We start from the raw sequence: 139915 nt of genomic DNA, 5'->3' as shown, positions 1-139915 counted from the left end.
ATTTCCATCTTAGCCTGTTGAGCTGCAGGCCCCACATATGACTTTTTATGTGATAGTCCAGCCACAGCTGTGTGAGTGCATGGCCCCAGCCAGGTAAAGTAACCCAGCCCCAGAGCTACCCACATACTTTGCCTCCTCATCACCAGCCCCCTGCCCTGCCTTCTGCACCCTCCCACACATCCCAACCCCCTGCCCTGAGCCCCTCATATACCACAAGCCCAACTCCTGCAGCCTCCCACACCCTAACTCTGTGCCCTGAACCCTGCCTACTCCATCCCAGGTATCACAGGGATAGGTATCACAACTCCTGCTGTGATAGAACAGTATCTGTGAGAAATTTAAGTTACTTTCACTGTGGGTGCAGGCTCTGTGGTGCAGCTGGGGTTGAGGGGTTCAGCGGGATGCAGCAGAGGGTTAGGTGCAGACTCTGGGATAGGGTCATTGATGAGAGGTTTGGGGTGCAGGAGACTGCTCCAGGGTTATGTCAGGAGAAGAGACTCCCCCAAGCGCTCTCTCTCCACGGCAGCACTTGGGCTGGTGGAGGGAAAGCACCTCTCCCCATTGTGGCAGCTCGGGGGCTGGAGTCCTGTGATAGGCTGTGGGAGGCCCAGACTATGGTGAATTTGGGGCGGAGGAGAGATGCCCTAGCCGTGGCTGTGTCTGAGCCAGGGGAAAAGCAGCCTGGTCATGATTGAGTTCAGGTGCCCAGGCCACAACAGGTCTGAGTCAGGGCTGGAGTCATCCAGCCTCTCCGCTGGGTGGGTTCCCTGAGCACCAGCACAGCACTAAATAGGTTGCTCCACAGCTATGCAGTTAATAACGAACTTAGGGTGCATCTGCACAGCACCTGAAACTTGAAATAAGATAAACAATTTGCATAGCGCAAATTGTGTTTCTTATTTCAAATCTATTTTGCAATAGCTTATTTTAAACTAGCTGGAGTTACCCAGCGTTGCTCGGGAAACTGGAGGAACAAAATGTAGAAAAACAGTAGTCCGTTATCTTTTTGTGAATGGTAGAAAAGTTGCACTGATTTGTATAGGGATTAAAATCATAGAATCATAGAACCATAGAGCTGGAAGAGACCTCGGAAGGTCATCAAGTCCAGCCCCCTGCTCTAGGCAGGACCAATCCCAACTAAATCAACCCGGTCAGGTCTTTGTCAAGCCGAGACTTAAACACCTCTAGGGATGGAGACTCCACTACTTCCTTAAGTAATCCATTCCAGTGCATCACCACCTTCCTAGTGAAATAGTTTTTCCTAATATCCAACCTGGATCTCTCCCACCACAACTTGAGACCATTGCTCCTTGTTCTGCCATCTGTCACTACTGAGAACAGCCTTTCTCCATCCTCTTTGGAACCTCCCTTCAGGAAGTTGAAGGCTGCTATCAAATCCCCCCTCACTCTTCACTTCTGCAGACTATACAGACCCAACTCCCTCAGCCTCTCCTTTTAAGTCATATGCTCCCACCCCCTAATCATTTTGGTTGCCTTCCGCTGGACCCTCTCCAATGTGTCCACATCCTTTTTGTAGTGGGGGGCCCAGAACTGGACACAATACTCCAGATGTGGCCTCACCAAAGTCGAATAAAGGGGAATAATGACATCTCTGGATCTGCTGGCAATGCTCCTCTTAATGCAACCTAATATGCCATTAGCCTTCTTGGCTACAAGGGCACACTGTTGACTCATATCCAGCTTCTCATCCACTGTAACCCCCAGGTCCTTTTCTGCAGAACTGCTACTTAACTGGTTGGTCCCCAGCTTGTAACTATGCTTGGGATTCTTCCGTCCCAAGTGCAGGACTTTGCACTTGTCCTTGTTGAACCTCATCAGATTTCTTGTGGCCCAATCCTCCAATTTGCCTAAGTCACTCTGGACCCTATCTCTGCCCTTAAGCGTATCTATCTCTCCCCCTAGCTTAGTGTCATCCGCAAACTTGCTGAGGGTGCAATCCATCCCCTCATCCAGGTCATTAATAAAGATATTAAACAAAACTAGTCCTAGAACCGAACCATGGGGCACTCCGCTAGAAACCGACCGCCATCCTGACATCGAGCCATTGATCACTACCTGCTGGGCCCGGCCTTCTAGCCATCTTTCTATCCATCTTACAGTCCATTTATCCAATCCACATTCCCTTAACTTGCTGGCAAGAATATTGTGGGAGACCGTATCAAAAGCCTTGCTAAAGTCAAGGTATATAAAATATAGGTCCGCGTCATCCCCGAGGGGGCAGGGGTTGTTGCACACAGAAGAAGCGCCCCAGCTTGCACCTGGGGCTGCAGGTGCTGCGGGGAGCAGGGCGGGTGCCCGAGACATTGTGCGCATTAGGGTCGGGGCACTGCATGCCAGCGCAGGGGGGGAAAGAGGGTCGTTTATGTAACCTTGAGGGCGGGGAGGGGGCGAGTTCCAGATGGCGCTGGGGGTCGCAGTTGGCGGGCATGGGACCTAGGGTGGGTGGGGCAGCCCCTGCAGTGCAGCGTGGCGGGTTACTTTTTGATTTTTACAGCTTGAGTTTGGGCCTGATCGGGTCCAAAAGTACCTTAAAACACCTTCTCCTGAAGGAAAGGTTATCCCATGCAAAGTTTGGTTGCAGTAGCTCTTATAATGTCCAAGGGTATGTCTACACTACCCTCCTAGTTCGAACTAGGAGGGTAATGTAGGCATACCGCACTTGCAAATGAAGCCCGGGATTTGAATTTCCCGGGCTTCATTTGCATAAGCGGGGAGCCGCCATTTTTAAATCCCCGCTGCTTCGAACCCCGTGCAGCGCGGCTACACGGGGCTCGAACTAGGTAGTTCGGAATAGGCACCCTAGTCCGAACTACCTAGTTCGAGCCCCGTGTAGCCGCGCTGCACGGGGTTCGAAGCAGCGGGGATTTAAAAATGGCGGCTCCCCGCTTATGCAAATGAAGCCCGGGAAATTCAAATCCCGGGCTTCATTTGCAAGTGCGGTATGCCTACATTACCCCGCTAGTTCGAACTAGCGGGGTAGTGTAGACATACCCCAAGTTATTAGAGCTCAAACATTCAAACATTCTCCTTTATATATTAGATTTGGCACGTCTACACAGCACCAAATTTCGAAATAACGTGCTATTTCGAGCCATCTCTTATCCCTTGTGCAACGAGGTTTACCAGGATGGCAAAATAGCATGCCCATTATTTTGAAAAATATTTTGAAATAACGGGTGGCTTGTGTAGACACAGGGTAGCTATTTCAGCAAACCTCCAGTATCCTGAAATAGCCTTGCAGTATAGACATTCCCTTAGTTGCCAACCTTCCAGCATTTCCCTAGAATCTCCAGGAATTAAAGATTATGTCATGTGATGAAACCTCCAGGAATATGTCCAACCAAAATCTGCAGCTCTAGTGCAAGAAGCTCTTCTGGCCAGCATAGCGTATACCAGTTCCAGGAGCAATATGGAATCACAAAGGGTCACGTATCCCGCAAACATCATGGGGGAAGGAGTCTGCAGCAGGAGGGCAGAGCTGCCCCAGCCTACACTTTGGGGGCCCTATGGGGCGTAGGTACTAGTGGGGGGAGGGGCTGGTGTCATCAGCAGGGATTGTCCCCATCCTGCACTCACTAGTGAAAGCAGGAAGCGGAGTGACTCAGCCCCAGCTCTCTCTACTCCACTGACTCTCAGCCACATTGCTCATGGGAGGAGGTTTGGGGGAAAGGGGTGGAACCGTCCCACACAGTCAGCAGCAGTGGGAATCAGAGCGACATGGCTGGGAGCAGGGGGAGCAGAGTGGTCTGGAGCCAGTTTGCTGTTTCCCACCACTGCCACTGAGTGTGGTGTGGGGGACTAAGCGCTGCTGCCAGCCCCAGGCCCCCACTAATCTCCAGGACTGCATCACACAGGGTAGAAGGTCTGGGGGAAGAGATAGAGTGGGGGCGGACCAGGGGCAGGAGAAGGGAGGAGCAGTGGTGGGGAGGGGCTGACCGGGGCAAGGGCGGGGAGAAAGCGGTGGAATAGGGAATGGTCAAGGGCAGGTAGGGGCAGGGCTTGGGTGGAGTTGGGTGGGGCCCTGCCTCAGGCTAGGGGTGGTCTGAGGAGGAGTCACATGAGGGGTGGTCATGTGGCCAATGCCTCCCTTGTGTGTCTCTCCAGCAGTCACCACTGACTAGTTCCCTGAATAAAGTAAGTTATATTGGCAAAAAACAACGAGGAGTCTTGTGGCACCTTAGCGTCTAACAGATTTATTAGGGCACAAGCTGTCATGTCTGTTAGTCTCCAAAGGTATGTCTACACAGCAAAGTTATTTCAAAATAACTGCCATTATTTTGAAATAACTTTACTAGCGTCTATATAGCCAACCCGCTATTTTGAAATTAATTTGAACACTTCTCTCCCTCCCCCCTTCCTGGAGCCCTTAAAGGGGTTGACTCTGGCCACAGTACCTGTGCCAGCTCCAGGCCTGCCATCCCAGAGCCAGCAGTCACTGCCCCTGACCCAGTGGCCCCAAAACATGAGCCAGCAAGCCACTGGCAGCCAACCCTTCACCATTCCCCAGGAGCAGTCTGCCAGCTCCCAGGAGCATGCCAGGGCCCAGAAAAGTTGGGCGCCTCCCTGGTCCAGGGTCGAGATCATGGACCTTATTCAGGCTTGGGGGGGGGGATGCCCCCAATGTCCATGTTGTCTGCACTAGATGAAGGAACGTGGCCATCTATGGCAGGATAGCTGCCAGCCTGGCCACCAAAGGCCACATGTGAACCCAGGAGCAGATTTGCATGACAATCAAGTTGATCCGGCGAGACCCTCAACCCTGAGCTTCCCCTCTCCCTTCTTCCTCTTGCTTCCCCCTTCAAGCTCCCTTCTCCCAGGTTTTCCCCTCCCCTCTCCCACCCTCTCCCTTCCCCTCTCCCACCTCCTTTCCCCAGTCTCACCAGAGTTTAATTCCTCCCTGCCACCAGTTTTGTTAAATAAAGAGAGTTTGTGTTCATGAAAATACATGTATTGTATTTGACATCAGGAAGGTGGCTAGGGAGGGGTAAGTGGAAGGACGTGAGGGAGGAATGAGGCACAAGCCCCTAGTGGGGCTCTTAGTGCTCCTCAGGGTGGAAGCTCCCTCACAGGGCCTCCTAGATACTGACAGCCCCCCGATGGACCTCCCAGATGGAAGCCTGCAGAAAGTGCAGCCAGGCTCACAGCAACACGTCCACGAGAAGCACCAGAGTGCCCAGGGGCAGCTCTGGCTCCATGTTGCAGAGTGCAGTGGTATCCTGAGTGAGAGCAACCAGAGCACGCAGAGACAAAATGCTTTGCTCTCCCTCATTGAGGTAGGCAAGCAAGCAGGAAAACCTGAGATCTGGCTGTCCAGGGGGAGTCCCTTTAAGCACAGGACTCAGATAACCTCAGGCAGCAGCCACACAAAAAAACTCCTTACCTGATGCCCTGCCGGACCTGGTTCTGGCCAGCCTTAAATGCGATTCAGCGTCCACTCAGTGTGGACGTGCTATTTCGAAATAACAAAAAGCTATTTTGAAATGCATTTTGTGTGTAGACACGTTATTTCAAAATAAGCTATTTCGAAATAACGTTTTATTTCGAAATAAGCTATTTTGAAATAACGCTGTAGTATAGACATACCCTAAGATGCCACAGGATTCTCTGTTGTTTTGCAGATACAGACTAACACCGCTACCCCCTCATGGCAAAATGGCCGTGTTGCCAATAAAACTGCATCTACCCCAAGGATTTTGCTGGCATGGTTATGTTGGTTGGGAGCAGAGGTGAAAGTAAGCCAGTGCACTCCGGTGCGCTGCTCTGGCAAGAAAGAACCAGCCACCTGAGGCACTCAGCTATAGGAGGCAGCCTGGCACACTCCCAGTGTGGCTTTCCAGGCTAATCAGCAGGCAGTCAATTTAAAGGGGTTGGCTGAAGGTGCACTCCCCCACTGGTTTAGGAATGCCTCAGCCCCAAGCTCCAGGGTGCCATTTAGGGAGGTCAAGGGGAGCTGAATCCCTCTCACCTTCCAACATTTGCACTGGGATGCTGCTTGCTGTTCCCCTTCGCCTCAAGGAGGGAAAACAAAGCACACAGTGTGTGTGTATTCCTCTCTCTCAGGGTGGGGAAGGGGCAGAGTTGGCATAGGAAATTTGTGACAATTCCAAGAATAGAAATAAGGGTTCAAATCCTGGCCCCACTGAAGTGAATGAGAGTTTTGCTATTGGGGCCAGGATCAATCCCGGATCTTCCAGTCTCATAAGACCAATCCTATATAAAAGGGCATATGTAAATCCTATTAAAATTACTTGACTTCAAATAACTATTACATTAGTGGGAGATAGTAGATGGAATCCTGGCTGTGTTGAAGTCAGTATCAAAACTCACATGGATTTTAGTAAGAGCTAGATTTTACTCACTGTATTTTATTAAAATCAAGATTGTTTTTTCCCTTGGTGTGAACTTAAAACGGAATAATTGAATATGTAAAAATGGAACAATCTAAGGGTGCTTTGTTTCACAGTATGAAACACCCTTTGTGTACACAACTATGTAGTTAAGAGTGTTGAGCTAGTGATCTGACTGGGTTTTATAATAGCTGAGATTCACTTGTGAATGCAGAGGCTGAGAGACCTACAAAGCAAATCTCAGTAGTTCTGGCACCCAGCCTAAGGGTGACTGAAGAGACTTTTATAAGCACAAGAGTACTCTCACAAATGTTTAGCAATAGATTATAATCCTTCAGTCTTTAGAATGCAGGCCTCTTCCAAGCTGACAACCTAAATCATGTGTCAAAGGTCAAATATAATGCCCTCAAAGGATTAGTGTAATTTCTTTTTCAATTATAGAAATAAACAATATTTTAAAGACTATTATATGTTTGCGAGGGAAGCATAGCACAGAGAAGGTCTGCACAGTACTAACACTTGCATCCTCCCTGAAATGATTAGCATTCACACAAAGACAAAACAGCAGACATTGTACAATACAGTCGCTCTTTCATTCAGAGCACTATACAGTCTATGGCAATAAAAGGAACAAGCGAAGCCTGAGCTGAGTATATTACAAGCATTTGCATGGAAGTGATGTGTAGTATCAGCATTCAATGTATATAGCTGAGACTAAGGCAAAAACCAATTTCCATGTATAGGGAACTAATACACAATGACTCTGATAAGCATCGTGGATTTAAAACAGGGGTGGGGAACCTTTTTGGGTCAGGGGATGCTGACCCACAGAAAAATCAGTTTGGGGAGGCAGCAGGGGCTGGATTGTCAGTGTAGGCTCCCCATTGCTGGGGTGGGGGGGAACCCTGAGCCCCAGGGGCTGGATCCAGGCAAGCCGGGGATCGCATCTGGCCACTGGGTCTTAGGTTCCCCACCCCTGGTTTAAAAGGAGAGAGACAGGAAAGATATGGTCAGTAGTGTACCGGTAGGTATCTGAAGAAGGAAGTCGGACAAGTAGAAGTGCCTTATAACTTTTTCTGAAAGATGCTAAGCACAGGAACCACTGCTGTTGAACAGGTCTCTATAAAAGGAGCAGAGAGAGGTAGAGGCATGGCCTTGCCTCCTCTTACACCAGCTCATAGTGTGGGGCAAGAGGGAAGCAGCTTGGGACATCTTAATGGATGGATCATATTCCCAAGAAGCCGGGGAGAATTTCTCTGTTGATTCTTGGATGGAGTGATTCAGCACAGCTCCCTATGCAGGACAATAGAACCAGATGGCAAGGTCTGTACTGTGACTCAAGAGACCTGTATTCCATTCCCAGCTGTACCCCTGGCCTAGGTGACATGTCCCCACCCCGTGCCTCAGTTTCCCCATCTGTAAAATGCGGATATGATACTTACCTCCTTTATAAAGTGCTTCAAGATCTGCTGAAGAAAAATGCTGTATAATGTAAGCGGGGGAATGGTCCCGCTCTTGTGGGGAACTTTCCTGGCTTCTATACACCCTGGTGAAATGAACCAGCGAAAGGATCTGAGTCCTCGCTCCCACTTCCTTTACCCCACGGCTCCCTGATCCTGAGGGCTCCCCCTCCACTCTCCTGAGTAGCAGAGCCCTTGAAACCCCAACAAGGCTGGGCCCAGGTTTCCTGGGGCTTAATCCCTGACCTCGTAGTCACTAGGGGCAGGAGTTAGGGTGTCCCCACTCCGAGGTGCTCTCTTTACACTGCAGGCCTTCTTGGCCCAGTGATCACTTCATAAGGTTCAAAGCAAATACAATTTATTAAACATCAACTGATTAAAGAGAATAGAATAAGAAACAATGAGAATGGTTAAATGAGAACACACAGCCCTGCTCTGTAGCACAGGGACATCAACACAGCAGTCTGCAGAGTGTAAGGACAGTTCACAGTCTCTTCCTTAGAAGCCCTGGATGTGCTGCAAGGGGCTGCAGGCTGGACACGCTTGCACTGGCAGTGACCACACAGCCTCAGTCTCTAAGTGGCCAGACCCCTCTCCCAGTCCAGAGCCTTTCCCCACACTTTGCATGTCCCAGTAGCTCACCACATCCAGCTGCAGGCTGTGCTGCTTGGCCAGTTCCAGCTCCTTGTGTTGTTTCTCTGTTCCTTTTGGCTTTCTGAGCACTGCCAGTCTGCTGCTCAACACAGGGTCTGCACTGCTTGGCCTGTCTGTGTCTGGTTCTGTCGCTGCAGGACTTCTTCTTGTACTCCTCTCTCAGCTCTCTGTCTTTGCAGGACCTCTTCTGCACACAGCTTGTTTGTTCAGAGACAGAGCCAGAACAATCCCCACTTACAACCTGTCAGTCAGGCTGAGCTGGAGTGTTGACTGCTTTCCATTGTCTCTGGGGTCTGTCAGTCTCATGAACCCTTCCCCTTCTGAAGCTGGTAAACCAAAAAACTCCCACAGAGTTTTAGTAAGGGGTAACAGTCCCCTTACAATAAGAGCTACATGCTAGTACAAAAACCACAACCTACCTCCGAGTGCCCAAATACAAATGTGCAGACATGGAAGGTCTCACTCTGTTCTCAGAAGCCAGATTTCAGTGTGATTTTAGGCACTGAGAAACTGATTTTAAAATCATACTAGAACTTTAATTATTTGTCGTACAAGACAGTCCAGAAAAAATCCTATTGTTTGGCAGACTCTGGCAACTAAGTACAACCAGTCCAGACAAAGTGCAATGTACTTACTCTCAGGCTTAGACTTACTCTTTCTAACAGGGATTTGTACTTACTCTCTGGCTGCCTGCTGGATATGCTGCTGTCCAGTATTTACAGATCTGGAACAATTATCAACAGCCACTGCAGGCCCTGCTGTAAGATGGTGGGAAGGACAACTCCATGCTATAGCAGAGGTGGCCATGAGCCAAAAATTGCCCCTTTTGCCCCTCTGCTCCCATCTGTGGGCCTAGCTTCAGATGACCTGAGATTGCATTACACACCGTTACTATCCACCTAGCATTATATGGGGCTCTATGGATGCTCTATGCTATTTACATGGAAAAAGAGTCTGGAAATCAGATTTCATTTTGAGCTTGCTGGTCAACTATAGAACTGGGGACTTTTAAATTCAAGTGACTCTTAATCAATAGTATGTTCTTGAAGGAGCAGATCACAGTACATGTCATGATGAGCAAGACTGGATATTTTTTAAAAAGCTTTGCTCTAGTTCAAGTTCTATGGCATGTGTTATGCATGAGGTCAGACTGGATGATCACAGTGATCCATTTTGATTTTAAAATCTATGTAATTGTGGGGAAGTGGGGAATAATTGAATTTAACATGGATAAAAATATATTATGGCTAGAAATAGTTCTGACAGCCATATTTTATTTTTGGACATCCATATTTAAGACCCAGGGGCTTAAGCTGCTGCAAGTCAGATTGCGCTTCTTGTACCACTCTCATCCTGGGCCAGTCCTCCTTAAGTCAGGGTGGAATAACACCAGCTATTCAAAATTCATGCTCCACTCCGAGACTTGGAGCCAGTCTGTGGATCCCCAAAAGTAATTAGTATTGGTCCAGAAGAGGGCAGGAAATGCCTTGATTCAGAGTTAGTGGGTCTGCTGTGGAAACCCATGTTTGTATAAAGTTGTCCCTCTCAGGGGTGAATCCCCTTTTTGCATATGAGTTATGGGGATGTGAATCTGGCCCACGGTTGTCCTTAAAGAAAGAAATGACCAGGTTATGTATACACTGTGCACCTTACAACAGCACAGCTGTGTCGCTACAACTGCACCGTGGTAAGGCATGCAGTGTAGCTGCTCTTTGTCACCAGGAGAGATTTTCCTGACGACAAAATAAAACTACCCCCAGCAATGGGTGCTAATTTCATTGTCTGCACACATGCTTTTTGTCATCAAAACTTCTGTCTTTCAGGAGGGTGTTTTTTCATATCCTGGGGCATCAGAAGTTTTAATAACAAAAGTGCAGACTAGACAAGACTTTCATCATTCTACTGTTGAAATGCCTTGGAAATACTCAGGCTATATCTACACTACAATGATTTATCAGATAAAGGTATGCAAATTGCATTCCACAATTTGTGTACCTTTTTCCGATAGTTTTTTCAGAAGAGGCTTTTCCAAAATTTGGCCCGTCTACACTGGGCCAAATTTCAGAAAAGCCTCCTCTTTCGGAAGAGCCCTTCTTCCTTGTGGGAGGAGGAAGACAGGGCTTCCAAAAGAACACATCTGCTCTTCCACAAAAAAAAGCGGAAGAGCAGACGTGTTCTCTGGACACGGCAGAATTGGTATCCCGGAAAAACCCCCATAGTGTAGACGTAGCCTCACTCTGGTACAATAGAAGAACAAAGTGACCCCAAACAATCCATCTGGAGAGTTAGACAGGGCCTAGTACATTCTAGACATCTTTTTGAGAGTTAAGTGTTGTGTGGATTTTCATGCAATCTAAATACAACCAATAAAGATAATCAGTCTCAATACTTTAATGCAAAGAGATCTTGGCAACCTGGAGCACAACAGACACCAGGTTTGTTGGTTACCTTTGAACTGCAGCCTAGTGATATTGGGAAGACTAAGAATTATTTTGCCGTACAGAACATACAATATATATATAAAAGGAAAATACAGACATGCATTATTACTTGCCTTTTTATACTGTGGTTTGGGGTAGTAGTTTTGTTCCTATATCTGCATATATAAATTTGCATTTATTATGCATATTATTGTGTGTATGTAATGGATTCAGTCTGCCATTTTGTGTATCATTTTATTTTTGAGATTAGGATTAGTTTTCATGTTTCTCATTGTTTGATTGAAAATTCTATTTGTGATGTAAAAGGAAAAAAATAAAATTAAAAAAATCATTGCCAAAGGCAGAAAATAATGCTGCCTTCAGCCAAATTATGTAGATATAATGAGCCTGGACTGTCAGATTCCAGGCTGGAAGGATACAAAAGTAATTTATTGGCAAAAATAAAGCAAAACGGAATGGGAAAATCACTATGGGAGGGTATCCATATGTACAAATGAACAGATACAGTTTCAACTTGTCAAAAATAATTTAAGGTGGGACTAAAGAGTGTAGGCAGAATTGAAAACTTCAAGCAGTTTAAACAAACACAAACTTAACTTTGCTTCATTGTTGATACTTCATATTTTCACTTATCAGTGTTTGAATAAGTATGATGTCATCCTGGATTTAGCAAGGTTAGTTTTTCTTTGGCTTTGGAGTTCTGTATCCTGTTTCTTGCCAACCTATAGCCAGGTCCTGAACCTCTTCAAATTCAGTTTTCTCCCCCCAGTCCTTCCAGTTCATAGATTAATCCTGGTTAAAGCCTTATCCTTAGTGAAAAATCCAGGCACAACCATGGCTAATAAAAGTATGCAAACTGGCCCCAACCATACACCTAAACTGACTCCAACTATGACTCCTCTAACATGCTTGTAATCCAACATCAGATCAAAACCTAATCCAAAATTCACTGACAAACATCATCTTAGATCTAAGGCTCTTTATAGAGTGGCTCATTTTAAAGGAATTTGAATTTGCTTTTCCCCATTGACTCTAGTACTGTAAACAGATAATCAAAACTAAGGCTATGTCTACACTACTGGGTTAAACACTGCTGCATCCAGGGAACACGTCTGCTCTTCCACTTTTTTTTGCAGAAGAGCAGATGCACTCTTTCAGAAGCCCTGTCTTTCTCCTCTCATGAGGAAGAAGGGCTCTTCCAAAAGAGGAGGATTTTCCAAAATTTGGCCCAGTGTAGATGGGCACAATTTGTGTACCTTTTCCTGATACATCAGTGTAGCATAGACATAACCTCAAGTATCAGAGGGGTAGCCATGTTACTCTGAATTTGCAAGAACAACGAGAAGTCCTGTGGCACCTTATAGACTAACAGATTTATTGGAGCATAAGCTTTCGTGGGCCCATAAAAGCTTAAGCTCCAATAAATCTGTTAGTCTATAAAGTGCCACAGGACATAGTCTCAGGGTCCTCATATCTTCTTGCCATTTTATCCAAATTGCTTAAGACAGGGAGAAAGGAGAGATGATGGATAAATGGCTCTGGTTTTGGCCTATTTCTTATGGGAAATGGTGGAATGGTTTGGTTTGGATCGGAGTCTGTTTTCATCTCAAGTTTGGAGATGTGGAGTTTCAAAGAAGTGGCTGTATCTGTACATTGCGTTATTGGACATTTTCCCAAGCAGAATAACTGATGTGCCCAAGGTAATGCACTGTTATGAGTGAGTTTTCTCTTTTCTTCCTACCAAAGGTCCTGCCTTTTGTGCCTGAGGTCTTTGACAGTGTAGGGAGTGACGCTAAAGCTGTTACATTTCAGAGTTGCATTTTTCCCCACGCAGGAAGATTTAGCTCAGATCCAGTATTTGCTTTTCATTGAGATGAAATCAAGTCCAGCTTTCCAGCCAGAATGTCATGAAGCACCTGGACACCTTAATGATTGATCCAGTGGCTCAAACTGCTCTGTCACAACTGGCTCCCCACCTACTGCTTAGCACTCAGATGGTTTAGTCAGCTCAACACCCACTGTCCAATACTGAGCTGCCCCTCACACACAGTGCTCAGTACCCAACACCTCTGCTTCACTAAAATCCAGAGTGGTGGTCTGCAATGTTATCAATATGAAGACTCATCAGGAGTATTTTACTTTTTCATGAATGCAAGTGCTAGTGTTGGCGCTTTGAAAAGCCACTCAGAGAACAGAATTTTGTTCCCATGGGAAATTAGAAGATTTTGAAATGTGTTTTTCTGTTTAACCAAAACAAAAAGTCAAAATAGAATAGAAATTCTGAAAATAATGAATTTGGATATATCGAAGTGTTTTGTATCAGTAATATTGAGTTGTTTGCAAATGTAAGTAGGGGCTGAACTGCTGCTTGCTATCAGCCAGCTAAAAGGAGGGGTCGGTGTGCCCACTACAGGGCTATGTCTAGACTGGCCCCTTCTCCGGAAGAGGCATGCAAAGCAGGCAAGTCAGAATAGGGAAATCCGCGGGGGATTTAAATATCCCCCGTGGGATTTAAATAAACATGGCCGCCGCTTTTTTTCCGGCTTGGGGAAAAGCTGGAAAAGAGCGTCTAGACTGGCGCGATCCTCCAGAATAAAGCCCTTTTCCGGAGGATCTCTTATTCCTACTTGCAACAGAGGCATGTAGTCTAGATGTACCATAAGACTCCAGGATTAGAATTGTTATTCTGTATGTCACTCTGAAACCTAGAGTAATCGTGGAACAATGGAAACACCGACAAGTGTGGCTCAAAGTTCTATTTTTTTAGGACAGAACCAGTTTCAGTCATCACTGGGATTCACAGAAAAGTTACTGTCCAATTTTTATGTTCTCAGTCATTTTCAGCATTTTTGCACTTTATGACTTACACTCATTACATTTTTACATATTACACAAGACTTCTGTGTAGTATATAAATAATGTAATATTAAAATGACTATTATAATATACAAGTTTAACCAAACTGAAATGACAATGTTGAAACAAAGTGTTTTTACATTATAAAAAGAAAATATATTGACATTATCAAAAATTAAGAGAGTCAAAATGATTCATTTGAGATTTTCCCAACAAACTTTAGTCAAAATCAATATGTTAAATTTAGACTAAACTGCATTTCATATAGAAAATTGTTCCCCAGGAGAAAACATGTTTACTAGTTCTAGTTCTTACTTAGTAGCAGACAAAGGTAGGAATGCAGTTGACAGAGTTTAGCTGAAGATCAAATAAGATAAGATGGAAGTGATGCTAGCAGGCTAGGGAAACATCTAGCAAGAAGAACAGAGGCCCAAGTTCTTCTGTCTCTATGTCCGAGTGTTGTCCGTCCTGATGGTTCAAAATTCAAGGCCATGTTGGATCCACTGCTGCTCTTTGATTTCCAGGTGAGAGCAGTGACATTTAATGCCTTGTTTCACCTAAAGCTGGCTGTGACTTGTGCCGTGCAACCTTGCCACAGTTGCCTACATAGCAATGTTGTCTAGCAGAAGCTATCCTTGAATAACACCTTGCAGCTCCAGCTAGTTCAGAATACAGTGATTTGTGTATCTTGAGTGGTGGGATCCACTATGAGCAGATAATATTCGTGCACTGCACCATTTACCTTTTGATTTCCAGGTGCAATTCAAAGTGTTCCTTATGCTCCAGCCTTAAGTGGATGAGAAGAAGTCATTCAGGGATTGCTTTGCTTCCTGTCTGTGTCCTACATTTCTGGCTGCAATCTACTAAACCAGTGTTTCCTAATTGGTGCTCTGCGGAACCCAGGGGTTCCGCGAAGCGAAAGTAAGGGTTCCACAAGAATGCGGCACTCCCCCACCCCCTCTTAAATAGACAGAGTCTATTTTGCGGGGTTTTTTTTTTGCTTGACAAATTTTACCCTGGCAACCCTAGGGGTTCCTTGAAATTCTTTTAAGCTGAAAAGGGTTCTGTGGCCAAATAAAATTGGGAAACACTATACTAAACCAATTCTGCAGTCAGATTGTGAGTTCCCCCTTTGAAGGAGCAAAGCTTGAGCTTTCTCTCTGGAGCACCCACCACTCTGGAATTCACCCTCTCTGGCAGTCCATCCCCCCAGGCTTTGGCAACTCCCAGAAACAGGCAAGACTTTTTTGTTTAGTCAGGTGTTTAGTGAGCCAAGTAGACTGTCCTTGAAGCTGGGTAGGAGGCTATTTTAACTCTGATAAAATGTGCTTGTTGATTCAGCTATTAACTGCATGTGGGAAAATATGCACCCAGGATCTGAGTACCTTGTGGCAGGATTGTGTGTGTGCAGATGCACTGACTTCACACTCAGATGGCCAGTGAGATGTATAACTGGCCATTTGCAATTACAGTTTCCATGCAGGGACAATATGCATATGCATGTGTGACTGGCTGACCCATACTATACCCAATAGTTGTTGTTTTAGCATAGAGAAGACTTGCTAGGGAGGGGAAAGGGTGGTGCAATGTGAAGTGAAATACAGGAGGAGTGAACTTAGTCTGAAATCTTGTCAGAGAAGGGGATTCTGCAAAGAGGGTAATAGAAGATTGGACCCAGGAGATTAGCCTGGGTGCTGAAAAAAGAGGGAGATTCTGTGGGAGATGATGGAGAGAGGATAAAGGAAAAGAGAAATGGATCCAGAGCAGGAGAGAGAGGGGATACACATGGGGGGCGGGTTCATCTTGGCCTTGGGTGTTGGAGGGAGAAGGGATAGAGCATGGGGGTGGCTGGTCCCTGGTCCTCTGATGGCTGAGGGAGAGGATACAGCTTGGAATGGTCTGCCAAGCTCAGAAGGCAGTGCAGAAAAAAGGGTGCTGATACCATGAATGATCCCCCCTAAAATAACCTTGCAACTCTCTGCAACTCCCTTCAAGGGGTGCCATGTGGTGCATTATCCTTGACCCAGGACATGCAAAAACCATCTTCCATGGCTGGCTAAATAGGTGACCCATATTTTGAACCATGAATTGACAGTACTCACTAACAGAAAACAAAACAAACAACTCTTGTGCCTAGAACCAGATTCCTGGTCTCCTGACCACATCAAATGGGGAAGGTTCCTCTTGGCCTTGTGGTGGTGGAGAGGGAGAGGGGATAGAGCATGAGGGGAGGGTCATTGGACCTGTGGTGACAGAGAGTGGGGATACAGCATGGGGTGGGGGAGGAGGCAGGCCCCTGCCTTGTGATGGCTGCCTGGGATGGGGAAGGTCCCTGCCCTGTGCTGGTGGAGGGAGGAGGATGCTGTCTGGTATCGGGGGACTTCAACTATCCAGACATCTGTTGGGAAACTAACATAGGAGGGCACAGATTATCCAAGAAGTCTTGGAATGCATTGAAAATGGTGCCTTTTTAAAAAAATTTCAGAAGATGGAGAAAGCTCTGGGGGGGAGGCAGAGGGTGGGAGGCTGTTCTAGATTTGATTTTGGTTGAGAAATTGAAAGTGGAAGGCAGCTTGGGTGAAAGTGATCATGAAATCAAAGAGTTAATGATTCTAAGGAATGGTAGAAGGGAGAACAGCAAAATAAAGACAATTGATTTCAGGAAGGCAGATTTTAGTAAACTCAGAGAGCTGGTAGGTAAGGTCCCATGGGAAGCAAAACTAAGGAAAAACAGCTGAAGACAGTGGACAGTTTTTCGAAGGGACATTGTTAAGGACCCCAGAGCAAACTATTCCACAGCACAGGAAAGATATGAAGTATGGTAAGAGACCATCTTAACCAGGAAATCTTAAATGTTCTAAAAATCAAAAGGGGGTTGTATAAAACCTAGGTCAAAGTAAAAAGGATGAATTTAAGCATATAATACAAGTATGTAGTGGGCAAAATTAGGAAGGTGAAGGCACAAAATGAGCTCACTCTAGATAGAGACATAAAGGGTAACAAGAAAACATTCTATAAATATATTAGATGCAAGATGAAGACCATGGACAGGATAGGCCCATTGCTCAATGAGGAGGGAGAAACAATAACAGAAAACTTGGAAATGGCAGAGGTGTTTAACAACTTCTTTGTTTCAGTTTTTACCTAGAAAGTTGATGATGACTGCATACCTAACATAATGAATGCTAGTGGAAATGGGGTAGGTTTAGAAATTAAAATAGGAAGAAGACAAGTTAAAAATTACTTAGAAAAGTTAAAAAACAACAAATAGTTTAGTAGCACTTTAAAGACTAACAAAACATGTAGATGGTATCATGAGCTTTCCAGAGACTTCCAACACTCCGGTCATCAGAAGAAGTGGGCTGTGATCATGAAAGCTCATGATACCATCTATATGTTTTGTTAGTCTTTAAAGTGCTACTAAGCTATTTGTTGTTTTTTAAGTTTTTCCTGTTGCAGACTAACTCAGCCACCCCCTGAAACTTTAGAAAAGGTAGATGTCTTCAAGTCACCAGGGCCTGATGAAATGCATCCTAGAATACTCAAGGAGCTGGTAGAGGTGGTATCTGAGCCTTTAGCTATCATCTTTGAAAAGTCATGGAAGTCAGAGAGATTCTGGAAGATTGAAAAAGAGCAAATATAGTGCCCATCTATAAAAAGGGAAATAAGAACAACCCAGGAAACTACAGACCAGTCAGCTTTACTTCTGTGCCTGGGAAGATTATGGTGCAAATAATTAAGGAATTCATCTGCAAACACCCAGAAAATAATAAGGTGATAGTTAACATCTAGCATGGATTTATAAGGAACAAATCATGTAAACCAATCTGGTAACTTTCTTTGATAGGATATCAAGTCTGGTGGATAAGGGAGAAGCTGTGAACGTGATATATTCTAGTAAAGCATCTGATACGGTCTAACATGACTTTCTTATCAATAAACTAGGGAAATACAGCCTAGATGGGTGGGTGCATAATTGACCAGATAACCATTTTCAGAGAGTAGTTATTAATGGCCAAGAGTCATGCTGGAAGGGTATAACAAGTGGAATTCCGCAGGGGTCAGTTTTGGGACTGGTTCTGTTCAATATCTTCATCAATGATTTAGATAATGGCATAGAGAGCCATGGACATGTTGCAAGTGCTTTGGAGGATAGAGTCATAATTTAAAATGAGCTGGACAAACTGAAGAAATGGTCTAAGGTAAATAGGATGAAGTTTAATAAGGACAAATGCAAAGTACTCCACTTAAAAAGGAACAATCAGTATCACACATACAGAATGAGAAGTGACTGTCTAGGAAGGAGTACAGTAAAAAGGGATCTAGGGGTCATAGTGGACCACAAGCTAAATATGAGTCAACAGTGTGACACTGTTGTAATAAAAAGCAAACATGATGCATTAACAGGAATATTAAGGGAAAGACACGAGAAGTCATTCTTCCACTCTATTCTGCACTGATTACCCTCAAATGGAGTATTGTGTCCAATTCTGGGTACCACGTTTCAAGAAAGATGTGGAGAAATTGGAGAGGGTCCAGAGAAGAGCAACACAAATAATTAAAGGTCTAGAAAACATGAACTATGAGAGAAGACTGAAAGAATTTGGTTTGGTTAGTTTAGAAAAGGGAAGACTGAGGGGGGACAGAATGGCAGTTTTCAAGTATCTAAAAGAGTATTACAAGGAGGAGGGTGAGAAATTGTTCTTTGCCTCTGATGAACGGACAAGAAGCAATGGGCTCAAATTGCAGCAAGAGAGGGTTAGGCTGGAAATTAGGAAAAATGTCCTAACTGTCAGGGTTGTGAAAGACTGGAATAAATTGCCTGGAGAGGTTGTGGAATCTCCATCACTGGTGATATATAAGAGTAGGTTAGACAGACATCTATCAGGGACAAGCTATCCATGGTGTCCAACACTCTAGCCAATAGCCACATATGGTATTTGGCTGGTTGAGTGTGACTAATTGGCTTGAACAATGTGGTTATTTGGCTGGTTGAGTGTGACTAATTGGCTTGAACAATGTGGTTATTTGGCTGGTTGAGTGTGGCTAGTTCACTACAGTGGTTGGGCACCATGGAAGGGTGCTTGGTCCTGCTGTTAGGGCAGGGGACTTGATGACTTCTCAATATCCCTTCCAGTTCTAGTATTCTGTGAGTCTATGGAGATGGGGAGGATGCCTACACTGAGTGTTGGAGGGGGAGTGGATACAGCGTGAGGTGCGGGTGGGGAGGGTCCCCGCCCTGCGGTGGTGGAGGGAGGATGCTGTTGCTTGGGAACTGAAGGGGCAGGGAGGCCGGAGGCTACCCAGACCCCCGGTACTAGGACCTCCGGGGCATCTCGGAGCATCCTTTGCATCCCTGAACTACGAGTCCCAGCGTGCTCAGCACTCGGCGCTGGGATTGAGGTTGCGCAGCCGCCTGGCTGGGAGCGACCCGCCTGTTGACAGCGCTGTTTTGGGGAGGGCTGGCGCGGGCGGACGGACTGACGGCCGGGCGGCGGGCTGCACAGCCCGGGCAGGTGACAGGCAGACAGACCGCCGTGGGGTAAGCCGGCCATCCTCCGCCCAGTGCCGCGGGCGCGCTGCCTCCCCCTCCCGGGCAGGGATGGATGCGCTCCCTGGTGCGGTCCCTCCCCGCGCGCTGCCTGGCTGAGCATCTGCCTCCCCGCATCCCGGGGGAAGCCCTGCTCCGGCTGCCGCGCGGGGGCGGCAAGGGGGTGTCGTGCAGCGCCCTGGGGTGCACGAGCCAGCTGGGCGGTGCTGTCTCTCGGGATGCTCTAGCTGAGCTCCAGCGCCTGGAGGAGACTGCATGGGTGTGATCGCCACCGACCGGCTCGGCAGATTGCACTGCGGAACTGTGTCGTGCGGGTGTGTGTGGGGTGTGTGTGTGTTATAAAATAACGCGGGGGAGCGCCGGTCAGCTTGCACAATTAAAGGACCTTACAGGGACTCCTACCTTGGTGTAATGGTGGAGCAGCGGATTTGGTACAATGAACATTGCAATGCCTTGTTTTTTGAAGTCCACCCCCGATCACCTGCAAATACATTTTCACAATACAATGTGATGCTTTAAAATTAGAATGTCTGATTTAAGCGGTTAATTTTAAAAAGTGAAAGTTCAAATCAGGCTGCGGAATGTCCTTCCTTTAAAAATGCAGGTAGAATAAGTAGAAATGTATTATTATTAAAGGGTTGTTTTAAAAATAAAAACATATTTAAATTTCCTCCCTGCTTCTATTGCAGGTACTCAGTACTTTAGAAAACAGAGTAAACAATGTTAAAATATGAAAACACGGTGAAGTTTTCCTGTAAGTGAGAATATATCTGCTTCTCCTTGATGCTCAATTCCTTTCACATGTAGTAAATAGCAGACTAATAGACTGTCTTTAAATCTGGTAACCTGACTTGGAACAATCAAGAACATATGTATTTAAAGAGAGGACTCAGTGATGTGTTATTGTTTCAATGACATTTCTAAGTGTTTGATGAAGGAATGCGCGTCCTCACAATCTCCATACTGACATTAGAGAGCACAACATGTGTTCTAGACTGAGTGTCATTGTATGATAACAAAATTCCCTTAGGCTGTGTCTACACAGCAGCATTATTTCAGAATAACGTAGTGCATGTCTATACAGCAAGATTTGAAATAACAGGCTTCTTACTCTGACTTCTGTAAACCTAATTTCATGAGGAATAAGGGAAGTTAGGAGAAGAGTGCGCTATTTTGAAATAACTGCTGTGTAGACAGCGCCAAAAGTCAAAGTAAGCTATTTTGTTTTAAGCTACACAATTAGCATAGCTCAAATTGTGTAACTTATTTTGAGTTTAGCTCTGCTGTGGAGATAAGCCTTTAGTATATGCTTTGCTGAGTCAAAATTTTGTTTGCCATCCATGGAATCTTAAAAAGCAAAAGCTCTTGTTGTCAGAGATAATATGTACTATGGAACAATAAATACATGTAGAAGGATCTAAGAAATATCGCTAAGTATGGACTGTAGTCTAAAACTGTTGAGATTCATGTGGTGATCTTGAACCTGGTACCTTGAATCACTTAATACATTCAAGTAACTATGCATTATCAAAATTGTTAAATTTATGGGTATCAGATACAACTGGACAAAATTATTGTATGTTAAATGTCATATATTGCAAGTGGTAACACTATCTTCAGCATACTTTGTGCAGGGATGGTCATTTTATTTTAAAAAAATGATAAAAGACCTCTCTACAATGACATTGTTTACTGTATCTAAGGCAGACAGTTGTAGTCTTTTCATTGTCTCATCATATGAAAGTTTTCCCTTGCCTGAGGCTGTTTCCATCAGTCGTCTGTGACTGTCCTTTATTTCTGCTTTTTGAGATATAGTGACCAGGAAAATGAACACATGATTCAACTGGGAACGTATCACTAATTCAGATAATGACATTATAATAGTTTCAGTGTTATTCTCCAACTATTTGCATCCTAACATGATGTTTGCTTTTTTGATTGCTGCTGCACAAGTGCACATTGACAAGAGGTCTCCATTGACCTGTTCATCATGATTTACAGTTAATTAGGAAGCCAGTCAGGTATTTGAGTAGTTAAAATAATTCCTTGTACTGTGAATTACTTGTTTTTTCCAACACAAATTTGTATCTACTATTACGTTGTCCATTTGCCTAGCTTGGTTAGATTCCTCTGAACTTCCTCAGAGTTCTCCGCAAATGGTGCCACATATGTGCTCAACTCCTCTTCCAAATAATCATTTTTCATTTTCACTATTTTACAGTTCTCACCAAACTCTATGGATCTTTGTTTATAGGTTGAACTTCTCTAGTCTGGTACCTTTGGGACCTGACTGATGCTAAACCAGAGAATTTGCTGAGTCACAGGAGATCAATATTGTCTAGCAGCATTACCAGCACTTCTGCTGGTTACTGAGCTCTTAGAAGATGCTTAGGGGTAAATTAGAGCTTAACAACAGCACAGAATGCTGGGAGTCAAGACTGGTAGTTGTAAACTTTAGGGGACTGCAGGATACTTAGCAACACTCATAATAGATGGACATCCAGCTAACATGCTGGACCACGGATGTTGCCAGAGTGAGAGTGCTGAACTAGAGGGCTGTGTCTACACTGGCATGAATTTCCAGAAATGCTTAAAACGGAATACTATTCCGTTTTCAGTTTTTCCAGAAAAGGAGCGTCTACACTGGCAGGCTGCTTTTCCGGAAAAGCCCTTTTTCCGGAAAAGCGTCGGTGGCCAATGTAGACGCACTTTTCCGGGAAAGAGCCCCGATCGCCATTTTCACGATCGGGGCTTTTTTCCGGAAAAGACTACTGGGCTGTCTACACTGGCCTTTTCCGGAACAGTGTTCCGGAATAAGGACTTATGCCCGAGCGGGAGCAGAATAGTTTTTCCGGAATAGTGGCTGATTTTGTACAGTAGAGCATCGTTGCTTTTCCGGAAATTCAAGGGCCAGTGTAGACAGCTCGCAGCTTATTCCGGAAAAGCGGCTGATTTTTCGGAATAAGTGGCCCAGTGTAGACACAGCCGAGAAGTTCCACTGATACTTACCTTTTGCAAGCTGTTTGCAGAAACTGTAAGCAAATATGCAGTCAGATTTATTGTCACTTGATTCCATGCTTCCCTGTGTCAGGCGATCCTTCTGACTTGAGGTTCAGGTGGCTTGCCTGGGTTTTAGGCTGAAAAGAATCAGGTAACTATCCTCATCAGATACAATTGCATATGGGGGGGTCTCTGATGGAGGTTAACTGGTACTCTTTATCCAGTACACAGATCATGCCTCTGTATGTGAAGCAATGCTGCCATCGTTTCTGTTTAATGGTAGAGTTTGATCTACATTTTATTGTGTTACCCTGGCTTATAAAAGACAAATTATACAAGAATATTTGTTCGTTTGTTTTAGCATAATTATCTCCAGAAGCAGCTGGACCCAGAAGTGTGACAACTGTAATTATAAGGCAGGGGAATCAAGGCATAGTCCTGAGCAAACAGGCATTGCTCTTTATGGTCAGTGAGAGTAGAACAATAATTATAATATTATTAAGATATATTTTCACATTAATGTTACCGACATGGGAAAAAAATCCACAGTCCTATCTGTTCCAACACTTCTCCTGTCTGAGTCATCTGTTATAAAATTTAAAAGTATTATGTGTATTTCAATATAGAGTTTCTCATGCTATTTATTGCTACAGTTATCAAGCTGTACACATCACAGATGGTATCTATTAGCTGGTTAGCACCTAAAATGCACAAAATCACATAATGAGAAAGGATAGCATAGAGGAAACACGATTTTGGGGGGAAATGCTCAGATAATTATCACAGTGATCACTTTTCTGCTAACAGCAATGTATATTTAGAGATAGCGCCCTACCAAATTAATAGCCATGAAAACCATGTCACAGACCATGAAATTTGGTAACCCTTACCCCATGACATCTGGTCTTTTGTGTGTTTTTACCGTACAGTATACAGATTTCATGAGGGAGACCAGCGTTTCTCAAGTTGGGGAGTTAGTTGCAGGGGATTGTAAGGTTATTTTAGGGGCGTCTTGGTCAATGTTCTCTCTAATTTTTTCCATCGATGTACAGAATGAATTTTGTTATGTGCACCGAGCCATGGGTGGATGTTCACCATCAGTAGAAATGCATGCTGGCAGCTGTAGGTGCTCTGCCAATCATCTGGGCAGCATTTGAATCTTTCTTGGGCAGCCACCCAAGCACACAGTTTATAGGGAATACTGGTTGTGGTCTTGTCACCCTTTCTTCTGTGCTGCCTTAAGAGCTGAGTGCTGCTTTCCCAGCTCTGAAGGCAGTATCTCATCAGCTGCAGTGCAGAAATATGGGTGGCAATACCGTACCATGCCATACTTCTGTGTTGCTACCTTCAGAGCTGGGCAGCCAGAGAGGGACAGCTGCTGACAGACCCCAGCTCTGCAGGAAGCAGTGTGGAAGATAAGGGAGGCAACACCATACCATGCCATCCTTATTTCAGTGTTGCTGGTGGTGGCTTTGATTTCAAAGCTGAAATCCAAGCCAGATGTTGTTGCTTTTCAGCAGTCTATTACTGATGGCTATGCAGCTGCCTGGAGAAGCACAGAAGTAAGGGTAGCAGCACCACAACCCCTCCACCCCTCCAACTCAGGACTCCTAAAGTTATAACACCATGACATTTCAGCTTTGAACAGCTGAAATAATGAAATTTGCTATTTTAAAAATCCTATGACCATGACACTGACCAAGTATTATTTACAGCCCAGTTTTTAGTTCAGGGTCTGTTCACCTCTCAGATTGAGAAACATCTTGGTGAATGAGTAGGCCCACTGTAATTACTAAGTGATAGAAATGTAGCTGTGTTAGTCTGGTGTAGCTGAAACAAAATACAGGACTATGTAGCACTTTAAAGACTAACAAGATGGTTTATTACTAAATAATTATTATGTAATTACTAAGGCTACTCATGGAACAAGGTGCTTCTCAATGAAAGGAAGAATGAATGATCCAATGGGTAGGACATTTGCCAACGACTCGGAAGATGTTTCCTGCTCTGCCACAAACTGCCTGTGTGACAGCAAGACTCTTTGGCCGCGTTTGTAGTTATACCCTGGAAATAGATATTCTAGCATTTGATTTAGTGGGTGTAGTTTAGAAACACTAAATCGAATGCTGAGGGTGCCTCCGGTCAACACTGGTTCTCCTTGCAGTTGCAAGGAATAAAGGAAGCCAATGGGAGCATTTGCTCCTGTCGACCTCCCACCGTGAAGATGACACCAAGCTTGGCTTAAGTTAAACCAACTCCAGCTACGTTATTTACATAGCTTGAGTTGCGTACCTTCCGGGTGTAGCGTACACCTGGCCTTCATCTCTCTCTGTGCTTCATCTGCAAAACAGAGACAAAAGCATTTCTCCATGTGACAGTCACATTGTGAGAATAAATACATTGAAGAACGTAAGATGCTGTATGAGTGCTGTGATAATCAGGTTCATATAATTGTGATAGATAAGAGGAGAAGAATCTGGCTTATAATTTTTGACAGTTCTTGTTTTAAAAGCTGCTAATATCTGATGCACATGCTAGCTTAGAATTGGGGTAAGTCTGATTGCATATTATAATTCTTTTTACAACACAGTTGGAATTTGGAAGATTGGTAACTGGACATGAGTTTTTCTTCTACGGATCACAGGTATTTCAGTGATGAATGAAGTGTAAGAAATGGTATAAATTGACTAGAATAGTTCAAATCAAAGTACATACTAGCAGGGACTGAAAGGTCTTAGCTTGTTATAGCAGGTATTGCTATGTTTGGTGGCCCATGTGAAATAGGGAGTGACTTTAGTCCAGTTGCTATGGAACAGGCATTCACATTATAAAAAACCACCATCACATGTGACACTGTGAGTCACTCCTCAGGACTGTGCACAATCAAACCTGTTGGGATTTGTGACATTTACTGTAGGACTCATGTTTTAGGTAGTTCTGATTTCTCTGTGGTATTTCTGACAGCCAAGGTTTGTCAGGGATAAACAAACACATGTAGAATCTAAAGGATTTTTGCCATCAAAATAACCATTCTTGGTACTTTGATCATCATCTCATCATGGTAAATCCCAAAGGGATGAAGTCTGGGTGGTTTCCCTTTAATCATTGAGAGAGAAATAAACTCAAACAAGTAAAGATCTACCCATTTAAATCCTACAGTTGCACCAAGTGCTTGGTTTAATAAACACAGTCTCAGACTACGTCTAGACTGCAGGCTTCTTTCGGAAGAAGCTATTCCAGAAGAGATCTTCTGCAAAAACTTATTTTGAAAGAGAGCATCCACACTGCGAAAGCACATCAAAAAAGTGATCTGCTTTTTCGAAAGATAGCGTCCATTCAGTGTGGACGCTATCTCGCATTTAAGCTGTGATTACTATGGATGGCATGTCCACTAGGGCACCTTTGCTTTTTCCTCTTTCCTCTTCTTTCGAAAGAACTCCCTCTTCCCCGTCCACACACGCCTTTTTCTGAATGAGCTCTTTTGGAGAAAGACTTCTTTCTTGTAGAAAGAGGTTTACCAATGTCAGAAAAATTCCTCTGTCCTTTCAATTTTTTTTGAAAGAATACAATTGCAGTGTGGACATAAGTGAAGTTTTTTTGGAAAAACAGCCATTTTTCTGAAAAAACTCTGTAGTGTAGACATAGGTTCAGAGTTAGCAATGTACAGCAGAAATTAAAATAATGTTTTTTTCTGATTTCGGAGTATATAAAAATTGGTGACAGAAAATCTCCTAATATTTTGGTGTCCACACCCCTCTCCCATTTTTCATTTCCTGAAGTCTATAATATACTGCATACAGAGTTTCTCTGTTCACAACCATTTTAAATAGCATAGGCGTGTTTGGGAGCTTCACCTTGGAACACAGGGCAGTTGAAGGCACTTTCAAATGCAAAACTCAGTATTGACATTTGTTTCAGATCAAGGGAACAAGATAAACTGAGCAATTTAGTACAGCTCAGTTGAAGAAGGAAATGGTGAAGCCTTGAATTCATTGTTTTGAAATGAACATATGATTATATGATTACTATCCCCACCTTGTTAATTGGATTCCACACTATTAGCTTTAGGCAAATAGACAGTGCTATGTCACTTTTGTGATTCTGATCAACCTGTTGATTTTTTTTTTGAGTGTGCATATGTCATTTGTTTTTGGAGATCCCATCCAGTTGGTTTCCTTAGATCTAATTATTGAATAAAATAAGCCCTTTAAAATTCTTTATTATAACTGAATTGTTTTATTTTACAGCATCTCATAGCATATCATATGTTTTACAATACTGAGGAGGCAGGGCCTCTGAATGGAAGAGTTTAGAAACTACAGTCTCTTCCCGACTTATGAACTGGTTACGGACCAAGCAATTGGTCGTAACTCGGTTTGTCGTAAGTCGGACTCCATAGAGATACATGCGACCGCATTGTTCGTAAGTGCAGATCGCGTTCGTAGCTCGGGGTCTACCATTTACAATAGCTTCGGTTGTAACTGCAAATGGTCGTAAGTCGGGGACCAGCTGTAATACAAGAATTTACAGTCATTCAAGACTTGTTCTTCCAAGACTGTCTTTAACTAGACTGCGTAAGAATATTACTGTTAATCACATTTTTCCTGTCATATTATAATCCTTTCATACTATGCTATGTCCGCAGACCACGTGCTATGATATAAGCAGTTTTTAGTTTTTGATGGTGCTACAGCATTGTCCAGACTGTTAAAACAGAAGCTATTAACCTCAGAAAACATGAGGTCTCCAAAGTCCTATAACAACAAGGTTCCTATAATGCACATGGTGTGAATCATAGAGTTGAAGGACTGGAAAGGATCTCAAGAGATCATCTAGTCCAATCCAGTCCCCTAGACTCAAGGTAGGACGTAGTTATTTCTAGATCATCCCTGGCAGGTGTTCATCTAACCTGCTCTTATAAATCTCCAATGATGGAGATTCCATAATCTCCCTAGGCAATTTATTCCAATACCCAGCTACCTAGACAGTTGGAAAGATATTTCCTAATGTCCAACCTACATTTCTTTTGGTGCAATTTAAGCCCATTGCATCTTATTCTGTTCTCAGAGGCTAAAAAACAATTTCCCCCCCTCCTAGTAACAAACTACTGTATTCTTGAAGACTGTTATGTCCCTTCTCAGATTCTCTTTTTTCCAGATTAAACAAATCCAGGGTTTTCAGTCTTTCCTCTGAGGTCATGTTTTCTAGCCCTTCAATCATTTTTGTTGCCTTTTTTTTCTGGATTTGCTCCAATTTGTCCACATCTTTCCTGAAATGTAGCGCCCAGAATTGGACACAATACTCTAGAAGCGGCCTAGTTAGTGTGGAGTAGAGTGGAAGCAGGCCCAGCCAAAGAGTTTGCGGGGCCCAAGGCGGCATGTTGTGGTTGGCTTCACCACGTGGCTGGACGGCTCCCAGTCAGGTCAGTGAGAGCAGGTGGGCAGCTGGGTGCAGGCAGGCACAGGGCACTTTGCTTGCCTTGCCCTAAGGCTGGGCCTGAGTGGAAGCAATACTTTTTGTTTCTTACTTACAACAATCCTGCTAATCCATCTCAGAATGATGTTTGCTTTTTTAGCAACAGCATCACAGGGTAAACTCATATTTAGCTTGACACCTAGATCCCTTTCTGCAGTACTCCTTTCTAAGCAGTCATTTCCCATTTTGTATGTGTGCACCTGATTGTTCCTTCCTAAGTGGAGGACTTGGCCCTTGCCCTTATTGAATTTTATCCCGTTTATTTCAGAGCATTTCTCCAGTTTGTCCAGATTATTTTCAATTTTAATCCTATACTCTAAATCACTTGCAACCCCTCCCAGCTTGGTATTGTCTGCAAATTTTATAATTGTATTCTACATGCTATTAGTCATATAATCAATGAAGATAGTGAATAGAATTAGACCCCTGAGGGACACCATTTTATATGCTCTTCCAGCTTGACTATGAACAACTCATAACTATTCTCTAGAACTTGTTTTTCCAGCATGTTAACCCCCCCACAAACACTTTTGCTACCATTCTTTAAAGAAAGAATAAAACTACGTACAGTGTAAGACATTGCTTTGGGAGAAGGACACATGTACTTTGAAAGGAAATAATTCAACAGGATTTTTCAAATTTTGAAAGGTAAAAAAAGGTTGATTTTTATGGTCAGACCTGAGAAATTTTCAGGAATTTGTAAAATGAATGAAAGCTACATGCTTAAAAATGAAAATATTGATTCACAGAAACACCAAGTACTCTGTCCCAAGGACCAGAAAACTAATATATTTTAAACTACTTCAGTAATACTCGTTGATGTTCCTTTTATGAATGCTGCCATGCTTGAAAGATTAGAAACATTCCTTACTTTCTTTGAATACTTTCAGGCTGATGAACAAGAGTATGAAAAAACAGGTGGAACAAATTACAGTTACATACATACTGGACTGGACCTAATAAATGTGATTGGATCCATTATGATTAAGAGTATTCTTGCAACACAAACATGTGCAGTGAAACTGGGATAATTGTTCCACAGTCATCCAGCAAATGGAGCTCTCCTAAGTATATACAGTAGTTAGCCCAGTCCTGGACAGAGTGTCTCTTTGGTCTCCAAAAACAGCTCTGAAAATCAGGTTGCTGAAAACGCGATGTATTGAGAATTCTAAATTGAATTCTAATTGCTTTTTCCAAATAAATGTCCTTATTTTGATAAATGTTAAATGTAAACATTGAAAGCTGGACTGAGATTAGTTTTAAAAACCTTGAGTAAAAGGGAGAGAAACAACAGAGATCTCTTTCAGCAATACAAAGTTGTGCCTTGGTTTTGAACCAGGAAGATTTCTGAAACCTCAGAGGGGTCAAAATGGAACCATTTGGCCCAGCCTGTGAGAGACGTATGTGACTGGTTTACGGCGAAGTGTTAAAAAGACCTACACTTTTTTCCTCTGTATTATCAAAAATGCCTTTAGCAATAGATCCTGCCGCAACAATAAAAAAGCACAGAGAAAGAAAATGAAAGAAAACCTTAAAAAAGCACCAAAAGGAAAAAAGAGAAGGCTTATTGTATGAGATATCTTTTTAATCAAGGCCCCCATGACCAGAATATATTACAATAAGTGAATGAATAATTCAGCATTATACATAATATTATACTAACTTTGTTAGCTTCACCATCTTTTCTGAGAGCAGTGGGGATTGATCCTCCAGGATTCTCTGCTTGTCTCCTGTTTTCTTCCAGTTCTGCAAAAAGCTTCCTAGTAATCTGCAAATTAAGGAATCTATATTGATACTTTCCTCTGTCTCTTCCAGTGTGATTTGTCTTATTCTGGACCTCCTTTCAGACTCAAGTAATTCCACTGACATGAACAGGACTACTTGTCAAAAACTAAGCAAGTATGTAAGGATTTGCAGGAGGATCAGGCCCTTAGAATGCAAGTTCCTCAGGACACAGGTGCCTTTTTAGTTGTCTTGTACAGCAGGAGCACAGTACTGACACTGATCAAATGATAAATAATGTTATATAACCTATTTTTCCCCAGATTGGTTTTTCCAGTCTGAAAACTGATTTATCAGGTATTGCTTTAAAATGGGTATTCCCTCAATGTATGTTCATTGAAGAGGGCTTCTTTGCGCTGCCATAAAATAACTGGCTTCTGTTTTGGAGAGCTTTTAGTAAATGAATAAGTGTCGCTTTGCTCAACTGCTACATTTATAGAAAAAATAATCACATTGGGCTAATTCCTTCCCTATCTGAAAATTCAGGTGGATGTTTTAGAGTTCAAGCTGAGTTTACATATATCCCTGCATCAAGCTCTAATTTCAGAGCAGGTGTTGAAAGTTATCCAAATGTGTAATACTGACCTCATAATATACATGGATCGTCTCCCCATCCTGACAAATTAGAACTAATATGCATGAATATAGACAATCTCTGGTCTTGCAAATCAGGTCTATGAAGCATTGTTTTTTATTTGACTAATTTATTACAATATGAACTTGCTAACTTGTTAGGTATTCAATATTAGTAAGAACTGAAATCCTAGCATTGAAAACATGTTAAAATTTCATGTAAAAAATAACAAAGGGTTCCTGGTTTTGTCTCTGAATCATGGCATGAAAATTTCCATTGCTATGTTTAAAATGTGTTTGACGAAAACTGTGTCTCTTTAAAATAGAGGTTTTTTTCCCTCTTAGAGTAAGTGTAATGTTAGCTTACATTATCTTCCTAGCACAGTGAAAAGTCTCAAAGGGGTAGCCATGTTAGTCTGTATCTGCAGAAACAATGAGGAATCCTGTGGGTTTTACCCACGAAAGCATATGCCCTAATAAATCTGACTCCTCATTATCTTCCTAGCAATTATTTTAGTTCTGCCTACTGCCAGTAGAACTTGGAGAGTTATTTGTGGTAATGTTAGACTACGACTGGAGTTTTAGGCTGAACATTTAGAGGTCAGACACTCCATTCCATAACCATGAAGCCAATTTGCATCCTGGTAATGCATCTGTTACTTTGCAATTTACATGACAATTAGTTTCTTTATGTAGGGCTTCACAGCTCCCATTAAAGTCAAATGAAAGTCATCCCATTTACTTTAATGAGAGTTGGATCAGGGCCTTGATAAAAAAAACCTACCCCTCGTAAATTGCAAAGGTATCCATGTGAGTCTAGCTATCTATAGAAATCAAATGCATGCTTTCTTTGATCCATATAAGATGAAAGACAGTCACTGGGGAATGAAAGAAAGAAGATGAAACATCAATGGATCCCCTCCCTTTGATGTACAAGAGGTTTCCCACAAAGTCATAGAATAATTTAGATTTAATTTTTTTAAAGTAATGTTAACTTTATTCATAACTATTTTGAGACATGAAAGTATCTACTGGAAACAAAGTGGTTCTCTTTATTATGTCTGATCAATTTATAGTCTGCTGTAGGTTGTGGTGATAAATTCAATTATACTGACTGCAATTGTTTGCTTGTTACTAATTATGCTTAACAATTACATCTTGACATTATGTGGACTTCTTTGAAATTGTAATTTTTCCTTTTCAGTTTAAATGGCAAGAGCAGGTTCACTACATCATCTTTTAAAAATATTTTTCATAATTATAAAGCCTGACTGGACCACTGTGATCATCTAGTCTGTCATGTTTAATTAATGGAACTTCTATGGCTTGTGTTATAATTTGTTTGAACTTGAACATATCCTTTTGAAAAACATCCAATCTTGATTTAAAAATTACTAGTGATGGAGAATCTACCACAATGCTTGATAAATTGTTCCAATGGTTAATTAACATGATGGTTAAAAGTGTGCACCTTATTTCTAGTCCTAATTTACCTAATTTCAGCTTCGAGCCACTGGATCTTGTTTTGCCTTTGCTTGACTGACTGAAGAGCAAGATTCTCTCTAAACTGCGTGGCAGCACAGCTCCACAGCTGCTTAATGAACCCCGCCTAGGCAGGGACTTAGGGCTCCGTGCACAGAGCTGCCTGGCTGGGGGAGGGACACTTCTTCCTCGGTGGCAGCAGCAGCAGCTCCCTGCTTGGAACAGAGCAGTGAGTCTTGCCCAGCCCATGAGGACATGTCCCCTCCCTACCAGCTGGGAGAGACTTGCTGCTCTGTCCTCAGCAGGAAGCTGCTGATGTCACTGAGGAAAATGTGCCCCATCTCCAGCCAAGCAGCTCTGTGCACGGAGCCCTAAGAGTCCATTATCAATTAGTTGTTTCCCATGGAAATATTTATAAAATGTGATTAAAAAAGAGGAGAGCCAACAGCTTCTCAGAGAGCCAATATTAAAAATGTAACAGTTAACTATCCTAATTCAAAGAAAAGGTAGGAAGAATAATAAGTGGGCAATAACATGAAAATCAAAAAGGAATCTTACAAAAAGTGAAAACATGATAAAATGCTAAGGATGAGTACATGTAAATGGCACAAGCATGTGAGGATAAAATTAGAAGAGCTAACACACAAAATGAGTTCTAACTTAGAGAAAAGGACAAAAAAAGTCACCCTTTAACAAATAGAAGCTTAAGCTACATAGATTAAGCTCCTTCAGTCTATCACTGTAGAATGGATTTTCCAATTCTTTTATCATTTGTGCGACTCTTGTCTGAGCCCTCTCCAATTTAAAGTGAGAATGGAGGAGTGCAGAAAATGTAGGGCGTTAACAGAATAAAGATACAGTGTGGCTTCTTAGTAGTTACTCCATGAGAATGAAGGTCAGCTTTCCTGAATTCAATTTCCAATTTTGCTGACTGATGTAGAGAAGATCGCTTAACTTCTCTGTGTCTTAGTTTCCCCATTTCTAAAACAGGAATGAATGGAAATTAATTAATGTTTGAACCATGATTTAACAGCTTCATTTGAGAGTCATTTAGGCTTTAACCCTGCAAGGGACTGATCAACCCCTTAAGGTTATGAGCACCATCAACTCCCACTGGCTTCAGAAGCGTCTGAGCACCTTTCAAGGTCAAGCCCTTGAAGAACTATGGGTTAAAACCCTCTAGATGTGGGGGACCTTCTCTGCCACCTAAAATTGTTTGCAGAGAAAGTTGGGTGCAAAGTGACCATTCAACTTATTGAACATTACAGCATATTTCTTCAGCAACACTGGCTATTGCAAACACGTCATACCTGTCCTCTGCTATGGCTAAAGCTCTTGGATGAGGATCACGGTCAACAACACACTCTTCTGACACAACATTATTTTCTATAAGAAGGGAAAAAACTCATCTATGCAGGAAACAGAATTTTCTCGGGCACTGTCTGAGATTGCGGAATGAACTCTCACAGGAAGTAAGGACCATCAAAATCAAACAACCCATCTTACTAAAACAATACACTTCACACAGTTCTCCCCCGTAGGGAAGATGAAAGAACAAATCACATGTGACCGAAGGGAATCATGTCCCTTAATGCAGTAATGGAAGATGCCCAAACACTACTGTGATGTGCTCAATTTAAGAACCTATTGTGACAAAGCTCCTCTTCTGCTGTGGTGAGTTGTGCATTCAGGCAGATTGCTCTCCTCAAAGGCTCATGGCAGCCCTCAGTTTAGACACTTTCTCTAGGGTGTCAGCTTGTCGTTTGTTGAGCCACCCACCTCATTGGCCATCAAGGAGAAAAGAGAGGAGACCAAACTGCATAGTCACTGCATCCCCTCCAAATGATTCGGGGCAGAACAGACAGCTTTACCAAAATTAGTTCTTCTCCTATGCTGAATAGAGAGTGGGGAAGAAGACAAATCCAAGCCTGCCCTCTACTCCAGGTTCCAGGCCATGGACCCTCTGATGGCAGCTGCCTGCCTGTCTTCAATATCAGCTGTGTGACAGCTACAGTTCCCTGGGCCACTTCCCCATGGCCCTTCCCAGCACCTTTCTTACCACAGGCTCTTCTTCCTGGTACTTACTTGCACTTGCTCCTCCCAGACCTTCCACAGCGCCTTCTCTCCCCAGCTATTTGCATGCCATGATCTTACAGAAGAAGAGTCCTTTTTAACTAGTTTCAATTGGTTCTTCATTGGCTCTAAGGGTACATCTACACAACAGTGTTATTTTTGGAATAACGAATGTTATTCTGAAATAACAGTCCATGTCTACACTACAAGTGGTTATTTTGACATAATGTCAACATAATGGTGAACTGGAAGACTTCTTACTCCGGCTCCTGTAACCCTCATTTTACAAGGTGTAAGGGAAGTCAAAGGAAGAGTGCTCTTTCTCTGACTTCCTGCTGTGTAGACTGCGCCAAAAGCCGAAATAAGCTATTTCGATTTAAACTACACAATTGATGTAGCTCAGGTTGCGTAGCGTAGTTCAGCTTTAGCCCTGATGTGTAGACGTGCCCTAAGTGTCCTGATTAGCCTGCCTCACTGATGGGAAACCTCCTAATTGGCTCCAGATGTTTTAATTGAGCTAATTGCCTTGATTGATTCTGACAAGTTCCTGCTGGTTTTGGATTAGCCCCTGTTAGTTTGTCTTGGAACAGGGATCTTTTTAATCTAGGGCTTGTATACTTCCCTTCTACTGCTCTTATGTATGTTTCCGTTCCTTTATCTGTTCACGCATCAGAGTGGAGTTCCTCTGGGTGGTGCCCACGGGCTTCCCTGATGCTTTTGAGCAACAGTGGCCACTGTCTGAGGCTCTCTGCTTGGTGTCCCCTTCCAGTTCCCTTCTTTTGAACATCATGCCTGCTCCTGTTTTCTTTTTATTTGTCCCAAGTAATCAATTAGTTTCCTAGATTCAGTGGATCCTTCCTGTAGACTGGGGGAGGGTCCTTTAGCTCTGGGCCCACCCACTTCCTGGATTTCAACAGGGCCACTCTCCTGTAGCCCTTTGACTTGACCCTGTCAGGAAGATTTAGACCAAACCACTACTTAACAGGAATGATGATTTTCACCAATATATTCAAAATACAACCCAAATCTAGCTCCTTGAATTCTTTCCTTTCTCCCTTGCATAATTAACCTATGACTGCCTTGACTAGGAGGGTCAATGACATATTAAAAAATAAATACAGTTACATGGTCATTACTCACTAGAACACAGAATTAAAGGTTTTCATTAGAAACAAACATTTTGGAGGTTAGATCCCAAAGTAATTTTACACACCCTTTTAAAATCAAAAAAGTTATTACAAGATATTTACTATATTTATTAACTTCTCTAATCTATTATAAGAGCTGAGAATATGTTTTTCTATTTGTAAAACAAATAATATGACTCCACAGCTAATTGAATTGTTAAAATGGAAGAAAATGTAATCACATCCACAAAAACTAAAATACTAGTAGGAATTGTTCAACAGGTTAGGCATGTCCAGGTGATTTAGTATCTAAAAAAATAAACCTGTGAAATAATGTGCTAGTTCAGGTCCTGATTCAGGAAAGCATCTTTATTGAGAACTGCACATTAAAGCATATGCTTAAGTCCCACCTGAAGTTAAGTACGTGTTTAAGTTCTGTCTAACAGAGATGGATTTAAGAAAGTGCTGAATTGAGGCTGGTGAAAAGTGCTAGGCCGATAATCTTGTAGACTAACATGTTGTATTTACGCTTAGAATGTAGATTCTGACAATGACTGCTTCTCCTCGTCTTGCCAATGCACCTCAACCCTGAGGTGGATGGACAGCCTCCTTTGGTGAGAGGTGGCTATGTAGATGTGTTGTGGTAGACTGCAGATAGTTGTGTTGATGAGTTGTAGGTGGTGATGAGGTTTAATTATATTCTTGGCTGAGTCTATCAACAAAGATGCTAAATCTTCACCACCATGAATAAGGGTCACCAAATCCAGCCCATTCTGAGGTTCAGATGTTGCTATCCAGAATGACAGAAGCCTTTAACAGTTGTAAGTGGTTGTGTTCCTCAAAGCGATCAGTTGCCCAATCCTATTTGATGAAACATGCTAACCTCTGGATTACAACTCTCTTTCCCAGGGACATGATTAAACTCTAATGAAATCAGCCTTTAAACCACTAAATACATTTTTTAAAAGCTGTAATCTTCTTAAAGACATTTTTCATCCCAATTAATGACTGCTAGATATAGCACTAGGAGTTTAATGAGTTTAATCAAAGAAACTTTTAGAAGGCTTCTTGAAGTCTATGCATACACAGGAGAATGTAACAGAGGAGCAGTGATGCATCTGAGCTTGACTCAACAGTTTAAATTTACTGTATATTTTAGAGAGTTTGTCTGTTTGGTCAAGAACTCCTCCTAAATGGTAAGAACTAGGACCACCAAATTCAGCATACAGATTCTTCTTATCATAACTTAAAGCAAAGTAAGGGTTTGGTTGTGCCAGGAAAATGAGATGTGCCTGGATTGAGATTGCTTCTCAGAAAAACAAACAGAAATGAGACAGAGACACCAAAGCAGGTTCGGTCCTCAAAATTGACATAAACCAGCGAATGTTGAAAGAGACTGAACCAAGATGAGACAGAACCTGGAATAGGCTTGCTTCTCAATAAACCTTAGAAAAAAAGAGATAAAATGGAGAAATTTGGAGTAGTTCTCTGTTTTGGCATAGCTAAATCAATGCTTAAGATTTGAAAACTAGGAGAAAATGTTATTGAAAACGAGATTGATACAGTCCTTTTTTGTTAAAACATAGCAAAGGAGGGGAGTTTATAGGGATGAAGAAAAAGATACATTTGATGGAATTCCTGAATTACAGACCCGAGCAATACCGGGTAAATCTACAAATATAGTATATTTGGCACATTTATTTAAAATACTATAATTATCTAAAAGGTGATTTGGATTACAATATGAATCACTTAGGATTTTGTAACGGTAGTGCTGAATTTCACAGCAAAAACAAAGGAAGAAAAGCAAATGATTTCAGTAAACCCATTGGGGAGCTATTTTTGCACAAACTTATCTAATACTCATTATCTGTATTGTGTTTTGATAACAAAGACACTTTTACAACTATCAAAATGTTGTGACATGTCAGAAGATTGCTAAACCTCCTAAATGAGCACTAAAAATGTGTCTGGTTATACTGTGTAAACCAGGACTCACTTTATGATATATTTACATTGCAGTGGAGGCTGGAGTATAATTAAAAAGTTATGTTTCATATGACAGAATGATAACCTAATTATATTCATATTTTAATGATTTGCCTGATTTTATTTTTAAAAGTTCCATCCTCCAGATGTGACATTTATATAATTCTGATGTTTTCAAATCTGTAACCTGTCCTATAAATTAGTCTCCTCTGGCATGAGGACAATTGATTTCAATTCAGAAACTGGATCCATAGCCAAAAGAGAAGTATTTAAAATACATACTGAACTTGTTTATTTTTCTGTCATGTACTTTTCTATTTTGGTTATAAATTCTCTCATTCAGTTTTTAGTTTACAAGAGTGTGATTAGAATTAAATGAATTATTTGGTTAGGATTTTGAATGAAAAAAAAAAGAAAGGACCAGACCCACAGCTGGTGTAAACTTGTTTCAAGTCAATGGAGTTTTGCCAGTTTAGAATACCTGAGGATCTTGTCCAGAAAATTCAATGTTATAGTTATCCTATCAACTTTGTGCATAAATGTTTCTATACGGATCATTATTTTCTTATGTCTTCAGGGCACAAAACTGTAAAGACTGAAACTCCCGAAGTCTGTGCACACTAATTGGGCCCTGCCTACATATGCATTTACTCACACAAATGTCAACTTTGTACATGCATTCGCAGGAACTGCACAAAAATCACTGTGCAAATTTTCATGTAAAATTGCACAAAGGCTACAAGATTCATCTTTATAAATCTCATGAGTAAATGCCAGTTGACTGACCATAACTTTGAATTTTGTACATTCAGAATCTGATCTGTAATCTACACAGCTAGTATATACAGGCAGTCCCCGAGTTACGCGGATCCGACTTATGTCGGATCCGCAGTTACGAATGGGGCCGTCTCCCTGGTCTCCAGCAGACCAGGGAGAGGAAGCAAAGCAGCGGAGCACGCGGGCAGCGGACAGCCCAGATGCGTCTGGGCTGTCCGCTGTCCGCGTGTTCCGCCGCTTTGCTCCCAGTCCCCCTGGTCTGCAGACCAGGGAGACGGGGAGCAAAGCAGAGCAAAGCCACGGAGCCCGAGGGAAGCAGGACAGCCACGGCGCGTCTGGGCTGTCCCGCTGCCCCCGTGCTCCGCGGCTTTGCTCCGGACGCCTGTGGTACAGCAGCTGGGGCGCTGCCGGTTGGTCCCGTAGCGCCGCTCTGGGCGCTACTGGACCAACCCGGCAGCACCCCAGCTGCTCTGCCCCAGGCGTCCTGATTCAGCCACTGCTGGTCAGTTTCAGCAGCGGCTGAATCAGGACGCCTGGGGCAGAGCAGCTTGGGTGCTGCTGGGTTGGTCCAGTAGCGCCGAGGAGCGGTGGCGCTATTGGACCAACCCGGCAGCACCCCAGCTGCTCTGCCCCAGGCGTCCCCAAGTCAGCCGCTGCTGAAACTGACCAGTGGCTGACTACAGGAAGCCCCTGCCCCGGGCTTCCTGGAATCAGCCGCTGATCAGTTTCAGCAGCAGCTGACTTGGGGATGCCTGGGGTTCTTAAGTTGAATCTGTATGTAAGTCAGAGCTGGCGTCCAGATTCAGCCGCTGTTGAAACTGATCAGTTTCAGCAGCGGCTGAATCTGGACGCCAGTTCCGACTTACATACAGATTCAACTTAAGAACAAACCTACAGTCCCTATCTTGTACGTAACCCGGGGACTGCCTGTATTTCAATTTGTGAGGCAATGAATTCTAATAGGTACTGCAGGGATCTGGGAGTCTTGGATTATATATTGGACTCTGCCACTAACTGTTTCATACATCAGAAGTCCTGCTTCTCTAAGGAGCAGGATTGCTTCTTCTTCAGCTTTTATGCAGTATGGTGAGCCATGTTACTAGGGCTAGAAAGAAGGGAATGAACAGAGGCAGGGAGCCACCACAAACAAATCATAGGAGAATTTTCTTATTAGTTGTGGTAACATGGTAATAAAATGACTTGTTTTCATTATTGAACAGCTGTGTATCATCTGAAAATTAACACCAGTTGAGCTTTAAAAACACAAGGTTCATGAAATGGTTAGGACTTACTGTTTTCGTCACCATAGTCTAAATGTTTAGAGACGCACATGAAGTGAACTTATTCAGAAATGATGTTTTAAGTTAAAATTGGCAATTTCCCTTAGCAGGATTTCTTGTTTTGCTGAAAGTGTTGCCATTTGTCATGAAGACAGCAGAGAAGTCTAAAATAAGACTATAAACTAGGGGGCCAGAAAGCTGCTTACATTTCAGCAAGGAGATGTGAACTGTTTCTTAAAACCTGTCAGGAACCAAGGCAGAATAAGGTGGGAAAGTTCGTAGACAGAAACTCTACAATGAAGTGTCAATGAGACAGACTAGCTTTTTGGACAATATTGCTTCCCTTATTCTAACAAAGTTCCTTGTTTAGTGTAAGAAGAAAGTGACTCTTTACCATTGTCACATGACACTCACTATATTGTTCTTTCAGCCAGGAGAACAAAGCAGATGCTTCTTTTTCTGTAGAAGTCTAATCTTCCAGGTGAAAGATAATCTCTGTTCTCTAATTTGTGAGGCCCAAAGCTTCCCTTAGATAATGCACATGCATAGCCCCTGAGTTGCAGGAGAGAATGTCCTAAATTCGTGTTCTTAGGATACTTGCTGCATAGGCTGGCATGGTGATGTTCTCTCTCTTCGGCCACACCTGCAGTTAGAAGTGTGATTCCCAGCTCAAGTAGACATGTTTGCACTTGCTCATCAAGCTAGTGTGCTAAAAATAGTAATGTAGCTGTGGTAGTCCAGGCAGTGGTGAATGACTGTGTGGGCTAGCCCATCCAGAGTACAAGCCCACCCAGATCCCGTAGTTACTCCTGGGCACCACAGAGCTACAATATTGTGTTCAGCACGCTAGTTTGGTGAGAGCTGCCACGAATGTTTGCTTGAGCTGGAAACACACTTTTAGCTTCAAGTGTAGATGTAGCCTTATCCTGTTCCCTTTTTTGAATTTTACAAATGTAAAGTCATTGCTGTAGGTGGCTAATGTAAATGGAGACACTGACAATTGCTTATTCTTAACAGTGAGTGGAACACAAGCAAGATTGCCTCCTGGATGGCTGAAAGCATTAAGTGAGCCGTGCTGCAGGAGCCATGTCGCTGCCATTCCGGAAGGAGTTAGAAAAATATAAGAATATCAATGAAGATGAAATTCTCAGCAAACTATCAGAGGAAGAGCTGAAACAGTTGGAACATGTTCTTGATGATCTTGACCCTGAGGTAGGTAGAGGGACATGAACAGAACTGATGTTTCAAAAGAGGCTGATGATTATATTCCCGGTACATGACAGGCGATGTGTTCTAAAGGATAAGGCACCAAACAAGGAACTCTGAGACCTTGGATCTATTTCCTGCTCTGCCACTGATATAGGGCAAGTCAGTCTGACATAGGGCAAATTTTTGTGACAGACTTTCTCTTTTTAGACAGTAAATCCTTGAGGACAGAGATTCTGTTAATATATATTTATACCGTGCCTAGCCTAATGAGGCTTTTTTTGTTGGGGCTGGTAGGTTCCACTGTATCAAATCATCATCATCTGTTTGTGAAGATCCCATTCTTTTGAACTATTGAAATATATTGACTCTGTATTTTCAACATACATAGTTTTAAGTGAGGAAAATTTGCTTTGCCAAGACTTGACTGAGCCAAACTTTAATCATCTCCAGTCAACTATACATCCACCCTATCCTACATAAAGAAAACATGTTAGTGTTGCAGACTTGGAAATGGCATTCACAGTATGCTTAAAAACCTGTGCCCTGGCAAAAAAAAAAGATTTACCTTTCACTTAAAAAAAGATGGGGTCAAAGTTACAGATATGTCTGTTGTTGGGAAGCTTGCACTATATTTCAAATTGACCTAGCAGTTTAAGTTTATAGCACTCCGTTTCTAGTTTTCACCAAAAGAAATACTTGTTCCAAGAGACTAAACGATACAACATAGAATGGAATGGAAATTGAAAGTACTTTCAAGGACATTATAATTATTCAAGGACATTCCATACTGCTAGCAAACCACCAGTCAACACAGCTTCCTGGCCAGTAGAAATTATTTTATTTCCTAAACTGGAGGGAAAATAACGATGAAAAAGAGGTTATTAATTTCCAGTTTCATAGCATTCTATCTGAAGATTAGAGATGTGTAATGAAGTGACCAAGTATATTTTCCAGAAAGTACTTTCTGTATACTCAATTTTAGACTTTTAGTCATCTATACTGGGATAAAAGGTAGGGAGGGAATGGAGAAACAGGAGTAGCAATAGAAAAGAACAGCAACAACAACAACAAAAAGAGGGGAGAATTGGAAAGAGAGTCACCAAGAAGAGAAGATAAAGAGAGGGAGGTTAACCTGTCCTATTTAATTTGACTGCCAGCTTGGTCCTTTAGTACTACTGTAAAAACACAGATAATAAGGGTAGGAGACATTTGACTGGGGGTATGTCTACACTACCCCCCTAGTTCGAACTAGGGGGGGTAATGTAGTCATACGGAGTTGCAAATGAAGCCCGGGATTTGAATTTCCCGGGCTTCATTTACATAAAGCCGGCCGGCGCCATTTTTAAATGCCGGCTAGGTCGGACCCCGTGCCGCGCGGCTACACACGGCACGGACTAGCTAGTTCGGATTAGGCTTCCTATCCGAACTAGCTAGTCCGTGCCGCGTGTAGCCGCGCGGCACGGGGTCTGACCTAGCCGGCATTTAAAAATGGCGCCGGCCGGCTTTATGCAAATGAAGCCCGGGAAATTCAAATCCCGGGCTTCATTTGCAACTCCGTATGACTACATTACCCCCCCTAGTTCGAATTAGGGGGGTAGTGTAGACATACCCTAAGAGTACTTGAAAATGTCATTTTAATAGTCACAACTAGTCAATACACGGCTGCACATTATTTGCCCCTGAAGAATATTATGCTAATAAATATTAGCTCCACTTAAAAAAGAAAGTACCCTCTAGTGGAGATTAAATTTAGAACATTGTAGAGAGAATGATGACATGTTTGTATAATCAGTTTGTGAGCACTTACAAGATAATGGGGTGATGAGGAATATTCAGCATATATTTGCAAATCATGCCAAATCCAAACCAGCCTAATTTCCTTCTTTGACAGGATTACTAGCCTAATGGTCAGAGGGTAACAGTAGATGTGATAGATCTTGAGTTCAGTAAGGCCTTTGATGCAGTCCTCGCACATGACACTCTTATAGGCAAACAAGGGGAATGCAGTTTATATGAAATTACTACAAGGTGAGTGCACAAATGGTTGAAAGACTGCACTCAAGAAATACTTACCAGAGGTTCACTGTCAAACTGGGAGGACATATCTAGAGGAGTCCTTCAGTAGTCAGTGCTGGATCTGGATTTTCATTCATACTTGTATAATGGAGTGGAGAGAATGCATCTAAAAGAAATTTGCGGATGATGCCCATCTGAGAGGAATTGCACACACATTGGGGTACAGGAAAAGAATTCAGAACAACTCTGACAAATTAAGATTTGCAGCAGCACTTTAATGCAGCACTAGCACTGGGAGATAGCTCTTCCAGAATTCCAGGTAAACCCCCTCCATGAGGTGCATAGCTCCCAGCACTGGGAGCCTATTTACACTGGTGCTTTATAGTGCTTTAACTTGCTTTGCTTAGGGGGTGTTTGCTTAGGGGGAAAGTTACAGCACAATGTAGTGGCAGTGCAGACAAGCCCTTCAAGAACTGATCTGAAATCAACAAGATGAAATTCGATAAATACAATTAGGAGGGGAAGAAATCAAAGACACAACTAGACTGGACTGATAAAAAGTGTCCAGGGGTTATAGTGGATCACGAATTGAATATGAGTCAACAGCGTGATGCAATTTTGAAAAAGGCTAATGTTTTAAGTTGTATTAAGAAGTGTGTTGGGTGTAGGACATGGGAGGTAACTGTCCGGCTGTACTTGGCACTGAGGAGGCCTCAACTGGAATAATGTGTCCAGTTCTGGGTACCACGCTTCAGAAAAGATATGGATAGGTTGGTGAAACAAACTTGACCTATGAGGAAAGGGTAAGAAATTGAGGCATGTTTAGGAGAAAAGGAGACAGAGAGGCTATGTCTATACAGCAAGGTTCTTGTGCAAAAACTGGTGGAGCATTCACACCTCAAGCACATTTTTGCGCAAAAAACAACAGTAAATTCACAGGACAGAGGGCTTTTGCCAGTAGAGTTATTCCTTTCCCCATGAGGAATAACTCCGTTTTGTGCTACAGCTCTTGAACAAAAAGGCAAGTGTGGACACTCCACAGGGGTTTAATGCGCAAAAAGAGCCTATCAGAAAAAGAACAGGTGCTCTGATGGCCATTCTGTGAATGGCCATCAGAACTTTCTTGTGCAAGAGCATCCATGCAGTGTGAACGTTCTCTTGTGCAATGTGCTTTTGAAGTGTGGACACGCTTTTGCACAAGAAGTTTTTGCAGAAGATCTCTTCTGCAAAAAAAGCTTTTTGTGCAAAAATCCTGAAGTGTAGACAAAGCCAGAGGGTCTTGATAAATATGTAAAGGGTTGTTATAGGAGGATAGTGATCAATTGTTCTTGATGTCCACTGAAGGTAGGACAAGTAGTAATACGTTTGATCTGCAGCAAAGGAGATTTAAGTAAGAAATTAGGAAAAGCTTTCTAACTATAAGGATAGTTCAGCTCTAGAGTAGGCATCCAAGAGTAATTATGGAATCCCAGAAATTAGTGGTTTTTAAGAGCTGGTTGGATTGTCAGGGATGGTTTAGGGTTAACAGACCCAGCTTGAGTGCAGTGGTCTGAATTTGATCAATTCTCAAGAAGCACTTCAGGCCCTACATTTCTGTGATTCCCTGATTCTACAAAATGCCATGTACCCAAAGCTTCTTCATCAGAGGCCAGATTCTCTAGTTAGTGTAAATCAGCATATCTCAAATTATGTCAGTGGAGCTATGCCAAAACCTGCCCCCAGATTTCTATGTTTTAATAGTAACATGCTGTCGTGATACTTAATGACTTCTGGAGGTCACTCCCAGACCAACATTTTTATGATTCTGTATTTGCATCTCATTTTGGTAGAATTCACTTTTGCCAGCGGGCTTCCGACAAAAAGACCAGACCAGTAAAGCTGCCACGGGCCCTTTTGACAGAGATCGACTCCTTTCATACTTGGAGAAACAAGCACTGGAACACAAAGACAGGGAAGACTTTGTGCCCTTTACAGGGGAGAAGAAAGGTAATGGTTCACCCTTGCGTATGCCTGCAATAATGCACTAGTTTTATCTGTGGTCTACTATCTTGCCATCAGACCAGGAGCCAACAACTCTGGAGTTCTATTTCCAGCTCCCTTTGTGGGCTTAGGGAAGATACTGGTGCCACTCCAGCCAGGTGCCAGGCACTATGCCCCTAATTCAGCAAAGCACTTAAGCACAGGAACACTCACATTGACTTCATTGGGATGAGTCATGTGTTCACAATTAGGCATGTGCATTCTGGATCAGACTCTTATATAGACACATCAACTCAAGTATCACACTCCTTCTGAACAATTGTTACCTGCTATTGCTATAAGTAACACTTAAAATCACTGTAAAGGAAAGAGATAAGAGCAGTGATGGGCAACCTAGGCTAGTGAATGGGCTGCATGAGTGGCCCTCCTTCATCTCAGGGGGCCGCAAAAGTTTTGTAACCAAGATGGTCTCCCAGGACAGGGTAGTTTTGCTAAATGTCCTTGTGTACCTAAAATTTGCAGGCTGTGCCATCTGAACCATAGCAGTGCTTTGATTTAAAGCAAAGGGAGCGTACAGCTCTCGCAGTCTATACTGTGTGCAATCAGCATGCACCTCCCTTCACAAGCCCTCGCTTTACGTGCATGTCACTTTAGTAATACCGGAAGGGAGGAAAAAAACATCTATGGACGGAAACCAGCAGAAGCTGGCAACCCTGCGTGTGGGTAACAGAAAACAAAATGTCTCATGGACCACATATAGAACCCCAATGGGCCGCATGTGGTCCCTGGGCTTCAGGCTGCTTACAACTGAATTAGAGCAAAGATTTATTTTTCCCACTTGCTTTTTTTGTACATTTGACAGCACTCTTCACATACTCAGTTTCACCATTCCTATTTGTAGAGAGGTTTGTCATACAGCCACAGAGGAGAGAAGAACATTTTAAAAAACAGGAAAGCGTGATTACAAAAAACCCCCACACTGGCAGGATGATTTAGGCAGGAATGGCATTTTGAACTACTTTTAATTCAAACCTTAAGCGACTGATTACATTTGAAGTATACCGTGTCCCTTTAACAACACTGTCTCAATTACCTTATTTGTAAACTGAAAATATTAACATTTTCCTAAGGCTTTCTATCAGCTATCTACTTAAGCATATGCCTAACTCTGATCATGTAAGTAATTCCATTTATTTCAAAGGGGCATGTTTAAAGTTAAGCATATACTTAAATACCTGGACAACTCCAAGACAGAATGATTAACAATCTAATCTGACCCACAGGGAAGTAAATGGCAAAATTATTGAACTTATAATGGAAATAAGATTGGGGCCCTAATTACTATTTACAAATGTGCTTGGAAGATATTAAGTGCTATTTATATGCTAAGTGTTATTATTACATTTCATTTTCATCCTTTTAAAAAAAAACACGGTATATTAAATAATCTTTTCAAGGAGCGATAGCAGCTAGATCTCTCATTAAAAAAACAGAAGCATTAGTTTCGATCATTGCACATTGTCTTTATTTTCTCCCCCAGCACTTTATCCATTTTTTTATTTTAGTGACTTAAGGCTTGATCCTAAGTCAATGGTAAGAGTCACATTGACTTCAATGGATCAGAACTGGGTACGTACTGTTTAGAAGGGAAAACCCAGCCTATGTGAGAAGTGATTTATTACCAACCCCTCCTCTTGTCTGTCCTCTTATGCAGAAACTGTTAATATGATGTTAAACTGTTACAGATTTCCTTTCTGCTATTGAATAATGATTCTTCTTATCAGAACAATGCATGGATTTAAAAAGAAAACACAACACAATACAAAAATGTGATGATTGTATAGTTGTTTAAAAAAATCAGATGTTTTTAATTTAAATATATTTCTTTTTAAAAATAACCCCATTTAAAATTTATTTTGAAATTATGGTAACTTATGGTAAGACATAAATTTCCCATAACATATTAACATTATTTAAATCAAATAAAAATATTAAGCAGTAAATGCTAGCTGCTAAAGTTTTAAATCAGGTCAAAGAATTGAACTGGAGAAAGCAACTGTCTAAGCACTTGGAACCAGATTTTGCTGACATGCTAAAACCAGAGCTTTTGATACCCAGTAATCTCTCCTGTAAAGATGCAAAGAGAATATTTACTTCATTCCATGTTATTCAGCAAATTCAGTGCAATAACTACTTCAAAGTTAAGAAACAGATTGGGAGCTGAAAAAACAGGAAAGCTAATTTCCTCATCCAATCTATAAATAAAAATTAGGTGTGAAAAGATAAGATCTACTAGTTCTAAAATCTTGAAGGATATGGTGACTAGAAACAATCAGTTTGACTCACTAACTACAGATGATATTTCCCTTGTTTAATAAATCAGTTTTAAATACAAAATGTATTTTGATAAACTTTTTCTTTATGTATCCATCACATTTAAGGTACTATTATTAACTAATAAAACAATTTTAAATGTGGTTTAAGTTTTTTTTTTAAATCTGAATTCTAATTTCCATCCATCCAAAATTTGATATAAATCACAGGTAAAAATAATTAAACAAGAAATGCATCACACAACATTTTCTAACATAAAAAGTATAAAAAATTAAGAATCTGAATAAATGTGCTAAGCTCTATAATTGCTTAAATAAATGTATGTTGATATTTATCATTCTGTTAGCAAAAAGAAGTACTAAATTCAGTGTAAAAGCCATACTTAGTTATATGTTATAATCAGTGAAAACCAATCTGTCTTTAGGAAAATAACTAAAAAGTACAAATACAAAATGAAATTCAAATCGATACTTTACATCAAGGTTTCCTGCTTGATGACTTAAATCTGTTCAAGTGGCTGATTTAAATCTATCTACCCTGGGCAGGTGCATAGTCACACAGGCGCTATCATTGTCTTATCTGAGTTCATGTAGATTTAGAAAAGTGAGACATTTTTTGTTTCCACTAGAGAATTTGAGCAACCACTGCGCGGCGCCCCGAGCAGAGCTGACTCGGGATGCACATAAAATTGCTACCCACGATCAGGCCGGCCTACAGGGGAGAAAGCACCAAAGAGAGTAGTTGCACAGGAACCTGGCAATTCAAAAGGGACCAGAGTTTTCAGCTGCTGCAGCCATTGCCACAGGAATGGCAGCAGCTGGAGCCCCGGGCCCATCAAATTACTGCCGGAGTGGCACACGGTGCACTCTGGGTATCTCTGAGGGTTGGGGGAGAGAGAAACAGCATGGCATGCTTGCTGCGATACTCAGAGCTGGCTGATCTCAGCCCCACCCATCCCTATTGGCAGTGCAAAGCAGGGCCCTCTCTCACCTTACCCAGGGCCTGGCAAGTCTGTTGGCCCCCAACCCCTGCCCATGATGTGCAAGGTTTCAGTGCCACCCTGGGGATTGCACTTGCTCTGTGTAAGGCTAACCATTGTATTGTCCACCACTCTATCACTCTACCCTGTGATGGGGGTAGTTTTCCATCCTGAGATTTTCTTTTGATACTTTTAAAAATACATGATTCTTTAACTTGTCCACTATAGTCCTGGCTGTATTAACCCAGATTTCTGTGATTTAGGAACATCACTGTTCCACAAAACACGAATAACTAAACTTTTCACCTATCCCTCCACATTGAACTGGCTTTGCTCAGCCTCCCTTGCACACAGATCTGCTCTTATTAGTGTAAACTAAGTAAATCACAAATGGTGATTCAGGGGGTTATTGGAATTGTGAAGTTATTGCCAGTGTATTTGTGCTACGGAACTTATTCTCTTGATTTCTCTTGTGTCCTTCATTTGGACTCTGTCCCAGATTGAGTCCTAAATGTGAATTTTAGCAGATTGAAACATGGGGGGGGGGGGGGAGGGAGAAAAAAAACCCTCACGACTACTGCTTAATGTAACTGGTAATTATTTAAATAGTGAACTCTGCTCTACTCTCATTGAAGTTGGTGGCCAGATCCCCTGAAAATATCTGATCTGTATTAAGTTTTATCTGTCAAACTAGATCAACATAGACAATTATGTGCAATTCAGCACCATAGTGTCTGAAAACTTTGTGTTGTATCTACCAATTTGTGTGCTGGTTTAAGGGTGCATGTCTTCAGTAGGAAAGAATCTGCCTACCCTTAAGCCTGGCATCCCCCCCATGCTGGGACTGCTGGAGATGACATGACCCCCGAATGAGTAGCAGAAAGACACTCCTCACATCCCCCTATCACATCAGAGTCGAGAGGTTCCCAGGCTAGTAGATTTTGGTGCTCCAGCCTCATGGTGGGGTGGCAGGGGAACTGAAGTGTCAGTGCTGGTTCCCCAATGCTGGGGGAGGGAAAGCCCTGAGCCTTGGGGCTGTATCCAGGCAAGCTAGGGGTCACAGCCGGCCCCTGGGCCTCAGGTTCCCCACCCCTGCAGCTGAGTCTTTCTAATGCTGATCAAATTAGATGAATCTTGATTAAGGGCCAGGAGCAAGTAGGCCTGGTTGCAGATCCTGTCTACTCAATATGTGGGCCGCATGCGGATCACAGCCTGTTTGTTTGCGGTCTGCGGTGCAGTGTGAGTTTACACAGGGCTCAACATCTGGCCCGTGGGTGGAAGCCAAAACAAAAATGTAGTCAATATAATGGTCTTCTGTTGATATGCGTTGTAGTAGTTAAATTCCTGGACTGTCATTGATTATTAAAAGTGCTCTCTTATGGGTGAAAATCGGGTAAATATTGCATCTTATTAATATCAGCAGAACAGACTTAAATGGGGCCTGTGTGTTGTGTAATCTTGCCTTAATCATTGTATTCTTGTCCGTCGGTATGAAAGAAGCTATTTGCATATATATTTGCACATATGTGCAACCACACTTAAGTTGCAGTTGGTATATGCCATGAGTATCATTGTGGCCCCTGGGGCTTCCATAGTTGAGTAGCTCTGTTTTAGATCTTAACACCAGCATTCCTAATCTCCGACTGGTTTAGCTCCACAAAACTCATGGACTGAGTAACTATGGCATGACTGTTTTGAAAGATTAATGTCTTGATTCTCAATTACATTAGGGGCTTGTCTAAATTGGGAAGTTGACTGCAATAGCTATTGCTGTAAACTATTTTGCAATGACCATTCACTGATAGCTTCCCAAGGGGACAGTCTATTGTGGAATAAAAGTCACAAGTCACGCCCCTATAAATCCTACTTCTGTTGCAAAGGTGCCAGAAATTGGGTGTGCATAAAATTAGATCCACGGTCCAGCTCCTTTTCACTGCTAGAGCAGTATAAAGAGGCCTTAGTGAAAATGAGAATCAAGCCCTACAATTTTATCTTAATTTTAAGGTAACTCTGTTAATTAAAACTTAAGATCTTGGACCTCTGGCTGTTGAAAATTAGAAACAGAAGGCACAGAAGCCAATATGAGATCGAGCACAGTTCCCCAGAGAGGGATGTTTGTATGTCAGTGGGATTCAAGTTCCTCAAGCTTTGTTTAAGGTTGTGCCACCGTTTTGCACTTTGCTATTTGTCTTCCACTAGGAAATATATTCTTTCAAGATTAACCTTTGGAGGAAGCACGCCACTTACTAAGTGACATTTCTACACATTCCTACAGGTGTTTTGCAAAGCTTACCCTGACATGGAAGCTCTTAGGCAAGCTGAAAGGAAAAAGGAGATGTATTTTAAAATCCTGCTCATCCCCTTTCTACTTGAAGAGTTTGTGGTCCACCCTTTTTCCTTATCCAGTGTGTCTGCCTTCTTTTGTTAGCTGTCAAATTCTTGACAAAAAGGGAATTCTTGACAAAAAGGGGTCTAACATCAACTAGATGGCTGAAAGATGAAATTTAGTTGCTTGCATTGATGCTTATGTTTAACATTGCCATAAGGTTTTGATCATACTACACAACAAGCCAAAACAAATTCCAAAACTAATGGGGAGACATTCAGAAGAGTCAGAACACAGGAAGTATTAAACACTGGCTCGGGGGGCTTAAGAATGTTGAGAGTTGCCTTGTAGCTTAACTGTAAGCATGTTCTGTGAGACTTGCAGTATTTGGCAAAAACAACTGAACGTATGGCTTGCATTATAGTTTTGGGCCTCTGCCGTACGTTAGCTTGTTAACTTGCTATATTAATTGCTTCAGAGAACTAAATTCGACCTTGTAAAGTTCTGAATGCTCTACCCCCAATTCAGCAAAGCAGTTAAGCACCTGCTTGCCTTTAAGCATGTAAGCAATTTCATTAATTTAAAGGGGATTGCTCGTGTGCATAAAGTTAGGTGAATGCTTAAGTGCTTTGCTGGATAACCGCCTGAATGTTCAGCACATTTGAGGATTGCACCCTAGATGTCCAAGAATGCAGTTGCCACTGAGACCACATCTCTTCATAGATATGCCCCATAAAAGTAATTATCACTATCCAAAGGATATGGGTTGAGCATCCCCAGATTTGGGCCTGGGGGATGTAGAGAGTGGGCTTTGCTTTTGGAGGTTCCTCATCTTTGTAATTTGTCCCACTTGCAAGCTGCCAAAGCAGAGATTTGGTGATTTTCAAGAGCTGAGATGAAACATCTGTTTAATCTGGCAGTCTCACCAGCAGGGGATCCATTATTGATAAGTAGCAGTGAGCTAGGTAAGTTTCATTTTTTAGCCACAGTAAATAGCAATCTGTAATGTTTCCTTTGTAGGTTTTTGGACTGGCTCCTATCTGGAACAGGTGCTCTTATGTAAGAGGCAATAAACTCTTAATTCAGGAGGTATGCATAGTGATCCACTGCATTACACAAATATAGCCGGCTCCATTGTCAGCCATGTTTGTACAATTATTGGGCCTGTCTCTGTATCACTTGCCAGTTAATGAGAGTGTGGGGCTCAGGAAAGGCAGGGTTAAGTTCCAAAATGTTAAACGACAGTGAAGATGATGATACTACATCGGTGCATTCATATTAAAAAGAAATCCATTGAGAGGACACAGGAATGAGACTATGTACCCCTGTGGGGCCCTATTCTGGCTAAAATCAAAACAGGTTTGGGGAATGGAACAAATGACCCTGTGGCTCAGGCACTTGCCAGGCAATCAGATGACATAGGTTCAGTTCTTGGCTTAGCCACAGCGTGCACATGTCACATGAGGGCCAGCTCGAGCCATTTCTGCGCCCCGGGCAGCAGGAGTGCAATGCATACGTGGCCCTGCTCCCCAGCACACTGTGCAACTTACAGCTGCAATCAGGCACACGGCGCCTGATTGCAGCTCTAAGGGCCCCCATGCGGCCCCCGGGCGCACAGCGCCTGATGGCAGCTCTAAGGGATGCCGCATGGCCCCCGGCGCACGGTGCCTCTTACAGCTGCCATCAGGCACCCCTCATAGGTTGGCGCCCCGGCCAGCTGCCCAGCTGCCCCCCCCCTTAATCCGGCCCTGTGTCACATTATCTTCTTGTCCCTCACTTCCTGGATCTAAAAGTAGTACAGTAATCCTGCCTTTCTTTCTGTCTCCATTTAGACTGCAAGCTCCCTGCAGCAGGGGCTGTCTCTAAGTATGTGTATGTACAACACCTAGCCTGTTGGAGCCCCTACCTCACTTGAGATTTAAGTCTCAGTGCTACCAGAATACAGATTTGTTTATCATTAACATTTCCCCTTCAGCTTCTCCTGCAGTAGTTGCCCCTATGTAACATCAAGAAATAGCAATTGGAGAAAAAGTTTAAAACATTTTTATATATGATCATTCAAAGTTTGTTAAAGTTGTGCATATGCTTACTTTAATCCAGTACTTGAATCCAGTACTGCTGTTTCCGTTCATTCCTTCATCATTATCCTTGTTTTCTATAATATCTCCTGCTCCTTGCCAAACAATTTTATGTTGGGTCTTATCCAGCTCCCATCAAGTCAATGGAAAGAATCCAATGGATCAGGCCCTTTAGGAATAGTGCTGGGAAAGGAAGGGGAAATCCACACTTTGTATCTGTGAACATTTTTCAAGCTAAAAGAAAAGAAAAGGGGAGGAAAACAATGACTAACAAGAGCTTTTTCACCCAGTTGCTGTCAGCAGCTGAGATCACCAATTTTGCTGTGCCAAGAATACTGTCAGCATTCAGCAACAAAAATTAATGACTGTAGTTTTCAGAACAGCTATAGGCATTTTCCCCAACCCTGTACTATAGTAGGTGCTTCCCTGTTAAAGATTCTAGATTAAGGCTTAGATTTCTCCTCCTGAAGGCTATATAACTAAAATATCTAACAGCTGGGAAGAGAGGAAAGTTTCAGTATTTTGATAGGTGATTCTGGACGAGGAAAGGTTTTGTTTGAAGGAAAGTGTTTATTTTGTTTTGGGTTGATAAAGTCAGTTTTTACTCTCTAAAGTTAAAATACTGTTGACTGGTTTGCCTGAAATTTTGGCAGCGTGGTCAGGCTTTTTGGAGCTTTAAGACCCATGTTCAATGTTGATTGTAACCCGTAGCATAAATTCCCTTACAATACTGTAAGTGGTAAAGCCAATGGTTAGGCTTGCCCAACACTTTCCATAACAAAATCCTGTTTTCAGTTGCTTATAACTTTGCCAAAGATCTCAAGCAGGGTGTCTTCCCCAGGCTGAGTTTTTTTTTTTAAAGTTTCAGCTAAAGGGACTAGCTGTTTTCAAGGACAAGACTGGGGAAAGAGACACATTGTTTTGTGAATTCAAAAATACATTTTCCCAGCCATTTAGCTGAGTCTCCATGTTCTGAGCAGGTATTTAAAATTTTATAGTGAGTCATGCTGATGATTCCTATGAATATTTGCTTGAGCTATAAGCCTCTGAAAAATCTTAATTGGCACATGCTCAGGAGAGACTGATAGTTTGGCTGCCAAATTCTCCATATGACTTTTCCTGTTCAGCCACTCTTATTCTGCCATGCTGAGATTGCCTCTAAAGCCATCTTTAAGATGGCAACCTTCACCATGGAGTAGATGCCCACCTGCTCATTGCTTAGATTTCGTCTACACTGCACCGTTATTTTGGAATAACGTCCATGTTTCCAAAATAACTACGTGAGCATCAACACATCTAGACTGTTATTTTGAATTTGTTTCAAAATAACAGGCAGCTTATTTCAGCATTTGTATCCCTCATTCCACGAGGAATAATGCCTCTTCTGAAATGGCTATTTCAGAACAGCAGTAGTGTAGTAGATGCTCCACTGCTGCTATTTTGAAATAGTTCCTCCGCCAGACCATTCAAAGTAATTACTCCCCAGTGCTTTCTGGGGCTCTAAATCAAGGTAGCATGTCCACATTAGGGGAGCCTGCCTCAGACTAATTTCCAGGCTTCCCTGTAGTGTAGATGCACTATTTCAAATAAGCTATTTCGGAGTATTCTGTCCGGAATAGCTTATTCTGAAATAATTGTGCCATGTACATGTATCTTAGGGTGTGTCTGCACTGCACCCTTACATCAAAATAAACTATGCAATTTGCTATATGCAAATTGTGTAGCTTATTTTGAGGTAATTTCAAATTAAGAAATTAATTTTTTTAAATTTCAAAATAAAGTGCTATTCTGAAATGTCCCTTAGCTCTTGTGGAACAAAGATTATAGGGGTGCTGGATTAGCAGCCCGTTAAATTAAAATCTATATCAAATTAACGGGTGCACTCAAAAGATGTGGAATAGCTATTTCAGGATACTTCTGGTATTCTAAAATAGCACTGCAGTGGAGATGTAGGCTTACTGCTTGGTAGGCTTCCTGTCTTGTCCTTCAGGAAAGTGCTATGTGGGCCATCCAAGTTCATTTTTCCTCTGATGAACTTGCCATTTTGTCAGAGATACAGAGGAAAGCCTCCAGGTCACCACCTAGCTTCAGCTTTACAAAACCAGGGGCTAGTCAGTCCAAGGTTCCCTCTCCATCACCAACAACATTTCCTTAAGTCCCTTGTCCCAACTGCTTCCGCTGCCTCTTCTGTTGCTGGGAAGTGGGCCTATTATTACTACTGTTCAGTGGCAAATTGTACCTTCAGTTGCTTTTGCAGACAGTCCATCAATTGCAGGACTGAAGCGGAGGTGTGCTGCTATAACACAGCTGTCTGCTGCTGCACCAGCACCAATAAGCTGATCTTCTACTCTATCTTCTTACTTGCCTAACATAGGTGGGGTCAGTCAATCCTCAAGACTTCACTTTCCCCTTTCTTTTTTATTGGCACCGCCCTCCTGATCACTCTTCCCTGCATTCCCACATTGCCAGTGCCTGCATTCCTCAACACATTTAACAGGGCAGGGCTTCTCCAAGGTCTCAAAGACACAGTCTTTTAGGATAGTTTCCTGTCCAAAGTTAAACAAAACCACTTCCCCGCCACAGAAGTCTGGTAGAAATAGTGGTAGTGGTCGGGGATGCTCATGGTGCTTCCTCATTCAGTGTTGACTCAGTGGGTCGCTCTCTGACCCTTTATAGGCTCAGATAAAATTCCTCCTCCGTAAGTGGTCCAACTAAAAGCACTTATTCTGGCACCGTGGAGATGGACCTACTTTAGGTACAGGGGCCAGCCAGCTACTTTTGAGTCTGACAACTTTTGAGTGCTTAACTTTGCAACCTTACGGATCCTTAAACATAAATAATGATACCAAAAAAACCCCACAACAAACTTATTTCCAGATAAAATCTGAGATAGGGTAAGTGGTCTCTGTTGGAAAGGTGTATTAGTATGACAGAAGTTATACTAGGTTTGTTTTTATATTGCTAGTTTGCAGCTTTCTACAGAATTGAACCTGGCCAGTTTTTTTGTTTATAATTCAGTGTATTGCTGGTAAGAATTCATTTAATTACATTTTAAATAGCGCATTTTCAGGGAGGAATTTAAGTAAACATAAGGAAAGAATATTTTACTTTAGATGGAAAATATTAATCTTGTATATCATTTCCACAAGGCAGAGTTCCAAGATTATTAAATTTCACATCAAAGGTCACTGAAGCATTCTGTAATTGAGACTAAATAGGATTTTTTTTCAATTATTCATCAAATGTAAGAAGTAAACCAGAAAGAGATAAAAAAATAGAAAGGGAAGAAAAGAACGCACAAATAGACTTAGGCCACACACACCCACACACCATGGAAAAATATGAACCAAAACTCCCATTATATTTTATTTAGTATTTTTTTTATCAGTAGGGATTTCCCACTGTGCGACAAGTTATTTGGTGTAAACTTAGTGGCCCAGGCTAAATACAGATCCAGAAAAGTGAAGAGAATCACAACAATCAAATTCACTTTGTGTACGTTATACAAAAGCTGAGTGTGCAATAAGCTGTTCAAAATATGTTCATTAGCATTTGATCAATATAGGACTCTGAAATGGCAGCTCTTTGACGTACTCCGTATTCTTTTTGTTGAGCCTAGCTATAGCAACGATGCCTCTTTATATGGTTGGAAGGTAGCTGAGAGACTAAGCAGCGTGACTAGGAGCTATGCAGCTTGACAACTGGGAGAGCCAGTTTCTGGGGTTTTGGGCTCTTTAGTTCCTCTGATAAGGAATATGTTGAGGCAAGAAGGTATAGACCATACTATCACCATTTGTCAGCCCTGCATTTCTTGCTTGGGATTCCATCTCTGGAAGTCAGGGCATTGCCTGACTAGTTCATGCCACTTGGTGCAAGGTGAATAGCCTACTGATATCACCAATCATGGATGAAGATGGGTCAGGTCCCCTCAAGATCTTTAGTTTACCTAATATCAATGGGCTTAAGTGGCTGTCGTGTTTCTTTGAAGAATATTCTACACCCAGTAGCTCACTCTACTGATAATTTACTTAGGGTATGTCTACACTACAAAGTTAATTTGAACTAACGGACGTTAGTTCGAATTAACTTTGATAAGCGCTACACTAGCGCTCCGCTAGTTCAAACTTAATTCAAACTAGCGGAGCGCTTAGTTCGAACTAGGTAAACCTCATTCTACGAGGACTAAGCCTAGTTCGAACTTACTAGTTCGAATTAAGGGGTGTGTAGCCCCTTAATTCGAACTAGTGGGAGGCTAGCCCTCCCCAGCTTTCCCTGGTGGCCACTCTGGCCAACACCAGGGAAACTCTATTGCCCCCCTCCGGGCCCCGGACCCTTTAAAGGGGCACGGGCTGGCTACGATGCCCGTGCCAGGTGCAAGCCTGCCAGCACCCAGCCAGCAGACCCTGCACCTGGCACGGATCAAGCCACCCACCCGATGCCACCCAGCCCTCCCCCTCTTCCCAGGACCAGGCTGGCGGCTCCCGGGAGCTTGCCCGGGTCTGCAAGAGGCGGGCACCCGCCTGGTCTAGTGCGGACATCGTGGACCTCATCCACGACCTCCGCACTAGGCACAGGAAAGTGGCCGTCTAGGGCAGGAGAGCTGCCAGCCTTGCCACCCAGGAGCAGGTGTGCATGAAAATCAAGGTGGTCCACTAAGACCCCCGACCCTGAGCTCTGAGCTTACAATGGCCGTACTGGGTCAGACCAAAGGTCCATCTAGCCCAGTAGCCTGTCTGCCGACAGCGGCCAACCCTAGGGACCCTGGAGGGGATGGACTGAAGACAGTGACCAAGCCATTTGTCTCGTGCCATCCCTCTCCAGCCTTCCACAAACTTTGGGCAGGGACACCACTCCTACCCCATGGCTAATACCACTCCATGGACCCAACCTCCATGACTTGATCTCACTTCTCTTTAAACTCTGTTCTAGTTGTAGCCTTCACAGCCTCCTGCAGCAAGGAGTTCCACAGGTTGACTCTTTGCTTTGTGAAGAACAACTTTCTGTTACTAGTTTGAAGCCTGCTACCCATTCCTTTCCTTTGGTGTCCTCTAGTCCTTCTATTATGGGAACTAATGAAGAACTTTTCTTGATGCACCCTCTCCACCCCACTCATGCTTTTATAGACCTCTATCCTATCCCCCCTCAGTCTCCTCTTTTCTAAACTGAAAAGTCCCAGTCTCTTTAGCCTCTCTTCATATGGGACCTCTTCCAAACCCCTGATCATTGTAGTTGCCCTCCCCTCTCCCACCCTCTCTATTCCCCTCTCTCACCTCCTTTTCCCAGTCTCCCTAAGTTTTGTTCAATAAAGAGAGATTCTATTTTTGACCACATGTGTCCTTTATTTTGTACATCAGGAAGGGGGGCTAGGGAAGGGTAAGTGGAAGGAGGTGAGGGAGGAATGGGGTACGAGACCCTGATGGGGAGGACTGGGCTGGCTCTGCGGGCTTCTGGGGGTGGAAGCTCTCCTGCAGCCCCCCAATTGCCCACTCTCCCCAGATGGCAGCCTGCGGCAAGTGCAGCTGGTCTGATGGCCAAGTGCTGTGATGTGCCCAGTGTGGGCACTCAGGGCACTCCAAGACAGGACTGCTTTGCAAGTGGGGCACCCCTGAGAACTGTCTGTCCGGGGTGGGGGTCGGGTCCCTTTAAGCACAGCCCTCGGCTAGCCTGAGACAGCAGCTCCACATTCTAAGTCCTCATCTGATGCCCTGCCAGCACTGCTTCCGGCCATCCTTAACTCCGGTTCAGGGTCCACTCAATGTGGACATGCTAGTTCGAATTAGCAAAACGCTAATTCGAACTAGTTTTTTAGTCTGGATGCGTTAGTTCGAATTAGCTTAGTTCGAATTAACGAATTCGAACTAAATTAGTTCGAATTAGCGCTGTAGTGTAGACATACCCTTAGATATTCTGAATACTTGTGGTCCTCCACCACTGAAAATGTGTTTATCCGCCACCAGGCAGATTTGAACATGGGCCCTCTGAAGCTTAGTATAGGCGCTGCTACAGCTTGGGCTATAAAACCTGCTGGCTCGCAGCCTGTGCTGTAAAGGTCTCTTGTTCTGATCTGTGGCTGTGGTCTAGGTGCCATTGCATGGGACCCTGAACCACACAGGGGCTATGTCTACACTTGCGGCTTCTTGCGCAAGTACAGCTGTTCTTGCGCAAGAATCCGCAGAGCGTCCACACTGCCCGCCTGCTCTTGCGCAAGGAAACTTACAGTACGGCGTGGTAAGAGAGGGCTTCTTGCACAAGCGCTATGCTCTTTTTTATCAGGTGTAAGCCCTCTTGCACAGTAGTTCTTGTAGAAGAGGGCAGTGTGGATGCTCGGCAGGGATTTCTTGCGGAAAAAATCCCTGTGGCTAAAATGGCCATCGGAGCTTTCTTGCACAAGAGAGCGCCCACACGGCCATGGGTGCTCTTGCGCAAAAGCACAGCTCGCACATGGCAGTGTGGACGTGTTTTTGCGCAAGACTTCTTGCACAAAAACCCTTGCGCAAGATGTTCTTGCGTAAGAAGCCGCCAGTGTAGACATAGCCTAGGTGTGTGGGTTACATGTAAATTTGCTTCTTTTAGGCTATCCTGGTACAAAGTTGATTCAAGACAGTGGGTGCATGATGACAACCAGACACTAAGGCTATGTCTATACTGTACCCTTCTTCTGCAAAAGCTTATGCAAATGAAGCACAGAGTAGAATATCGCCATGCTTCATTTGCATAATTAATTAGGGGCCCTTTTTGCACAAAGGCTCCCTCTTGTGCAAGAACCGTTCTGCCGCTTTTTTCCCAGGAAGAACGGCTTTTGCGCAAGAGGGGGGTTTTGTGCAAAAAGGAGCCATGTAGACTGCTCCTTTTTGCGCAAAAGCTCCTTGCGCAAAATGGCAGCTCGTTAAGTATGCAAAGTTGACATGGTTATATTCACTGCTTCTCCTCATTTGCATATTTTCTTGCACAAGAGGAGGCAGTCTAGACGTAGCCTTGGATTATAGTAAACTCAGCCAGCCTCTCCTTCTACCTGGGGAGCACACTCAGCCACACCCGTAACTGTTCCCTCTTCCCTCCTGGCTTCCTTATTTAGCCCTCTTGCTAATGAGGCCCACAACTGCTTCTAATAGCCCTTCAGGTCTGGGCTTGCTCAGCTGTTTGCCATCAGCCTTTTCAGCCAGGCTATAGTGGCAGAGCTCTGTCACACTACATACACAAAACTTGTACTTGACTGTTTTCTTTGATATTGCTGGGATGGCTCTGGGTCACGCCATCTGTAAAATGTAGATAAAATGCCTACCTACCTCACAGAGATGTACTGATGGTGAAATTTATGCCTGAAAAGTGGTCTGAGATCCTTGCATAGAAAGTACTTTTTTAATTAGTCACTAGTCAGCTGGCATTTTAACCAGTTCATCTTTCAAAACAGATTTTCAGTAATAAGAAGATGCCTTTAAAGAATGGAAATGTTTGTGGGCAAGAAAGGAAGTAAACTTTTGGGCCAGTCTCACCCTTGGCAATAGGTCTCCAATGTTCATTTGAAGAGTTTGAGCTCATTCAGTTTTTAAATTCATTCAAGGAGGCTGACAGTACAGAAATTAGTGCAGACCGACTTGCTGGAAGAGATAAATGAATCTGGGTATGTTATCTGTCTAAAAATACTAATTGGGACCATAATGGAAACAATTTAAGTCATAGAAGCATGCAGCCATTGACATGCAAAAGGCAGGGGAACATGAAATTGAAAGAAGCAATATCAGAGGAACAGTAATTTATGATGACAAAATGGCATCATTGATGACAAATGAAAACAGAGATGTTACAGAGAAGTGTCAGAAAGGCTCAGGGCATACTCCAAGCATTTGATTTACAGTGTCAAAAGTTGCAGAAAATAAGACAATTTAGAACTGACAGTGGATCAAATCCACCTGTGTCTAAAGGTCACTGCAGTCTCAGTCCAAAGGGATTATCTAAAGCTGGTTAGAAATATAGATCTGGACAAACTGGAGAAATGGTCTGAAGTAAACAGGATGAAGTTTAATAATAAGGACAAATGCAAAGTGCTCCACTTAGGAAGGAACAATCCGTTTCACACATACAGAATGGGAAGCGACTATCTAGGAAGGAGTACAGGCAGTCCCGGGTTACGTACAAGATAGGAACGGTAGGTTTATACTTAAGTTGAATTTGTACTTAAGTCGGAACTGGCGTCCAGATTCAGCCACTGCTGAAACTGACCAGCGGCTGACTCCAGGAAGCCCGAGGCAGAGTTTCTCTGCCCCGGGCTTCCTGGAATCAGCCGCTGATCAGTTTCAACAGCAGCTGAATCTGGACGCCTGGGACAGAGCAGCTGGGGCACTGCCGGGTAGGTCCCCGCAGCGCCGCACCTCGGCATCCGTGAGAAAAGCCTGGTCTCTGCTGGAGGGGAGGAGGAGGGGAGGCGCACTAGCTGCGCCCGCCCCCCCCCAGCAGACCATGGAGACACGGGCGGCGGGGCTGAGATGCGCCGCGGTGCCGCCGCCCAGGTCCTCCGCGGCTTTGCTCCGCGTCTCCCTGGTCTGCTGGGGGGCCCGGCGCCCAGGTCCTCCGTGGCTTTGCTCCACATCTCCCTGGTCTGATGGGGGGAGAGGCCCCAGCAGACCAGGGAGATGTGGAGCAAAGCCGCGGAGGACCCGGGCGGCGGGACCGCGGCGCGTCTGGGCGGTCCTGCCGCCTGCATCCTCCGGGGCGAGAAAAGCCCCGTTCGTAAGTACGGATCCGACATAAGTCGGATCCGCGTAACTCGGGGACTGCCTGTACTGCAGAAAGAGATATAGGGGTCATAGTGGACCACAGAACAATCTAAACATGAGTCAATAGTGTGACACGGTTACAAAAAAACCAAACATGATTCTGGGATGCATTAACAGAGCAATAAAAATGATTAAATGTCTAGAAAACATGAGCTATGAGGGAAGACTGAAAGAATTGGGCTTGTTTAGTTTAGAAAAGAGAAGACTGAGGGGTACATGATAGCAGTTTTCAAGTATCTAGAAGGTTGTTAGAAGGAGGAGGAAGAAAATTGTTCTTCCTCAGCCTTGCCCAGGTTGATGGGCTGATGAGCCAGTGGGGACAGGATGCCTTTGGGAAAGCTGGAAATCACACAGAGGCAGTTGGGGACTTGAATCCTCCTCCTCCCCTCAGGTATCTATGAGATAAGTTCAAATAATGACCATAGCTTATGGGGAGAAGCAGCAAATACACCTACTTCACTCCTGGTTGTGTGCCCTGTGACCCTGGGATCAGCATATGGGTCTTGGGAAGTGTCCTATACAGTGAATATCACAGAGTACTGGATAAAAGAAAGCCACAGGGCTCCTCCTGAAGGAGGCAGTGCAGTTCCTAAGGGAGGTTTCACAGCGTATGTGCCCCTGAACAGGCTTCTGTTGAGTGGAAGTTTCCTGTGCAGAGGGATTTTTTTGAATTGCCTTCAGTTCCTCAGAAAGCACTGTCCTTACACAGACACACTTGTGCATGGGATTAGCACTCAGTTCTGATCTGGCTCTACATGTAGACAGAGCCGGCCCAAGCTACGAGCTAACCGGGCTACTGCCCGGGGCGCCCAATTGTAGGGGGTGCCGCTTGGGGCTGCCAGGCTGGGTGGAGGCGGCACCGTGCATGCTCCGCGCGCCCGGGGGCAGGCCACACATGTGTCACATTCCCGGGAGTGGCGCTGCGCTCCCGGAGCTCGGGGCGCACGAATAGCTCGGGCCGGCCCTGCACGTAGATATATCAGTGCCCATGGTGTGTGCTTGAAAATCCCAACCACTGACACAGCCGGGTATCCATTTTATCAATAGCTATTTTTTATTCTGTTCAAAAGGATAATGCAAAACACTTTTCCAGGTACAGATAGGAGTATCCCTTCCTGTAGCTGACTGGTCCATGGGTGAATATGTCCAATGATGGAAGCAAGAGTTCAGTTAAAGCTGAATTTAGGATGGGTAGAGTCCAGTAAACAAGCAAAAGGTCAGAACTAGAGAGATAAAAGCCAAGTGCCAGAGCCAGATGGAAAACCAGAGCCATAAACCAGAGATGGAGCCAGAGATCAAAGCCAGAAGTCAGAAGCTGGAAACAGGATGGAACTAGTCCTGAAAGAAAGCTAGATCAGGGACTGGACTGAGGACAGCTGCAGGCACGATACACATTGAGACGGCGCAGCAGGTTTGTAAAATATTTGGTGGTGCCCAGAATGGGTCTAAGTCCAGCCATCTCCCACACCAGCCTCGTAAACCTAGAGATTTTAAAATAGTGTAAAAATGGACTGGAAACAGTAAATGTGTAACAGTTTCCCAGTATTGCACAATATCACTATTTAAGAAAACGATCTAAAAATATCAACTTTATTAATGCTCTTTCGAATACAGAACAACCAAGCACTCTTGGATCAAGAACCCTCAAAAGCAATTTTTCCTAAAATTAGAACAGCTGTAGCCCCTTCTTTTGCTGTATCCTTCAGGGAGCAGCACATACTTTTCATCATTCTTCAGTTCTTGAAATGAAGTCATTCAGGAGGCTTGCAATGTCTGTTTCAGAGGCCGAGTTCTTATGAATGTGCACAAATGCCAAGAGATTTAGACATTCTTTGCTCATAGCCATTTGCAAATAATTTTTTGGTCTGCACAGGCAACTCACTCAACAGGGCAGGCTGCAGTAGGAATTATGTAGAATAATTTCAGGAGAACTGTAACTTCTGGCAACATGTCACTCAAGCCTTTGTTTTGTTTCAGAAATTGCTTCACTTCGCTCAGCTGGCATTTTCTTGATCTGCAAATATATTACTCACCATTTCTAAATGAAGAGGTAGCCTCTCTGTATTAACGTGGAAAGCTTCACTTAGTCCCATGTTTGCTGAATTTTCTTCTTTAAATATTTTCTTTCTTCAGAAAACCCCCATGAATTGGCTGGAGTCATCTTCCTTACATTTCTCACTCCCACTGTAGTCCTGGCTGTATCAACACTTGCTGTTTTAAAAAACTGCCTCTGTCCTTCAGGCTACGTCTACACTTCAGGCTTCTTGTGCAAGAACTTTTTGTGGAAGAGATCTTGCATCTACATTGCCATGGACGCTCTTGAGCAAGAAAGAGCACCTGTGCTTTTTCCAATAGGGGTTTCTTGTACAAGAAATCCCTGTTGTCTGTCCACACGCGCCTTTTTGCACAAGAGCTCTTGCACAAAAAGGCTTATTCCTCGTAGAAAGAGGAATAATTCTTACCCAAAAAGCCCTGTCTTTTGACGATAAACTGTACTTTTTCTTGTGCAAAAATGCGCTTGTAGTATAGATGCTCCGCAAGTTTTTGCACAAAACCAGTTGTTTTTGCACAATAACTCTGCAGTATAGATGTAGCCTCAGTGTCATCCAGCTATAGCTTTAATTCCTCACATCTATTAGTTTAAAGTCATTACTCGCATTAGGCCGGGTTGCATATTATCCCTACATTTCTTGTGCATTGTTATAAACTTTGCTGCTTTCTGATGAGAACAATGACAGGGCTGCTGCCAAGAACAATGGCATTGTTTGGATAAGAGAAAATATCTGAGACTTAGTATCCAAAATCTAACTTGGATGGAATGAAAGAACTCTTTGAGCATAGAAGGATAAACAGTCAAAGTGGGACTTTGTATCAGGACAGAGAATCCCAAGATCATAAAAGGCAGGAGAGAATGCTGTCAGCATTGTCAAATTAATATCTGACAGAGAAGAGTTTAAGAGTTGATGACTTCATCTACTTTGGAGGTACAATATCTGCTAATGGTTTGCTCACTTAAAAAAAAAATGAGGGCAAGAACCAAAGCCAGTGGATATTTTTCCAGTTTGTCAAACATTTGGAAGAATAAGAAAATACATCTATACACTAACAAAAGATTGTATAATGGTACTGTCCTTCCAGCACTACCAAATGCCTCAGAAATGTAGCAGATGGCAGAAATACACAATAGGAACTGACCGTATTCCACCCATGTTGTTTAAGAATACTCTTGGGAATTCATTGGCAAGACTGTCTAACTAGTGTGGAAGTGTTGTGTCACACAGGCCAACAGATTGCAGACTCAATAATCAAACAGAGATAGCTACAGTGGTTTGGCCATGCCATCAGGTTACCCATGGCAGAAGCAAAGCTATAGATTGGATCCCATCTGGAGGGAAGAGAAGGCATAAAAAAAAGAATAAGACCATCATAGAGACATCTTACCATGTTGTCAAATATCTTGCTCTAGACAAACAATAGTGGGGAAAATGAGTTGCCGCATGTACCACTCAGCACAGGAGATTCTAAAGCTAAAATATATACTTTAGGACCTTTGCTTCCACAAAAATAAACTACCCAGAAATACAGTAGAAATGTGCGGAAGGTAAAGACATTAGTGGGGAAACATGTACTTGGCATACACTACTGTTTATACAGGCCTCCTTCCTGTACTGATAGGATATGGATAAGTTGTTTCAGGAATTCAATATTCACTTTTGATTCCCCCCCCCCATAGGAAAAATATTTATCCCTAAAGAAAAGCCTATAGAAACCCACACTGAGGAGAAGGTGACTTTGGAGCCAGAATTAGAAGAAGCCCTGGCCAGCGCCTCTGATACTGAGCTCTACGACCTTGCAGGTTAGTTTGTATGTTTGGAAGTATGTAATTTTCTTCAGCCCAGCACTGCCTGTTCTTTCCACCAGGAGTCTGAGTTGTCACAACAAGCTCTGTTCTTACACAGCTGAGGCCGTGTTATCTTCAGCCTCTCTACATTCACTTCCATTGTGAAACCCAAGACTCTAGGGACATTCTCAGGGTGAGGTAGCTGCTACAGCATTCTATTTTTAGCACACTAGTGGGATGTGAGCTAGCACCAGTATGTTTGCTTGAGCAGAGACTCATGTCACCAGCACAAACAGTAGATAGGGCCGGGTGTCTTTTCACTTCCATTGCATTTAAATCCCATCCCATCACTGGAGGTGCTCAGCGCCTTCTAGTATTGGGCTGTCAGTATCATTTGCAACTGTCCTCGCTATTTTGTAAGACGCGATGTTCTGTGCCCACAAACATATCTCAAACAACCAGAACACTACCCAGCTACATCCAATGTACATCTTGCAAAGAACATACTAGCTACAAAGCTTTTGGTTCATATTCTATCCTCATTTTACACACTGTTACCAACAGTGTGAATGAAAAGACTAAGGATAAAATGCGGCTCTACATTAGGTTTTTTGTTTGTGTTTTTAACAATGGTCAATACTAGAGCTGGTTGGGAATTTTCCTTTGAAATGATTTTCTTTTTAAACAGAAAGCTCAGTTTTCAGATAATTAAAATTTTCCATTAGAAAATTCAATTTTGTAGATTTTTTTTAAATGTTATTGGGAAAATCTAAAAAGATTTCAGTTTGTTGAGCTGAGTTGAAATATTTTGTTTTGAGTCAGAAACATTAAACTGCACTTGCTAAGGGGCTGCATTGCAACAGAAGAGTTGTTGTTCAGATGTGGCATGCCCCCATTCTCTCCTGTGTGCGGAGCTCTTTTGCCAGACAGTTTCCCATGATGTATTGCAGTCTCACACCTCACCAAACCCTTTGGTGACTCATGGGAGCTGTATGACTGTGGTACATCATTCAACCAAAACAAATGTAGAAATATCAGAATTTTAGCTGGGATGGAAATTCCAGATTTTGCTCAGCTCTAGTCAGGACCCAACCCTCTGTTCTAGAATGTATAGCATAAATAAAGACGAATACAATTGTATAAAGGTCCTATTAACCAGAGGGCTGCAAATAGTCCATAATGGTGGTGTAATATCACAAGTGATATTAACTGTAAACAGTCACATTCTTCAAAATCTGACTGGAGAGATAAAAATCCACAGTGAGTCATTAATTCCTGATTCATAGATACTTGTACACAATAGAAAGGATCTCCCAGGTCCTTGTAGGCAACTAATCCGAGGAGAAGGATCAGCTACCCAACAGTTACATTGTTTCTGACAGAATACTGTGGAAATTGCCTTTGTACAAGATAATTTTTATTTGCTGTCTCTTTTATTGAAGTCTAAGTTTCTTTCATCAGTCTATTTCCAGTTCTTGTATAAATCCTTAGTGCAGTGTCTTCCATTATGTTTTAATGTTTTCTTTCCCCACCATACGTCAGCACCCACATAAATCCCAGGATGACTATGATGTGCATATATGAATGAAAGCATTTCAGGTTATAGACATACATATATGCATGTTCCATTGGTGCCTTTGTAAGAAAGAAATTATAGTCAGGTTCTCCAAACTTTCAGCTTACAGTATTAGAGGGTAACCAGCCTACCTATGAACACATATGACCCAAGACAGTAACAGCTCTCTGATTATCTAATCAGGGAACTAAATTGGAATTTGTAAAGGGCATGTTTCTTTTGCAAACTTTATTAACATTGGGCTCTACTACTGGCTTTTTCGTATTTACAGCTGTTCTTGGGGTGCACAACATGGTCAACAACCCACAGTTTGATGAAGAAGGCACCAGCAGTAAAGATGGAAAAGGAAGTGTGAGAAGTAAGTAAACAGATCTCCTTGCAGTCTGCTTGTATTCTAAGGGTACGTCCAGACTACATGCCTCCGTCGACGGAGGCATGTAGATTAGCCAGATAGGCAGAGGGAAATGAAGCCGCGATTAAAATAATCGCGGCTTCATTTAAATTTAAATGGCTGCCCCGCTCTGCCGATCAGCTGTTTGTCGGCAGATCGGGGCAGTCTGGACGTTCCCCTGTCGCCAGAAAACCCTTTTGTCGACCGCCCCGTTATGCCTCATCCCACGAGGCATAACGGGGCGGTCGACAAAAGGGTTTTCTGGCGACAGGGGAACGTCCAGACTGCCCCGATCTGCCGACAAACAGCTGATCGGCAGAGCGGGGCAGCCATTTAAATTTAAATGAAGCCGCGATTATTTTAATCGCGGCTTCATTTCCCTCTGCCTATCTGGCTAATCTACATGCCTCCGTCGACGGAGGCATGTAGTCTGGACGTACCCTTAGGTAGTTATATACATGTTCGAAGTTGTTCGTCTAATCATTACAGTATCACTGGACTGATCCTTCATTAATCCACCATCAATAATCATTAAATTTAATTTAATTAACTGTAATTTAAATTTAAAAAATCATACAATCGACAGTGTTCTACACAAATAAATCAGTCCAGCAGGGAACTCGGTTTTCCTCAGTAGCAATGCATGCTAAATAGAGGTGACAGAGAGGAGTGGTAGTGCACACAGTAACAAGTGTGGGAGTGGAATGGGAAGGTGAGGCATCTATGTTTCCATTCATCCCTGGGCATATAGATGTGAAACTAAAGCAGAGGTGGACAAAAATTCTTGATCGGGGGCCACAGTGAGAATTTGGTAAGTGATCAAAGGCTGCACTCTTCTATGATTTTAATGGAGGAGGTGCAGCATCTGAGATGGATATTGGGTGCAGAAGGGAGCTTGGGTGAGAGGACTGGGGTTCAGGATCCAGGAGGGAGTGCAGAGTCTGGGAGAAGGTTGTAAACAGGAGCCAAGGTGCAGAGGATTTGAGTTGTGACCTAGGGTAGGAGGGGATTGTGACTGGAGGCAGGGAATTGAGATACAGGAGAGGATTCTGAGCTGGAGGAGGAATGTAAGAGGCGGCACAGCATCTGGAAGGGAGTTGTGACCTGGGGTGGGGGTGCGGAGGGCTTGGGTTGTCACCTGGGGCAGAGAGAGTTGGAGGGAAGGAGAAGTTAGGGTGTCAGGTGCAGGCTGTGGTTGGGAGGCTCTTACCTTAGGTGGTCAACTGTGGGAGGCTCTCTTGGGCAGACTCCCTGCCTGCCACACCCCCGCATGTTGCTCATAGCAGTGAGCTGTGGGGGCCATGTGTATCTCTATGCTGCATGCCCCATGGGGGGGCCCTCTGCACACTGCCTGCATTGGAAGTATGACGCAATGCGAGCTGCGAGACTGTGCTGGGATGGGGGCAGCGCATGCAGCCCTCTCCACTGGGGCGTGCGATGTGCAGAGATGGAGTGGCCCCTGCATGTGGACAGCATGTGGAACATGATGGGCAGGGAGCAGTGGCAGGCCAGATGTGAAGGTTTGGCAGGCTGAACCTGGCCTGTGGGCTGTTTTTTGCCTGCACCGTTATGGAGGAATCACCATATAGCATCTGCTCAGTGAAATCCAGCTGGAGGCATATGTAACTCTTAAGTTCTACTATGAGCTTAGGTGTGATTTCCTCGGTGCATTGGTTTGGCCTAGGGTGAGTGTCAATGTCACTTCCTGGAAATGCCTGTCAACTTTCAAGTTGCAGAACATGACTAGGAATTGCTTTCTGCTCTACACATTTAAACACCGCTGTGGTCATTCCTTTTCTTGGTTGTCACAGCTTGGGTGGGCAAGGCTTATGATTCATCTCCACCATTATAAGCTGAGGAATTATAGGTATTAATTATGTTGTATGCTATGATGTTTATGCATCTCCTGGAATGAACAATTCTCTTTTACAGGACCTGGCTGCCAACATTAAAAATTGTTCTCTCTTTGGAGCAGGGATACACAAAGACTTCATAAATCTAGGTGTAGGCAGAGAGCTGCTTTTCATGCTTCGATAGTTTTATTATTTAGAATGTGTGGATGTTGCAATTTTACAAGAGCTAATTGAATTTATAGATGGGCTGATAATGTCGCAATTGGAGGTGTGTGCTAAGGGGCCTCATCATCATAATCTTTGATGTTACCAGTGTCTGTTTAGAGGAAAAGGGGCACTCTCTCAGAATATACCAACCTTATTTCCCCTTGTAGGCTTTATGGCAGGACCATAAAGAACCCCAGGATTCTTTTCTGTTTTTTTTTTAATATCCTGTGCAATAAACTAAATGCTTGAGTCAGATGCACATGGTTGGCTCAGAGTCACTGAACTGGGAGCTTTGCACAAATAGCTGATGATGTAATTTGTCCCTATAGTGACTGGTCACGTACCGTAGGCTAACATGCTTCCCTTCCTAAAAACAGATGCATAGAGGGAACTAACCTGATTGTTCCTGCAAATTCTTCAGTACAACCTTCCTACCATTCTCTCTCCTTTTTGGTGATAGGGCCACATCAGGGTAGAACTTGCAATAGATCATGAAGATCTTTAGGAAATGCAGGGTGCAATTCAGAATAGCTCATGGCACCCACTGCAGGACAGTGAGGCTACGTCTACACTAGAGGGGTTTTGTGCAAAAACCCGCAGAGCGTTCACACCTCAAGTGCATTTTTCCACAAGTAAATTTACAGTAAATCAAAAGAACAGCGGGTTTTTTGTGATGTAGGAATAATTCTTTCTATGAGGAATAACTGCTTTTTGCCCAAGAGTTATTGCACAAAAAGGTGTGTGTGGATGGGCAATAGGGTTTTTTTGCGCAAAAAGAGCCAATTGAAAAAAGCCCAGATGCTCTGGTGGCTATTCTGTGAATGGCAATCAGATCTTTCTTTCGAGAGAGCATCCATACAGTTTGGACGCTCTCTTTTGCAAAAAGCTTCTTGCGCAAGAAGCCTGCAGTGTAGACGTAGCCTAGAGAGAGGATGAAAGGGTGTCTGTCCTCCCCAAATGGCACAGTTTGGGTTTTAATTTTAAGGAAAATGAGGGTTCCTTAGGTTTGCCGGAAGGGAATGCAAAGGGGATACATTGCAACTAGAATCTCCCCTTGCGGGCACCTTCACTGAGCTCAGCAGCTCAGCATCTATTCTACAGCATACCTGGAGGATGTTCAATAGACTCCTTCCTCCATTCCAAGACAGTGTGGAGAGGGGAGTGAGGTGTGGCCACATGCTCACCTGGCCCCTACCCCTTGTAAAAGCACTGAAAGGGCTCTAAGAAAGAGAAGAGCCTTGTAGCTGTCCTTGTACAGAGATGGGGGAGAGGACAGCGCTGGTCATAATTTCATGTATATATTAGTGTATATAGCACAGTGAATTTCATACTATACACTACATGTCACCTTTATCTGTCCATGTTAATGAGTCTGCTAGAAAGTTGCCCCCAGGGAAAATATTTTCTAATATTTTCCCACAAATTGGGAAATGTAGTGTTTAAAAGTGTATCGCAATAGTTATTCATCTTTTCACATTAGCTGCACTTTCTTTCTTGTGTGTAGCACCATAAGCAACAACAAAGAAAGGGGAATCCAGTTTTGTTGACATTCTTTACCAGCCCCCAAAACATTAGCAGCTCAGAGAAACGCTAGTCAGACATCCAGCACCCTGCCTATGAGATTTGCAATGGCAAGGATTTTAACATCCAGTTTGCCACAACACAAACATAAGGGAGAGATTTGAAAATCCAGTTTGTCCTTGATGATGTGTGAGCATCCTTTCAATGTTTAATTAAATCTTGTGTTTCAGATGTGGTCAAAGGTGAAAAGGTCAAGCCAGTTTTCGAGGAGCCACCTAATCCAACCAACGTGGAAGCCAGTTTGCAAAGGATGAAAGCAAATGATCCTAACCTCCTAGAAGTCAATCTGAACAATATAAAGGTATTTGGACAGGGGCTGTGGCTTCATTCTCTTTGTTGCAGGAAGGTACATCTGAGATGACAAGGTTTACAATGTTTTTTAGATGTATGGGGTTTTGCTTTCAAATGTATTGTTGCATTTACAATTGGGAGGAGCAGGACACTCAGGAGAGAAAGAGAGGCAGATAGGAAATGTTCCAAGGTACCTGACATCAAATTATCCGCCAGTTACAACTCCAAACAAGGGTTCTCTAGTCTGCCTTCATTTCTTTAACAGCTTGTAAAGCAAGATACCTCATAGGGCACCCAAAGGTGTTGGATAATTTGCACAATGGGATTGCCGAGAGCCACTGAACCAAACCGCAAACCCTGTATATGGGTATGTCTACACTGCCACCATAGTTTGAACTAGGGTGGCTAATGTAGGCATTCAGACTTGCAAATGAAGCCCGGGATTTAAATATCCCGGGCTTCATTTGCATGTTCCCGGGCGGGCGCCATTTTTAAATGCCCGTAATTCGAACTACCTGCCCGCGGCTACATGCGGCATGGACTAGGTAGTTCGAATTAAAGCTCCCAATTCGAACTACCGTTATTCCTCCTACAAGTCCGTGCCGCGTGTAGCTGCGGGCAGGTAGTTCGAACTATGGGCATTTAAAAATGGCGCCCGCCTGGGAACGTGCAAATGAAGGCCGGGATATTTAAATCCAAGGCTTCATTTGCAAGTTCGAATGCCTACATTAGCCACCCTAGTTGGAACTAGGGTGGCAGTGTAGACATACCCTATGATAGAAGCCCATTTCACGCCAGAGGGTGCCACAGCATCCCCAGCATCCTTATTCCAGCTCCTGGGAAAAGTTGAGAATCTCAGACCCCATCCTAACACTGGGCTGGAGAAGTAAGCTTTGGCTGCACAGCTTGGAGTGGCAGATTGGCTCTGGGAATCAGATAAAGCTTTGTTAGTGTTTGCTTTGAGCTCAAGGTGGTGAAAAATAGAAAAAAGGACCAGCATACTGAATTGGTTCATTGTATCCTTTCCACCAGTGTTGGTAGCAATCTCACCTCCAGTGTCTAATTCCATTTCAAGGCTTGGGCTCATGCCCAAAGCTGACACTGCACATTGTTCTAAGATTTATGGATTGGTTATTCATCCCCATCACATTGTTTCTGGACACAAATGTACATTTGAAAAAACAATATCAATGATCCAATAATGCAACCACCAAACTATACCCCAGCTCACCACTCACTCTCAACTGCCCAAAACAAATCCCCAGCTAATTAAGAGGGCTCCTTGCAGCTAGCAGCAAATGCGTCCCAGCTAAAAAGTTAGATTGAACAGATACATTTTAAGCTCCACCCCTATGGGGCCAAACTTAGACTGGCTCCCTCTTGCAGTCTGCCAAAGCCTATGCTGAAGATGGGGGCCCTCCAATGAGAATATTATGGCCATGATCCAGGATTTCAAGCCTGGAGACAGAGAGCAAGAGCTTGCCATGAGTCTTAACATCCACGATGGTGCATGGTAGAAGAAATGAAGAAGGATCATCAGTTCTGAGATTGGTAGAGACTTTACAAATAAATCAGCACCTTACATTGCATCTGGAATTGAATATGAATTACAATGCAGATCAGTTTTTTTTCATTTTGACCTGTCTTGCATACAAGGAGGCAGCTACATTCTGCTCCAGCTCAAGGCATTGAGTGGTCTTCAAGGACAGCCACAGGCTGAGCAAGTTACTCAGGCCTAGCAAGCTTTGTAGAGGCTTTGCAGTGAGAAAGTGTTAATATATCAATCATCAAAGTAAATGTCTGGAGGGGTAATTGGCTGCAATGTTTTCTGGGTATTGTCTTAATGCAGAATATTCCAATTCCAACGCTGAAAGAATTTGCCAAGGCTTTGGAAACCAACACCCACGTGAAGAAGTTCAGCCTTGCAGCCACTCGAAGCAATGACCCTGTTGCTATAGTAAGTTGGAACATGGCTTGGAAAGATGTCCTCATTTATTAAGGCTGAGTTTGTCCCTAGAAGGGTATGAGAGGGTTGCAGAAAACCCTGTCCGTTGCGGGGTGAGTGTGTCCTGTCACACTCCTAATCCTAGTCTATATACTTGCCCTTTTTAGCAGGCAAGTGCAGCTTAATGGCCAGAGTCAATTAATTGTCCCCAGTCAACCGAGCAGTAAGGCCCAGTAGGTACAGTTAATAAGCTTGCCATAATGCAACAGGACAGTACAGCCCAATGTGCCAGTAACAAGAGAGTTGTCCCACTTAGCAGTGTTTAGTAACCCTCATCAGGACATTTGCCTCAGAAAGACAGGGCAGTCAGTGGCCTGAGTCCATAAATCCTTTGGTCTTGTCATAACCATGAGGGATGGCCAGCAGTCTGGGGCCTAAAGGGATTAACTGTACGTAGCCAGGATAACAGTCAGCCAATAGAAATGCAGATAAGGATTTTCAAACTGAGATAAAGGAATTTTGGAGTTTTTCCCTCCTTTGTCTCTGGGCCAGTTTACTCTAGATACTGAGGGAGACAGAAGACATGTCTCTCGCCAAGAAAAAGACTCTTCATAACGTGTAAGTAGGGTAAAGTTTAGATAAATCAGTTAGGTTTTATTGTTTTCTATTGTGGGACGTTGGATCTGATGTCTGTGCTGTTAGAAATGGGTTTCCCTCCCTTTTGTAACTAAGTCCTGAGCCCATGGGAGTCCCCATGAGTATATTAATTGGTGACTTTTTCCATCTTGTTATTATGCTTGAAACAGGTGTATTGTTTTGATAATTAAAGTTCTTTCTTTTTTATTAAGCTGGTATTGGTTCAGTTCTGTGTCCTGGAAAATCTGTCTGGGTATGTCTAGACTACATGCCACAAAAGCAACCCCAAAACTTTATCTTTCCAGGCTTTGGTATAAAGCTTCTCCCCCAAAAATCTTAAAAACCTAGATTTTAGGGATAAAAATCTGCTGCCACCATTAAGTGCTTCTGAACCCACAATCAGGGGTGGACATTTGAAAACAACCCCAGGGCACCCCAAGCTCTTTTCTCCAAAGAGCTTGAAAAATAAAGAGAAAATATAAACTGCAGTCTATGGCTGCTGTCCCCTAGTCAGAGGCATGCAGATCCCACAGAGGGTATGTCTAGACTATATGCCTCTGTCGACAGAGGCATGTAAAATAGGCTACCCGACATAGTCAATGAAGCGGGGATTTAAATATCCCTGGCTTCATTAAAATAAAAATGGCCACCGCGGTGTGCCAGCTTAGCTGATTGTCGGCACAGCGCGGCAGTCAAGATGCAGATTGGACGACAGGGGAAGATTTTGTTGACCGGTCTTATGCCTCGTGAAACGAGGTTTACAGGAGCAGTCGACAAAGGATTCCCCAGGTGACCCATCTGCATCTTGACTGCCATGCTGTGCCAACAATCAGCTGAGCTGACACAGTGCGGTAGCCATTTTTATTTTAATGAAGCCGGGGATATTTAAATCCCCGCTTCATTGACTATGTTGGGTACTTGCTGTACATGAGGCATGTAGTCTAGACATACCCTCTGTGGGATCTGCATGCCTCTGACTAGGGGACAGCAGCCACAGACTGCAGTTTATATTTTCTCTTTCTTTTTCAAGCTCTTTGGAGAAAAGAGCTTGGGGTGCCCTGGGGTTGGTTTCAAATGTCTACCCCTGATTGTGGGTTCAAAAGCACTTAATGGTGGCAGCGGATTTTTATCCCTAAAATCTAGGTTTTTAAGATTTTGGGGGAGAAGCTTTATACCAAAGCCTGGAAATATAAGGTTTTGGGGTTGCTTTTGTGGGCTCCCACTTCTGCATTCATCATGCCAGTATGGGGATACAGCCTTGACAGGCCTAGTGGCCAAAGTTAATAGATTCGCCCCCATTAGCAGGGCTTTACGGTAGCTAAAGTCCATAGATTTTATTCTTCTCTGCAGGGCAGGTAGACCTGATGGCTAGAGTCCACGTATTCACCCCTAATAGCTGGGCAGTGCGGCCCAGTGGCAAGAGTCAGTAGGTTCTCTTCTTCTATCATAGAATCATAGAATAATAGGACTGGAAGGGACCTCAAGATGTCATCGAGTCCAGCCCCCCGCCCTCAAGGCAGGACCAAGCTCCGTCTACACCATCCCTGACAGATGTCTATCTAACCTGTTCTTAAATATCTCCAGAGAGGGAGATTCCACCACCTCCCTTGGCAATTTATTCCAATATTTGACCACCCTGACAGGAATATTTTCCTAATGTCCAATCTAAACCTCCCCTGCTGCACTTTAAGCCCATTACTCCTTGTCCTGTCCTCAGTAACCAAGAGGAACAAATTTTCTCCTTCCTCCTTGTGACACCCTTTTAGATATTTGAAAACGGCTATCATGTCCCCCCTTAATCTTCTTTTTTCCAAACTAAACAAGCCCAGTTCATGAAGCCTGGCTTCATAGGTCATGTTCTCTAAACCTTTAATCATTCTTGTCGCTCTTCTCTGTACCCTTTCCAATTTCTCCACATCTTTCTTGAAATGTGGCGCCCAGAACTGGACACAGTACTCCAGCTGAGGCCTAACTAGTGCAGAATAGAGCGGCAGAATGACTTCACGAGTTTTGCTTACAACACACCTGTTGATACAACCTAGAATCATATTTGCTTTTTTTGCAACAGCATCACACTGTTGACTCATATTCAACTTGTGGTCCACTATGACCCCTAGATCCCTTTCCGCCATGCTCCTTCCTAGACAGTCGCTTCCCATCTTGTATGTATGGAACTGATTGTTCCTTCCTAAGTGGAGCACTCTGCATTTCTCTTTATTAAACCTCATCCTGTTTACCTCTGACCATTTCTCTAACTTGCTAAGGTCATTTTGAATTATGTCCCTATCCTCCAAAGAAGTTGCAACCCCACCCAGTTTGGTATCATCTGCAAACTTAATAAGTGTACTCTCTATCCCAATATCTACATCATTGATGAAGATATTGAACAGTACAGGTCCCAAAACAGACCCTTGTGGAACTCCACTTGTTATCCCTTTCCAGCAGGATTTAGCACCGTTAACAACAACTCTCTGACTACGGTTATCCAGCCAATTATGCACCCACCTTATCGTGGCCCTATCTAAGTTATATTTGCCTAGTTTATCAATAAGAATATCATGCGAGACCGTATCAAATGCCTTACTAAAGTCTAGGTATATGACATCCACCACTTCTCCCTTATCCACAAGGCTCGTTATCCTATCAAAGAAAGCTATCAGATTAGTTTGGCATGACTTGTTCTTCACAAACCCATGCTGGCTATTCCCTATCATTTTATTACCTTCCAAGTGTTTGCATATGATTTCCTTAATTACCTGCTCCATTATCTTCCCTGGGACAGACGTTAAACTGACTGGTCTGTAGTTTCCTGGGTTGTTCTTATTCCCCTTTTTATAGATGGGCACAATATTTGCCCTTTTCCAGTCTTCTGGAATCTCCCCTGTCTGCCATGATTTTTCAAAGATCATAGCTAAAGGCTCAGATACCTCCTCTATCAGCTCCTTGAGTATCCTGGGATGCATTTCATCAGGACCTGGTGACTTGCTGACATCTAACTTTCCTAAGTGATTTTTAACTTGTTCTTTGTGTATCCTATCTTCTAAACATCTCTGCCATTTCCAAGTTTCCTGTTACTGCTTCTCCCTCCTCACTAAGCAGTGGGCCTACCCTGTCCTTGGTCTTCCTCTTGCTTTTAATGTATTTATAAAAGGTCTTCTTGTTTCCCTTTATGCCTGTAGCTAGTTTGATCTCATTTTGTGCCTTTGCCTTTCTAATCTTGCCCCTGCATTCCCGTGTTGCTTGCCTATATTCATCCTTTGTTATTTGTCCTAGTTTCCATTTCTTATATGACTCCTTTTTTATTTTGAGATCATGCAAGATCTCCTTGTTAAGCCAAGTTGGTCTTTTGCCATATTTTCTATCTTTCCTACACAGCGGAATTGTTTGCTTTTGGGCCCTTAATAACGTCCCTTTGAAATACTTCCAACTCTCCTCAGTTGTTTTTTTCTTCAGTCTTGCTTCCCATGGGACCTTACCTACAAGTTCTCTGAGCTTATCAAAATCTGCCTTCCTGAAATCCATTACCTCAATTGTGCTGGTCTCCCTTCTACCTTTCCTTAAGATCATGAACTCTATTATTTCATGATCACTGTCCCTTATACTGACTTCCACTTTCAAGTTCTCAACTAGTTCCTCCCTATTTGTTAAAACCAAATCCAGAACAGCTTCTACTCTGGTAGCTTTTTCAACCTTCTGAAACAGAAAGTTGTCTCCAATGCAGTCCAGAAACTTATTGGATAGCCTGTGCCCCGCTGTGTTAGTTTCCCAACATATGTCTGGATAGTTGAAGTCCCCCATCACCACCAAATCTTGGGCTTTGGATAGTTTTGTTAATTGTTTAAAAAAGGCCTCATCCACCTCTTCCACCTGGCTAGGTGGCTTGTAGTAGACTCCTAGCATGATATCACCCTCGTTTTTTACCCCTTTTAGCTTAACCCAGAGACTCTCTACACAGCTATCTCCTACGTTCATCTCCACTTCAGTCCAAGTGTGTACATTTTTAATATACAAGGCAACCCCTCCTCCCTTTTTTCCCTGTCTGTCCTTCCTGAGCAAGCCGTACCCTTCCATACCAACATTCCAATCGTGCGTCCCATCCCACCAGGTTTCTGTAATACCAGTGATATCATAGTTGTATTTATTGGTTAGCAATTCCAGTTCTTCCTGCTTATTACCCATACTTCTTGCATTTGTATATAGGTATCTAAGATATTGATTTGATCTTGCGATGCCCAGTAACCACAATCAGTACATTTGTTCCAAGAAAACAGGTCAGTTACGCCTAACGTCCAAAGTCTGTAGTTTTTCTCTTCTCAGCAAAGCAGTGAAGTCTAGTGGTCAAAGTCAGTTGGGAAGGGGGCTGCCACACACAGGAAGGAGGACATGGCAGCCCTGGCAGTCCAGCCCCTTCTACTACACATGACCCCAGCTCAGGGCCTTGGAAGAGGCATGGGCATAGGCCACTGAGTCAGTGGGAGGCAAGGGGGATGCCAAACAAAACACACTGACTCAGTGGCCTGGTTAATGAACCAAAGCTCTCTCTCATTCCTCTGGGCTGCTTCCTACCTTTGGGTACGTCTACACTAACCCCCTAGATCGATCTAGGGAGGCTAATGAAAGCGACTGGAATTGAAAAATCAAGCCCGAGATTTAAATATCCCGTGCTTGATTTGCATGTTCCCGGCCAGTCGCCATTTTAAAAATTGACTAGCCCGAAGTAACTGCCCGCGTCTACACGCGGCAATGAAACGGGATTCCGGAATAAAGCCCCTAAATCGAATTAGGTGGTAAACCTCATTCCACGAGGAATACCACCTAATTTGATGTAGGGGCTTTATTCCGGAATCCCATTTCACTGCTGCGTGTAGACGTGGGCAGTTACTTCGGGCTAGTCAATTTCTAAAATGGCGACCGGCTGGGAACATGCAAATCAAGCACGGGATATTTAAATCCCAGGCTTGATTTGCAATTCCAGTCGCCCTCATTAGCCTCCCTAGACCGATCTAGGGGGCTAGTGTAGATGTACCCATAGTCCTGGTTGCTGCGGTCAGGGCCTCTGTGCCTGCACTGTCCCCCATGACTCCTGGCGCAGTGGAGACTTACTAGTTACCTCAGCATCTGTTTGGGCTACAATATCTCTGGCCTCCACAGGCTCGGGTTTCAGCTGATCCTCAGCTGGAGCCATTAGGGCAAATCCTCCCTCCCCAGTGGTTGATCCCAACTGAGCTGAGCTGCTAGCTTTTATACCAGAGCACCTAGAGCATGCCCAGTAGAGAAAAGGATGTCTCCTGTTACCATGCCCATTGGCGTTCTAACCTGTTCTCTTCTAGGACTATGCTCTTCCTCCATGACTGTTTGGAGTGCTTCTCTAGGTATTAACTACAGTTTAGGTTCTTGGTGTTATCTGAAGCTTTCAGAGTTTCAAATTTGTAACTTCTTCCCTGTCTCTTCAGGCTTTTGCAGATATGTTAAAAGTGAACAAGACCCTGAAGAGTCTAAATATAGAATCCAATTTCATCACTGGGGCTGGCATTCTGGCACTGATTGATGCACTGAAAGAGAATGAAACCCTGACGGAGATCAAAATTGACAACCAGGTAAGGAGCGGGCAGTAAGCTGGTGTCTGCTTTGTTTGGTTTCTAGGTAGGTTCCATATGTTCTTCTATAATATTGTAGGTTTGGGATCTGTCAGAGAAGCAGGGCTGAAACCTGTGGATTGAAGCAATGTAGCACATTGCTGAATGTAACCACTTGTCTCTCTGTTTCTGAGTGGATGTTTCCTTTTCCTCTTACTGTGTGTCATCCAACAGAGGCAGCAGCTGGGGACCGCTGTAGAGATGGAGATTGCACAGATGCTGGAGGAGAACTCCAAGATTCTCAAATTTGGATACCAGTTCACAAAGCAAGGGCCAAGAACCAGGGTAGCAGCAGCTATCACTAAAAATAATGATTTAGGTAAGATGCTATAGACATTCATCAATGTTTCGTGCAGGTCAAGCCCTGCTCTTCTTATACATTTTGTAGGCAAAACATAATCAAATAGTGCCAGATCCTGAGGTCCCTAATCAGTTTTTACTGCATCCTGTCTCAGGCAAACACCATGCTTTAGGGCAGATGCTTTATTTTTAGCAAAACTTAAACATGCTGTTGCAGTCCCATGATAGACTTTAATTTCTGAAATTCTGTTGTCCCAGAAGGATAAAAGCTGGTTAAATCTCTCATCCTTATCATTTAGACAATTGCTCTAGAATTTTGCCTTCTCTTGTTTGCATCTAGTCAGTTTTTCTGATTTGCATTGGCAAATTGTAACATACTGGCTGTGTCTAGACTGGCAAGTTTTTCCGCAAAAGCAGCTACTTTTGCGGAAAAACTTGCCAGCTGTCTACACTGGCCGCTTGAATTTCTGCAAGAACACTGATGATCTCATGTAAGAAATCAGTACTTCTTGCGGAAATACTATGCTGCTCCCATTCGGGCAAAAGCTCAGATTTGTTTTGTGCAAAAAAGCCCCGACCGCGAAAATGGTGATCGGGGCTTTTTTGCGCAAAAGCGCGTCTAGATTGGACGCTTTTCTGCAAAAAGTGCTTTTGCGGAAAAGTGTCCGTGCCAATCTAGATGCTCTTTTCCGCAAATGCTTTTAATGGAAAACTTTTCCGTAAAAAGCATTTGCGGAAAATCATGCCAGTCTAGACGTAGCCACTCTGTAGCACACTAGAATACTTCATAAAACCATATCTGGATAAGCAAAATATTGGAAGCAGAGATAAAATGGCAGGCACTTGTATTGCCAGCTGTGGGACAATACAGTCTGTTTGCCAAGAGCTTTACTGTTTCCATGCAAGGAAGCTTGTAGACAGACACTGTCATTACTGGCACACTGCAGCGAGCAGTATTTTGTTCAGCTCTGCCTGTTTTGTTCTGTATTTCAGAAACTCAGTATCACAGACATGGCATCCCAGTGCAGTTTGGTAACACCAAACCTTACCTAGCATGAACAGCTTTAATCTGGGCTAATGGTTCAGTGCAAACTGGACAGGGTTATGGAATAGCTAATGCTGTGGATGGCAAGGAGGACAAGCACCATTGTCCAGTTAGAACTTTGCAAGTCCTCTTACAGTGCATTGCTGAGTGCCATGGTGCTGCTAGGGGACTTCTCCATTGAGTTACAGAGACGAAGACATCACTCAGAGTAACCCTGCACTGGGCACAATAGTAGAATGTCATTGATCTGTGATTCATTAAATTTCATCCCTCCCAAATAATCCATTTTTAGTGCAGATCTGTGGGTTTATTAAGGTTTACTGTGTTATCCAATGGCCTGTGCTATCCACAGAGCTATGCTGAGACTAACATGTTTCCTTTTAGGTTTCCTTTTTGGAATATTTTTCTTGTGGTTAGTAATAGTAACATGTAAAAGTGTATTATAAAAAGTCTGATTCTTTCATGTAGCTATGCATCCCTCAAAGACATCAAAAGACTTACTCATGCATATTTTCATGCAGTGTTCTCATACAACAGAATTTTTACTTATTTCATTAGCCCCTAAAAGAAACTATTGCAGCCAAAAATCAGTAGCCAGCTATCTCACACTTAAATGAATCCAACGAGAATTATCTAGCACTCACACTCAGCCCACAGTACCAGTATCTATTAATTTAGTTGGAGCAATACAGTCTTCAAAAACACATTATACAAGCCACGATGATAATCTAAATTTAACCATTGGAACAAAATACCAGGGGAATGATAGAGTCTCCATTGCTTAAAATTTTCATATCAAGACTGGATGCTTTTTTGGAAGATATATGCTATTCAAACTCAAGTTTCTGAGCTCAATACAGGGATAAATGGGTCAAATTCTGTGGCCTGTGATTTTATATTCACTTAGACTAGATGATATAAGTCTCTTTTAATGTTAAACTCTATGAATCTGTGAAATCTCTAGACATAATCCTGTACCACCTAGAAGATACTGATGGGCCATCCTTCCCACTGGTTTTGGTGAGAGTTGAGTGTACTATGCATTTCCCTTGACTAGGTTCTTCAGAAGGAAAGTACAAATAACCAGTTTGCTAGTCCCAAATGGTCTCACATTGAGAAGTGTGCTTGAGTTCTTAATAAGTTAATGTTGAGAGATGGTTTTTGATTTTACTGGCATAGTTCGTAAAAAGCGAGTGGAAGGATACCGACAGTAGCATGCTTAGGAGGATGCGAAGAGGTATTGAAGGCAGCCAACACAACAGCACTCTCCCAACATCCACTGGTTAGAAGGAACGACACTGGAAAATCATTGTAAAGAAGATTGCTCATTTCCGTTACTGTTCCCTTTAACCATTAAAATTGTTTTTAACGTTCATATTTAGTTTGATGTTTATGATAATAGGATTGTGTTATTGGAATATATGAAGTTGATATCCACAACCTAGGGATAAAATATGTCTTAGTAAGCATCAGCTGGAATACATTGAATCTTTTCAAGTACTTTTTTTTTAAACTCTGTTGAAACGACTGTTTTACATTGATGTAATGGGGCTTCACCACCCTGTCCTGCAATGCCTTAAGCATGTGAATAACCCTCACTTGCATGAGTAGTTCCACTGAAGTCAATTGGCTGCTCAGATGAGTAGGGATGACTTATGCCAATACTGGTTTGCGGGATCACACCCTTCGGCCCCAGTCCTGAATTCAGATCTGTGCATTTGGAACTCTACACTTGTACAGATTCCTCGCTGATGCCTGTGTATGTCCAGATACAGGTCTTTGTAAGTATTGTCAAAGCCTATTGTTTACATGTGTTTAAATTAGGCTGATCACGTCATCGATATTACACTGACATGTGTATTCTTATTCCATGATGTAAAGTAAAAATATGAGTGTTGCCAAACCTAGAATACCTTAATGTCACTTTGTTGTTTCTCTGATCCATTGAGGATTTAAAAAAAAAAAAAAAACCCACACACCATAATGCAAGGTTTGCAGCTATAAATCTCATTAATGGAAGCCAGTACACTGAGCCTTGCTCATTTTGCTTCAAACCACACTGTTGATTTTTTTTTAATTTCTGGTATTTGTGTGCATTAATTAGTATACATTACAGAATTGTTCTCAGGACCTTTTCGATAAAGAGTGAATAAAGTATTTAATCTAAGGCAGCAGCAGTTCTACCCATAGTCTGATAATCAGAAGAGTAACATGAACTTATCACCTCGTTTACATTTTTAGCATCTGATTCGATACTCTTCCCTGTTAAAGGGCGTGAGCGTGAGCCTGAGTCCAATGGGACTTTAGCAACTGTGTTAGAGCACATTGCTGAATAAGAGTGGACTTAAGCACATGTTCCAATGCTTTGCAGCAGTGGGCATTAACCTGGAATTTTGTATATTGTGCTGAACACATGGAAGATAACTTGGGCGACAACAGTTAAGCCCAACATGCAACAGCATCCAAACAAGTCAGTGGGGTATTGTCAAAAGATTGTGTGAAGCATTTATATTTGTGCTATAATTTCATTGTATTGTATATAGTTCTGTAGTATTAGAGGTTAACTTCTAGCCATATTGTCTCTGCCAACATCTGAGTCTGTTAAATATGCAGGGGGTCACTTTGATCATCTTGAAACGAAATGCAAGAATTAAGGAGGAATGCTGTTCACTAGCGTAGCTGTACTAACTCTTTCTGAAAGCGAACAGTCTTTAACTGGCGCCAACAACCTGTGGTTTCCATGTGGCATCAGCTTCTCTACCCTCTTTCTGGCCTATGCACTCCCCATCATTTGTGCTGGCAAACAAGTTCTGGATTGGGGAGTATGGAAATGGAATAAACGGCACTCTGGCATCTCTGAGCCCACAGAAGACTTTGGCTGGGGTCTGTAAATCAGGAGGGCCTGGAGCCAGGGGAGCCAGCAGGAGGTTTGGGAAATATTCACCTCTGAACCTGGCAGATTCCTTAACAGAAATCTTCCTGTGAGTCAGTGCTGCTTCAGGCAGTATAAATTCATCCTCTATGCCATCTATGCCTTTTGTAAAGTGGGCTGTACTCCTCAGGGGTGCAGTGGGGGAGGACTGGATCTCTGCATTCCAGCCCTGGTTATATAAGGCACTTAAGTACATGCTTCAGTCCTATGGACTTCCAAATAAGCATGAATGCTTTGCTGAATCCGAGTCTAAGAATGGTATCCAAGCATTGTGAAACCAACTTCCCTGAGGAGTCTACGGTTCTGAGGGGCTTTCAAGACCCTCTCCCTTCTCTAGTGCAAGGCTATGAAAGGACTTTGTAGCATTACCAGGCAGGATTTGCCATGAGAATGGACATCGACCCACCTAGTCCAATAGAAAGGGAGACCGAATTCTGTCACCTGTTTCTGATCATGCAAACTCTTATGTGATCACCCACTGGGGCAATGGGGCTACTTTCCTATGTCACAACTACTCGCTCATGATTTTGGGTTTGCACCATGAGGTCCTGTATGCAGGAATGTCCTTAGGATGTATGGGGCCCTACGCAGTACTATTAAACTGGTGCTTCTCTCCCCAACGACAGCCAAAGGGGGGGCAAATGACGATTTTTATAGAGCTGTGATTTTATAATCTTCAGAAACACACTAATGGAATAGTTTTAAAGCAAATTGTAACCTAAGGTCCTGTCAACTAACACTGTAAAGTCAGAAACTGACAGCGTATACTTGGAGTTGTCAAATGCCCGTTAAATGGCTTCATTACCACTTCAATGGCTCTTTCACCGGTTCAATGTGCTGCCGATAGATCTGGCAGGCTTTTTCACTTGTAAGTTAACTAGATCTTCTTGGGAGGAAGTAGAGTCACAGAACAGGGATAGAAAGAGGCAGGTAGGTGGACATTAAGACATAGTGCTCCCCCAGATTTTCTGGTGCATTATGCAGCTGCACATTCTGTATATGGGTAAGGCTGGCCCTGCCTGTATGTGGGAAGAAATTTGATTCAAGTATCTTTATTCCCATAGTCAAAGATTTCTGATATGGACAGTCTTCAGCCCAAAAAAATCCTTTTGGACTTCTGACTCCAATCTCATCTCTATTCCCATTTTCTTTGGGGTGGGAGAGAAATGGGGGAGGAGAGCAGAGGGTTCCCAAGGGCATCTGGCTGTTTGTGGGTTGTTTTAATCAGTTGTTTTTGATGGGGTCTGGTTCAGAACAAACAAGGGTCTAAGCCTCCATTCAAAGTCTAAATGAAACTGTATTTGCATGCAACAGCTCTACAACGTGTGGATTGGTACAGCTGCTTTGGGGTGTAATGGCAGCATGGCAACCTGTATCTATTTGAGCAGAGCCTGTGGGATGTGTCTACATTCATGTCAGCCACCATTTGTAACATTCCACTCCCAGGCTGGGCTCTGGGAATGGAAGTGCTGGTTGTCTTGCCTTCCCTTTATCCCCCATGGCTGTGGGCACCATGCACAGATATCTGTTTTCGAAGGGTAGAACTCTTAGGCATTTGAGAGTTTCTCCTTTTAAGAGCCAGATGGCATAGTTAGGCCCAGGCCCATGCTGGGGGTGGCCTGGAGACACATAACACTGGGTGGGGAGAGGAGGAAAGGCATCAGGGAGGTACTGTGTACACTGGAGCTTTCCGGTGTGTGACATCCCTTCTCTGACCTGCCAGTTCACAGTCAGAGCTGAACCTCCCTTCTTCCCCTTCTTGTCTCTTGTTTGCACTCCAGGAGATGCTTGCAGGGAACAACTGTTGGCCTCAGGAAAGCACAGGGCCTGCAATTGTTGGCCTCAGGAAAGCACAAGTGGTGACAAGTGACTGCCCAGGAGTCATGAGGGGACCTCCCCTTCCTGCACATCCACAGGAGGGCTGGCCATGATCTAGCCTTAAGCATTTTAAAGTAAGCATAGTGACAAACCATCTCTAGTTCCCATAGTTATATCGAATCTAGTGCAGTTAGAGGTGGTCCCCGAAGGAAACAGGTCTAAATATTAACCTTAATCTAGAAGCAGTTGACCACTTAACATCCCCTCTACTAATCTGAGTGAGGTTAATATTTGACTAAGTCATTTTTAAAGTACAATTCTAAGCAGATGTCCTAGTCCCAATCAGGTAGCTCTGTCACCTGGGCATAGAGGCCCCCTTTCTAAACAAAAACTAATGACTGGGAGTAGCAGGGCTCATTTGCACATTGCTGCGCATGCTGTAGTTTGGGTTTGTTTGTGTTTTTTATACCATTGTCCATGGAAAAGCTGAACATATGCGTAGTCTAACATGTGTGCGTTGTAGAGTGCGCTATGGAATGTAAAATGTATGTGTTACACGCTAGAAGAAAATGTTTGATCTGGAATATAAATAATTGCATGTGCACAGCGCACAGGGGAATGGGAATCAACCGGAATATGTAGCAGTGACTCCCAAACCTCTTGGCTTTTATAAATAAACCTTCCTAAGGAAATTGACTTTCTGTGTTTACTTGCAGCTGTGCTAAGAAGCTGTCAATGAATTGTCACAGTTAGACACTGAATTAAGCAACTTTCCTCCCCCTTGCACTCATGGCTCTCACTTGCTCTTGAGATTCTGTCTCTCAAGTAACAGAACTTCAATGAGAATTAGGCACATAGATCTCTTGAAAATCCTACTGGGGCATATCTGCATTTTTAAGCACCTAAATACCTATTAAAAGTGCCTCGGGCACTTTAAAAAATGGGCCAAAGGCTGCTTAGCCAGCTAGCGCTTTTGAAAATGTTACCCCAGAGCTACTTCAAGGTCAAAATATGAGATACTGAGTTTAAGGTGACATGGCTCCCAGATTAAGAATATGACAAAAAACAGAGGAAGCAGGAAAAAACTGGGGCTCTTGTATACCAGTAACTCTTAGCCTTTTGTATAAACACACCTAATGGTTTCTATGGCCTCAGCTTCAATATTCTGCTTTTATGATCCCAATAATTTGTAACTAACTAGTAAATTATAATAGTAGGTTTATGTAGGTCAGTGGTAAATATCGGTTCAAAGAAAGAAGTGCAATTTATAATAAGCTGCTGGGATGAGATTTCATCTCCGTTAAAATGTGGCTAGATTTTTAGAAGGCTTTGTGAACTCAGTTTGGCCCTGGATATATTTTCCACATTGTAATATTGTGCAAGATCTCAAATCCAATTCACATTCGTGGCTTTGGGATTTTAAAGCAAATCTCAGTTGCTTTCATTGCAGATTTTGTTGGACTCTGCAGATTTGTCAGTGATAGAAGGTTCCTAACACGTTTCAGCAGGAATGAAAGCTCATCGAACAGAATGATCAAAGAGAACTTTCTAAAAATGAAGCAGCAGCTCTGTTACCCCCTGCAAGATCAATCTAATTATTAGGTTAGCAATAGAGCCTCTCACTGGTCACTGGACTGTGACGACAGCAGAATATTTTTAATACATCAGATAGCCCTTTGTATTCACAGCAATTATATGGGGTTCAGTCCTGTCAGTAGCAGCCTATTGCTCATGTGCATGTGTGGTTGTAAGCTCACGATTGCTATTGCCAAATCAGGCAGCTTGCATCAAAAACATATGCCACACTTCACCTTGGAATATTCCTTTCCAGCTCCTCTTATGGAGAGCCTGCAAAACAGGCTCTGGGTTGGAATACATTTGCCTATGACTCCTCACTGTGATCTTTCAGTGGTAGCATTTGTCCCTATTAATTGATATTGGTGTTTTCCAGTGTGTACAGACCTCTGCAGATCTTCATTCAGTGCTCTTTGGGCAATGGAAGTTAGGTACTTTATCTGGTCAGGAGCTTCTCTAAATCTCACCAGACATTAGTCTGCATCTTTTGGCAAAAATGTGACTATGTAAATCTAGCCTTAGGCATCTACCCTGTAACTTAAAATACACAATACCATATAAAGGACTGTGCCGTTATTTAGCTCTAATTTACCCCTAAGTGTCTTCTAAGAGCCCAGTAAGCAGTGGAAGTGTTGGTAATGCTGCTAGACAATATTGATCTCCCGTGGTTCAGCACCAGTCAGGTCCTGAGAGTGCTGGACAAGAGAGATCCAAGGACTGCATGCTCCTACAAGAACTAACCCAAAAAACCTGCCAGCCTCCCTGCCAATGTCTTCCTCCAAGCCCAGTGAGGCATGCAGCATGCCTGGAAGACTATCACATCAGGCAGAGTGAAGTGGAAGCAAGTTCCACATTCAAGGAACCTGTTCCAGGAATGACCTAGAGCAGTGAAATAGCTCTGATGGAATCAGAGCAGAACGTGCTACAGATATTTTCAATAGGAAAAAAAAAATCTTAAATACACTTTCCAACTGTTTGGGCTCAAACTTCCAGCCACAGATTTTACTCAATTTCTGGACTAAATAAGTCATTTTTTAAAACTAAAACTAGCTGAAGCAAGCCTTTTCGTGTTCCTATCATAGCAGGGTCAGCAACTTTCCCCACATGATGTTAGTAACAAAACATTCACTGATCCTCCCTCAGTTCAACCACCAGTAGTAGTAGGATGATGGGCTAGAGTTACTGGTATACAACGAGGGCAGCTGTGGTCTGCCCTCTTATTGCAAATGGAGTGCAGCCCTTGCAGGCAGGCAGCCAGTACAGCTAGGGTATAAAATGAAGAGGCAAATCCAACTATTGTGTTATTTGAAGGAGTAAATAACACTTCCCTATTCAGTTTTTTCATCTCATTCATGATTTCATAGACCTCTCCCCTTAATTATCTCTTTACCAAACTAGGGAGTTAATTCAAAATAACTCCCTTTATTTTGAAATAACAAGCAGAGCATCCACACTACCAAGCCCATTATTTCAAAACAATGGGCTGGTTATTTTGAAATAATAACTCCTGCTTTTCATGAGGAAAAACACTTATTTCAAAATAGTTATTTGGAAATAGCAATAGTGTGGACGCTTCACTGCTGCTATTTCGAAATAAATACTCCCCAGAGTAATTCAAAGTTATTACTCCCCAGTGCTTCCTGGGGTTCTAAATAAAGGTAGGGTGTCCACATTAAGGGAACCTGCCTCATTCTAATTTCTAGGCTTCCCTGTAGTGCGGGCATGCTATTTCAAACTAGTTATTTTGGGAGTTATTTCAAAATAATTTCCTAGTGTAGACATGCCCTGAACGTCCTCGTCTTTTTACGATCTTCTCACATGCAGTGTGTTCAGTACTCTTAATAATTTCTGTTTCCCTTCTCTGCATCTTTCCCAAAGCCAATATATATTTTGAGTTGAAGTGACCAAGTCTGTTCACAGTATTTGATATATAGGTTAGCATGGATTTATATAGCGGTAATGTATTTTCTGTCTTATTATCTGTCCTTTCCCTAATGAGTTCTATAGGGTTTTTTTATTGTTGCTAGATATGGAGCAGATATTTTCAGACAACTATCAACAATGATTCCAAAAGCTCTTTTTTGATGGGTTCAACTAATTTAGACCCTATAATTTTGTATGTATATTTGGGATTATATTTTGCTATATACATTATTTTGCATTTATCAACATTGAATTCCTTCTGCCATATTGTTGCCCAGTCACCCTGTTCTGTGAAATCTCTTTGTAACTCTTGCAGTCTGCTTTGGACTTACAAAATGTATCCAAATGTATCACCTACACAAATTTTGCCAATTCACTGTTGATCCTTTTCCCCCAGATTGTTTATGGCTGTGCTGAACAGCACTGGTCCCAGTACAGACCTCTGGGGAACACCACTATTTACTTCCCTCTATTCTCACCAGTTACCCCCCACCCTTTATTCCCCATCTCTTAACCGGAGTACCAGTGTATCGGAGGCACTTAGGCAAGTGGCTCTGTTTGGCCAAGTGCAGGTTCCTGCACAGCCTCAGTTTTAAAAGCCTTGCTGCTACTCAGCCCTCCAGCCAAGTCACACTCCTTGTGCAATCACAATCCCTTCTGGGGAACACTTCTAAGAGAGGCTCATCCCGGTGCCTGCTGTAGAGTCTGTGAGTCCAGTCCGTTCTCTCAATCTGTTTCCCCTCTCACTATGAGAGCAGTGCCTCCAGGGCTTCTCCTCCTGAAGACAATGTTCTAACACAGGGGTCAACAACCTATGGCTCTCCAGCCAAATATGGCTCAGCATGGAACCAAATATGGCCCTTTGGTCATTCCCAAAATACACACAACTTTTTAAATTAAAATGAAAAATGAATTACAAATTGCAAAGATACGTAATTACTCATGCCAGGATGGTCTTTTTTTCTATTTCGCTGTTAACCAGAGGTGGAAGTCAGGCAGTGCACCCCGGTAAGAACCAGCTGCACTCTGGCAAGAGCCAGCTGGGGGACTCTGCTCATTTAAAGGGCCAGCTGAGAGCACGCTGTAGGGGAAGCATGCATGCACCAAGCTGGGATAGTGAGACGTGCTGGCGATGGCAGATGCCTACATCTGGCTGCAGTGGCCTGACTCCAGCCCCCTACATCTGGCTGCAGTGGCCTGACTCCAGCCCCCATCTGACAGCCACGGTCTGTCTCTAGCCACCATGCTCCTGAGGCAGACCCTGTGGCCCAGCAACTGCTGTAACAGCCTGCCCACAGCAGCCTGACCAACAAGGCCCCAGTCAGGGACCAGCCCCCATCTAGCCGCAGCATCTTGTCCCTGGCCCTACTCCGGGGCAGGCCTCCACAGTCTGGCCCCTGTCTGGCCACAGGAAGGACTAGGAGTGGTCCCCCTCCTGCTGTGGCATGGTTAGGAGGGGAGGCCATGATCCGGCTGTGGCAATCCTTACCCAGCCCTTTGTCCAGCCACTGCTGCCCAGGTGCAGTAGCTCAGCCTCGGCCAGGTAAGGTATTACAGTCCCATGCCCCCCCCCCCCCACATACTCTACTTCCTACCCCCAGCTCCCTGCCCTGCCTCCTGCACCTCCCATGCACCCCAACCCCCTGCTCTGAGCTCCTCATATATCCCAACCCTGTACCTCCTGCACCCCCATACCCACAAACTGCACCCCTACCAGCAGCAGAAGTCCCATTAAATAAAGTGAGTGAGTACAATGGTATTGCTGTGTCAATTATCAATGATATTAAGTTGTCTATTTTCAGTAATGCAAATGGGCATTCTGATACAGCTCTTTGTTGACCACTTGTTCTGAATTTTGATGTAGTTTGGCTCTTTGGTTTGAAGAGATTGCCAACCCCAGCCTTATCCATTAGGCCACTGGAGGACCCTCCCCCCCTTATCCAGCCTACCTTCAGCTGCAGCCCTGGGGAAACCTCAGTCACTAGGCGGCTGCCTGCTCAGGGGGCTGGTCTTCACTGCAGCCCAGCTCCAGCACAGGCAGGCCACCTAGTGACTGAGAACAGCTCCACAGAAAGCTACTTGCCCTGCCCCCTCCAGCCCTGGGAAAGCTGGTGACACTCCTCCCTCTGGCATCAGCTCCAGCTCTGGGGAAGCTGGGGGTGGATGGCCAGCAGCTCCCAAGGGGAGCAGAAGGGAACCGGACTCTAACCCATAACCACAGGAATCCTCGCCCCCATAACCACAGGCTCTGGAGACTGATGCCTTATCTATTAGGTCACTGGCGGATCCACTCCACTGCCCCATCTTCAGCTGGTGCCAGCTGCAGCCCTGGGGAAGCTGGGAGTGGCTGCCCTAGTGCCGAAGCACAGCCTGCCCCACTCCTGACAGCCCTGGGCAGCCTTCACCAGCTTCCCTGGGCTGTGACTGGCTGCCCCATCACATCCTGACAATGTCTTATCTAATGATCCATGGCTTACTTTAATGACAAGGCTGCGCTGCTCCTAGCTTTCCCATTCATCACATATCGCACTCAGGCTGCAGGCCCATACACGGGGGGGGGGGGGGGGGGGGGGTTGCAAAGGGTGTGAAAGTACCTGCCATAGTCCCCCAAGTAAATGTGCTCCAGCTGGCTGTGGGAAGGCAGGATCTGTGCACTGCCCAAGCCTCCCTCCCCCATGCTCCAGCCAGCTGGGGGAAGGTTGAGGCTGATTTCCACTCCCCCCCAGGAACAAGGCCAGGGCTGGGGCGCTGCTGCTGTGGCAGGAGCAGGACAGTCACCAGCCCCTCCCATGGCTCAGGCTGGGCTGCCGCAGCTGCAGCCCAGCCAAACAGGCTGATTCTGCTAGAAGGTAATTTCTATAAAACCATTATTATTGTCTACGTTTTCGGTATGTTATCACAAAATCATTTTACTAATCACTGTTTCCACTCAAATTTCTCATTAACCTCTCTCATACACACTCATCACATGACTATTTTGAACTCCTTTACATTTAAAAAAAATGGTGGTCCATGTTGACAAAAAAAAAAAAAGCACCCACCACAGAAATTCCTGCGAACGGCCTGGGCTGTATCCCAGTTACGAGCTCTGTCTGGAGCTAGGGTGAGTAGACACTGGTATAACAGTGTCTGGTGTGTGAGGGAAGAGAAAGGAGGACAGGCCACCAAGGAGCCAGCCCAGAGAGCATTCTCAGCCCCACATGAACCCCAGGCTGGGGTTATGCGGGTTGAACCTCTCTTGTCCAGCACCCTCGGGACCTGACCAGTGCTGAACCCTGGGAAGTCAACAGTGTCTAGCAGCATTACTTACACTTCCACTGCTTACTGGGCTCTTAGACATTTAGGGGTATATTAGAGCTAAATAACAGCACAGAGCGCTGGGAGCCAGGACTGGTGGCTGTAAACCAACTTGGTGGGACCACAGGAAACTTGGCCACACCCAGGCGGAGTGGACATCTGGCTAACTAACATCATGTTGGACCACGGATGTTGCTGGACCAGAGAGTGCTGGACTAGAGAGGTTCAACTTGTTCAGCTCACTACGGCTGTTGGAGCATGCGAGCCCAGTTCTCAGACTCCTTGGTGCTGCCTCAGTGGTCACAGTTCAGGGGCTTGGAGTGGCAGCAACCACAAACTTTGTGGAGAAGATGAAAGGGTTGAATGGGGTGTTAGGAACCTCCTAGGAGGGAGGGGGAAAGTGGGAAATTGCAGTTGTCCCCATGCTGGCTGAATGGGTGAGAAGGAAGTGGCAAGGTGCTCTAGAAACACAAGCTTTTTCCTAGTCACTTTAACTAGACTCAAATGGACCCACCTGGCTTGAGTTTTGGCAGTCCTCCTAGAGGGGTCACTAACCATTTATTTCTTTGTCATGTGATCTCCTCTCTCTGTTCTGAGTAACCCTCCTTTCAGACTGGGCCAGTTGGGCTTAGGAGTCCTTGCAGATGTCCCGGGGCCAGCCCTGCTCTCCGATGTAGTGCATGCCCCAGCTCAGGATTCCCAGCTCCCAGGGCATGAGATATGCGGGGCTGTGTTCTGACAGAAGCATGGAAAACACTGACGGCCTGTAGGAGCGCAAGGGCACACTCCATCCCCAAGCTTCTGCGCCATTAGCATCACCCTTTTACTGGGGCTTGACCCATTAACCTTGACCAGCATTAACCTTGACCATTAACAAGTGCCCAGATACAGGCTGTGAGGAGATGAGCCTGAAAAAAATATTCATTGACCTAATTTCCGCCTTTACTCCCTGCCCTACTTTCACTGCCATCTCCCCGGTTCTCGGTCATCTCAGCACAGCTGCTGTGTCATTCGGGCGTTCCTCCGTCGCTTCTCTGCAGAGAACCAGACGGAAGAATTGATGATTCCAAGAGGGGCACTTGTTAATCACAGAAAAAAACAGAGCTAATGCAACAGCTGGTTCCATACTGCAGCAGCCCATGCCATGGAGAATGAGTTGTGAGAAGAAATTGGTGAGATGTGCTTTGAGATTTTGGGGTAAGAAGTTATAAAAGTCAGAAGATTATTGTTCTCTGCCTTTGGCTCTTTCACACAAAGCAAAGGGCTCTGGGGAGGGTGGTGCTTTGTCCTGCATCTTTTTCACCCCACAGCCTCACTTGCAGGGCCGGATTGAGGCATGGGCTAGCCAGGCAGCTGCCCGGGTGCCAACCTATGGGTGCTGTATGGCAGCTGTAAGGGGCGCCGCGAGCCCGGCTCCTGGATTGTGGGTTGCAGCAGCTCCTAGCGGCCACCCTGCAGTGGCCGCCCGGGGCAGGGGCTGCATTAACCCCTGCAGCGCCAGGCAGCAGCACCCTTTGCCCCGCGGCCGTGGGGCCCTGGACAGCCAGGCTCGGTCCCACGCTGCGCGCCAGTTGGTCCTGCTGCCACCAACTCCGTGCGCCGTCCCCCACGCGCCAGGCACTCTCCCACAACCCGGGGCACAATTAACCTGTCTGCCCAGGGCGCTGGAATGGCTCGGTCCAGTCCTGCCAGCTTGTTGAAGTCAGTGGGAGTTTTGGCTGTGAATGGGCTACAAGACTAAAGCCACAGGTTATTCCAGCTCATGCTCTCAATTTGAGTTCCTATTTTAAGAGTTGGCTTTGCATTCTGCTCTGCTGGCTTTTCAAACGTCAAAAAGAGTAATGTAAAAACAGCTGACAATTCTTCACCTTAAAGTGGGGGGAGGGGGGACGTGAAGCCATTTCCACATAATCTTTCTGAGCATGTGTCTTGATTGCTTTGCCTTCATTCCTGTAGACTCTATGCTCTGTCCCATATGGGGTCCAACCACAGATCAAAGTAAAATCAAGTGGGAGTTTTGGCTCTGCAAAGGGTGCAGGATCCTTCTCATGTGAGTGAAATTCAGGGCAGTAAGAATGCAGCAACCTATGAACCTTCACCTGCCTTTGCTGCCGTGCATAGCAGGAAGAGCTCCCTGCTTTGTATTTTTGTCTAATGAGCAAAAAAGCCAAAAATTGTATCAATCTGTATTGACATGAGAACATTCAGTGTGGCTTGTATCCAACGTACCAGAGGCAGGGATGTGACTCTGCCAAGTCTTCTGTGATATTTAAAGTAGCGCTGGTCAATTTCTTTGTCTCTCCATGTCTCAATTACTCTGTATGTATGCATGCAAGGCACCATGGTCTGTGCCCAGGGATGAGTTGCTGCCAACTCTTCTGAAGGCCGGTGTCCAAAAAGTAGCTCAGTCATCTCTTACTGATTCTGGGGGAGGGAGGGAAAGGAATGTAACATTTCCATAAATATTCTGATATTTGTATTTTTAATTAACAAAATTCCACTAGGTGCCAGTATCTCCGCATAGAACCAGTAAATCTCCCTTGTAACAGGCTTTCTTCTTCCAGACATCCATTTAGGAACTGATGAACATCCTCTAGGTACAAATGAAACAGAAGACTGGGGTTTGCCGCTGCAGGGGAAAACACAACCAACCCCCCACCTCTGTCTCATTCCTGCCTGAGTGTTTTTAAAACAGAGTTTTGCTCGGAAGGCTGCAAGCCACGATGAAATGCTTTAAATATTCATGCTATGCTTGTCCATTCTTGTAAATCAGATGAGCATGAACAAAAGCAGCATGATGGGGGACTCCCTTAATGAGGGTCTGGCTGCTTCCTAGAGCCAGCTGCCTGATTTTATCGAGTCTGACGTTAAAGAGACTCACTTTGGTGAGCAAGAAAAGGCCAGTAGGCTTGAGCAATTTCACAGATTGTTTGCCTGCCTGGTTTTTGCTGATTTTAGTTGGCATTGAAAGCGAGATTGAATGATGTAGAATCTGAAAGCTACAATTCAAATAGTGCAAATTAAATCTTTCATGTATGTCACTTCGGGCTTTGGACCCCTCTCATATGCACTATAGAGTGAGCATCAAGCTGTACCAGTGTGTGCTGTGTAAATGAACAAAGCTGTGAAGGGATCTGCCTTTAACTCCATCATGGTCCCTTCTGTGCAGAGTACTTGAGCCAGCATTCAGAGCTGCCAGATAAGGCTACAGAGCCAGGAAATGGCTGAGTGGTTCATATTCAGTGGGCCTATGTTAGTGTTTCCTGCTAGTCCACACACCCAATGTTTGCACACAGAGGGGCTCATTTCACATATTTATTAGATTTCCAATAAACACTAATGGGCATTTCAATCACATTGCTAAACCGCCCCACTGCTGGACAGAGAGATAACAGACATCTGCAAGAACCTGCCCTGTATGGATTTCCTCCTGTCATGTGACAGACTGTTGGTGTCTACCTTTGTCCGCTAGGGGGCATACTAGCACTTTAATACATTACTGTACTGAATGTGTTCTAATTTGCTGCAGAGGGAAAACAAAACAAAGCCAACAAAAAAAACCACATTTCTTTAGATTCATACTATCCAGAGTATAGTGCATTGGACTAAGAATGGCCCAAACTTTAGAAAATAAGGGGGATCCTCTCAAAAATAATCACCTTCTAAACAATTTACTCAGCAGTTACTGTTGTCTGCCCCTGTTGGATGAAGCTGCAGGATGTATTGGGAAGTGAAACTGAGGTAACTGTCATAAGCTCTCCTTCTGATCCTTTGGTCTATCATGCTGCATTTCGAGTGACACAGCACCTCCGCTAGAGGAGACTCTGGGCCAGATTGCATTCTGGTGTACGTAAGCAGCACTCCAAATGAAGTCAAGGGAACTGTAGCCAGTTACGCAGCCGTGAACTCCCTCCACCCTCCCCCAAGTAATGTTTGCACCACAAATCTGGACTAATGGGGAAGAATTGATGCAGTGACTCATACAGGCGAAAGAAAGTCTGATGTGCATCAGCAAGTCAGATAAAAGTACACAACGTCTGTCACACATCTAGAAAGAGAAGTGATGAAAGGTTATGCTACCTGTCCCTCCCCATTACAGTGCCCTGGCTTCCTGTACCTTTTCTTAATGGTTTATGATAAACCCTTCCTGCTGCTAGAACAGCGTGCATGGATTTCCTGTTACCAGGCTGCATGTGACTCTTCCTATGTTCATATCAAAGACAGGGAGGGTACATCTTTTGAAAGATTATTTCTGTGCAGGTTAATGAAAACCAAAATGGTGATATGTTTTCATTCAAATGTCATCATATATTGGCATCCATATGTTCTAGCCATAGTCTTAAACACAGTTTGACAGTTATTATGAAAACTGCATAATTGTGCTTAGTCTCTAAGCAGATGTTTGCACAGTGTACTGCAATTTGGGTGGGTGTTCACATGAAAAATCATAGGTTTTCTCTAACAACATGGGAGTCTCATTCTTTTGCATCTCTCACTCCATTAAATGAGTAAGTCAGTGAAAGTTGTTTTAATTGCTGTGTAATGCAAACATTGCCCTTCGTCAAGAATTAGAGTGCATAATCCTGCACCCCCTTAAAGTGAATGGGAGAGAATCTTGCACATGCCCGGTATGAACATCAGACAGTCTCATTGAGTTCAGGAGGAGCATACATGAGCTTAACGTTAAACTCCCACTTCAGTGCATAGTGCTTTGCCCGTATTGAGGCCTCAGAGTTTAAAGCGTCCAAGGAAGATGGGATTAGGCCCAAAATTTGCAATCATAGGATGACAATTTACAAAACCACTCAGTCCCTGATTCGGTGCACACAATCACTGCAGCTGCATATGCAAACATCCAGTTAGCTGCCATTCAAAATCAACAGCGGATCCATCTAAGAAATGCTTTGCATACATAATTACAACCATTATCCAACCCCTTGCTGTAACTGTGTATGCATGGATCTGGATTTGTAAGTGTCTGCAGTTCTGACCATTTGGGCCATAGCCATGCTGACTGTATCCTTCTCACTTAGGTTTTGTTGACTAACTGTTCCTGTTTTCAGCATGTTTAAAAATTCCCTCACTGGACGTTGGTAAGGGAGAGCTCAACCTGCTAATGAATTTGCAAGAAAAGTTGGACTCTGGACAGGCTGATCCTGCCATCCTAAACTGAGCAAATCTCCCACTGAAGCCAAAGGGAATTTTCTGTCCAAATCAGGTTTAACTGCTAGATGGGACCCTGAGGGTAAAAGTCTCACCCTAAGCACTCAGCAGAGTTTGGGGGAGATGGAATTTCCCCTCCAAACCTGCAGTGCTGGTGGATGATGATCTAATGCTCACTGAAGTCCGTGAGAGCCTTTCCTTTGATTACAAAGGGCATTGGATCAGGGCCCAGCACTGTGGGAGCTAATAATGCCTTGGCCTATTGCAACTCTTCTTAAGGATTTAAAATAAACCCATCCTGCTGCTAGAGCAGAGTAGCCTACATGGATTTCCTGTTACCGGGATGCATGTGACTATCAGTCTCTTACCAATTCATTAACTGCCATAGGAAATCTTAGTGAGCACCAATTTGCTGCTTGTTCTCTGTTATTCATTGTCTCTGGATAAGTGGTGGCAACCTCCTTGCGTTCTCATAGGTGGGGAGCATGTACATGGAATCCCCTTGGTGTTTCACGATCACCTCGCATTAATTACTGTTGCCTGACTAGAAAGGGAAACCGGGAAGGAACCAGCTCAGCACATTTAGGGTGCATCTACACTGCACCCTTAGCTCGAAATAAGCTACACAATTTGAGCTATGCAAATTGCATAGCTCATTTCAAGTGTTTTTTGAAATAGCGCCAAATTACGAAATAAGCTATCTACACAGTGCCACATTTCAAAATAAACCGCTATTCCAAAATGTCCCTTAATCCTTGTGGAAAGAGGTTTACAGGGACATCAGAATAGCGCGCCCATTCTTTCAAAATAAGTGACGGTCATATCAATACCACCCTATACCGAAAACCTACCGACCGCTATACTTACCTGCATGCCTCCAGTTTCCATCCCAGACACACCACACGATCCATTGTTTACAGCCAAGCACTGAGGTACAACCGCATATGCTCCAACCCCTCAGACAGAGACCTACACCTACAAGATCTTAAACAAGCATTCTGTAAACTGCGATACCCACACGAGGAAGTGAGGAGACAGATCGACAGAGCCAGACGTGTACCCAGAAGCCTCCTGCTACGGGACAAGCCCAAGAAAGAAACCAACAGAACACCACTGGCCATCACCTACAGTCCCCAGCTAAAACCTCTCCAACGCATCATTAGTGATCTACAACCCATCCTGGACAATGATCCCTCGCTTTCACAGGCCTTGGGAGGTAGGCCAGTCCTTGCCCACAGACAACCCGCCAACCTGAAGCATATTCTCACCAGCAACTACACACCGCACCATAATAACTCGAACTCAGGAACCAATCCTTGCAACAAACCTCGGTGCCAACTCTGCCCACATATATACACCAGCAACACCATCACAGGACCTAACCAGATCAGCCATACTGTCACTGGTACATTCTCCTGCACATCCACCAACGTTATATATGCCATCATGTGCCAACAATGCCCCACTGCTATATACATCGGCCAAACAGGACAGTCCCTACGTAAAAGAATCAATGGACACAAATCTGATATTAGGAATGGCAACATACAAAAACCTGTAGGGGAACACTTCAATCTTCCCCTACACACAGTTGCAGATCTAAAAGTAGCCATCCTGCAGCAAAAAAACTTCAGGACCAGACTTCAAAGAGAAACTGCTGAGCTACAGTTCATCTTTAAGTTTGACACAATCAACTCTGGATTAAACAAAGACTGTGAATGGCTTGCTAACTACAAAAGCAGCTTCTGCTCTCTTGGAATTCACAACTCCAGATCAGCTGCTAGAAGTGGGCCTCATCCTCCTTGATTGGATCCACCTCGTCATCTCCAGCCTGATCCTGGCCTGCATATTTATTCCTGCCTCTGGAAATTTCCACTACATGCATCTGACAAAGTGGGTCTTTGCCCACGAAAGCTTATGCTCCTACACTTCAGTTAGTCTATAAGGTGCCACAGGACTCCTCGTCGCTTTTGCATTCTTTCAAAAGATATTTTGAAATAAGGGGTCATGCTGTCAAGATGCGGAATAGCTATCTTGGGATACCAGCAGTATCCCGAGATAGCGCCACAGTGTAGATGTACCCATTAGTGAACAGAAAGCCTGAGAGAAGAAGAACCAGCCTTGAAACATGTGCTGGTGTTGGTGGCCAGCCTGCCACCAAGCAATCTACAGCTCTCGGGGCTCTCAAGAAATTATTCCTCAGGGCACCTAGGAGTGGTATTTGGTCAGTGAGGGGCTGGTTGTACATTTGCAGGACAAAGCAGCAGTCAGGGCAGATTACAGAAGGTGTCATTATGAATTAACAAAGGGGAGGGAGGAGTGATTGGACTGAAAATGGGTTAAACTCAGCCTGCCATTTTCTAGCAGGTGCAACAAATAAAGTGAACATCGTAGGCTGGATATATTCCCTCTCACCTGTCCTGTATCAAGTCCAGGTATTGAATAAAGCCATAACAACTGAGTGCATTTTCTGGGGATTAAGAACTAGTTTGGAGGAATGGATGGAAGTCACCAAATCCAGTTGGTCATTGATCCTTGCATATGGCCTCTAATGAGGCCCATATCCTTGTAAGATCAACACAATTTTTAAAATGCCCTAGAAAAGGACGCGACTCTCCATTGTACTCCCTCTTGTGTGTGCGACTGACAGTCAATCCGATTACATGCACAAAATGGGTCACAAATTTGATTCCACTGGGCATTCAGAAATCATTAGGAAATACAAATGCTTCGCACCTTGTTGAAAACTGCTACACAAAGTGTCATACCTTTCCCACAGTACAGATGGGGAAACTGAGGCACAGAGCAGATTAATAATTTGCTTATATTCGCACAATTAGTCATTGAGAGAAATCTGTGATTACAAGCCAGCACTCTGAAACCCCATTCCCTGTTCTCACCAATAGGTTGTGTTGCCTGGTGCCCTACGTTGTCAGACTAAATTTAGTTACCAGCCTTCCATTTGTTGCCAGTATAAATATTGCTGGTCTCAGACATATTTCCTCTTCCCTTCCCTCCGGTTCAGTAAAGCCTGGGCTCACAGTAGATGGTTGAGCTGGGAGATTAGCTCCCCTCACATACATATGCAAGCAGCTTTTCAACATAAGCAGAACAGGAAAGGGAGCGTGACTCATCCAAGAGCATCTGGGGGCGACGTTGTCATGACAACAGAGCTTTTAACTTGGTACCTTTGTATTATTCAGATTTCGGAGCTTTTAATTAACGTATGGATTCCTCTCCCTCCATTTTCTTAATATTTTCCTCTCATTCAGAGTACAAGCAAAGCCTTGTGCGGATGTCAAACAAGCCAGCCAACAATCAGTACAACCGAGCCAGTCCTCATAGCCCATGGAGGGCAGGCCCTGGGGCTTGAGGAGAGGCACTGAGCAGGGGACAGCCTTTCCAGATGAGACCAGGTCTAACCATCACCCCAGTTAAAGGGCTCCCCTGTGAGTCACGGCTTCTAGAACCCTCTTTAAATGCAGGGCTGAGCGTGGAGGCATCCTCCATGCAGCTGTAAGCACAGCTGCCGGCCCAGAGCAGAGCCCCTGCCAAGTGGACGGGGTGAATGAGTGTTCAATGCTGTCCCTCCCGCAGTCACTTTGTCCTCTCCCCTCTCTTCTCACAGACACTAGACCTCATGGAGAGCCCTCTGCAGAATAGGGAATGGCTGACATCAACGAGACATCTACACAGACAGGAAGAGATCTAGAGTTGGTGTTTTCCCTCCACACACGGATCCGGATGGGACAATCTTCTCAGCCCTTCATGCTGCAGTTGGCCCATCATGACAAGTCACCAGTGAGGGAGCTGTGAGTATGGATGGCTGGGAATGAAGCACTGTGCAAATTCTGTGCAAGGGCACACATTGGGCCTGGGGTACACTACAGAGTGAAGCTGCCTTGCATTGACCTAACTCTGTAAATGCCTCCACTAAAATTTTGCTCCTGACAATGTAACTGACCCACTACATGACTTAACGCTGCATAGTTAGGTCAACGCAGGGCCAGTGCAGATGTTGTGTTACTTACATCATCTTTAGCGGCCTCCAGGAGATGTCACAGAAGGCTGCACATTGGCCACTCTGGTCAGCGTTCTGAACTCTGCTGTCCTACAGCCACGTACACGCCCCTCCCCTTTAAAGACTCGCACTTTTCTGAAATTCCATTTCCTGGCTGCCTGGCTTGGAGTGCTTACCTCACAACTCTTGAGCACACCTAACAACTGGGCCTGTGCATTTGCATCACAACAACCTTTACATCGGATTTCCTGACTCCAAATAGATTCCAAACAGATTGGCAGCTATTGGGTGTTGAAAGTTTCCACAGAGTAACTGCCACTCACTCCTCATGTGGGTGTCACTGTGCTGGAAGGCTGGAGCAAGCTCAGCACACAGATCCTTGCACATCTGAAAATTCTGCAGTCACTGCTTGTCATCCCAAACCTACATTATGATACAATCCCACCAGTCAAAGCTTGTTTCTCAGGCCCAGAATTGGTGCTACATCATCTGCAGCTGTTCTGCGAATGCCGCCAACAACTCTGAATTGTTTCTAATGTCCTATAGCCAGGGCTTGACAAACCATGGTGAAATCTACTTGCCAGCCCCGCACTGTGCATATACCAGACCCGCATTGCACATGTGCGTGCCACCGGTGAACAGGGCAACCAGCTGAAATCTACTCGCCATGGGTGAGTAGATTCACCGATTTGTCGAGCCCTGCCTATAGCGATATAGCTTCTAAGGAATCGTCATATTCCCTGCGGTTCCTCTGACAGCTCTGTAAATATTGCAGGATCGGACACTTTGGGCCCACAATACTCATCACAATTATGCAGAGCTGTGCAGGATCCTGGCTTCTGACACAGAGAGCAGAAGGCATGCACAAGTTTATAGGGATTTTTGAAGTGAGGCACAAAAAATTATGGAATGCAGATGGCATTATGGCCTGGAGAAAACTGCATTATGATACCTAGTCACAGAGCAGTAGCAGTGTTAGTCTGTATCTGCAAAAAAACCCAAGGAGTCCTACGGCATCTTAGGGCATGTCTACTCAGCAGGATGCAGTCTAGACAGCCCCTTTTCCATAAAAGGGATGCAAATTAGAAATATCGCAATTGCTAATGAAGCGGGGATTTAAATCCCCCCCGCTTCATTTGCATAAACAGGGCTGCCGCTTTTTTCCGGCTCGGAGCTTTGCCGGAAAAAAGCGCCAATCTAGACGGAGATCTTTCGGAAAATAAAGCCTTTTCCGGAAGATCCTTTATTCCTCTTAAAAAAACCAACACCCTTGCCCCAGGAATGTTTCCATCAACACTCAAGATCTGCATGACTAGTTTCACCTCATCTGTCCCCAGCCACTTTAAGATCCAAACTCTGCCCTCTGATGGTAGCACATGGTTCCGTTATCACTAATGAGGGCAGGGACATCTCAGGGCACAAGATGATTTGTGTCAACCCTTCTGAATCAGCACTCCTGCCAGTCACTCAGCTGTCCTTCATTCAAGAGCACACTCAACAGCTGGGAAAAAATCCCAGTTCTGTGCAACTTTGGAAAGTTTGCATTTACCCACTAGCCTGGGTGAAATATATAGAACCCCCTGTCCTTTCAATTGCTGTAATAGTTTGGGTTCTTCAGAGTCAATTCAGCCCAAGACAGCGCTTCTTCAACTGGGATTTAATTTACATCTGGGGAAACTAGAGATGAAGTGCAATTTGCACACAGTTAAAGATTCAGCATGATCCTGGGAGATGCTGAGGGCTCATTGTCACTTACAAGAGACAAAGGTGCTCAAGATTTTGTACGATCAGACCCTTAATTGGATGTCCCCTCATTATACCATTTTCCTTTTGGCAGTGGCACATACTGGTAGAGAGTTTTGTGACTAATGACAAACAAAATGGCGTTATGTTCTTTTTGAAATAGAAAGCATTTCCGAAGACACTGACTGCTGACAAGAAACAGACTATTGTAGAAACTCAGGGAGCTCGGACATGCACCTGTAACATCCAGGTTGGTCAGTGGGAGCTGGGCACTCACAGCTGAGAGCAGAATGTGACAGACTCCTGGTTAAGCCAGAACTCTGCCACTATAGCCTGGCTAAAAAGGCCAATTACAGCCAGCTGAGCAAGCCCAGGCCTGAAGGGCTAATGGAAGCAGCTGTGGGCCTCTTTAGCCAGAGGGCTAGATAAGGCAGCCAGAGGGAAAGTGAGGGGGAGGAGCCAGAGAGTAGCTGGCTGGGGTGTGGGTGTAGCCAGAAAGAGAAGATAGTTGAGTTTGATGCTAGAAAAATTTAAGCTCTGTAAGGACCTTTCCACAATGGTTTACTTTACATCCATGGGCTGCATCTAGACTGGCAAGCTTTTCTGCAAAAGTGGCTGCTTTTGCAGAAAAACTTGCCAGCTGTCTACACTGGCCGCTTTGAATTTGCGCAAGAACACTGACGATCTAATGTAAGATTGTCAGCGTTCTTCCGCAAATACAATGACTCTCCCATTCGGGGAAAAAGCCCTCTTGCACAAATGCTTTTACGCAAGAGGGCCAGTGTAGACAGCTGAGAACTGTTTCATGCAAAAAAGCCCCGATGGCGAAAATGGTGATCGAGGCTTTCTTGTGCAAAACCGCGTCTTGATTGGCATGGATGCTTTTCCGCAAAAAAGTGCTTTTGCGCAAAAGTGTCCGTACCAATCTAGACGCTCTTTTCCACAAATGCTTTTAATGGAAAATCTTTTACGTTAAAAGCATTTGCGGAAAATCAGGCCAGTCTAGACGTAGCCATGGTGTCCAACACGCTAGCCACTAGCTGTAAGTGGCTATTTGGCTGGTTTGCTATAGCGTGGGCACCACGGCTTCACATGCTACATTCCCAGAGATTTAAAACCCAGCATCATTTCACAATTATTGTATACAAGACATCTGTTGTTTTCTGAGAACTTTACTTTTAACTGTGCTATTTTGTGTTCAGCCACATATAATAAGCCCTGTGGTCTCCCATGCATCCCTTAGTTTTGTCTGGCAACACACAACAGCCTAGCTAATTATTGCATGAAAAGGAGACTTTTTTGGTTGTGGGAGGGAGTGGAATATACTGCAGGGAGTCCCATTACTGTGAGATGATCATCATTCTTGTGTTCTGGGCCATCAGTTTAATGACAACTCTGTATCACCTAATGCACTAACCCTTGGGATTATGTAAACAAGGAGGCTGCATCTAGATTGGCATGATTTTCCGGAAATGCTTTTAACGGAAAAGTTTTCCGTTAAAAGCATTTTCGGAACAGAGCGTCTAGATTGGCACGGACGCTTTTCCGCAAAAGCACTTTTTGCGGAAAAGTGTCCGAGCCAATCTAGACGCGCTTTTCCACAAAAAAGCCCCAATCGCCATTTTCGAGATCGGGGCTTTTTTTGCAGAAAACAAATCTGAACTGTCTACACTGACCCTTTTGCGCAAAAGCTTTGTGCAAAAGGGACTTTTGCCTGAACGGGAGCAGAATAGTATTTCTGAAAGAAGCACTGATTTCAGACAGTGGGAAGTCAGTGCTTTTGCGGAAATTCAAGCGGCCAGTGTAGACAGCTGGCAAGTTTTTCTGGAAAAGCAGCTGATTTTCCGGAAAAACTGGCCAATCTAGACACAGCCGGAATGTGTTCAGGTGGAAGGAGCAGTGGGAAAGGGATCTTTGGCTGAATAGGGTTTGAAATCTCCCTCAATGGAAATGCAAAATGTGAATCAAACAGGCAAGTAGGAAAACTAATACTGTGGACTCGGTCCTTCATGCTTGGAATAATTAAGTGGAAAAAACTATAAGAAAGGAAATGCTGGTTATAATAGGTGCTATGAAAACACCTCTTGGGTCTCAAGCTGAAAGCAAGATTAGAGGGTGCCAGAGCATTCCAGGGAGGAGAGAAGCAGCAGCCAGGGGAGAAGATATGCACTTAGCCACAGAAGAGTCCCTCTTCAAAAATGAGGATATGCAGTTAGCAGCTCAAGGGAAACAGATTATCAGTTTGTGCTGAGCTCCCGGAGACATGGGTTAAACAGGTAGTAATTAGGGTACACAAGCCACCTCCAAGAGAGACAGGACAATGAAACACTTTGATTAAAAAAAAAAAGTGATCCACTTTGGTATATGCCTCTGTACAGGGCTCACTCACTGTCAAGCTCCCACTCTGAGGACATAAACTAGTTCTGCCTCCTTTTCCTGGCTCTGGGAGTGGATGGTAACCCAGATGCCCTTTCTTCTATATTGCCTAGGACCAGACTTCTTCCTGCCCCTTTGAAGAACTACTAGAGATTATGGGTGACTCGAGCCCACCCACTCCTCTGGGTCCCAAATCAGGGACCTTGTAAATAACAGTTGCTTGTTGAGTGCCAGTCCTTAAGGTTTCACTGCTACTCACTCCCTGGGCTGCTTTCCCATGGATCTGCACAGTCCTTGCCCTCACCTCAGGGCCTTGCCTCAGGAACCCATCCAGGGTTCTGCAACTCTTCCTACCCACCAGGCCCAGTTTTCAGCTGCCAGCCCTGGGCTTCAGCTGGGTCTGAAATCCACTCTCCAAACTGGCCTGTTCAAGGTCTGGTCAGTCCATCCATCTGCCTCTTTTGAGCTCTAAAGAGGAACTGATAGGTTCTAGCCCAGCAGCTTCTTTATATTTGCTTGCTGGGCCCTGATTGGCTGCTTCTGCTGCAGCCACTCTAGCCCACCTGGAGGACTTCTCTGCTCTTTATTCTTGGGGCTGGGCATGGCAAGACCACAAGCTTCCAGAAGGGGGCTTCAGGGCCTAGTCCACCCTGTCACAGCCTCTCATCTTAAATTTCCCTTTACTTAAAGCATAAAGTCTGCCATGCCTTGAAACATGCATAATACCCTATTAAAAAAGGCATGACTGCTAAATGTGTCATGGTCTCATTCTTCTATGTCCTGAGACATGCAAGAAAAGATGGCTAGAGATGCTCTCACTGTCTTCCATTTTCCCCTTATGCTCCTGAAATACACATATAGGCTGTGTCTACACTGGTATGAATTTCCGGAACTGCTTAAAATGGAATACTATTCCATTTTCAGTTTTTCCGGAAAAGGAGCGTCTACATTGGCAGGCTGCTTTTCCGGAAAAGCCCTTTTTCTGGAAAAGCGTCTGTGGCCAATGTAGACGTGCTTTTCCGGAAAAGAGCCCCGATCGCCATTTTTGCGATCGGGGCTTTTTTCCGGAAAAGACTACTGGGCTGTCTACATGGCCCTTTTCCGGAACAGTGTTCTGGAATAAGGACTTATGCCCGAGCGGGAGCAGAATAGTTTTTCCGGAATAGCGGCTGATTTTGTACAGTACAGCATCGTTGCTTTTCCAGAAATTTAAGGGCCAGTATAGACAGCTCGCAGCTTATTCCGGAAAAGTGGCTGATTTTCCGGAATAAGTGGCCCAGTGTAGACACAGCCATAAAGGAAAAGTTTGTTGTGAATAGACAAGTGATTGTCAGCTAGCAGAGATTCAACAGGAACAGCAGCACAGTTATTTGGCTTCCAAGACTTTATTCTTAGGTTTGAGAGTTCAAAGGTTGCAAGAAAGAAACATTCTTCACTCCTTCAACTCCCATTGAAATCAATTTGATTAAGAGCACTCAGTGCTTTGCAGGAGAGGGTTCTCTCTCAGTTGTGGTAATTACCAACCCTGGACTACAACATAGCGTACCATCCAGGATCCTTCCCCCACCTTTCTTTCTCTTTTGGTTCCCCCTAGGCCTTCTCTTGCACCAAGAAGAGCTGCATGAGTCTCCTTCCAGAGCTGAGCAGTGCCATTTCTTAAAGCTACCAGAAGGGATGACTAGAAATGCTCTATCTTTCTTCATCCTATGGGCTGAGCATGCCACTTCCACTGCATTCACATTAGACAAGTGAAATGGACTTGCTGAAGAAAAAAAACCCTATTTGCTTAAGTCAAAAAAATTCGAAACCGATTCTGATCCCAGTGACACCAGTATAAATCACAAGTAATGCTGTTGGCTTGAATTACTCTGAAGTTGCACAAGAATAAACAGGATCAGAAGCTAAACTTTTGTTCTTCATTTGGTTCACACCAGCAAAAAGAATTTTATTAAAGCATATTTCGTAGCATAGGTGAGTCAAAAGCTAGGTTTATGACAAAACATGAAATGCTGAGATAGGAGGAAATTGCTGCAGTACACCACAAAGGTATCAGAGAAATAACAGATATACTAGCCATTATGTACCTCAACATAATAAGCATCACCTTAAAATGAATCCTTATGTACCTTTAGTGCATCTAAAAGGTTGGTGGTTGTTTTTTTAACATAGGTAGGAGAAGTTACTGTGAAATTTTAAGCATGGAGGTTTGTAAACAGGATAATCACATTCTTAAACTAATGTGACTAATGTGTTTACCACTATGGTATTTGTGTAATGAATGCTATTAGAAAGGTGACAAAGATACAAAAGTGGCTGATTATGTCCATTAAATAAAAATACATTTTAGTCTCACTTCTTGGGAGACTATATTCAATTGCTTTTCTAGTGTTTAATCCCAGGAGACTTTATCTTTAAAATCCCAAAGTCATGACAGGTAAACACATTGCATTGGCTTTTGCTTGCAAAGATTAACATTTAATATGGGAAGTTTCCCTCTTTATACCAATGGGGAAGGAGTTACTGATGCAGAGATATTATGTACTGTTACAAGAATGGAATCAGGGAGACAGACCAAACAAGGGAGAGTAATGATACGTTCTTCCTTGGATGGGTATCCAAAAAACGGTCTTGAAGAGGTTTGGACTATAAAAATCTCAAGATCTGCAATGCTGTTAAATGAAAAATGTTTCAGCAGCAAAGGTAGGTATGATCTGTAACAACGCTTTTAAGGAGATGAGTCTGCACTGGAACAGCTGCCAGATGGTGCTCAATAGCTCAGATAATTGCTTGGGTCAATTCAAAGCCCATAGCTACAAAGGCAAGGATAGATGTTTGTGAACAGTATTTGTACATAAGGAGTGCCTTCAGGCCCCAGCTGAAATAGGTGTGGGAGAGTATTGGGTATTATATAAACACATAGTAATATAGAAGGAAGACAAAGGGTGAAAGAAAGGCAGTATCACTATTTCCATTTTATACATGGGGTAACTGAAGCAGAGAGGGTATGTCTACACTACCCCCCTAGTTCAAACTATCGGGGGTAATGTAGTCATACGGAGTTGCAAATGAAGCCCGGGATTTGAATTTCCCGGGCTTCATTTGCATGAAGCCGACCGGTGCCATTTTTAAATTCCGGCTAGTTTGGACTCCGTGCCGCACGGCTACACGCAGCATGGACTAGCTAGTTCAGATTAGGCTTCCTATCCGAACTAGCTGTACGCCTCGTGGAGCCAGGAAATGCATGCCAGGTTCCCGAGTCTGAGTCCAATGCCTTACATACATGACCATCCTCGCTTTATGTTTGATACCTTTGTCATTACAGCAAGAACCCTTCGGCTGCATCTAGACTGGCATGATTTTGCACAAAAGTAGCTGCTTTTGCACAAAATGTTGCCACCTGTCTACACTGGCCGCGAGTATTTGCGCAAGAACATTGACTTTGTAATGTACAAAATCAGTGGTCCTTGTGCAATTACTCTGACGCTCCCGCTCAGGGATAAGCCCTCTTGAGCAAGTATTCTTGTGCTAGAGGGCCAGTGTAGACAGCAACGTTAATTTTTTGCGCAAGAAAGCCCAATGGCTAAAATGGCCATGTCATGGGGTACGCCCCTGGCGTGGGCTGTGCCTCTATCAGGGTAAATACGACCATACCAGTGTCACTGTAAAGTTCATGCTCCTCTACCAGAGTATGGCATTAACAGTTCCACATAAAGTTCATGCCCCTCTATCAGGGTACATACGGCATTAGAGGCCTAGCCACTCCGAGAAGCCTCTCCTGGCCCAGGGTTGATTATCCAGGGCAGGGAAAATGGGTGGTAGGGGGACCCGGGCCCCCCCCTCTCCACCAGGTCCCAGCCCAGGGCCCTTTAGGCAGGGCCTATGGCTCTTGCCTGCTCGGCGGGGAATCCGGCCAATACGCACCGAGCCAGGCTTTGAGTCCTTTGCCCTGGGCTGCTTTCTACCGCGCCCCGGTTCTCCTGGGGCCCATTCACCTCCACGTCCGTACTTGCCGGGGTTGCGGGCGCGTTCCTGCCTCCCTGGGTCGGCAGCTGCTTGTTCTGTCTCCGGGTCAGGTACGAGTGGCAACTCTGGTCTCAGCTGCTGCAGAAACACCGGCCCAGCCCGGCCCGGCCTGGTCCCTCCTCCTGCTGTCCCCCTGGCTGCAGGGCTCCCTCTGCTTTTATACCCAGCCTCTGCTGGGAGCATGCCCAGCAGGGCCGGAGGGGTGGGGCTTTCTCCGCCAGCTGAGCCTGGGCTACCCCCTGTCCACCCCATCACAGGCCATCAGAGCTTTCTTGTGCAAGAGAGCGTCTACACTGGCACGGATGCTTTTGCGCAAAGGCACATGCCAGTATAGATGCTCTCTTGCGCAAATACTTTTAACGGAAAAACGTTTCCGTTAAAAGTATTTGCGCAAAATCATGCCAGTCTAGATGCAGCCTTCTAGATCAAACCACTGCTATTGTAAAAAATACATGGAGGAGGTTGCAACAATGTTTGGAGAAAATAGTCTCCTTAAAAAAGAAATCTGATTTTATGCCAGTCTTGATGTACTCTAGTTATGTCAGAATGCATTATTTGTGTTTTTAAGAGAGAGGCAATAAAAATGTTGTAAGTTTCCAAATAAAAAAAATGAATATTTTCTGTTTTTCAATGCCCTGGCAGGTGGATTGGGAAAAATCCTGTCTTTAAATGACATGCATTTTTTCTAAAGATGCTAAAATAAAACCCAGAAGTGGAAATTAGTATGTTCTTTAATCTGATGCTGTTATATCTAGACAGAAGGATGTAAAGTTTTTGCAAAATAACTAGTACTGAAGACAATTTTTTCATTTATACTTAAACTTCATAGCTGTGAAAAGACTCCGAGGGGTAGCTATGTTAGTTTGTATCAGAGATCACTATGGATTGTAAAGGTCCCTTCATAAACCAGTCCCAGTAATTACTGTTATTTGTTTTTTTTCTGTAACAGTATTAAAAGAACAATTATAATTTAAAGAATGATTAAACATTTCAATAAATGTTACTTCTTCTTGTAAAGTGCTATCTTCTTGTACAATTTATGTGGCTTGTCTGCAGTGCACAATTCTGTTTCCTACACAAAGTTTTACTTTACTTATTGAGTAAGAAATAAGTCTTCAATTTAAAATCTATGCTTTTTCTCACTCAAAGTATAGAGTACAAGTGTAGTATGCAATTTCTTATTTAAGTTATTTTAAATTCACAGCCTGAGTATCAAAACTACTCCTGGTAACTGTTTGCCTGGCCTCCTATGCCTTTTGCACTTTCACTGCAGTGTGTAATCCCAAGCTCTCAGAATCATTTTTATAAACATTTATAGAAATTATTAAGTGCAGTTGGTTTCCATGAGGGAAAAACAACTTTATAAAATGGGTCTGATGAGGACATTATTTTGTCCTTGCAGCACTTTTAGCCTTCTGTGATGATGATGATGATGATGATGATCTTGGAAACAGGTTCTTGGTGATTTTAAATTCGATTATTGAATGTATGTCTCCTCTGATCTTGCTTGGTTGGCTCACAAGAACAAAATTTACTTTAAAGCTTGAAAGGTCATTTATATATAAACCCCTGCTTTTAAAACATCCTTCCTTCTTGATTACTTTACATTCAGTGTTAAACTCTTAAATTACTATTGATTGGATATGTGAGCCTTTTGCAGAAATCCACTGATTGGGTAGACCTTTACTTGTAATGGAAGAAATGAACACATGTGCAATAGGTGCTGTTAGAGCAGTAACTGACTGATCACAGCACATGGGAAATGGGCCCCTTTTAAGATTTAAGGAGGCCACTACATTCTCTGTATTTTAGCCTTCAATTTATGGCTTCCATATCATCATGTCTAACAACCCTGCCTGTCTAATGTAGCCCAAATATCAAAGTCAAGAGGAAGAAGATGTTGCTAGGATCTCCTTGAAGCAAACCCCTCACACTGCAGTGCAAAGTTCACACAGGGAACATGCCTAAATGTGGCAGATCCTCCAGGATCTGTGGAAGGCCAGGACCAATCATACAGGGATCCTGTGATTCTGCAACAGCTGAGCTCTCTCTTCCCCCAGCTCCCTGGCTTCTTGGCTCCATTGGAATCCCATTGCCGGGAACCTTCTCTGGCCACAGCTCTGGAGACAGGATTATACTGTCTTGGGCAGTAGTATCTCTTCAGTGTAAGGCCCAACTCAGCATGCCCTTCCTGAGCTACACGCTGCATGCTCCTTTACTGCAGAGAGTGCATGTGGGGGTGTGCGCATGCGTGTGCTCCACAAGTCTGGCCAAAGGAAGTTAAGTTCTCAGGGCACAATATCACACCCTGATCACTAATATCAAAAAGCAATGCCGCAAGGGCCTCTTCAAAAAGGGAGAGACACAGAGGGGGTGGGCTGCTGGCGCTAGGATCATCCAAGGGTGGGATTCTTACCTAATGTTGGTGGGGAGAGAATGATGACCCACTAGAGAAGCTCAGCTCCTTCACCTGACCTATATCCAGCACCACCCAAACATACATTATACTTCACACCTATAGCCACTGAGCAATGAAAGGAGGGTGCACGTGCACGCATGTGCAAGAGCATTCTAAAAATAATATATAAGCAAATACGTATTCTCTTCCCAGGTCAGAAGCTTTGTGTACTTGTGATCTCATGTCTCTCTTTCCTGTGCACTCTTCTGCCTGCATCTCCCCTCAGGCTAGGGCTCCAGATATCCCTTGCCTTAGCCCCCTCCCCTCAGGCTAGAGCTCTGGATACTGCCCCCCAGTCTTCTCCCCTCAGGTCAGGGGGAAGGAATCTCTCCCAGTAGGTAAATTTGGGGAACTGCCAGGATTAATGGGTTACTGCACTTTTTGATGAAGAAAAGTTCTCTGGAATTGCCAGTTAAAGAAGGTGTTTTATCTTTTTTAGCAGTGTTGCCAAGATAAATACAATAAACTCATGTTTGACACTAAATGCTAATGAGTTTAATGATTGCTTCCTGCTACATGACATGAACCTGCTAGGTCAATGAATCAGGCAACAGCAGAAAATAAATTCTGAGAAACACCTTTTCAATCGCACAAACCTATTCATGTGGCATGGGCTTAAGAAACTTAATTCAAAACAACCTGCAAGAATTGCCTAAACGGGAGTTAAGACATGAAGCAGATTACAGAGTATCTGTTTTGACAATCGACAGCACTGCAGTTTGCATAAGGTGGGTTTGGATTCTGTCAATTAATTCTTCTCGTGGCCTCATTACTTTGGAAACAAATGAAAATAACTTTTCAGCCACTGAGAGCTAGCTAGCCAGACACCACAGTAATGAACTAGTCCTTGTGGACAACTCCCTTCAGGTGAGTTGCCCAATTGTGGCAGTTTGTTCTGTAATTCTTCTATTCTGGCAGATTCCCACCAGCAATGGAGTTTATCTCTAGAATAAACAAACTCCTGGGCTACGTCTACACTGGCCCCTTTTCCGGAAGGGGCATGTAAATTTCACGAGTCGTCGTAGGGAAATCCGCGGGGGATTTAAATATCCCCCGCGGCATTTAAATAAAAATGTCCGCCGCTTTTTTCCGGCTTTTAAAAAAGCCGGAAAAGAGCGTCTAGACTGGCCCCGATCCTCCGGAAAAAGTGCCCTTTTCCGGAGGCTCTTATTCTTTGAAGTAAGAATAAGAGCCTCCGGAAAAGGGCACTTTTTCCGGAGGATCGGGGCCAGTCTAGACGCTCTTTTCCGGCTTTTTTAAAAGCCGGAAAAAAGCGGCGGACATTTTTATTTAAATGCCGCGGGGGATATTTAAATCCCCCGCGGATTTCCCTACGACGACTCGTGAAATTTACATGCCCCTTCCGGAAAAGGGGCCAGTGTAGACGTAGCCCTGGTGCCAAACAATAGAGCAGGCATAGTGGGGCAGTGTTGTTGTTTTTTTTTTTAAAAGCTGCCATGTCTTGTTAATATCATTTGCAGATACACCATGCAAGAACAGATGAATGCTGGACTTTGTGGAAATTAAAGGCAAAAAAGAGGGTACAGAGGATTTCAACAAGGAAAGGGGTGAAAAGAGGACAGACTTTTAGCAAACATCCCAGAATCAGCATTCATGCTCATATTCATGTGCTGTATTTGTCTCCCTTCTAAAACATCCTTTTAGGGACACAAGATGCCAGGGAGTAACAACACTATGAATATATAGTGGAGTTTGAAATTCAAGGGAATTGCCTGTCAACAACTGTAAGCAGCAATTTGACACAAGCCTTACCAGTCAACAACCTCTTCTGGCATCACCATCTCCTCACCCTACTGCTGTGAAACAGCTTAATGCAGTAAGATCTCTAGAAAACCTTAAAATGAAGCCGCAATCCTGAGCAATACCATGTTAACCAGTCATGTGTATTAGAGCTGGCCTCTCTATTCCTTTCATTGAATTATTAACCTTTTCCTTTGTACAATCAAAAGCCTTTCTGTTTTACTTCAGAGTCTAGCGTTCCCCTTGTCTGTACTTTGAAGTTATTGTTTTCACTATTCAGTCCACCCACAGACTGATCTAGTTTATTGTTCCTTTCCTTGAGGCCTTAATCTTTTCTCAGAAGCCCCAGGTGATAATTTTATATCCCTTCGTCACAGGGACTGGAAACTCAGATTTTTAATGACTGACTGTGCCTTGCAGGGGTTGTTATTACTCCCATGTCACAATGTTGTTTACTACCCTATGGAACTGTATATTCTACAGTTCGGGGCTGCTTGTTGCTTCATTTGCTGTACTCTTGCCTGCCTGGGCACATTTCCTGTATTACCACATTTAAGGCTTACCATTCGCAGAGGCAGCTCATGAAGTTTGTGATTTAACATGAATAAACTCAATTTTAATGCAGTTAAGCAGTCTTTTTCTCCATTTCATCACGGTAACAGTAATTAAGTTTATCAAAATATTTTAATTTGATCATTGGGTTCCTAGTCTGACAGCTTTAGCTCAATTCACCTTCTGTGTAAATCACTATTATTGGCTTATTTTTGCTCAAATAATTCACTAAGCTCTGAGGGTGCGTCTACACAGCATTGTTATTTCGAGATAACTAGAATTATTTTGAAATAACAATGAAAACATCTACATAGCAATTCCATTATTTTGGAATAATTTTGAATAGTTTTGATATAACAGATGGCTTATTCCGAAATCTGTAATCCTCATTCTGTGAGGAATAACGCCTATTCTGAAATAGCTATTTCGAAACAAGGTGTGTGTAGAGACGCTCCACTGCTGCTATTTCAAAATAGCCCCTCACCAAGGCCATTCTAAGTTATTCCTCCCCAGTGTCTCCTGAGGCTCTAAATCGAGATAGCATGTCTATATTAGGGAAGCCTGCCTTGGACTAATTTTGAGGCTTCCCTGCAGTGTAGACGTGCTATTTAGGAATAAGCTATTTTGGAATAACTATTTTGGAATAGTTTATTTCAAATTAGCTGTGCTGTGTAGACATATCCTAAAGAGCTGGGCTCAACCAGAGCTCAGGATACAAGCATCCCTAAATGTTTGAGAAGTTCAGGTCTGCTTCATAGTGTAGAATTTGCTGACTGAAAAATAAGCTGCCAGGAGCCTCTTCACTGTCTTCTTCAGGAAGGGTGGCAATGGCAGCCAACTCCCTACATGCAGCACTTCTTAAATAAGCAAGATCAAACACTTCTCTATAGCGCGAAAACTGTTGCCATGGCCTGATTGGCTGAGCAGCAGCTCATACAGCAGAGAGTAAAGCTGTTTTATAGCACCCACCTCCTGAAGAAACACAGGAGGTTTTTTTGAGGAGTAACATTAGTTGGACTTTAGTCCGAACTAACGCGTCCCGGCGCGCACTTCCTGGTTCGAATCAGCTGTGATTCGAAATAGCGCGCCGGCGAGATCATGTTAATGAAGAGTGCGATATTTAAATCCCCGCTTCATTAACTACTTCGGTCATCTCCATTTGCATCCCTAGTCCGAACTAGGGATGCAGTGTAGACGTACCCTAATAGCCTGGGACCAACACAGCTACACCATTGCATACTTTAATATTACTAAGTCAAACAAAGTCAACAGAATCAAACTGCAAAATCTCAACAGTGTACTTGCAACCCTAACTTTCTGGGCATTTCCTTTTCCTGTCCCTGATTTAGAATAGTTGAGATAGAGACAGCAACCAAGAGAATCTATCCCCTGTTAATTCTAAGTTTGGACAGAATTTCAGGAATCTAGTTACTTTTGCGTAAATATCATGCCATGTTGAAATGAGCAATGCAGGTCATATTTTCTGTACATCACCATCTTGTCTCAGGACTTTGGTTTAAGGCGCCTCCACTAATTAGGAACAAGCAATAACCATTTCTGAAGTAGTGATACTGTACTTGTTGCCTTCAGAGAGCCATCTTAATGAGAAGTTAATTTTATCAGTAACATTTGACATTTATATTTCATCGCAAATGCTCACAGAGAGCGTCACATATACACATTGCATGTTTCTGTGGGAAAAGCTCATATAAATAATACTCTTCAAACTAATTTTTTCAAAATCAAGACTAAAAACTGCCCCCAAATAAATAGAGCAGCAGATTAAATCTACAATTGATGTAGGTGTTAAAATATTACTGGAATCTTGATTCTATAACCTTTAATAAAAACGAAAGACCCATCCATTCCAAACTGTTGCTGCAAAGGAAATTAAAGCTGCTGTGTTATAAAGGCACAAACCGACTTGCAACATTATGTGGAAACTTCTGATTAATTACTGCATATCCTGGACGGGTACAGATGGCTCCAGCTTAGCAGTAACATAAGAACCTCAATACACTAAGAGAGGATTTCCAGACAACACTCAATAAGAATATTGATCCTTTGGCTGAGTCCTGGGGCAACAGCCGTGCACAGAAATTGTAGCTGAGAAATGCTTTGGAAAAGTAAATAGAGATTCTAGCGAGGAAGCATCTGGGATGAATTAGCTGCTCCTGAGGCACCCGGTGGGGCCAGTATTTCAGTAAGTCTGAAATTGTAAAGGGACAAAAGGAGGGAGGAAGACATTGGATTGCTAAAGGGATTCTGCTCTCATCCTTTGAGAGTTTGTTTGCAAGTTAGAAGGGTGTTTAAAGAGATGCTTCTTTATGGAAAGAGCATTTCTAAATGGAGAATAGGAAGAAACAAAGAGGGCAAAGCACCTTAGAAGGGTAAGAAATAGCACCCCAAAACTCCCAACATACAATGTCCCCTCCCCATTCTCCCATCTCCAATAACACCACGAAATACAATAGATCTTAATTCCCTACCGCCTTTCATTTAGCACCAACATTTTCACCTGTGCAAACTAGGGATAAAGCAATACCAGATCAAAGAGATTTTATGCCTACTTTGCACAGAGGTATGTGGCTACAAGGCAATGGAGAATTCCACCTATTAGAACCAAAGGGAGACCATCACCCACTTGTAATTAGCTTATGTGGCTAAAAGAGCATGTGGAATAAATAAACCCATATATATACACAAATGCTTCATTAAAATACCCACTGTCTCCCATGCAAAATGATGGCCCCTTATAATAGGCATACATGCCAGGTGGCAAAAGCAGCCCTCTCTAAAAAGAATCCTCTTCTGGTTTCAGGTGCTAAGTCTTTTTTCATGTCTTACTGGAAGCTAACCTACAGGAGCAGTTATATAGCCTATTAAATGTCATCACTGTGACTGAAGAAAGCAAAGTCTCCTGTGATCCATTAACTCCTTTCCAGGGAGGCAAGCAGCTGATGGAAAATTAGCAGGCTCAGACCTGCAGGACATGAGTAGACAGGTGAAAGAAAAACTCAGAGTTTGAACATTAAGAACATTGTTTGCTTTTGATTGTTTGTTTTAAAGGATACATTGGGGAAGCAAATTGGAGGCCAAGTGACTCTAAGATTCTTGTAACCAATGGCCCCGATTCTGTTCTTATGCCCTTTCACACGCAATAATGTCACTGGAGCTACCTGACTTAAACTAGTGTACATGAGCTCAGAACCATGGCTAGTGCCTATTACGCAGGTAAATGAAGGCAAGGTGTGACGGGCTGTCACTGGTCCGGGGAGAGGACGGCAGGAGCCACCACCCGCAGGGAGCCGGCGGCCAGTCCCAAGCCCCCCGGCATTACCCCAGCGCAAGCCAGAGGACCTGGCGGGACCGCACGCTGCCGCCGCGCCTACGCCAGCAGGGGAGCGTTGGCCCCTCCATTGAGGCTCCGCAGGGCGGGGGCAGAGGGGAGCGAGGCGGACGCACGGTGGGGACAGACGTCGGCACGCTGCCGGAAGGGGAGGGGCCCCGGGCAGCGGCCGGCACGGCGGGCCGTTTTAAAAGGACTTGCCGCCAGCGAGGTCAGGGGCAGCCTCCTCGCAGCAGCAGAGGAGCGGCCCCCAACCCAGGACAGACCCCGAGCACTACCCAGGCCGGCAATCGGCCTGGCCTCGGCCCCGGGACCACCGGGGCAGCCATCACCGCTGCCGCGTTGGACCAGGAGGGAGCGACCGAGCCGGGAGCGGACCCTGCCAAGGGAGCTCTTCCCGGAGACTTCGCCTGGATGACCCAGGATCCGAGCTACTGAGCCAGGGTAGGTTCTGGAGGGTGGGGCAGCGACCCCCAGAGATGCGAGAATGGGGGAAGGAGCCCGGGGCAGGGTGCTTTTGGCGACCATGGGTGGACGGGTTATGGAGGGAGTGACCCCCCTTCCAGCGTGCCGGGGCGCTAGCAAGCCCCAACGCTTAGGACCCGAAGAGAGGGTGGGACCGGGTCCCCCTCCCTCTCCAAGAGAAGCGTCCAGCTCCTAACAACCACACCAAAAAGGAAAGTGCGAATTGGGACCCCGTACTGGGGAGGACTTAGACTGGGGGCTTCGGCCTCATCCCGTAGGGACGGGTGACTATTTCAGGGTTCGCTGACCCCCCCTTTCAGCCGGGAGCGGGTGATCGCACCCAAGGGCCCGGGCCCATAGCAGGGACCCGGGGTACAACAAGGGATAGGAGGAGGACAAGAGGGTCCGCAGAACCCCCCTCTCGGTCTGAGAGGGGGTGATCGCACCCCTCACCCCTCACACAAGGGAAAAAAGGAAGTGAATGAAAAATTAAAGGACGAGACTAGAAGACCATGGCAGAAAATGGCAAGGGAAAGTAGGGAGAAGAACAGTGTCATGGCAGAGGTGTTGGGGAGGGTAAATATCTCTCAGTAGTTAGTACATGGGATTAGGAGCCTGAAGTCTTAGGTTATATTTCTTCTGTTGACTGGTTTCATGTATATTTTCAGGCTTCTCACCTGTAGGACTTGGAGGACCAGTTTTGGATGTTTTAAAAAAAGGGGGTACTTTGAAAGTCAACTAAGGGGCAGTCATTGCTCTTTGAAAGTGATGTGTTGTTGGAGGTCCTGTTTTAAAACCTAGAAGTTGAGGGATGGAGGTTAAATGTCGTTAGCATTTTCAAAAGCATTTCATATGCCAAGATGTGAAGTGGTAAAGGATAACCTGTGCATTGGTCAAAGTGATGTAAAGCTGTCAATAAAACTTAGCACAAAATGAAGTTAAAAGAATTACATGCATTAAGTTTACTTAAACTGACCTGTGGTGCTGGAATGACCTTCAAGAACCTGGATCTGGCTCCCAATTGGCTGAACAATAGATCAGAAATTCCTTAAAATATCAAGAAACTCCTGAGTTTGGAGCATGAGAAAGAATCTGGATGAGACAGTGATAATTGATTAGTTGGAGAGACCAAAGCATGGTAGCCAGTTATAGTCCCAGCCTAGAGTATGGGGGATGAAGTTCATCTATTTGTGGCTTGCTGCACATGAATGAAGTTGCACCAATCAGAAGCCTTTTATTCTATTGTAACCCTTCTCTTCAACTCTGGCAAATAATTATTCTGTGGGAACGCCTGCACCACTCTTCTGAGCATCAGGTTGGAATTTCCTTGCCCTGCTTCTTCTACCAGCACCCTGCAGCAGTTGTTCATTAGGAGACTTTCCTCATTCATTGATGCTATCAAATTGCTTATTAGGTTTACCATTTTCCTTTTAAGCACACAATCACACTAGGCAAGGCAAAGTATCCCCTAAAATCTGATCACTTCTGAAGCAGCTACTCAGGACCAGATAGGCAGATACTTTTCTTCATGCTCTCCTTTTTGCTTTGGGTCACAAAGCCAGATAGGCAGTTAGGGTATGTCTACACTACCCCCCTAGTTCAAACTAGGGGGGGGAATGTAGTCATACGGAGTTGCAAATGAAGCCCGGGATTTGAATTTTCCGGGCTTCATTTGCATAAAGCCGGCCGGCGCCATTTTTAAATGCCGGCTAGTTCGGACCCCGTGCCGCGCGGCTACACGCGGCACGGACAAGCTAGTTCGGATTAGGCTTCCTAATCTGAACTAGCTGTACGCCTCGTGGAACTAGCGGGGTAGTGTAGACATACCCAGAAAGACTAGGATCACTGGTGCGGGGGCAAAGCACCGAAAAACTTGGAACAGATAGTACAGATAGTTCGGAATGGCTACGTAGTTCGAACTATCTAGCCCGTGCCGCGTGTAGCCGCGCGGCACGGGGTTCGCACTAGCCGGCTTTTAAAAATGGCGGCGCTGGCTTTATGCTAATGAAGCCCGGGAAATTCAAATCCCGGGCTTCATTAGCAAGTTCGGTATGCATACATTACCCCGCTAGTTCGAACTAGCGGGGTAGTGTAGACATACCCTCTTTTATCCTACTTTATCTTCGGTTTCCCTCTCCCAGGCACGACGGGAGGGGAAGGGGGGCCCGGGCCCACCCACTCTCACAGGCCCCAGCCCAGGGCCCTAAGGGTGCGGGTTTGGCTCGACCCGCCCCGGCTGACGGAGTGTACCCCCTTAACTCGTCAGCCCACCAGTCTCGCCGGACTCTGCCCTGGGCCACTTCCTTCCCTTCCCGCAACCGGGTGACTCACCATCCCCGCTCGGGGCTTGCTTGGAGGAACTGCCGTGGGCGGGTCCGCCGACTCCTTGGCGGGCCGCCCGCCTCCTTCCTGGTGCGTTCGCCCCAGTCCTGCTCCCAGCTCCGGCCTTTTAAATCTGGCGCTGACGTCCCGGCGCCAGTGCATCTCGGCGTCCCCGCCGCTCCGCCCGGACGTCGGGCCATTGCCCTGGCAACGCGGCCGGCGCCACGGCGTGTTCCCACTGACGTCTCCCAGCGCGCTGGGGCTGGGGGCAGCCTGCGCGGCTGCTGAGCAACCGGGACAACGCCGGTAGCTGCCTGGCCTCCCGCCCCACAGCGCCTCCTGGGGGGCTGTCCCCGCGGGGTGCGGGCTTGTCCCATCACAGGGAGCATGATGGTACTCACAAGTGGACGCCTCCCCGGCCTCGGACGACACAGGCGAGTGGCTCTGTGGGGTGCCTCGGGGGTCCCGGGTCCTGGGCAGGCTGCCGGCAGGCTCCTGGCTCTCAGAGCCCTCCTCCTCTTCCTCCATCTCTTGGAGCGGTCCCTCTGCCCCGGGGTCTATCACGTCCCGGGGGGCAGGGATGGCATGAGCCCCCAGGAGGCGGTCCAGAGCCTGGAAGTGGGGGCACGCCTCTGGGTCGGCCCCTGGCAGGCAGGCCCGGGAGTAGGACTGCCGCAGGTCCTTGATTTTCCAGTGCACCTGCTCCCAGCTGCGCTGGTGGCCCCTGGTGGCCAGGCTGGCAGCCATGCAGCTGTAGACTGCTGCGTTCCGGTGGCTAGTGCGGAGATCGTGGACATTGGAGGCTTCCCCCCAAACCTTGATGAGGTCCACAATCTCCGCACTAGACCACGCGGGCGCCCGCCTCTTGCGGCCCCGGGCAGGCTCCTGGGAGCCGCCAGGCTGGTCCCGGGAAGAGGGGGAGGGCTGGGTGTCATCGGGTGGCTGGCTCATGGGTGTCAGCTGCTGGGTGTGCTGGCATGGGTGCTGGCAGCCTTGCAACTGGCACGAACTGTGTAGCCAGCCCGTGGCCCTTTAAGGGCTCCGGGGCCGGGAGGGGGGCATAGAGTTTGCCTGGTGTTGGCCAGAGTGGCCACCAGGGCAAGCTGGGAAGGTCTAGCCTCCCACTAGTTCAAATTAAGGGTCTACACAGCCCTTAATTCGAACTAGTAAGTTCGAACTAGGCTTAATCCTCGTGGAATGAGGATTACCTAGTTCGAACTAAGCGCTCCGTTAGTTCGAATTAAATTTGAACTAACGGAGCACTAGTGTAGTGCCTATGAAAGTTAGTTCGAACTAACGTCCATTAGTTCGAACTAATCTTGTAGTGTAGACATACCCTTAGTCCTTCAATTCTCCATTTGTAAAATGGGCTTTGCAGCCCTGCCTCGCCTCACAGTGGTGGTGCTAATATGTTAAAGACTGTGAGGCATAATAGGGACCATGTAAGTACCTCTGTCTGGCAGCATAAATATAATTTTTTTAGCAAATTAAAACTAATATAACTTGCTCATAAGCATCATACCCAGGACTCTGCTTTTAAGAATTTGTATTTAAATATTATCTCCATGTAGTGGAAAAAAACAAACCAAAACAAAACAGGAAGAAAGACCAGCATTGTCTATTCCTGTGTGGGATTTTTCCACTTAATTAGACAGGTTTCCACTTAGCCCACTGGCTCATGGCAGAACTGACTGGAGCATCTTTAGCAAATAAGGTGCATCATGGCACTTCAGAAACACCAACCCAGAAAAAGTTAATACATGAAATGTCATTCTATTATATTCTCCCTTGGAAAAATAAAAACAGTTCTGGTAGCGAGTCATCTGCTCGCCACATTGTCAATTGAGATATTTTGCCATCAAAAATGTTAAGCTGAAAATAGCCCTCTTCAGATACAGTACAGAAGAAATGGGATGACGAGGGAAATCTATTTCCAAATTTCTTTCCTTCTGGCTATTTTACATGGCAGTGGTCATTGCTGGGGAGGGACACAAGGGGGGCATCGGTCATGTGACTGCTCCTCATGTGACTCGTCCCTGTGCCACCCGTAGCCGAACACTGATCGCCCCTCCCTCCCACTCACCAGCGGCAGGAAATGGAGCAATGCAGCTGAGAGCTAGTAGAGTGGACTGGGGCCAGGTTGTTCCACTTCCTGCTGCCACTAGTGAGTGTGGGGAGAGGGCAACCCTTATTGCTGGTGTCAGCCCCCTGCTAGTCCCCTAAGTTCCACTGGACCCCCAAAAGCACAGCGCTGAGGGCGGTTGGACAAGCCAGGCTCTGCCTGGTGGCTGCCGGCCTCTTGTATCTTGACCCCATGGAGTTTGGGGGGCATGTGAGCCTTCGTGCCTCTCCCACACCACCCCGGTTACATAAGCTGTTCCCCAGGACACAGCTGCCTCTGTTATGTTTATTTCACATTTAAATTTTAATGGAGGCCCTATTGAATATCCAATTGCAGCCACATTTATTACATTTATTACTCTTTCTAAATGAAAACTGCAATGAGGTCAGAGGAGGTTACTTTCACTGAAAATAAACCTCTGTGCAGGTTTACATTTTCTGTGGAACACAACCTTGGGAGGAAGGTGCCAAATTATTGTGAATTATTGTGGCTGATAGGAATGAATGCAATGAACCTGAGTGTGATATGGATATGGCTTGATACATCTGAATTACTGGAGGATTCTGGGAACCAGACCATTGGTGTGGAAATGTACTGAGTATACTGACATTGCACTGGAATGGTTATCTGAGACTCCATCTGTGCATGTTACAACACAAGACTTTGAAACATGTCAGCCCCACACCATCTGGGAAGGAGTGAAACCAGGCTGGGGAGCCTGCATAGGCCCTGGCCAATTAGGGAAAGGCTTTTAAGAAGCCTATCAGAGGGCAGCTTGCTGGGGCAGCCTTGTATATGAAGAGCTGCCCTGCAGGGAGAGGCTTTTTGGTCCTAATTAGTGAGAGTGCAGGATCAAGTCCCAGTGAAGAGTGGCACCATTGATACTATAGTGCTAGGCAAGCAAAGAGAAAGTTAGAAACAGAGGCTCCCAGCTTGATACCTGCCACGTTGCAGGCCTTGAATAAGGGCCAGGAAGGTGCAAGGGACCATTAGAGCATTGACTAAATGCCTTTCTGATGTGTGCTTGGTTCAGAACTTAGCTACTAGGAAATACAGAAAGGCTGGCTATGCGGGGGGTCAGATGGGATGCTCTAATGATTTTGGAAATAATAAAAAGAGTTTGTTTTTTCCCTTGGCTTTCCAAACTGGGTGACTGAAGTCTCAGAGAGGTTTGGTACCTGTTCAGTCTGATCCATCTGGTGGTAGCTGTATTCCAGGCATAGAAATTACTAGGTTAAGGTAATTTGGTTTCCCACCCAGGGTTTTGTCTTGTAGAATCACTGAGCACATTGCGAGTTTGTCCTTTTCCTCCTTCCCTCCCTCTCTCCTTCTCTTGCTTCTTTCCTCCCTTTTCTGTTTCTGCCTGCCTCCACCAAGAGGGTAGGGGAGAGGGAGTGTGTGTGTGTGTGTGTGTCCGTCCGTCCGTCCGTCCGTCCGTCCGTCCAGACTGCAGGCTTCTTTCGGAATAAGCTTTTCCAGAAGAGATCTTCCAGAAAAACTTCTTTCGAAAGAGAGCGTCCACACAGCAAAAGCACATTAAAAAAGTGATGTTTTTTTGAAAGATAGCGTCCAATCAATGTGGACACTATCTCGTATATAAGGCCACCCAGAACCAGTTCAGATAGGGCATTAGGTCAGCAATTGCTTCCGAGTGCTGTTGCCTAAGATTAACTAAGATACATGCTTAAAGGGACTCCCCTGGACAGCCATTTCTCTGCTTCTGCTGCGTGCTTGCCTACCTCTCCGAGGGCCAGCAAAGCTTTAGTAGTGCGTGCGCTGGTTGCCCTACTTCAGGAGACCACAGCATTCTTCTTGCTATGGTCCTGGAGCTGCCTCTGAGCATGTGATGGTCCCACATGGCCATGCTGCAGTTTCTGCAGCAGTTTGTGCAGGCTGCCTTCATGGCCCTGCACAAGCTTGACACTGAGCTCATCCTTGAGACTCTCTCCCTGTGTGTGGGTGCAAAAAACTTGCAACCACACCCCACAGTGGCAAGACGGTTTTGGAGGCTGGACACCAGTTCCGACTGGTGGGACTGGCTGGCCATGGCGCGGTGGGATGACCAGCAGCGGCTCCAAAACTTCTGCATGCAGAAGGCCACCTTTTTGGAGCAGTGTGCCTGGCTCGCCCCTGCCCTCTGATGACGCAACACCTACCTGTGGCCCGCCATCCTCCTGGAAAAGCAGGTCGCCATTCCTGTCTGGAATCTCACCACCCCAGACAGCTACCAGTAGGTGGGCAACCAGTTTGGTATGGGGAAGTCCACTATCAGAGCCCTCCTCATGGAGGCAAGGCACAAGGCTTGTCCAGGGTGCCTGCAGCTTTAAGAGCTGGCAGGAGACAGGAACTCTAGAGTTGCAATTAGTCTGGATGGAGTGGCCACTAGGGCACCTGTGTTATTTCCTGGAGGCCTCTTCTTTTGGAAAAAAAAAAAACCCCACTTCCGCATCCACACATGCCTTTTTCCGAAAGAGCTCTTTCCTTGTAGAAAGAGGTTTACCGCTGTCGGAAACCCCTCCCCCCCGTGTTCTTTTGACTTTCTATCGAAATAATGTAATTGCGGTGTGGACATAAGTGTAGTATTTTCGGAAAACCCCTGCAATGTGGACATATCCTGTGGGAGGTCCTCACAAAAAGATGGGACTAGAAGAATGCCCAGAGACTGATCCCCTCTGATGGTGACCAAGAACATCATTCTGGACTTCTGCTGACTCCCTTTTGCCTCCGAGCTTTCAATGCTGATTGGCCGAGCAGGTGGCTATTGACAGGGGAGACTCAGGTCTTTTTGTTCTCTTTTAAGACCAAAAAAGTAAATCACAAGCAATCATGTATTTGATTGTGCTGCCTCTCTGCAATTATTATCTCTGCACAGTTCCTGATTCTCTCTAATGTGCCTGTTTTTCTTAAATACTTCCTGAATAATGACTGTATTTCTGATCAGTCAGTGTGTCCCAAGAGTGGGCTTGAGGCAGGACACCAGCCTTACATAGGAGGGGTGTGTGCGTCAGTGACATCACAAAAGCCAGTTGCAGGACCTCAGCCTATTGGGGGGATAGTAGTGGGGAGGTGGTGTCCTCACAAAGAGATCCTGACGTCAGCTAGGCAGAACAGAGGTGTAAGGCAGGAGCAACCTCAGAGACTGCCTGCCTTTTATAACTTTGTGGGAGGCCTTCACAAAGAGGTGGAGCTGGAATTTCTCTGAGACTGATTCCCTCTGGTGGTGACCTGCCACCCCTTCGAACCTCCGCTGACACTTCCCAGTCTCCATGCTGATTGGCCAACCAGGGGGCTATTGATAGGGAGGTGAAGTTTTCACAGTTTCCCAACTGTGACTCATGGCTGCCCCTTCCTTTGCAGGCACTGCACAAGATATTGTCTGACCTGAAGCATGCCAGGCTGGGGAACCTGCTGACAGAGGCCCCAGGCACAGACATCTTGGAGGTGAGCACAGTCAGGAGGGGCAGGAGACAGTTTCCCCTTAGCACTGGGGGGGGGGGGGAGACTGGAAAGGAGAAACTGGAAAACCAGTTTAAATTCTTTCCTCCCAACCTACACTTCATTGGGCCATCCTTAGTCTGGGCAGTCAGGGCAATGCTATTATGGACCCCTCCTCTTTTAGGGGCAGGGAAAGGACATGGATCTTCAAGTCTGGGCCTTGTCTGGCTTTGGCAGTGAGAGCCTCAAATTCCCCATCCTTGCCCTACCTTCCCTACTCATGCTATGAGACCCAGGAGATTATGCTCATGGAAGAGTAACAGACTCCTACTTCTTTCCTAACAGCATCAAGATTCAGGAGGGAGGGGATGGAGAATTCACCTCACAGTCACTCCAATCCTCTGACCAAGGGCTTGAATCAGGAGTTTAGGAAGAATGGGACCAACCCAGGTGCTGTACATTGTCTTTCTCTATAGACTGAGACAGATTGTGACACCATTCTCAAGCACCATGATCAATGAATCGGATGTTCCACCCTGGAAACTATTTCTCAGGCCCAGGAATGGGAGTGGGACCATTTGCACAGCACGAACACTGGTCTATTGATCCTGACCTGCCTTCCCACACAGTGTGTCAACTTCTGCATCAGGTCCAGAGTGTCCCATCACCATCACCCTCCTGGAACTTGATGTAAACTTCCTGAGGCCAGGCATAGGCAGACTGGCTCTGACAGGCCGCAGGACCTACAGCTGCCAGGACTGTTGGTTGGGAGTGTTGCCCTTGGGAAGGCAGAGGCAGAGGCAGAGCAGGGAATGAGGTAGACTTGAGTCACATTCATCTTCTGGTTTAGTGGGGATCCTGGGATTTTAAGGGGGCTATCTTCTCTAGCCAGGTTCATGCCTGGCCTTGGGTGTCTTCTTGTCCGCCGGGAGCAGTTGGGGGTGCAAGTCCTCATGGTGGGCCCTGCCCACATCCCTTTGCTCCAGGATCAGTTGGGACGTGGCGCTCAGGAACTGAGGGTCTAGCTCTAACTCCTTTTCCCCAGTGTCTCCAGCAGAGGGACTTGGAGGAGAAAGATTCCTAGCCCAGGGAGATTGAAATCTGACAGCAGAATGCTGATAGAGCCCCCTGTCCCTCCCTTAGAATTCAGCAGAGTTCTCCAGGCCAGGGAGCTGGTGGATTCCTTACAACTGTCCATCAGTGACCCAGCCAAGGAACACAGCTGGTTGGCCAGGGAGGGGATTTACCAGCTGCTACACCAGAGGTAAGGAAACCCAGCTGGGGAAAGGAACTCAATAGAAAAGTGACACTAAAAGAAGCCAGGCAACAGGACATCTGAAGAAGAGATTCCCCTCCCATCTGAGACTGTCCCCCATTGGGTAATGGGAGCTCTGCTGAAACTTGCCAAATCCTCTGAGATTGGCCCCAGCTGGAGGATGAGTTTGTCTCTCTCCTTCTCTCCCTACTCCATTTAGAATCAACCCCCTTCCCTAGGCACTAAGGATACTCCACCCACCATAGAAAGCCCTGCTAGTCTGTGGGGTCACAGCTAGCCCCACAGGGGAATGGAAGAATACAGCCAGCAACAGCAGAGAGAGAAATCTGATAGTAAGAAGCTGCTAAGAAATGGAGGGAATGAAGGCAGAAACTCCTTCTACAACAGTGGGGAGAAGCGGGGGGGAGATAGGGAGTGTATCTGGCTGGCCCTGGAGGTCACTAGTTCAATCCAGGATGCCTTGTTCTCCAGCTCTCAGAGAATCTATCTGCGGGGGCTTCAGTGAACTTGGCCACAGAGATGGCTCAGCAGGGGATGGTGCACAGGAGACAAAGCAGCCTTGCTCTCCCTAGGGGCAGGACCTAAGGCAGGAGCAATGTGTGAAGAGGATAATATGCCTTTGCCTGGGGGTGCTGCTGTGGAGCCTGCAGGGTTGGGGTACAAACAGGCTGGAAATAGCTTCCTCCCTGCCACTGCAGAGCTTAGCTGAGGGGCAGAGAATTTTCCCTATGCCAGCACCGTATGAGGTTTTGGCACATGCACACCTTGGTTCCTTCTGGCCAGTGACCTGGGTCGTAGGGTCTTGAACTTTCTCTGGGTCCCAGCCCAGCCAGCGGCAGTGGGGGAAGGAAGAAACCTGTGAGCCCATGTGTTGGTGAGCTAAGTGATCCAACTGGGGGTTAGTTCTCTTCACAATGCCAGGAGCAGGGCACCAGAAGGGATATAGAGGAGCGGCAGGGCTGTGGGGTGAATGGGCACAGCAGGGAGGAGGCTAGTGAGGAGGCTAATCAGTGGGCAGTAGAGGTGATGTGTGACTGGGCACTTTTGGCCCGTACCAGCCACTGTAGAAAGTAGCCAGTGCTGGCTGGAAATGGCACAGTGGATGAAGGGGGCCTGCTGGCAAAGAGGAGGCACCGCAGCAGGGACTGCACTGATGGACCAGCAGTGGAAACCGTGGGCCCAGTATGCTGTAGCTGTTCCCAGTGTGGTGATTTAGATGCTTCTGGTAATTATTAGACCTGGGAGCATTGGCTGTTGGGAGTCAGAAGAACAGGAAACAGGAAGGAGGGGGGGAGAAGATTAGCCGGAGCTGAGTGAGAGCTACGGAGGGATGCAGCAGCTTTGTAAAGAGGTTTCATTTTGTTAAATAAACTCCTGTTGAAGTTTGTTAGAACCTTGCTTGCATGATACTACATTTTGGTAATGAGGATGGATCTTCTGCCTCTGAACCCACCTGCAACCTTTCTGCAAACAGGGCAGGATTAAGGCATGGGTTAGCCGGGCAGCTGCCAACCCATGGGTGGCACCTGATGGCAGCTCTAAGGGGCGTGCAGCGTGCAGCGCCCCTTACAGCTGCCATCAGGCACCATGAGCCTGGCTCCCAGATCGTGGGCTGCAACAGCTCCCAGCGGCCATCCCCACAGCGCCGGCCAGGAGTGCCTTCCCCCCGTGGCCACGGGGCCCTTGCATGGCCAGGCTCGGCCTGCCCCAGGCTGTGTGCCAGGGCGGTAGCTGGGCTGGGCCAGGCCAGGTATGTGCATCCTGCCACCTCCAGCTCTGCATGCCCTCTCCCGTGGGGGCAGGGCCGCGCATGTGCCCTCCCCCAACCCAGGGCGCAATTAAACTGTCTGCCAGGGGTGCCGGAATGGCTCAGTCCGGCCCTGTCTGCAAAGCCCAGGTGAGCCTCCAATTGCTTTTACTGCCTGTATTCATATGTTTGAGACTTATCTGCTTGCAATCAGTGCTACAGAGATATCTGAAGTAAGAAAACATGCTCTGTTAATCCACTGCCTTAGAGCAGAAGGACAGTGTATATTTTACACTTTGCCCCTTGCAGATGATAAATATGAGACTGCACTCACTGCATCAAAGAATTTTTTTGTGCCAAAAGTGAATGTAGTAGCTAATCATTACAGGTTTTGCCAGCATGAGCAGAAACCAGGGGAGACTATAATGCAGTACAGGCAGTCCCCGACTTACGCGGATCCGAATTACGTCGTATCCGCACTTACGAACGGAGCTTTCTCGCCCCGGAAGTCGGGGCGAGAAAGCCCCGTTCGTAAGCTGCTCCGGTGCCCCTGGTCTGCTGGAGACCGTCTCCAGCAGACCAGGGGCACCGGGCGGGTTCCCGCGCTTCTGAGGCTTTGCCAGAGCAAAGCCTCGGAAGCGCGGGAACCGCTGCTGCTGCCACTTGGGTGCCGGTGCCTGTGGTCTGCTGGGGACCGTCCCCAGCAGACCACAGGCACCGGGACCCAAGCGGCAGCAGCGGGCGGGTTCCTGCGCTTCTGAGGCTTTGCCAGAGCAAAGCCTCAGAAGCGCGGGAACCCCCGCTGCTGCCGCTCCAGTCTGGGTGCCTGTGGTCTGCTGGGGACGGTCCCCAGCAGACCACAGGCACCCGGACTGAAGCCGCAGCCGCGGGGGGGTCCCGCGCCTCTGAGGCTTTGCCAGAGCAAAGCCTCAGAGGCGCGGGGAACCGCCGCTGCTGCCGCTTTGACTGAAGCGGCAGCAGCGGCGGTTCCCCGCGCCTCTGAGGCTTTGCTCTGGCAAAGCCTCAGAGGCGCGGGACCCCCCCGCGGCTGCGGCTTCAGTCCGGGTGCCTGTGGTCTGCTGGGGACCGTCCCCAGTAGACCACAGGCACCCTGACTGAAGCCGCAGCCGCGGGGGTCCCGCGCCTCAGAGGCTTTGCCAGAGCAAAGCCTCAGAGGCGCGGCACCCCGCTGCCGCTGCGGCTCTGCTCCCCGTGTCCCTGGTCTGCTGGGGGGGGGGGGGCGCAGCTAGTGTGCTCCCCCCCCCCAGCAGACCAGGCTTTTGTTTTGGACTCTGGGGCAGAGCATCTGGGGCGCTGCCGATTGGTCCTGCAGCGCCCGTGGGCACTACTGGACCAACCCGGCAGCACCCTGTAGCCAGACACAAAACCCCATCTTGTTTTTCCACGAGCCCCATCTTGTTCCCCCCCCCCCCCCCCCAGAGAGCAAGAGAAAGGCAGTCAGCCTTTGATGCCCTGGGAACACAGGTTTGCTACCTGTCCCTGACTCTACCATAAACAGAAACCAGACAGTAAATGGGCTAGCTGATGACCCGGGGCCTCCCGTCGCCCTGATGGCTAGTACCAGTAATTGACACGCCTGCACTGTCCCAGAGAGGAATCTTCGCCCATCACATACTAGAGGTGCCCATTGTCTGCATTTTCCCAGGTGTAAATTATGCTTTGCACCCTTCGTGGGAAACTTGGCATTCAAAGCCATTTTTCCTTAATGGCCACTTGAGCCCAGGAAGAAGCCTACATGACCCAAGGGGTATAAAAGAGGTTCAGCAGCCCACCCTATTTGAGCTCCAATCATCTATACCTGCTGGCAGGTATTGATTGTCTCCCGAGGTCTGTGGGACGCCCAACCTCGCCCTACTTCTTCCCGAGGGATTGAGAGAAAGACGCTGGCCACGCCAAGTCTGGAACGCAGGGGTGAGAATATATACCTGCTATGTGTATTTTGCATGCATTTAATAAGAGCTCAGAGAACCAAAGGGTTTCATGGTACCTGTAAGTGACTTATTAGTGTAATTTCTGTCCTGTCCTTTGTAGTGTCTGTGTTATCTGTAACACAGTAGTAGCATTTAACAACTAAGTTTACCCTGTAACAATAAAATAGTAACTGTTTAAGCTTTAACCTGACTCCTTCAGTTGCTGTAACAGAACCAAGCACAATTTAAAAGAACTTCAGCCGGTCATAAGGGACTCACTGCCCTGACCGTCGGCTGACACACCCCAGCTGCTCTGCCCCAGGTCCTGATTCAGCCGCTGCTGGTCAGTTTCAGCAGCGGCTGAATCAGGACGTCTGGGGCAGAGCAGATGGGGTGCTGCTGGGTTGGTCCAGTAGCACCCCAGCTGCTCTGCCCCAGGCATCCCCAAGTCAGCTTCTGCTGAAACTGACCAGCGCTGACTACAGGAAGCCCCAGGCAGAGTTGCTCTGCCCCGGGCTTCCTGGAATCAGCTGCTGATCAGTTTCAGCAGCAGCTGACTTGGGGACGCCTGGGGTTCTTAAGTTGATTCTGTATGTAAGTCAGAACTGGCGGTCAGTTTCAGCAGTGTCTGAATCTGGACGCCAGTTCCGACTTACATACAGATTCAACTTAAGAACAAACCTACAGTCCCTATCTTGTACGTAACCCGGGGACTGCCTGTATATTGCTTCTCTGAGGAGTCTGATTGTAACTTGTGACATTGGGAATATGGCAGATGAGGTGATTAGAAACTAGCTCATTGACGAAACAACCATGCTTCGTGTAAGATAACTCTTGCTTTTAGAACCACAACTTACATTGGAAAAAGCAATAACCATTGCTACCCAGATTGAGTCAGCTATAGCAGAAGCCAAAATAATGAGCATGGATACAGGAGACCCAGTCCAGACTGTGACTTCTTTGCAGAAAAGTCCAGTATCTCCACAGACAAACAATTACAAGGAGAAAGCTAATGAAAAACCACAGAATCAGCAAATTCAAAGCACAGCAAAAGTGTGCTTTCACTGTGGATCCCCACAACACCTCGCAAGCTACACACGATGTCCTGCAAAAGTAGCTCAGTGCAATCACTGCAAAAAGATTGGGCATTTTGCTAAGGTATGCCACAATAGCCAGTCCAATCAACAGGTGCATGCAGTTACAATACCAGATGTTACTGTGCTGAGTGTGGACAAAGTCACTACTGCACATATTTCAGAACAGATAAGATGCACTGTAAATGTTTCTGCCACATCTTCAAGCAAATCACATCTTGTTCAGCTAATGTTGGACACTGGCTCAGCAGTATCTATACTATCTGATTCCATCTATTTGCATTACTTTAAAGATGTGCCTCTTACTGAACCCAAACTTCACTTGGTGTGCTATTTGAAAAACCAAATTTCAGTACATGGCTGCTTGCCAGCAATGGTGATTTTTGGTGATTGCTGTGTAACTGCAGAGTTCTACATTGTCCATAAAGGCACACCTTGGCATAGAGTTATATGCTGCTTTTAACCTCAGGGTAGTTAATGGACGAATTGATCATCCTTGGCAAAGCATCCTTGCAGTACACACACCAGTTTCAGCTGGGACCCAAGACCAGGTTGAGGAGAAACTTGGCTGTGCTTATGGGTTTGTGCACAAAGTTAAAATGAGACATAATGTGATGCCTGTACGACAGAAGTTACGGTGCTTACCATTTTCAGTCAGGGAAGCTGTTTCAGAGGAACTTAAAAAACTTGTTCAAAGGACATTATTGAAGAGATTGACTCCTCGGAATGAGTTTCACCCATAGTAGTGACACAAAAGAAGGATGGAGGCATTCACATTTGTGTGGACTTAAGGGAGCCAAATAAAGCTATTGTGATTGACAGCCACCCACTGCTTTACATACAAGAAGTACCGTATATACTCGAGTATAAGTCGACCCGAATATAAGCCGAGGCACCTAATTTTACCCCAAAGAACTGGGAAAAAATATTGACTCGAGTATAAGCCTAGGGTAGGAAATGAGGCAGCTACTGGTAAATGTAAAAAATGAAGATAGATACCAATAAAATTACATGAATATTTATTTCAAAGAAAAACAATAACCTAGCTCTGTAAGTGCAAAAGGGGGTCAACAAAAACAATATGGTATCAAAAATACCATAACTTTAAAAGTACAACAACCTTAGCTCAATCAGCAACCAAGCTAACACACAAGAGCTAAAATCCTTCAAAACTGGAGTTCTCCTCCTCATCATCTGTATGTCCAAACAGAGCTTCAGCTGGTGTGAGGTTATCAGCATAGACATTGTCATCATCACTGAGTTCACAGTCATCACCATCACTGCTGTCGTTCTCATACAAAGCGCTGTCTTCACTGCCATCCATAGCATTACTAATGCCACATTTCTTGAAGGCGCGTTGCACCAGGTCCTCTGGAATCTCTTCCCATGCATCACGAACCCACTGTGCTATCAATTCTATGTCTGGCTTCCTCAGATTTCCAACTTTTGTCAGTCGAGCTTGACCAGATGACATCCATTCATGCCACATCTTTCGCACACGATCTTTGAAAGGTTTATTTAAACACACATCTAGGGGCTGCAATACAGATGTAAGCCCACCTGGAATAACTGCCAAAGTAACTTGAGAAGACTTTGCCAATTTTTTTATGTCATCAGATGTGTGGGCTCTGAACATATCCCAAACTAGCAATGATGGTTTTTTCTTTAAGGTTGCTCCTGGTCGTCCGTTCCAAATTTCTTCCAGCCATTTTTTTGTTCTGTCTTCATCCATCCAGCCTTTAATATGTGCACGCACTATAATTCGTGGTGGGAATTTGACCTTTTTAGGCAAGGTCTTTCTTTTAAAAATAATGACAGGCCGCAGCTTAGTTCCACTAGCCAAACATGACAGAACGACTGTGAAATGGTTTTTTTCATTTCCTGTGGTTCTTAGTAAAATAGTTTTGTCTCCCAAACTTGCCACAGTTCTGTTGCTTGGAAGATCAAAGGTCATAGGCGTTTCATCCATATTCCCAATATCTCCCAGGTCATAGTTATGGATCCTTCTTTGTTTTATGATGAATGAATGGAATGACACCACTTTTTCATCAAGGTCTTTTGGCAGCTTCTGTGAAATCTTCGTTCTTTGCCGCAAACATAGGGCAAACCTATTCATGAAGCGGGTACACCATCCTGCTGATGCAACAAAATTTTCAATGCCTGGTGCTTTAAATTTGTCATCTTTAGCCATTTGAAGGGCACGTAAGCGAATTCCCATGCGTGTTACACAGTAACCATTTTGACGACACTCCATAACCCATTTATGCAATTCAGTCTCTAGAGCTCCATATGAAGTCGTTAAACCACGTCGAGCTTTTTTTGCCTTTGGAATCTTTTCCAAGTCAGCTTTCATTTTCCGCCACTCCCTTACTTGTTTTTCGTCAACACTAAATTCCCTACTTGCAATACTGTTATTGCTTTCTTCTGCTCTTGACACAACCTTAAGTTTTAAACCAGCTTCGTATGACCTGCGTTTTTGTTTTGGTCCAGGATTAGAAGTACCAATATTGGGATCCATTTCTAACAGGATAAAAAAAAGAATTTTTAGGATGGGGGGGGCGCCAGGCCCCGTCCCTCCTTTTTGACCCCTCTTACTTCTCATAAGCCCCACTCCTTATAGAATCCACCCACTCCATCCCCTGTATTCCACATATTGTGTAAGGAGTATACAGCTCAGCGTCATAAGTTGAGAGAGATTGTATATTAATTAATGATCATCTAATAGATCTCACTGGACAATAAACTTTACATGCAGGGTTTTACCTTTTAGGACAAATTCAGTGCAAGTGCTTAAGATTTCTTGGTAGGAGAAATAAATAAATAAATACCGGTAATGTTAAATATTAGAAGATCACAACACAGTCCTCAAAGTCCTCCCGCCAATCCAATGAGCCCCTGAAGGGCCGCCTGCAAGAAAGCGCCCAGCACCAGCTCACGCGGCTAGACCCGGGGCGACGCCGCTGGCTCCGAGCAGCACGTGCGGGCGCACCCGCAACCCAAGCGGCCGGCAGAGGCTCTGAGCGCCCCGCGCAGCGACGGCCCCCGACACATGGAGCCCAGCCCGCTCCCGGCAGCGCCCAACCGCCCCGAGTGCCTCGGTTACCGGGGCCGGAGCTCCGGGCTCACGCAGCTAGACCCGGCCAGCGGCAGAGACGCGCTGAGCCCGCCCGCCTCAGTTCTCGAGATGCTGACTCGAGTATAAGCCGAGGGGGGCATTTTTCAGCACAAAAACTGTGCTGAAAAACTCGGCTTATACTCGAGTATATACGGTATTTGCAGAACTCTGTGGAGCAAAGATGTTTTCTACTCTTGATTTGCAGAGCACATACCACCAGGTTATGTTGCATGAAGACAGCAGAGACCTCACAGCATTTATTACACAAGGGACTATTTCTTTTTAAACGTGTTCCATACTGTCTTGCAAATGCCCCAAGTGCCTTCCAAAAATAATCTCATTGATCCTGAAGAATCAACATGGAGTTCAGTACTATCTGGATGATATTATTGTGTTTGGAAATACTTCTGAGGACCATGAGAATAACCTGTAGTCTATACTAAACTGCATCAGCACAGCAGGCCTCAAGCTCCTTGTCTTAATACAAATTTAGACAAACAGAACTCTCCTTTCTGGGGCATACAATTTCACCGGCTGGATTAAAAACCTGATCCAGATCATATCATAGCCATTTCAAAGGCTCCTCCTCCAACAGATTTGCAAACCTTAAGTTCCTTCTTGGGTCTTACCTCTTGGTATGCAAAATTTATTCTCAATTATGCTTCTGTCATTGAACCATTATGAGAATTACTATGGAGAAGTTCAACCTTGGTGTAGACACCAGATGCACAAGCTTGTTTGGAAACTGTGAAGGACTTGATTGTATATAGTCCAGTACTTGCACTATTCAACCCTGCATTGCCCACAATTGTGACTACTGATGTTTCTGATTATGGACTTGAGGCTGTCCTCACACAGCTTCATGAGGACAACACGGAGAGGACTGTTCCATTTTCTTCAAGGACACTTAGTGATGCTGAGAGAAAATATTCTACAGTTGAAAAAGAAGCACTTGATTGTGTCTGGGGGTATGTCTACACTATAGCGCTAATTCGAACTAACTTAATTCGAATTAGTTAATTCGAACTAAGCTAATTCGAACTAGTGCATCTAGACTAAAAAATTAGTTCGAATTAGCGTTTTGCTAATTCGAACTAGCATGTCCACACTGAGTGGACCCTGAACTGAGGTTAAGGATGGCCGGAAGCAGTGCCGGCAGGGCATCAGATTAGGACTTAGAGTGTGCAGCTGCTGCCTCAGGCTAGCCGAGGGCTGTGCTTAAAGGGACCCGACCCCCACCCCGGACAGACAGTTCTCAGGGGTTCCCCGCTTGCAAAGCAGTCCTGGCTTGGAGTGCCCTGAGTGCCCACACACAGCACATCATAGCACTTGGCCATCAGCCCAGCTGCACTTGCCACAGGCTGCCATCTGCGGGGGGGGGGGGGGGGTCAATCAAGGGGCTTCAGGAGAGCTTCCACCCCGAGAAGCCCGCAGAGCCACCCCAGTCCTCCCCATCGGGGGCTCGTACCCCATTCCTCCTTCACCTCCTTCCACTTACCCCTCCCTAGCCCCCCTTCCTGATGTACAAAATAAAGGACACGTGTGTTCAAAAATAGAAACTCTCTTTATTGAAAAAAACTCGGGGAGACTGGGAAAAGGAGGTGGGAGAGGGGAAGAGAGAGGGTGGGAGAGGGGAGGGCAATTAAAATGATCAGGGGTTGGGAACAGGTCCCATATAAAGAGAGGCTAAAGAGACTGGGACTTTTCAGCTTAGAAAAGAGGAGACTGAGGGGGGATATGATAGAGGTCTATAAAAGCATGAGTGGTGTGGAGAGGGTGCATAAAGTAAAGTTATTCATTAGTTCCCATAATAGAAGGACTAGAGGACACCAAATGAAATGAATGGGTAGCAGGCTTCAAACTAATAACAGAAAGTTCTTCTTCACAAAGCAAATAGTCAACCTGTGGAACTCCTTGCTGCAGGAGGCTGTGATGGCTAGAACTAGAACAGAGTTTAAAGAGAAGTTAGATAAAGTCATGGAGGTTGGGTCCATGGAGTGCTATTAGCCAGGGGGTAGAAATGGTGTCCCTGGCCTCTGTTTGTAGAAGGCTGGAGATGGATGGCACGAGACAAATGGCTTGGTCATTGTCTTCAGTCCATCCCCTCCAGGGTCCCTAGTGTTGGCCGCTGTTGACAGATAGGCTACTGGGCTAGATGGACCTTTGGTCTGACCCAGTACGGCCATTCTAAGCTCAGGGCTCAGGGTCGGGGGTCTCAGTGGACCCCCTTGATTTTCATGCAAACCTGCTCCTGAGTGGCCAGGCTAGCAGCTCTCCTGCCCTAGACGGCCACTTTCCTGTGCCTAGTGTGCAGGTCATGGATGAGGTCCACGATCTCTGCACTAGACCAGGCGGGTGCCCGCCTCTTGCAGACCCGGGCAGGCTCCCGGGAGCCGCCAGCCTGGTCCTGGGAAGAGGGGGAGGGCTGGGTGGCAGCGGGTGGCTGGCTCGAGCCGTGCCAGGTGCAGGGTCTGCTGACTGGGTGCTGGCAGGCTTGCACCTGGCGCAGGCACCGTAGCCAGCCCGTGCCCCTTTAAGGGCTCCAGGGCCGGGAGGGGGGGCAGACGAGTTTCCCTGGTGGTGCCCAGAGTGGCCACCAGGGAAAGCTGGGAAGGGCTAGCCTCCCACTAGGTCGAATTAAGTGGCTACACAGCCCTTAAATCGAACTAGCTAATTCGAACTAGGCGTTAGTCCTCGTAAAATGAGGTTTACCTAGTTCGAATTAAGCGCACCGCTAGTTCAAATTAAGTTCGAACTAGCAGTTTGTATGTGTAGCGCCTATCAAAGTTAATTCGAACTAACGTCTGTTAGTTCGAATTAACTTTGTAGTGTAGGCATACCCTGGGCTATTAAAAAATAGAGGGGGCTAGGGCTACACATTCAAGTTGCACACAGACCACAGCCCTTTGACAACATTGCTAACCAGGAAAGGACTAGGAAGAGCAGGACATTGTATTGCTAGATGGTCTGCAAGATTACTCTCTTTCAATTATGAACTGGAATATAAGCCTGGAAACCAAAATGTGATAGCTGTTTGCCTTTCTCGCCTGCCTTTGTCTTTACCAGATGGTTCACTGGAGGATGAGGATGAAGTAGTTGCACTTATTACAAGCGCTCTTACTGCAGTTACAAGAGAGCAATTCCAAGCTGCTTGTTTAGCATGTCCAATTCAACAAAAGCTACGGGAATTTCTGACAAAGAGATGGCCCAGTAACCCTAAAAATCTTGACCCAGTTTTTCTGCCTTACTTTAGAGTTCGGGATGAACTTTCTTTGCTTGATGGCTGTGTGCTACGAGGGACACACCGGCTACTTGTGCCAGAAGAATTACAGTCAAAACTCATACACCTGGCACACGATACTCATCAAGGAATCCTCAGAACCAAACATTCTGTATTGGTGGCCAGGGATGGACTCTGTGACGGAGTCAGCAGACTCCGCACTCCCAGCCCTGCAGCTCTGCATGGAGAGGTGAGCCAGGGGGCGCCGACGCACCCGGGGTATGCCAGGGGCAGGTGTGTGCCACGGGCAGCGGTGCCAGGGCCACGGGAGTTGTAGACGCAGCCCGGGACATCCCGCCGGAGGGAGAAGCCGCCGGAAAAATGGCACCGCTGCCAGATGGCGGCGCGAGTGCCACAGATACTGTAAGTCCCCACGAGAGGCCCCGCCTCCTGGAGCAAGGGGCGGGGGTCAGGGAGAGGATATGGGCATGCCTGGGGGAAGGAGCTACCCTGGGGTCGCCAAGTTTAAAACTGGCCAAACCCCAGTCAGGGGAAAGGAGGGAGAGGGACTGGGTGTAACCATGGAGAAGGGTCCGGCAGAAGGCGTGTTCGGGCTGTGACACGCTAGTTGGTGAATTTAAGGAACTGAGTAGGAAGGAGCTCAGGGCAGGGCTTCTAGCCCATAGGTTAGTGCGTTTCGGGTGGCGTCCCCACTGACCACAGGAAGCGGAGAGAACGCTATCTCCCCTTCCTTAGGGCTCTGGGCTGGGACTCGGAGGTGAGGGCGGGCCCGGATCCCCTACTCCCCGCCCAGAGGCGAGGGGACTCGGGGTGATTATAGAGGTGCGAGGGGTGGTGACTCCGCTAATTTAAAGTGAGAGCGCAAATCATAAAAGCAATAATAAAATCCCGTGTCACTTGCCAAATGCATGATAAGACAGCAGTGACATGTATCCCACCATTACAGCCTGTTTCTCTTCCTGATTCTGCATTGGAAAAAGTTGCAGTTGACATTGTAGGACTTTTTGATACTTCTCCAATTGACTGTCATGCCATCACTTTAATAGGTTATTTCAGTAAATGGCCTGAAGTAGCATTTACATCACAAATCTCTTCTGCTACGGTAATTAAGTTCCTCTCTACAGTTTTTAGCAGGGAAGGTAACCCCAAATAACTTATTTTGGATAATGGTAGTCAATTTACTTCCCTGGAATTTGAAACTTTTCTAGCAGAGAGGAACATTTTACATAAAAGATCATCCCTGTATTACCCTCAAGCCAATGGGGAAATCGAAAGGTTTAACAGAAGCTTGAAAGAATGTTTGCAGACGGCTAAACTGGAAGGGCAATTGTGGATAACTTTCACTACTGATTTCTTGCAAACATACAGGGCTAGACAACATGCCACAACACAAAGATCACCCACACAGTGTAGCCAGACAGACTAACCCCCCATATCATCCATCTTATTTTCCTTCCTGAAGCATACAGGACAGAGAAGGTGCAATAATATCAGCATAGTCTATGCTGGCTCATCTGATCCTGAGGAACTGAAAACAGATATGTGGAGAGAGAGCGATTAAGTCAGGCATGTCCAAAGTCCGGCCTGCGGGCCAATTGCGGCCCATGTTCTGGTTTAATACGGCCCCACAGGTAATTTGGCAATATCTATCTTTTATGGCCCCCAACAAATCCATATGTATTGAGATGAATACATTGTAAAATCTCAGTTAATGTCAGTTGGTCTAAATCAGTTATAAATATATTTGGACAACATGTATACTTGGTGTTATGTTCCTGTTCATATTTTTTTTAACTTAAAAGTTGACAGACAACCTTTATTACCAATAATATGTAATGTACTTTACAATGTTCCTGACATTTATTTCAGCTTCCTGGATTTTTTTTTCATCTGGCCTTCAGATATGAAAGGCAGAGTGATTTAACACCTGTTTAGATTTGTCATCCATGTGACGAAATGAAAAGTATGCCGTTCGCAATAAACTTTGCATAAAATAGTTAATTTGCATTTAATTTTAATGGTTCAAAGAATGTCAGGCAAAATGGTCGGCCCTCACGCTTGTTCACTTCATCAAATCTGGCCCTCTTGGAAAAAAGTTTGGGCACCCCTGGATTAAGTCAATAAGCTGGCCTCGAGGCTGCGAGAACCGCCCCGGCTGGCACCCATGTTGATTCGAACACACACACAGTCCCTGGGAGAGGAATTTCCCACTGAGAAAAGAATCCCCAGTAATTCCAATTTAGTTATCGCTCTTACAAGTGTAAATTAAGTTCACAACTCCCTTGTAAGA

General features: G+C 44.9%; 1 protein-coding gene and 2 long non-coding RNA genes across 4 annotated transcripts; 2 read left to right on the top strand and 1 right to left on the bottom strand.

Moving 5' to 3' along the window:
- The first annotated feature begins 19167 nt into the window (after positions 1-19167).
- Positions 19168-100329, top strand: LOC102444523 (tropomodulin-2). 2 transcript variants are annotated; one of them, XM_025182337.2, is made up of 10 exons: positions 19168-19321; positions 39906-40100; positions 43943-44099; positions 64318-64440; positions 66273-66359; positions 70204-70334; positions 72174-72281; positions 78359-78502; positions 78716-78860; positions 100223-100329. In XM_025182337.2, exons 2-10 carry the CDS (start codon positions 39975-39977, stop codon positions 100255-100257), a joined length of 1056 nt encoding a protein of 351 aa, XP_025038122.1. In that variant the 5' UTR covers positions 19168-19321; positions 39906-39974; the 3' UTR covers positions 100258-100329. The 2 variants fall into 2 exon arrangements, with proteins under 2 accessions (XP_025038122.1, XP_006118571.2); XM_006118509.4 differs by lacking the exon at positions 100223-100329 and adding an exon at positions 81066-85832.
- Positions 26704-52025, bottom strand: LOC112545050 (uncharacterized). The gene is made up of 3 exons (XR_012895760.1): positions 51823-52025; positions 29469-29573; positions 26704-26839 (listed from the first exon to the last, which is right to left on the bottom strand). It is a non-coding gene; the product is annotated as an uncharacterized LOC112545050 (long non-coding RNA).
- Positions 100330-117031: 16702 nt separating the features above from the next.
- On the top strand, positions 117032-128669 carry LOC142818317 (uncharacterized). The gene is made up of 3 exons (XR_012895759.1): positions 117032-117321; positions 125144-125227; positions 125567-128669. It is a non-coding gene; the product is annotated as an uncharacterized LOC142818317 (long non-coding RNA).
- Positions 128670-139915: the final 11246 nt, after the last annotated feature.

The sequence above is a fragment of the Pelodiscus sinensis genome, chromosome 14 (assembly GCF_049634645.1).
Source record: "Pelodiscus sinensis isolate JC-2024 chromosome 14, ASM4963464v1, whole genome shotgun sequence".
NCBI lineage: Eukaryota > Metazoa > Chordata > Testudines > Trionychidae > Pelodiscus > Pelodiscus sinensis.
The sequence above is the reverse complement of the archived record's forward strand: the minus strand, read 5'-3'. Positions and strand labels throughout refer to the sequence as shown.

Coding starts and splice junctions, on each gene's coding strand:
- LOC102444523 (XM_025182337.2), top strand. CDS start 39,975: ATGTCGCTGCCATTCCGGAAGGAGTTAGAAAAATATAAGAATATCAAT. Junction 66,360..70,203: donor TGGAAAAGGAAGTGTGAGAA/GTAAGTAAACAG, acceptor CTTGTGTTTCAG/ATGTGGTCAAAGGTGAAAAG. Junction 78,861..100,222: donor CACTAAAAATAATGATTTAG/GTAAGATGCTAT, acceptor CTCTTCTCACAG/ACACTAGACCTCATGGAGAG.